Here is a 109358-nt window from a genome sequence, read left to right as displayed (position 1 = left end):
TCTCCGGCATATACGCTTCAGCCCACAGGGACGGGCTCCTGCCCTCATCCCTGCTCTCCCTCCATCGTTGCGCCCTATCCTGGACCTGGGCAGCACCCAGCCCTTGCCTCAAACTCATGGGAAGCTTCACCTCCTTCTGTTAGGGACCCTTCCCTAGGGAAATGTGGGACCTGATAATCAGCCCGGGGCCCTTCCCACCAGGGAATTCAGGGGGAAGTGGAGACTGAGTCTTGGGGCATTTGGTCAACATGAGAAATGAGAGCAAGTCAGGGTGCCTGGGGGACTCTTGATTTCAGCTTGGGTCATGATCTCGGGGCTGTGGGGTAGAGCCCTGCATCGAAGCCACCTACATCACGCTCCAGGTCTGCAGAGAGAGAGAGAGAGAGAGAGAGAGAGAAAGAAAGAAAGAAAGAAAGAAAGAAAGAAAGAAAGAAAGAAAGAAAGAAAGAAGAAAGACCAGAAACCTAAAACCAAGGGCATGTGGCCAGAGAGGGCAAAGTTTGAGCAGAGGCACACAGAAATCCAGGAGGGAGTATTTGGGGTTCAAGGGAAAGGTACAAAGCATAGGGACACTGTTGAGCTCGGCGAGGGTGTCCAGCATTTCTGGGCCATCGGCTCTCCTCCGAAGGAGTGGACAGGGATGGGGAGAGAAGGCAGGACAAGTCCCATTTGAGGGTAGAAAAGGATGGGCCTGGAACGGCCGAGTCAGGGAAGGGACAGAAGCGGCTCTGATGACAGCCGACCTGGGAGGGCTGCAGGGGGGCTCTCCCCGGGCAGGGCTGGGCTCAGAGCCCCCGCCTAGGCAGAGGCACGTGTGCGTGCATCTGTGGCCTGCACCCCCATGGCCCAGTGCTGCTCTGGCAGCTTTACTCCATCCTGTCCAGTCCTCACTGTGGCACCAGACGTCCTGTGACACCCTGGGGCTGGCCCACGATCTTCCCAGCTACTCGGGGCCAGCGCAGCTCCCCCAGACCCCTCACAGCCGCCCCCAGGATGGTTCCCACACTGGCCTCAGGACTCGAGGGCTCACCTGGTACGGGTGGCACAGCCCAGGCCAAACAAGGCCTGGCGCAGAAGAGGAGCCTGCCTGGGTATGGGGCCTGGGGCGGGGGAGGTGGAGAGGTCTGCGTAAAATGACAAAGTCAAGTGCACGGCGAGATGGAACCCACAGTCTGTGGCCAACAGTCACTGCCCAGCCAGCCAAAGGAAGAAACCAATCCTCAGGGTCAGGGGAGGCTTTGGACTCAAGTGTGGGGGGAGGGGAGGAAGGAGAGGGAAGCGCCCCGGAGGGGGGCCAGGCTGGAGCACAGGATGGGCCCTGTGGTGGGCTCCGTCATGGGCTGCGGCACCAGCACCGCTGGGGTTAAGTCCTGTCTGGTGCGGTGGCCTCAGAGCCGAGCGGTGGTGCCAGGAACTCAGAAGCTGCAATGTGAGAAGCAGCAGCAGAGGGGCAGGGCTGCAAAGGAGAGAGGACGGGGTGCCGGCAGGACCCTGAGGCTCCCCCTGTGCCTCGTTCCCCCCTGCCCTGTGGCTGCCCTGCCACGGCCCCCACTTGTGGGGGCCCACGGCCACGGCTGGGCCCCAAGCCCTCGGGCCGGGGTGGCAGCAGGCCTGTGGCACACATCCGGGGAAGGGGCTGAGCGCCCAGGGCAGGCAGCAGGGAAAGCACAGGGCCCGCCGGCTGTGCCAGAGCACCAAAGGGCGAGCACCAGGCCGGCCGGGCCAGGGGCAGGCTGGGGAGGGCGGGCAGGTTGCTTGGGGTCCCAACCTCAGAGGCCTGGCCTTGACACCCTCCTCCTTGAGCAGAACTGAGTCATAGGAGCCTCCCGCAGCTCCAGGGGCAAGGAGACACACAGAGCTCCCTGGCCTGTCCCCGGACTGGCTGCCAGCTGGGCTCTGCAGCAGGACCAACCGGAGGCTGGTCACTCCCCAAGTGTGTGAGGTGCTCAGTACCGAGCAGGTACCTGTCCCCCTTCTCCTGGTTGGCCCTCTTCCACCATATCACTGTACCCCCCAGGTAGCATCATTCTGACCGCCACTACCAATGGGCAGAGGCTCAGACGAGTCAAGAGACTTGCTCGGAGCCACACGCCAGAGCGTCAGAACCTGCACTGGTCTGACCAGCACACTTACCCACCACACCATCAGGTCACGTGGGAAGGCGGAAAATGCTAAATTCTCCGGGAGGTGAATGGGGGTCTACGTGCCAAATCCAAGAAAGGGAGCCCCGGGACTCCCAAGAAAGCAAGGTGATGGAGGCTGAGAGCAGCCTCCAGAGGCGGCAGGGGAAATGCCTGGTCCCAGATCCTTGGATGAATCTGCAGCAGTGGGGACCTCCCATAACCCCGAGCTGTGTCCCCAGAGCAGGTGAACAGCTCCCACCTTGACAGATCACAGAGCACCCCTGGGGCTGAGGTTTGCACGGCCCTTGTCTGCAGAGTCAGCAGCATTTACCGTGGGGCAGTACTCAGCAAGGCTAAAACTGAACGGACACACCCCAGTAGGCATCACGGGGAGCCTGCCTGGTGACCAGGAGTCAACAAGAATCCCAGTGCTTCCAGCGGCATGACCTGGACTCACCTTGGAGCCTCAGTGTCCTGATCTGCCCAAGTGGGAGCACCGGCATTCAGGGTTTCTGTGAGGATTACATGAGTTGTTTGTCAAAAAGCACTTAGAGGGATCCCTGGGTGGCGCAGCGGTTTGGCGCCTGCCTTTGGCCCAGGGCGCGATCCTGGAGACCCGGGATCGAATCCCACATCGGACTCCCGGTGCATGGAGCCTGCTTCTCCCTCGGCCTATGTCTCTGCCTCTCTCTCTCTGTGACTATCATAAATAAATAATAAAAAAAAAAAGCACTTAGATTGAAGACCTTTTTTTTTTTTTTCAATATTTTATTTATTTAGAGGGAGCACATGAGCATGAGCTGGGGGAGGCTGCAGAGGGAGAGAGAACTCCAAGCAGACTCCGCACTGGGTTCAGAGCCCGAGGCTTCCGGACCCTAAGATCACAACCTGAACTGAAATCAAGAGTTGGCTGCTTAACTGAGCCACCTCGGTGCCCCCAAAAACCTTCTTCACAAAAACCTGTACACACACGTTCATAGCAGCATTATGCATAAAATATAGAAACAACCCAAATGTCCGTGGATGAGTGAATGGATAAACAAATTCTAGGTCTCGCCAAAGAAACAATGGAATATTATTTGGCCGTAAAAAGGAATGTAGCGCTGACACCTGCCACAATGTGGATGAACCTTGAAGGCATGATGCTCGGTGAGAGAAGCCAGACACAAAAGGTCACATGTCATGTGTTTCCATTTATACGAAATGTCCAGAACAGGCAAATCCATAGAGACAGGAAGCAGGTTAATGGTCGCCAAGGGGCTGGGGGAGAGAGAAGGTAGGGAGAGACTGCTGATGGATTCAGGATTTCTTTCTGGCTTTGTTTTTGTTTTTAATCAATTCTATTTTTTAGAGCAGTCGTAAGTTCACAGCCACAATGAGCAGAAGGTACAGAGATTTCCCACACGCCTGCTGCCCCTACACATGCACAGCCTCCCCCACTATCAGCACCCTCCATGTGAGTAGTTCGTTTGTTACAACTGGTGAACCTGCAGGGGCTTCTTTCCAGGATGACAAAAATATTCTGGAATTAGACGGTAGTGATGGATGCACAACTCTGTGAATGTACTAGAAACCCACTGGGCTGTACACTTCAAAAGGGTGAATTTCACAGTTATGTGAATTATATCTCAATTTTATTTTATTTATCTATTTATTTTTTAATAAAGTAGGCTCCACACCCAGCGTGGAGCCCAGGGCCTGAATTCACGACCCCGAGATGGAGACTGGAGCCAAGATCAAGAGTTGGACTCTTAACCCAGTGAACCACCCAGCTGCTCCTCTATCTCAATTTCTTTTTAAAGATTTTATTTATTTATTCATGAGAGACACAGAGAGAGAGGCAGAGACACAGGCAGAGGGAGAAGCAGGCTCCATGCAGGGAGCCCAATGTGGAACTCGATCTGGGGATTCCAGGATCATGTCCTGGGCCAAAGGCAGATGCGCTTAACTGCTGAGGTTAGACAGACATCCCTCCTCTATCTCAATTTTTTTTTTATCTCAATTTTTAAAAAGCACTTGGTATGAGCTCAGAAAACGCAGCTCCCATTACTATGTCCTTCAACTTCAGAGAATCTGTCACCTGATGACAGAGATCAATGTATTTTTAAATGCTTGACACCCAGAAGAGACCTGGGCAGAATGGTCCTGGCGGCCTGGACAACTGACACAGAGTCAGGCTAACTGCATACAGGACATGCACGAGTGACCAACAGTAGGAGCCACCGACTGCCATGTCAGCTCTGCACAGAGGTACTGAATGGATGGCCCTGGGGGACAACCCGGGGACACAAGGCAGGCAGGAAAGGCTTCTCTGAGGTGGCAGTGAACGGCCCACGAGCTGGAGGACTTGGGTGATTTGGTGGGGACGAGGGCCCACACGGACTTATGGAGGCTCAGAGGTGTGCCACTGAGCAGGGCTGGTAGCGGAGGGTGCTGAGCCCGGGGGGTGGCACGGCCATTCTAGTGCTCTGCAGGCCCCAAGCAGGTCATGGGAGGTGCTTTGTTTTGGTTCACAAATCAGTACAAAAAGCTTGCAGTAGGCTGCCCTGTGCCCCCCCAGAAGCTCCAGATCCTCAGGTTCCAGGAGAGAGAATATAGGAGATCAGCAAGTCTGGTCCAGGGCAGGGCGCCCCCATACCCACAGTGTCGAAGGACCAGACACACTGATACTGTGGCACTGGAGGGTCAGAGGCAGCCACTTGTCAGAGCCTGGGCCCTTCCTCCAGCGCCAGGTGGACCTGGGAGGGAGGAGGGACTCCAGAGGTAGGCCTGAGCCTGCAGACCCATGGCGGGGCCCACAGGCTTCTCCTTCCACCCAGCTCTCCTCTCCCTCCTGCCTCAACCCTCTGTCCTGTGTAGTCCTTTTTTTTTTTTTTTTTTTTTTAATTTTTATTTATTTATGATAGTCACACAGAGAGAGAGAGAGAGGCAGAGACACAGGCAGAGGGAGAAGCAGGCTCCATGCACCGGGAGCCCGATGTGGGATTCGATCCTGGGTCTCCAGGATCGCGCCCTGGGCCAAAGGCAGGCGCCAAACCGCTGCGCCACCCAGGGATCCCTGTCCTGTGTAGTCCTAACCCTGTCAGGAAGAAGCCAAATAATATAAATGCCTTGCAGGAGGGAAAGGGCCAGGCCTGCTGTGAGCACGCATGCACACACACACATACACACACGCACTACCCTTTCAGATGAATCACACAGAGCCTACATATAGAGAAGAGAAAGGGAACTAGTGAGCATTATGCCTCCTCTGGGCCAGGAAGGTGCCAAGGGATTTGCATGCACTGTCTCATTCAACCCTAAAAAGAATCCTGTGAGATTTCAAAGATGAAGAAAAGGAGCTTCTGAGAGCTTAAGGAACTTAGCCAGTGGGACACCCAGTAGGTAAAAGCCATACAGCTGAGCACAGGGCCCCAGAAGCTGGGCCTGCAGAAGCAGCTGAACAGAGTGGGGCGTGTGCTGTTTCTGCTCACCACCTGGCATTGCCTCCTCACTCCCACTTTCTCCATGCAGTTCTAGGGGTGTTGGCCCTGTACTGGGGCAAGTTCCTGAGCCAGTTCCAGTCCGTTCAGCATCTGGGATGAGCAGGCACCCAAGAAACTGAGGGGCTTGCTGGAGCCCCAGGGAGAGGCAAGCTGGGAATTCTCAGGCTTCCAGAAGCACTGGCAGGGAAAGCAGAGTAACACAGAGGACATTGCGCCAGGCGAGGAAGCCAGCGTCCTGGTGCCGTTGCTGAGCACTGGACCAGCCCAGCTCATGCGGTTATAGGAGCTGTTGAGTAACGGGTCTTTGAACCCAGGTCTGACTGCAGAACTCTCGCTTCCCTGCCCAGGCTGTTCCCATAGAGGATCTGGTCCTTTAGGGGCTGGGTCTCCCCTCTCCCAGAATCCTGGGGTGGGGCAGTGTTGGACGCTCTGGGCCTCCTCCTAAACCAGCTCCATCGCTTAGTTTGACCTTCAGAGTTGGCATCTGCTTGCAGGAATCTGTCTCTCTCCTCCTGGAATTCAGCCTCCAGATGTCAGATCCAAGGCGGCAGCAGAGGCTGCACATGGCTCCCCCCCACCCCGAGTGAATCAGCTGCATTCCAAAGGTGCAAACACAGACGCCACACCCTCGGCAGCCCCGGGGCTGCAGACTTCCTCCCCAGGCCCCCACTCCCGCGCCCCTCCCCTTCTCTGCCTCTTCCCAGCCAGACCAGGCGCTGGGCTTCCTTTCCAGAGACATTCTCCTGGAATTGCAACAGAGAGAAAAAGAAAGCCACTGGGGCCAAGAGATACTCTGCTCTGCTGCCTCTCTCTCTCTCCCTCCCCCTCTCTCTCGGGCAGGAAGCGTGGACCCCAGCCCAGACGTCCCCCAGGCTGGTCGCAGCATATCGGGGTCCATCCATTCAGCAGGTACTGCAGCACCTACAATGGGAGGAACAAGATGCTGACGAGCCCTGCTGTCCTGGAGCTCGGCCCAGGGAGAGTCGACACAATTGGGTCCATCCCCAGGAGGGTGGAAAGAGCCATAAAGGAAAGAAGGATTGAGACAGCCGACCGGTGACAGAGGAGGGGTACTGGGTCAGGGCCTCTCTCCGGGATGACTCACAAGCTGAGCCTGGAATCTCCGCCACTGAGCACTTGTCAGCCATCACTTCACCAGAACTAGGGCAGTGCCTGGGGAACCCCAACCACGCAGTAAGTTCTCGAGGCCATTCCCTCAGGCTTCCTATCAGAACGAATGCGGGCAAGTCTGCCTGATATTGTTTGAATAAGAACTTTGTGAAGACAGAATTCACATTCCATACAATTACCATTTTAAAGTACACAATTCAACGGTTTCCAGGGTCTCCATCTCGTTGTGTAAGACTCAATTTAGATCACTTTCAACACCCCAAAAGGATGCCCGGCACCCGTTAGCATTTACTGTCCATCACCGGCGTCCCTGGCAGCTACTCCTTGCTTTCTGCCTCCATGGATTTGCCTATTCTGGATGTTTCATATCAAGGGCATCATGCGGTATGTGGCCTTCTGTGTCTGGCTTCTTGCACTCAGCACATTTTCAAGGCTTATGCAAGCTGTAAGGTGTCAGTGCTTTGTTCCTTTTTATGGCTGATGATACTTCGCCATGTGGATGGACCACATTGTATTTACCTTTTCATCAGCTGATGGATATTTGGGTTATTTCCACCTTTTGGCCATTATAACACTGCCGTGAATGCTCCTGTACAAGTTTTTGTATGGACCTATGTTTTCATTTCTCTTGGGTAGATACATAGGACTGGAATTGCTGGATCAAATGGTATCTCTAGGGCCCCTGGGTGGCTCAGTTGGTGAAGTGCCTGCCTTCGGTTCAGGTCATGATCTGGGGGTCCTGGGATAGAGCCCCACATCCTGCCTCCCCTTCCTTGCTCAGCAGGGGGTCTGCTTCTCCCTCTGCCTCTCCTGCCTACTCATCATGTGACCTCATGAGCACACTCTAATAAATAAATAAATAAATAAATAAATAAATAAACAAAAATAAATAAATAATATCTTAAAAAAAAAAAAAAAGATTGCCAGGGCTGCTCTCACAAATTTATTAAAAAACAAAACAAACAAAAAAACCCAAAACAAAACCACATGGTATCTCTATGTTGAATTGCTGCCAGATTGTTTCAAAGTGGCTGCACCATTTGACATTGCTCCAGCGTGTGCAAGGGCTCTAATTCCTCCCTATCCTCCCCAATACTTATTATTGTTCCTCTTTCTTTTGCTCTAGCCATCCTGGTGGGTGGAAGGTGGTATCTCACTCTGGGTTTGACTTGCAATTCCCTAGTCAAGCCTGCCCTGTGGCTCACAGTGCCTCTTGTACCCCCGTCCTTCTATGCCCACACCATCCCTACCCCTGAGGATCCCAGGCCCTCCACACCCCACGTCGGGTCCTGCTGTGATCCACTTCCTCTTTCACAAGGGCCAAATCTACATCTAGACCAATTCAGTCAATGTCTACCACTTGAGGCTTTCAGGTACAAGAACAGTGGGAAGGTGAGATGGGGGTTCTGGACTGTGCCCCCAGGGCAGAGAGGGAGGAAAAGGGGTCTCTGGGAAGTTCCTATACATCTCTATCTGTGCCCCCACTAAAATGTAAGTTCTGTGAAGGCAGAGCTTCATCTGTTCACTCACTGCCACATCCGTAGTAGTAGGCATGCCAGAAATACTTGCTGAGTGAAGGAATGAACAGAAGATGGGGAAAGAAAACTGAGGTGGGGGGTTAGTGGTTAGCTCTGGCTGCTTTGAAATGAAATGCTTTCCACTGGAATCCCACTTCTGCTCTTTCATAGCTGTGTGCCCTTGGGTGAATCACTTGGCTTCTCTGGGCCTTCCTTTCCTCACCACAAAATGGGCCAAACAGTGACAATATGCCTCATAAGGGGGCACCCCCAGTGGCTCAGCGGTTTAGCGCCGCCTTCAGCCCAGGGTGTGATCCTGGAGATCCAGGATCGAGTCCCACATCAGGCTCCCTGCATGGAGCCTGCTTCTCCCTCTGCCTGTGTCTCTGCTTCTCTCTCTCCTCTCTGTATATTCTCATGAATAAATAAATAAAATCCTTTAAAATAATATGCCTCATAGGGTGGTTTTGAGAATTAAATGTGACAATATAGATCAGGCAATATTAGGTGCCAAGGACTCTTAGAGATGAGGTCATGTAATGTCAATCTTCACAAGAGCCTGATGAGACAGGATGATTATTACCAGCTTCAGTGTCATAGATGAGGAAACGGGAACTCCAAGGGCTCAAGTAATCTGTGGGGTCATAAGGCTGGTTAGGGAAAAACCAGGATCTGAACCAAGAACTCAACTCTTGTCAGGGGCACAGACCTGGCTGCATGGCCCCTAACATAGATGGAGGAATGCTGGGCTATCCCTGAGCAGGGGACAGATGAACTGGTCCAGAGGGGCACCTGCCCATTCAGCAGATGCTCCTAGGCACAGTGTTAGGCTCTCAGCAAAGGGGGCCAGTCCAGAGACCCTTGATGCAGGACTGGCGTGAGAGATGCTGCCAAAGCAGAAGTTGAACATGCAAGAGAGGGGCACCAGGCTGGCTCTGTCCATACAGCATGCAACTCTTGATCTCAGGGTCATGAATTCAAGCCCCACATTGAGCATGGAGCCTACGTAATTCGGGTCAGTGGTCGTGAAGATGAAAGGGTACTAATCATTTTATCAATAAGGGAGAGCATAAGCAGGTTCCTGGCAGGGAAGCCGGGCTACCAACAAGACTCCCTTAAACATGGCAGGCGCTCTTTCCTCCATCAGAATATGTAGCTTTGGGAAGGAGCCATATAGAACCCACGCCAGCTGGACCACATTGGGTGACAGGTGTGACCAGATTTCCCTCAAATCAAAGGGTTTATGCAGGAAGAGCCCCAGTGGCTTAGCGTAGGGAAGACATCAAGTTAGTCTCTAGAAAAACCACCCTGGAGGCTGAGTAGAAATACTGGGGAGAGGGATGGGCATTCCCCTCACTTTTGCCTCTTCAACTGAGGATGCACTTGGTCTTTTTTTTTTTTTTTTAAGATTTTTAAAATTTATTTATTCATGAGAGAGACAGAGAGAGAGAGGCAGAGACCCAGGCAGAGGGAGAAGCAGGCTCCATGCATGGAGCCCGATGTGGGACTCGATCCCGGGTCTCCAGGATCAGGCAGGCCCTGGTCTGAAGGCGGCCCTAAACCGCTGAGCCACCAGGGCTGCTCAGAAGCACTTGGTCTAAGGATGGAGACTTAAGGAACACCTGCCTTCAGAGGCCACAGGCACACAGGAAGACGGTATAGACCCTAAAGGGCTTTGGAGGTGCAGAACCATGGGCTGCTGGAGAAGCAGTGGAGAGGTGTCTATGCAAAGTGCTTTAGGGGCAGCTCAAGACAGGACAAGGAGCTCAGAAGTAAGCGGGTGATGTAGGGCAGACTGCTCTTCTGGGAAGCTTGGCAGGGGAGGGCTGGGGACAGGCCTATCACTTGAGACTCCATCATTTATTTTAAACAGGGGAGAAGCTCAGCTGATGACAGCGCTCCAAAGGAGACTGGAATGCGTTTAAATTCAGTCATGGAAAACCATTACACACACCAGGCTCTGGTCTGCTAGAAAGCTCCGGAAGGGGTTTCTCGTGGCTGCCTGGCTGGGGGGTCCAGGACAGAGGTTTTCCAGGTTGAGTTAGAGGACCACATGCATCACAACCATTTGGGAGCTTGTTAAACACACAGACCCCTGGGCTCTGCCCCAGACTTAGGGGTCAGCATATCGAGTTTAAAGGGGCTGCTGGGGCTCCAAGACTCAGAATGTTGCCAGAGAGGCAATGAGTCCGCAGGGAGGGAGGGACCAGCTCAATATGAAACAATGTACAGAAGGTGACTGTTCACCAGCCCTGGCCCACATGGGTTACTTGAGGGGTAAGTCTCAACTCTCATCTCCTTCTGGCATGCTACCCACCTAAGTCTCACGACCTAACTCCCTCTGCCTGGGCACCCCCACACTCAGAGCCCACCTGGTCAGTGGCCACAGCTCCAGCGGCCCCCTTGGTTCAAGGCCAGGACTCATGCATCCTATGGACTCAGCTCCAAGACCAAAGACCCAGACCTCATGAGGAGGAAGCCCCTGGCTGGATGACCCTGCCAGGGGTCCCAAGGTGCCTCTGGGCCCACCTACAGCAGTCCTGCCCTAAGGAAGGACTGACTTGATTTGGCCTAGATGCAAAAGCCTGGGGACAAAGCCCAAGTACTGTGCAGCACAGAAGAAAACAGCAGAAATAGAAGGTGTCTCTGTCCCCTTTGGTCATCATCCACAGAGTATGTGGAGGCGGGGAGGGGTCCCCAAAACAAAAGTATATCCCCTCTGCTGGGGTGAATCAGCTCTCTGAGGCACAGGGCTTGGGAGCCCAACCACTTGCACTTGGATCCCATCTCCTGCTACCTGACAACCATGTGCTCTCAAGCAAATCACTTAATCTGAGCCTCTTTGTCATCTTTTTTTTTTTTTTTCTCATCTTTGAAATGCACCTGACAGTAAGCACCCCTGTGGTCCCCTTATCATCAGGACCTCGGACTGGTGACCTAAGGCTTGAACACAAAGCTGCGTCCCACTCCTAACCTCAGGGCTATGTTTCATGCCCCAGCCCAAAAGCCAAAACTGGAAGCCGTGTTAGGCAGAAGGGGTAAATTGCCTAAGATCCGCCATCCCTGCCCCTATTAGAGAAACCCACAGGCCTTCTTGGGATCAGAGGCACAGGCAGGTCTTCAGAGGAGCATAAAAACATTTCCCCGGCCCCACAGCAGAGAAGCAGTCAGCATAGCCAGCAGAACCTGGACTGGCAACCCTGAGGTCCTTTCCCACCCGTCTGGGCAGTGGTCAGAGAACCCGGGTGCTGGTGCAGACTTGGGTGGATTTCGTGTGTATGTTTTAATTGCTCCAGGCTCACGGGGATGTTTGAGTGATTCTGCTAGTCCTGCAGTCCCTGGCGGGTACACACACAGCCTGCCTGGCTGGCACCGCCTTTGTTACTGCTTGGGAGCATTCAGCCATAAGGGGCTCCCCCCTCCCCCCACTCCCAGAAGCAGCAGGCTCTGGGCCTTCCACCCTCCCTCCCTGAAGCCACTTGTACCTGCTCCAGAGCCTGGAGGGGTGACAAGTGCTTCCCAGACAATAAGAGACTCCCAGGAGAACAGACATCCTCAGAGCCTCCTGCTACACCCTTGTTCAGTGCACTGATTTAAGGCTCGGTTTCAGGGCCCCCATCTCTGGGTATGCATTACAGCAAGCTGGCTTTTAGGCCCATTAGGGGCATAAAGGGCCTTGCCTGCCCATCCTTCATTTCAGGAGGTCAGTCACCCCATGCCTTTCCCTTTAGGAAAGGAACTGAGGCCCGGGGTACAGGACCTGTCTTGGGCAAGATCACCCCACCCTGGGTCTCCTGGGTGTGTTTCAGGCAATGACATCAATCTCCTCCGGGCTCCAATGCTGTGTGACTTTGGGCAAGTTATTTAACCTCTCAGACAATGGTACTGTCCAGGCCAGGCTTGTCTGGAGCACTGATGGAAATTACACGCTCTTACACCTGACCCATTACTATCATTATTCCATCCTTCTCATCCTCTCCTCCCCCCACTCCAGCCAGGGCCCTGGGGCCCCTCAAATCTGCAGGCACAGGCCGGGGCCCCCCGCCCCCCACTCCCCGGCTTCTCCTCAGGGACCCTCCCAGGCCTCTTCCCTGCTTTTGTCCTCGCTTTCACGCTCAGACACGCGGGCCGTGCTACGGCTTCGCCGCGCCGGCCCAGTCGCCCTGGGACGACAGCCCTCTGAGGGCAGAGCTTCTGCAGCACCGTCCCCGCGGCTTGCGGGCGCTGGAGGGCACCAAGGGGCACGATGCAGGGAGCACGGCCCGGGGCCCCACGCCGTCCTCTGGGCAGCCAGCCGGAGCCGAGGCTGGAGGGGCGCCGCGCGCGGGGTGGGGCGGCTGGCGGCAGGACGCGGGCTCCGGGGGGCGGCGCCGGGGACAAAGGGTGGCCCTACCTGTGCGGGGGGCGCGGGCACCACCCCCACCGCGGATCCGGCGCGCGCCCGCGAGGTCACGTCCCGGGCGCGCCGGCCGGAAGGAGGCCCCCGCGCGGGGCGGGGCGGGGCGCGCGGGGCGGGGCTTCCGCGGGCGACCACGCCCCTAGGACGCGGGGCCGCCTCGCACTTCCGCTCGCAGGGGTCGGCTCATTCATATTTATGAGGCGGGCGAGGGGCGGGCCCGGGCTCCCGCGGCGCCCCGCCCCCGGGCCGAGGATCCCTCCCCGGCGGAGGCTCCGGCCCCAGTGGGGCGCCCCCGGCTTCCGCCTCCGGGAGGGAGTTTCCACTTGGTCACAACTCAAAAATGTGTCGCTCCCGCTCCTCCGCCCCCTCGTCTCTGCCCTGGGCTGGGGGTCTCCTCCCTCGGAAGGCGAGGGGGTGGGGTCAGGGGAGGGGCGGCTCCTCCTTCCCGGGCAGGTCCACTAGGAGGGGGTCGACCCTTCCCCTTCTCCATTCCTCCAATTTAGCGCTTGTAATAACTTCATTTTTTTTTAATAACTTCATTTTTATTTATTTTTAATTTTTTAAAGATTTTATTTATTCGTGAGAGACACAGAGAGAGAGGGAGGCAGAGACATAGAGAGAGAAGCAGGCTCCATGCAGGGAGCCGGATGGGGGACTCGATCCCAGGACACCGGATCACGCCCTGGGCTGAAGGCAGACAGACGCTTAACCGCTGAGCCCCCCAGGCGTCCCTAATCCTCATTTGTATTTATTATTTATTATTATTATTATTTTTAATCCTCATTTTTAAAGCAAAATAATAGTTCTACTTTATTGAGCGCTTACTCTGTGCCAGGTACTGTGGCACTGTGCCTCTTTTTTTTTTTTTTTTTTTTTTGGCACTGTGCCTTTTATATGAACTACCTTCTTTCAATCCTCTCAAGGGTCCAACTGAAGTTAAATACATTTATCATGCCCAGAACTCGGAAAAGTTGAGTGACTTACCCACTATCACACTGCTGGCCCTGAGCTTTTTCCGCAAAGGTTGGTACTGATGGGTTGTGGGAGGGGGCAGGAGCTAGCCCCCCCAGCGCATTTAGGAAATGAGCTTACCTAAGGCCCTCCTGGCTGACTGGGGGTGGCTGAGGGGTGTATCTGAACTCCCCATTGGAGAGAGAAGCAACCATTGGAAACCAAAGCATGATGGCAGGACAGGCTACAATTTGCCAGACCCGGTACAAAATGAAAAGGTGAGACCCTGTGTTCCAAAATCATTAAGAATTCCAAGAGGGTGACAGCAGAACATCCAACCAAGCACCCGCTCTGCTTAAGTACCAGGCTTGTGGGCCTGCACAGGTGAATGTCCATGAAGTTGCCTGACAAAGCAGTCAGGGGCTCTTCTTCTAGGTGCTGAAAAGCCAGCAGGGACACCCCCACCCCCAGTGTCACCTCACCCATGCCTGCCCCCCAGCCCAGGAGCCTCACCTCCATGCTAGCATCCAGAATGCTCCAAGAGCTGAGCATTTCAGGCCCTCTAGAACTGGATTCCTGGGGGTTATATGAGTCCTGTGAAGAGAGTGTGTCCTAAACCTGAATGACCCAGCTGGCCCTTGTGGCTGTGCCTCCTGGACATTCTCAGCCCGGGCCACGTGGACAGGTGGGCTGGCTCATACTTGCCAGACCCAGCACAGGACTCAGTTCTGACTCGAAGCCCTCTTTTCTCACTGGAGCAGGGTGTGAGGAGCAGCCAGGGCTGTTTCCCAGAATAAACACCCCACCCATAGTCAGCCCCAGCCCTGCAGGCACAGCAAGCCAGCGCCAACGGGAGAGCTCACCAGGCCAGAGCTCAAGGTTAATAAGTCACCCTGATCTCACTCCCTCCATCACTCCATCCTTGTTCTTGGGCCCTGGCTCACAGTGGGCTGTAGGCTTCGTTTATAACAATAGCTACTATTTGTTGCATTCTTTCTCCCCACCAGACTTCAGGAAGGCCTCATGTGCCCTCTGCACTGAGGCTCACACAACCCCATAATAGGCATGAGGATCACCATTTCACAGATAGGGATAATAAGGCCCAGGGAAATTTCATGGCTTAGCTAAGATCAAGGGCTAGAGTTTAGAGTTTGCTGCTATCCATCCATCCCGGTTCCTGTTGTCTCCTACATCTACAATGTAGGTTATAGGGCTCACTTCTTTATGCCATCTTGTATTATTTACTTTCAGCTCCTTGAATAGATTAAAGGCTCTGGAAAAACAGGAACTGTGCTTTTACCTCTGAGTTTCTCTGGACCCAGCATTGTGCGCTAATTGAAGAGTCCTTTACTAAGTATCTATGTTGTGCAGGGCACCCTCTTTGCAGTGTGCACATCTGTGAATGAGGGAGTTGCGTCCCCTCTGGGTACTGATAGGTGAGGGGTCCCCACCAGACTGGGAGATCTTTTCTTTCTTTCTTTCTTTCTTTCTTTCTTTCTTTCTTTCTTTCTTTCTTTCTTTCTTTCTTTCTCTTTCTTTCCTTTCTTTCTTTCTTTCTTTCTTTCTTTCTTTCTTTCTTTCTTCTTTTTTTTCTTTTTTTTAAGATTTTACTTATTTATTCAATCCCGATGTGGGACTCGATTCCTAAACTGGGATCACTCTCTGAGCCAACAGCAGATGCTCAACCACTGAGCCACCCAGGCGTCCCCAGACTGGGAGATCTTAAAGACATGGGTAGGGTTGCCTAGCCTAGTGCACATAGTAGGCCCTGAATAAATGATGAATAAACACACAATAAGAGCTTAATAAGCATCTGTTGAATAAATTGGAACCTATGGGATATTTAATAAATTTTTATTGTTGAAGGTTTAGGAGACCAGATTCAGCCTCCCAAATATATCTGTCAGCAATTATCTTAGCTCAGGCTGCTATAACAAAATACCACAGATTGGGTAGCTCAAACAACCCACATTAATTCTCACAGCTCTGGAGGCTGAAGTCCAAGATCAAAGTGCTGGCAGATTAAGTTCCTGGTGAGGACTCTCTTCCTTGCTTGCAGATGGCTGCCTTCTTGCTGTGTCCTCAGGTGGCCAGGGGGGGCAGGGGAAGCTCTGATCTCTCTTCCTCTTCTTATAAGGGCACAGATCCCACCATGGAGACCCCACCCTTATGACCTCTATTAAACATAATTACCTACCAAAGGCCCCATCTACAAATAGTATCACATTGTGGAGGGTGGTTAGGGCTTCAAGTTATGAATTTGCGGGGACACAAATATAGAAGAAATATTTCTGAAGCATTTACTATGTGACAGGCTCTGCAGGGGGTGTGACAAAAAAAATGACCTTGTATCCTACTCTTTGGGGAACTTACAGTCTAGTAGGGGAGGCAGTTTGTAACACAAGGGAGGGGAGCAGGTACGGTGTCAAAGGTTGGGTGCTCAGAGTAAGGACTCTTTGAGGGAGGAAAGCCAGGGGAATGGTAGGGAGGAAGACATCTCTCCTTATACACCTTTCACTAAGGAGGAAGCCAAGCCTGGCCTGACTGCTATAGGAGGTGCTGTGTCTCAGAAAAGCACAACCCAGAAAAACCCCTTCAGAGCCTGGCCCTCTCCAATGTCCTATACCCCCCACTCCATAAGTTACCTGACGCCTTAGGGAGATAGTGGTTTATAACACAAGTTTTGGTATCAGATCAACTAAAACTGAAATCTGAATGATGCCTCCCACTAGCTTCTAAGACCTTGGCCAAGTTCCTTCTCTGAGCCTCAGTTTCCTTCTCTGTAAAATGGGGGAAATAATAGGACTCACTCTCAGGGTTATTGTAAATATAATGAAAGTAAATCATCTGGGGGTGCCTGGCTGGCTCAGTTGGTGGAGCATGTGACTCTTGATCTCCAGGTGGTGAGTTCAAGCCTCACGTTGGGCATGGAGCATACTTAAAAGAAAAGAAAAGAAAAAAAAAAAAAAAAGACAAGACAAAAATAACTGGTCCAGCTGAGAATTGGGGGTTTCTGGTTGGGTCAACTCCACCAAGATTATATAGTTCTTCACTCTTGCTGGATTTGCAAAAGCCAAATTTAAGAGTTTATCTGCAGCTAAGGGGACTCCATCTGGGTCCTAGAATTGTGGATACCAGGTAGTGATGGCTAATATGTGTTAAGGATGTACCTTGTTGGGGCACCTGGGTGGCTCAGTGTTTGAGTGGTATCTCAACCTTTGGCTTGGGGTCGTGATCCCAGGGTTCTGGGCCAGAGCCCCACATCAGGTTCTCCACAGGGAGCCTGCTTCTCCCTCTCCCTGTGTCTCTGCCTCTCATGAATACATAACATTATTAAAAAAAAAAAAAAAAGAAAAAGAATGTATCTCATTTGGGGTGCTTGGGTGGCTCAATGGGTTAAGTCTCTGAGTTTGGCTCAGGTCATGATATCTGCCTCCTGGGATCAAGCCCCCACTAGCCCCCCTCTGGGCTCCCTACTCAGCAGGGAGTCTCCTTCTCCCTCTCCCTCTCCCTCTGCCCTTCCCCCTGCTTGTGCTGCCTCTCTCTCTCTCAAAAAAAAAAAAAAAAAAATAGGGCAGCCCCGGTGGCGCAGCAGTTTGGCGCTGCCTGCAGCCTAGGGCGTGATCCTGGAGATCCTGGATCGAGTCCCGCGTCGGGCTCTCTGCATGGAGCCTGCTTCTCCCTTTGCCTGTGTCTCTGCCTCACTCTCTCTGTGTCTCTATGAGTAAATAAATAAAATTCTTTAAAATATATATATATATTTTTTAATGCATCTCATTTAATCTTCATAACAACCTTAGAAAGGTAGTATTAATTATCATCCTGAAGTCAGAATCCCAACTCAGAGTCCTCACTGGGAGCAACCTGCCTGTCTGTGAAAACAAGTGGGTGTAGAAAAACAATGAGAAAGGCTCTCCAGCTGTAAAGGTTTCTTACGGTCAAGTGCCCCTGGGAGCTCGGAGATCGTTGGATCTCCAACGATCCAATCCTGGAGATGGAGGTGCCACCGGACTGATTTTAGGACCCCTGAGGGCAAGGACAGCTGAGGTTGTTCACCTTTGTCTCCACTGTCGCACAGCGCCTGGCACCCTGCAGGCACGCCATAAGCGTTATTAACAGATGAAGAAATAGCCCCCTGTACACCTATTTTTTCTTTCTTACCTTTTTTCAATATACCTAGATTCCCGGGGGGCCTGAGCCGGACCTGGCGAGCTTGAAGGACACTGAGCCTCCAGCTGCAGGGCCCCGCAGCAGCCTGAATCGCCGCGATCCCGGGCGCCGGGAGGGGGCGCTCTGCGGCCCTCAGCCTCTTCCCCTCCCCACGCACCCGGAGGACTGGGAGAGTCGGCCCTTAACAGCCCCCTCCTGGAAGGTGCTGGGTCCCAAAGCTGGCCTGCCCCAGGCCCATCTGCCGGCTAATATTTAACCAGGTCTCACTCCACATTACCCACACGAGGGAAATCGGGGTGGGGTGGGGGCAGAGGAGGTCACCTCCAAATCGCTACTTTCGGGGCCTATAGGCCTTTCATGTATCACCCAACAGTTCATAAGCACCTATTCTGCGTCTGTTCCTGTAAGTCATGAAAACCTATTATGTGTGCATTCATGCAACCATCATAAGCTCCATCTATGTATCCATTTGCCCAAAATATCATAAGCATTTACTGTGTGTCCATGTAAGAGCAGGAACTCTGTGTCCATTTATGCAACAGCCAGGAGCACCTACTATATGTACATTCGCTTAACATGTAAGGAGCACCTACCCTGTATCCATCAGTGCAAAATGTCTTGAGCACCTACTAGGTGCAAAGCGCGGTGCCAGGAGCTGAGGATGCTGCATGATCAAGACCCGCCGGCTTCAGGCGCTGGCTGGGGACAGCGGCAGCAGATGCACTCGGAGTCAGATGCCTCACCTACCAGAGGATGCTCTTCCTCTCCTGCACTCCTCGAGGCCAACTGTGAACCAAGATCTGCCACCTGACCGCAGAGCGGCAAGAAGGTAACTGGGCAGGGGCTCCAGCTTGGCCCAAACGAGACACACCAGAACGCGAGTCTGGTTCAACGTCGGGAGGGAAAAGACAGCTTAGGGGGGTGCGGGGCTTTCGCCCTCGCCGGCACCCACTCCTTCCACGTCCTAACGGCGGGCGCCGCGCAGGGGCGCGGAGGGAGCGCGGAGGGTCGGGGCGCGATCGAGGATCCCCAGCGCTCGGGCTGGGGACGCAGGTAGTCCCAACCGCTAGGACCAAGACTAGGGCCGAGCGGAAGTCCGGACCGCTCCCGGCCGGACTTCGTCCTGCCCGTCCCGAGGGCACGGGGGGTGGGGGGGCGGGGGGACCAGCCCGGCTTGGGACGCGAGGGAGGGGCTCCCGTCCGGGCTCGAACCCCGGCTTGAGCCTCCCCGAATCCCGAGCCGGGGCCTCTGCCCGCCGGGCGCTGCCCGCGCGTTCCTGGAACTGGGCTGGGCGGAGAAATCAGGGCCTGCGGAGAGGCATTCCTGCCGCCCTCCCCGCCGCCCGGGGCCGCGGGGGGCCTGGCCAAGGTGACCCCGCGGGGGGGAGGCGAGGGGCCCCCCGCCCCCTCGGCCGCAGCGACCTCCTCCATCTTCCCCGTCTCCGGGGCTCTTCCTCTGGGCCCGCCCGCCCCCTCCCCGGGCTTCCCCGAGGGCGGGACATCCCTCCCCCGCGCCCCCGCCCCCCCCGCCCCCCCAGGCCACCTCCCGGCCGTGTCCCAGCGCTGCCCTCGGGCCGGGGGCGGGGCCGCGCGGGGGTGGGGGGCGCGGGGATGGGGCCGCGGGGGACGCCCGCCGCTCGCCGCGGCCCCGCCGCCCTCGCTGCCTCCCTTCCCCCGGCCCCGCGCCGGCTCCCGGCCGCCCCCTCCCCCGACGCGCACGCCCCGCCTGGCAGCTGGCGCCCCGGGCCTGGGGCCGCCGCGGCGAGAGGGGTTTGCAGGGAGGGCGGGCGCGAGGGAGCCAGCGGGGGAGGGAGGAGGGAGCGAGGCCGCCCCCCGCGCCCCTCCTCCTCCCCCTCCTCCGAGGCTCGCCCGGCCCTCCTCCCGCCGCCTCCCTCCTCCCTCCTCCTCCCTCTCCAAGACATCCCCGCACGGCCCGGCCGCCGCGGCCACCTTCCCTGCCGGAGCTGCAGATGTGGCGGAGCGGCCGGGCGCCGGGCGGCCGAGCCAGGGGAGCCCGCGCCGCGTGAGCCTCGCGCCCCGGCGCCCGCCCGCCCCGGCCCCCCCCCCGCTCGCGCCCCCGCCGCCCCCCGACCGCCGGAGCCCGCAGCCCGGAGCCCGCCGCCCCCGCCGCCGAGGTAGGAAGCTCCGGGGCGTCGCGCCGTGGGGCCGGGACCCGGCTGGCGGGGCGCGGGGGCGCGGGGGCGCGGGGGGCCCGGGCCCCGAGGGTCGCCTCCGCCGCCCGCGTCCGCGCCTCGCCTCGCCCCGGGCCATTGTGAGCCCTCGCCGGGGCCCCCGCGCTCGCTCCCTCGCTCGCTGGGCTCGCGCGCTCCCTCCCTCGCCGGCTCCCGGCCCCGTCCCCTCCGCGTCTCCGTCTTTCTCCTCCCTCCTTCCCTCCCTCCGTCCGGAGGCCGGGCCGAGCCGCGGCCGGGCCCGGGGCGGGAGCAAACTTCGGCAGGGAAGTTGGGCGGCCGCGGAGGGGGCGCGCTGCGGGCCGGGGGGGCCCTGGAGCCTGGGCACGAAGTTGTCTGGGGCGCCGGGCAGCCGCCCCTTCCCACGGCTGCGCCGGGCTGTTTCCAGGACGGGGTTTGGAAGGTGTCTCCTCCCTCGTCCGGGAAAGTCTCCCCCCTGCTGCCCCGGGCTAGCCCGGGCCCTTCCTGGGCCGGGGGGAGGGAGGGAGGCGTCCCTGGGGGTCGGGACCGGGGGTGCTGCGGGGTCAGGACCCGGAGCCGGAGGCCGGGCTGGCACTTGTCTGTCCACTGCTGTCTGCGTGGAAGCAGAAGAACCCGGCCAAGTGAAGGGGGCAGGGGACCCGGCGGCCCGCAGGAGGGTCTGGAGGAGTGGGGGAGGGGTGAGGCAGGTGCATCCCGAGGGAGGGAGATGCCGGCACCCCGCTTCCCGCAGGCCCCCTGGAACGGGGCTGGAATCTAGGCTGGCACCTGGAGGCCCTGGCACACTGCCCTGGCGGGTCAGGTCCTCGGGCCACAGCAGGGCAGCATGCTGCCCGTCTGCCTGTCCAGGAGGGCCCTCCTGGCCTGGCCCCCCGGGGCAGTGATGGTGGCAGGGATCCTGGCCCTGCCCTGGGGCCTGGGAAGCGGGAAGGGATCCTGGGAGGAGCCCTGGGCCCCCAGCCATCACAGCCCAGGATCTTGGCTCTAAAGGGAACGCTTGACACTGAGGGGGCAGCCAGGCGAGCCGGGGACCTGGCCAAGGCCTGGGCTCTCGTGGCTCTCGGTCTAGGCCAGGGCCAGGGCCTGAGCTGTGGGCTTTCGAGGCAGCCTTCCTGAGGGTCTTCCAGCCCCGAGGGAAGCTGGGGCCGAGCCGATGCTAGAGACCCGCAGGAGACACCCTGCCCCCCCAGGGGCTTCCTCAGTTCCCAAGCTCAGGGAAGGAGAAACTGGCCGCTTCCTTCTGCCCACCCACCCAGCCCTCTCCAAGCCCCACTCCCGGTGCCACAGCGCCACAGCTGTTCCAGCCCAGCCCACACATCCCTCCCCGTGACCTCGGAGCCTTCCCCCTCTGCTCCTCCTTCTCCCCTCTGGGCCTGGGCTGGGCCTCCCAGCTGGCCCTGGCCCACTCTGGGGGAGGGGCTGCACCTGGGGAGCTCTTCCGAGGACACCTCTTCCAAGCTCCAGCCCTGCCCGTTTTACAGCCCACCTCCAGTTCTCCTTGGCCCTGTCTGCAAGCAGCCAAGAATGAGGCAGTGCCAGGGCGTTGGGGCACAGTGTATGGGGGTTGGGGACCCCTTGGAAGCAGCCCTGTTTTCCGTAGCTCCTTACCCTCCCCCTCCTTTCCGGAGCTGCCATTAGCGCTGACCCTCTGACCCCCAGAGCCTGCCCGCCCTTCTCTGTCTGTGACCTTTGACCTTTGGTGTTAAATCCCTCCAGCTGGGGCTCTACGGCCCCTGAGTGACCCTGGCCTAGGTCCCCTGGGGGGCCTCTCCCTTCTCCTGGCTCTCTACACAGGGACACCTGCCAGTCCCTCCCTCACTGATGGGGAGGGGGTGCCCCAGGAAGCCAGACAGTGAGTCACCCCACTTCCAGGCACCACTGCTTTTAGAGTCCGTGGCTTTGGGGGATTCACAAGAGCCAGGCCACAGCCTGGAGGGTAACTGGGAAAAGCCCCTGGCCTGGGAATCTGATGTCTTAGATTTGAGTTTGGGCCAGGCCACCAACTCCCAGGGGTCCTTGGGCCGGCTCCCCACCCCTCCATCACCCCACCCCTTCCTGGGTCTCAGTTTCCTCTTCCATAAAACCAAGAGGTCAGACAAGGTGAGCTTTCCGAGTTGGAGTCCGTGAGAAGACTTGTTGTGGGGGGGATGCTGAGAAGTGGGGTCAGGCCAACAAATCCAACTCTCAATTATCCGTGGGTGGAGCCAGTATGAATAACTGGATGCCACAGACATCCCAAAACCTCATTTCAAACAATCGTGTGAACCGCGTCCCCCCAAAGCTTTTGTTGTTTCTAAAAAGCCAGCTGCGAATGGGTAGCCACAGCCATGTCTTGTGCCTGGGCTCCCCTTGCTGGGAGTGCCCTCGGAGGGCAGACTGGCCTGCGGGAACACAAAGCCCTGCCAGGGCCCCTCCTGGGGGCCTGGGCCAGCACCCCTCTCACCCCACCTTGCAGCCCCCACCCCCCCTTCCCTGGCCTGGCCTTGGCCCCAGGCGGTGGGAGTGTCTCCTGCCACCTAATCCTCCCGGGGTCTGAACTGCAGTAGAGGAGGAAGAATGTGTTTTCCTGACAACATTTTCCCATGTGCATTTTCATCCACCCTGACTTGCCTGGAATCCCACTTGGGTGAGGGGGTGGGGACGGGTGCTGGGCAGAGTTGGGGGCAATCCCAGGATGAGGGAGGGTGGCGACGGCTGTGCCTGGGGGACCAGATGTTGGGGCTGGAGCCTGCAGTTGAGCTTTTTGGGAGGCGTCGGGGTGGGGCCCTGGTGCTGGGAGGCGCCCTGGGGTTTGGTGGGGGAGATGGCTGCTCCTGGCTCTCCCCTCAGGCACCGGATGACCCCCCCAGGTTATGTACCAGGGGAGTCTGTGGAAGCCCCTCACCCAAGCAGGGAGTTCGGCTTGTAGTGGAGAGGCCCGAGCTGGGTGGAATAGGGGGGAAGGTCTTTTCGGGGTTGCAGAGAAGCCTCCCTCTATTCAGGATTATTATTGTCGTTTTATATTTCACACAGATGACCGAGGCCAGGGGGTGACTGGCGGAAGGTGCCGGCTGGTCCCCCCTTCACCCAGAGTTGGGGAGGATCCCTGGCTGGTGAGGTCAGGGCAGCCAGAAAGGTGTGTGGCCCAGACGTGTGCCGGGGTGGCACCTCTCTGAGATGGGATCTGCACATCTGCCCCAGTGGCTTCTAAGGTGGCCTACTCAGCGCCACCCTGGTGCATTCAGGTGTGGCTGGGGGCGGGGATGCGGCATCGTGCACCTCCGGTAGGACCTCTGGCGCTTTGCTGACCAGCCAGGGTTGAAGCTTTGCTGCTGGGACAGGAAACGATGTACTGTGGGGGTTTCTGTGTAGGGGCGCAGCCTGAAGCACAGAGACCCTGGTCTCTCTCCTGCCTCCGGCTCAGCCCTGGAAACCCCTGCTGTCTCTCCAACTAATAAAAATGCCAGCTTAGGCCCCTAGGAAGGCAGGGATAGGGTGCCAACGTTGGTCAGGGGATGGAACAGCCTGGGGAACACCCTGATTTTTTCGACTCCCCGAAAAAATCAGCACACTGCCTTAAGTGGCCCAGGGAATTTTGCAGGTGTTGACATCTGTCACCTGAAATTGTCACATCAGCCCTGTGAGGAAGATCCATTGATCACTGTTGACAAATGAAGAAACTAAAGCCTGAGGATGAGGCAGGACCAGTGGGCATCTGGGCCCAAGTTCCTGGGTGTGCTCTGGCTGGGGGACTGGGGGGTGCTCTCTGGTGGCCAGTTTCCCACCTGGTTTAAGAAGGGATCCTGCTCTTGAGGGGAACCCAAGGTGGCCCTAGCAGCTGTGTACACAGGGCCCCCAAGCCTCCACCCTTTCTGGTACTGATCCTTCTGGCCTTGGCTCCAGACTGCTCCACGGGAAGGTGAGGCCTGGCCCAGGTCTGCGGGGGTCCCTGGCCCTTCTTCTCATTGCAGCTGTGGTGATGTGGGACCCTCCCAGGGGAACTCTGGGGGCCTCTACGGAGCCTGACCTGCCATCCTGGCCAGGACGCTTCTCTCCACACTCCCTCAGGCCTCAGGCCGTGCAGGGCAGAGGCCTGGAGCTCTGGCCTTCCTCTCCTCCTCTCCCTCCCAGATGGGATGGAGGGTTCTGGTGAACTCATGGTCAGGCTGGGAGGAGCCTGGGGGGCACAGAGATATGAAGTGATTCCAGTTTTGGGGGGGGACTTTCTATCTGCTCCAGATGCCCCTGGTGGGGGTTGGGCAGAGGGATTGAGAATCTTCTAGAGCTGTGACTGGGGGTCGGGGGAGAGGCTGGGGCTTCCTCAGGCCCTTTGTCTTCGAGGCCTGAGAAGCCAGGTAGTACCCGCCACAGGAAGGGCCCCGCTATGGAGCGTGCGACATGTGTGTGCACACGTACTCCTGCCTTGGCAGATGGCTGCCCGGGGAGGGGACTGACCCACCCCTGGGCCCCCTCCTCCAGTCACAGCCAAGGGCGGGTGGGAGGCTTCAGAGGCCCCAGGAGGCTGCAGACCTGCCTGAGTCAGCCCTGGGAAAGCAGTCCTGCCCAGCTGACAGAGGGTTGCGTCTCCTTTACACAGACGCACTCACAGGCTAGTGCCCCCTGGGACCCTAGAAGTAAGGAGGCGGCTGGTGGGGGCAAGCGGGGGGTGGGGGTGGCGGCGACACTGAAGCTTGGAGACTCAAGGGCTTGGCCTGGGGTCACTTGGGGTCAGGGAGGGACAGAGAGGGACCGGAGCCTAAGACAGTCTGGCCCTGGCCCCTGAAATGTCAGTTCAACCTGGGAATCCCCTCAGCTCCACTGTTGCCAGCCCTGCATCCACCACAGGCCCCCCCTCCACCCCAGGCCCTGCATCCACCTCAGGCCCCCCCATCCACCACAGGCCCTGTATCCATCCCAGGCCCGGCATCCACTGCAGGCCCCCCATCCACCGCAGGCCCTGCGTCCACCCCAAGCCCCCCATCCACCCCAGGCCCCCATCTGCACAGGTACCATATCCACCTCAGGCCCCCCCATCCACCCCAGGCCCCCCCATCTGCCCCAGGCCCCCCATCAGCCCCAGGCCCCCCATCCACCGCAGGCCCCCCATCCGCCCCAGGCCCCCCATCCACCACAGGCCCTACATGCACTGCAGGGGCAGCGGGGCAGGATGCCCTGACACTGGGCCCTGACGTGGGGGCAGCTGCGTCTGGGGAAGCCTCTCTCTCTCCCTTCGCCCCATCGTCCAGCTGGATCTGGCTGGCAAGTTCCGGCCTGCCTGAGCCCTTTCTCCCCTGGGCCGCTGCCTCCTGTATCCAGAGCCCCCAGCCCCCAGCCCCACACTTTCAGGCTGACTGACCCTGAGCTGTGATATCTCTGCCCCTGGGCTGTGGGGCCCTCCATTGTCCCGCCTGTTCTAAAGCTCTGCCTGCAGCCTGCCCCCCCAGCACCCGCCCGCCCCCCCCCCCCCCGCCAGCACGGCTGGCTGTTTGCCTGCCAGCCCCACCCTCCTCCAGACAGGGACCGCAGCACCACCTTAGGACACCTAGTGGTCACCCTGCTTGGTCCTTTGGACCATGGGTCCCAAGGGCCTGAAGCAGGCCGGGCCTGGCAGGGCCCTACCCAGTGGCTGTTTCCTTTTGGCTTTGGAGATTGCCCCCAGCTTCTAGATTTGCTTTGCTGCTGAATTGGAGAAGGAGGGGAGGGGCACGGGAGGGGCACGGGAAGGGGGGCAAGGAGAAAGGGCTGCAGGCAGGGGATAGTGGGGGGCTAGGGGTGGAGTCCAGAGTTCCTGGGCCTGGCTGCTGGCTCTTCTGGGGTGGGCTCTGCGCCACGCTGGGTGGGCATGGCAGGACAGAAGCTGGGGGAACTGGGCCCTGCCAGTCATCCCATCTGAACCAGGGCAACAGTGGCCACCTCGTCCTCGTCCAGGTCTCCTCCTGGGTCCTTTGCAGGGGAAGAGACCTCTGTGTCAAGGCCCAGGCCCTGCCTCTCACCTTGACCTTGGGCAAGCCACTTCTTTCTTTGGGCCTCAGCCCCTCCATACCTACCCACCTCACCTGGCTACTGGGTACCACAAATGGATTTATTCATTCAACCAACACACACTGAGTGCCAGGTGTTCAGGAAAAGCAGAGAGGGCAGGTGCGATGGTGATGTTTAGGGAGCGGTTAGGGTTCTCAAGCTCCAGGCTACTTTAGGCCAGTGCTTCCCTTTCCCGGGTGGGGAAACTGAGGCCCAGAGCTTGGCCCACATCAGATTGTGGTGGGCCAGGTTTCTGACTCGGAGCCCCCAGCACTTTGCATCACTGCACAGATCCTGCTAGTGGGAGGAGTTAGCACAGCGTGGGCGCCGTGGGAAATAGTGCGGTGGTCTGCTCCATGAGGCCTTCACCTGCTCCAGGACTCCCTTCTTGGAGTGAGGCTCTAAATGCCAGGTGCAGGGGTAAGTGCCAGGGCCAAAGACGGGTGTGGGGGGCAGTGCGCATGGCACTCTGTGTGTAGGGCTGGGCACCCAAGGTACGTTCAGAAGCTGGTGACATGATGGTACAAGTGAGGACTTGGACCCTGGATGAGTGTGGCAGGCAGCACAGGCCCCTGCAGGGCTGGGAACACTGTCCTCGGCAGCCTGGGGACAGAAGCAGGTCCTCTGCTCGGCTGTCAGGCCCCTGGAAGAACAGCCCACGCGTGGCTGCAAGAGTCTGAGGCCCGGGAGGGTGAATCAGGGAAGACCTGCTGCGGGAAGGGGTAGGAGGGGAATGGCAGATGGAGGAGAATATGGGAATGTGGAAGGTTGTGCAGCGGGACCTGGCACCCATGAGTGAGCATCGGGCTCATGGGAGAAGGAGGATCCTGAGAAAGGAGGTGCCGCAGGGGAGCGCTTGAGGCCTGGAGCCTGTGGGCTGGAAAGGGAGAGGGTGCTTTCTGTGTAGAGCACTCCATGGCTCCCCAGTGCCCTCCAGGCCCTGGCCCAGCCTCTCTCTTGGGCCGCAGTCCAGGCCTCTACAGCATTGGGCCCAGAAAGAGTGTGGGCCTTAGAACCTGGTAGTGAACCCCAGACGTGCTACTTACAAAGCTCTGTGACCTTGGCGGGTGACTGAACCTCTCTCAGCCTCCATCTCCCCCTCTGGAAAATGGAGAGGCTAGCACCTAATTTGCAGGGCTGTGAGGATGGATGGAGATGGTGAGCCCGAGGCAGACTGGCCTGTCTGGCCTGCAGAGCAAGTTAGGATCTAATGCCCCAGCACTTCACCCCATGTCTCCCTGCTTAGGAGCAGCCCTCCCAGCCCTCCTGCTCTTGTTCCCCCACCGAGGTCTGGGCGCCTTTCATCCTCATTCATCTGTGGGCCCCCAGGACGGAGTGGGGTGGAGGGCCTGCTGCTGGAATGCATAACTGAGCGATGGGGTAAATGAGGCGGAGGGAGGGAAGGGCCAAAGTCCAGAGCCCGCCTTGCCAGCCTCTGCTCAGAGTTGGCAGGTGCTGTCCAGGGCCTGCTGCTTGTCCCAGGGCAGTGGGAGGGCTGGGCCGTGGCAAAAGCCCCCAGGACCCAGGGAGGTACTCACAGGGTTGTCTTAGAGCCGGACTTGGTTGGGAAAGTGCAGTTTTCCTTCCCTTTGGGGCCCGGGCCTCATCCCTGCTGCTTCTCGTAACTGCTGGGTCCCAGAGCCTGATGCTGGTCACATGCTGTGTCCTGTGTGTATGCTGTTGGGGCACAGGTGTGACACACATGCATGTGCCCGTATGTCGGGCTGCTGTGAGTGCCCGCCTGCGTCCTGTGGGATACTGGCCATTGCCTGTGGCGGCCCCAGAGAGTTCTGGCACAGTGCCCAGCCCTGACTGTCCACCATGAGTGGCAGTGCTGCCTAGCAGGGCCCGGCCTGCTCCCGCCGAGGCCTCAGTGGGTGTGTGTCCCTGTCTGGCTCCCCACAGCCCTGCGCCAGCTCCTCCCAGGGATCTGGGCAGCCTGGGCCTGGCCCTTCCCTTCCCAGTCCGAGGGCGGGCGTGGGGGCTGCTTGGCGGGCTCGCCTCTGGCTAAGGCCCAGGTGCAGGCAGTGCTCAGAGCCCCACGCACCACCTCTCCCCCTGCACCCCCCAAGCAGGCTGGGCAGACAGGAAAATACCAGACATAGTTGTGCAAAGGTGGCTGCAGGCAGGCAGGCAGCAGGGGGTGGAGGCCCTTGAGATGGGGGCCTGGAAGCCACCGGCCTGAGGGAGGCTTCTGTGCCAGGCTGGCCCCTGCAGCCGGACAGACATGCACATCTGTGTGAGTGTGCATGTGTGGGCCGGGCCCATGAGTGAGTCGCTCCTCCCTACCCTCACTGTCCCCCGCCCCAGCCTGGTGGCATTGGTGAAGCCAGGACTGGTGAGGGGGTGGGCACAGGGGCGGGGAAGCCAGCCTTGAGCCTCCCAGCTTCAGCACTGCTGAAGTATCTGGGTGACCTGGGGAGGCCAAGGGATTGCATGGGGCACCACCCCCCCCCACGGCCAGGAACCAGAATCCTCAGTCTACTAGTTGCCAGCATCTCCTGCATGCCAGGCACTGGCCCGCCTCTCCCTGCAGGATGTCCTGGGTCCCCACCTTGCCGGTGAGCTGACACCTGACACCTTATGTGGTACCTGTTTGTGACTAAGGCTCACCGGGGCCACAGGGACCCATCTGAGGCCCCACAGCCATGGGCCAGAGCGCAGGGGACTGGGAGCAGCTAGCCTGGCCCTGGCAGCGCTATCTAAACATGCCCGAGTGAGATTTGGCACCCACTGCTATTCAGGTGCTGCCCGGCTGAGGGCTTTCCTGAGGCCCCCACAGCTGAGCGCAGAGAGCTTGGCTCTGGCTGGGTCACCTGGGGTGCTGGCGCTCCCACCTGGGTGGGGTCTGCCCTCCCACGGGAATCTGGGGAGGCCCCCCAGGGCTGGCTGAGGGCCCATCTGGGATGGGGGAGGGAGGGGCCTGCCTGCTGAGAGGTTCCCAGGAAGGCGAACCCCTCGGGCTTCCAGGGCTTCCAGGAAATGCGGCCTGCCCTGGCCCCTCTCCTCTCTCCTGGGACCCGCTGGGGCTGGGCGAGGCCTCAGGATAAGCCCCTCCCCTGGGTCAGGGAGGAGGCCTGCTCCTCCCAGGGCTGCTCGGGCCTCCAGGGCCCCCCTCCTTCTCTTCGAGCAGTTGGGCCCTGGAAGGTGGCTTGGGTCAGCTGTGGCCACTGCACAGGACAGCTGATGCCTGAGGCTCTCTGAGGGGCACAAGCTTGTTTAGTTGTACCTTAAAATGAAGGCCGGGCATGCTCAGGTGACGGTGAGACTGTGTTGTCTGTGGACACGGGAGGCCAGTCACCCCACAGAGCTGTCCTCACAGCTCCAGACTAGCCAAGGCTGGACGGTTCAGTGATGGTGACAGTTAATTCAACAAGGGTGACCAGGACCTACTACGTGCCCAGCATTGTTTCAGTTGCTGAATATGACATAATAATGGGAAACATTAAGAAATCACTGGATGTGTGCGTCACTAGCCAAAACCCAAGGAGGGGTTCTCATTACTATTACCATCATCCCATTTTCGAGGTGAGGACAGTGAGGCAGGGAGGTGACTTGCCCTATCACTTGGGCAGGAAGTAGCAGAGTGGAGCTGGAGACCCAGGTGGTCTGACCCGCACTTGGGCCTGCCCGCTCAGGGGGGTGGGGGGTGCTGAGAGGGTGAGGTCTCCCCTGCCCCAGCCCCTGCCGCTGGGCTGCCAGGAGGGTGGAGCCCTTGGCCAGAGCAGGGAGGGAGCCGCAGCAGTTCCCAGGAATGTGGGGCCGTTTGCTTTGGCAGCATATCTGCCCTCGGCTCTCCAAGCCTCCCTGTGGGCCCCCCCCCACCGGCCATAGCTCGCCCCTCCAGCGCCCACCCACCGCCTGCCACCCCTCCTAGGCTCTGTACCTAACTCCCACAAACCCCTGGGAAAGGATGGGGTGCTAGGCGGGAGGGCTTTTGCCCTCCCTTCCGCACACATCCATGGGCACAGATGGTCTGGTGAACCTGGCTTCTGGACTCACCTGGGCTTGTGATCTAGGTCTGCCGCAGACAAGCTGCGTGACCCTGGACAGGTCACTTAACCTCCCTGAGCTGCAGTGATTACATCTGTAAGATGGGGGGGCCCGGCACCTGCCTTCACAGGTGCTCGCTCTTCCCCTGGCTGTCAGCAACTGGCTGTTGGTCCTGTTGTGGGGTGATGTGCGCCCAGGGCTTCCAGTGGGCTTGCTGCCCGCCCGGCCCTCGGTGTCCCCAGCTTTGGGAAGTGCATGTTGATAGCCATGATCCCAAAGCAGAACAGGGGAGGCTGGGGATTTGCTTCCCTGCTCCGTGTGGGATCAGGAAGGCCACTGGGCTTCGAGAGGTGCATCCTGAGCCGTTGTCCCAGGGTCCTAGGCCAAAAGGGCCACGGCTGACCGAGAAAGGGCAGTTTGGGGACTACGGGGCAATCAGGGGTGTCCCTCCCCCCCCCTTACAGGGCGCTGGCCTGCCTCTGGGGGTGGGTATGCCCAGGCGCCCCCTCTGCGCTCCGCAGAGCGGAGTCCAGCCCGCCGCGAGCCTGGTGAGCCCAAGCCTCAGTTTCCCCATGTGTACAGCCGTGGCAAGGGCGGGCTGCGCTCCCAGGAGGGCCCCGGGCAGCGGCGCCCCGACACCCCGACTCGGTGCGCACCGCGGGTGGGCTCCCAGGTGGGCGGGGCGGGGGCGCTCGTGGCGGCCGCACAATAGCGGCCATTGTCTGGGCCGGCGGCGGGGCGGCGGGGGGTGCGGCCCACCCTCGGGGTGACCCCCGCCCCCGGGAGGCCGCGGCCCGCCGGTGGTCCCCGCGCCGCCCCGCTTCCTCCCGCTCCCCGGGCTCTAATTAGTTCCTTTCGCAGCTGGAGCGGTGGCTGGCGACCACCTCGGCGCCGCCTCCCGCCCGCCCCCCCCACCCCCCCACCCCCCGCGCCCCACGCCTGCCCCCCGCGCCCGCCCTCCGGGTCCCCCGCCCCCCGCCTGGGCGCTGGCCCCGGCCGCCTCCCGAGGGGGCCCCGCTGCGCCGCCAAGACCCGGACGGTGCCACCCTGGCGGTCGCCCGCCCCGCTCCTCGGCCCCAGAACAAAGAGCAGAGCCCCAGTTCAGAACCCGCGTCTACAGGCTGGGGGAGGGGGGAGGGGGGAGTGGAAGGAGCCACCTCGAGGTCCGCCAAGGTCAGGACAGGGGAGGTCACAGGGGGTCTTCCCCTTGCTGTGGGGCCACCTCTGGGAGGACGCCTGGGTGGGGCCGGCCTGGGGTTGGGGATGCTGAGAGCTGTGCGCCTTTGGGGTGGCTTTCCCGGGAGTGGGGGGCGGGCTGGGCCTCTGGACTGGGTTCTGGCTTCCATCCCAATGAAGCTCTGCCTCCCTGGGCAGAACCTAGTGACAGGAAGTGTGTGTGGGGGGGCTCTCTGGGGACTGGGCCTGCTGGTTAAGGGGGGTGCCGCAGTCCCCACTCCCACCTGGGCACTGTGCCTGCCCCACCCTGGTTAACACACTCCTTTTTTGCGGGGCCTCCCTAATTGTGGGTGGATGCAGGTCTCCTGCACATCTCCAGAACAAGATAACCAGGGTCTAGGGCTCCTCCCTGGACCCCTTCTGGCTTAGGGCAGAAGGGCAGATGCCAAAAAGGCTGTTACCTGGGCAGGGCTGCCAATCACAGGGTCAGTTTGAATTCCCAGTCCCCAAACCATCTTGCTACATGGTCCCCTCCTCTGGAAGGTCCGGTTGGGGGTGGGGGATGGAGGCTGTGGGGAGGCCTGTGGCCCTAGGCCAGCTGAAGGACCAGGCCACCAGCCCTTCCTGGCTCCTGAATTCTTAATCAGCATAAATATTTACTTCCTTCCTCCCCTTCCAGGCTCCCAGCACAGAGGAGCTTCAGGGAGGTTGGACTGGGCCTGTGTCTAAAAATAAACAGGTAGAGGGATAGGCAGACAGACAGACATAAGGGGAGGGGGGTCAGGCGGAGGGCAGCTCTCTGTCCAGCCAGAGGGAGAGTGGAAGGGCCCAAGGTCCATCCATCACTGTCACTCACCCACCTGCCCACCTTGGGTCTGGAGCTCCTAAAGGACCAGGTGGCAGCCTGATGGGCATCTCTGGCCCATGCGTGGCCTGGGGGGCAAATCCAAACGGATCTGACTGCTCCTACCTAATGCAGTTTAACTGGGGCAAGTCGGGTCACAGATGGGGTCCCACGACCAAGTGTAGCTGCCCCTCCTTGGGCTCCGAGAGTTGCCATGTAGCTGGTAGGGTCTTGGAATGTCCTAGAAGCAGAGGGTCCTAATTTAGGTAGGGGACTGCCTTGTTGTGTCCCCGTGTGCTTGGAGGGTCTTAGCAGAAGTAGAGCTTTTCAGGGGAGATGGATGAGCCAGGACCTGGCACCAGAGAAAACTGTTTAAAGTTGCTGAGGTACGTGGCCGGGAAAAAAGATGAGTGGGGCCATAAAGGCTGTCCTGCTCCTTCCAGCTCCGTGAAGCAGCTCTGCACACGGGTGGGCATCTCTGGTTCCCACGGGGGGAGAGAGAGGTGTGCATGTGTGCACACAGCTGAAATGTGTGGTCATGTACCATGTGGCGGTTACAGGGATGTTCTATATTAAGTTATGAAAATGTGGAAAGAATGGTCAATGACGTGGAGTGTCTCATAGTTTTGGCTTGTTTAGCGGATAGATTTTTGGGGTATAATCACCCCAATTAGCAAACACAAGGATACACTTTGACCACATGTGGAAGGATTGCCCCTGGAAAAACTTTTTGAGTTTGGAATACAGCGTTGACCTTGCTTGCTCTCGTGTCATTTGTATGTGAAGAAAATCACGCCATTGAGAAGTTCTAAGGGATGGTGAAAATACCAGTGTGAGAACTTCTAATAAAAGAGTATCATCACCACTAAAAAAAAATGATGTATGGTATATATTTTATTAACCACCCAGCAGAGCTGGTTCACTTCCCTCCAACCCTGTCCCTGGCTGGCCTGGCTGCGCCACAGTCCCCAGCTGCCCCCTGGTGGCGGCTCAGAGCCCTCTGGCTCCGTGGGCCTATCAGCACCTCTCTTCAGCACCTCTCTTCAGCACAAGGGCACCTGTCTGCACCCCCATCCCTTGGGCCAGGCTCTGCACACCTTGCCTGAGACAGGCTCTCAGCTGCCTTCCCTTGGAGGTGACCACAGCTGCCCGGGAGCCCCGACACCAGCAGCACTTGTGATCAGTAGCTGAGAACCACTAGTGGCTTCCTTGGAGGACACCTGCTCTTGGCCTGGTTCTGGGCCCTCAGGCTCAAGCTGGGCATGTGATTCTGGGCACCACTTTCCACTCGGTCAGAAATGACCTTTGGGACTTCACTGACCAGCTCCAGGGAGGTCTGGCCTTCAATTGGTAGCTCCACCACTTCTTAGCTCTGTGACCTGAGGCAGTGTCTCTAAAAATCAGTTTTCATGGCAAAATGGACCCTCTGAGCTTTGCCTCCAGAACTGACTTGAGGGTAATGGAGATGGAAGCTCTCAGTAGGTGGCTGGCACTCATGCGACCTGGGGCCAGAGCCACTTGGAAGGTCCCCCTTCCCAGGGAGACAGCCTTCAGGCTGCTATACATCCACACCTCCCTCCCCTGGCGGCTTCAGGGGCTGCAGCAGGAGAAGCCTGAGGTCACGGTGTCACAGCACAGCTCCTGTCCTCCCCCAGGTTCCTGCCTGAATACCAGCTTGGGAACTCCCCACTGCCTGCAGCCACCTCCAACGCAGCCCCCCATCACCATGCACTCCTTGGACGAGCCGCTCGACCTGAAGCTGAGCATCACCAAGCTCCGGGCGGCGAGAGAAAAGCGGGAGAGGACGCTGAGTGTGGTCCGGCATCGAGCTCTGCACAGGGAGCTCGGCCTGGTGGATGACAGCCCCACGCCGGGCTCCCCAGGCTCTCCGCCCTCAGGTACAGCACCCCTGGTGGGGCTGGGGCTCCCAGGCCCCGATGGAGCCATGGCAATGGGAAGAACGTCTGGGGTGTATCCCCCAGGACGTAACCAGGCCCTTCACGGCTTTCACCTTAGAGCTCTGTCCCTTTATTCTCCGTCTCTGGAGGGGACATTGTCCCTGGGGGGAGGCAGCTGCCCAGTTCATGAAGCTGGCACAGCAGAGCCAGGATTCAAACCAGGCCTCTGAGAGGACATAGAGGAGCTAGTAAGGGGGAGCAGGCGGCTCACAAGCAGTGACAAAGGCCCTGTGACCCACCTCCTGGGCTTCAAGGCAGCATAGCCGGTCAGTCAGGTCCAGGGAGAGGGGACCAAGCCCAGCAAGTGCTTCTCAGGGGGTGCTTGGAGCTCAGGACATCTGCTCTGCTTCCTTGGACCCTGAAAACCAGACCTCTATGTCTGAGCTAGAGGGCTCTGGAAGCAGCCTGGTCCAAACCCCTCATGTTACACAGGGAGCAGTGAGGGCAGGAAGGGGCCCAGGAAGAGTCAGAAAGGTCCCTACCTGCCAGTGTGACAGCGAGCCAGGAGCCTGGCTTCCAATTCCTGCTCACTGGGTACTTTCCACTTCTGGTCTTAACCAACGGCTGATCTCTCATGGTGGCAAAAGTCACATTGGTCAGCTGTGCAGGTGGCTGCTCAGATGCTTGGGGTCCCAGGGTGGTTTGGAGTGTGGCTGGGGTCTGCTCCCAGGGTCATGGGAGGGTGGTTCAGAGGACTCAGCTCCAGCGTCCCTGAATAGTGCTTCTCCCTTAGGCTTCCTGCTGAACCCCAAGTTCCCTGAGAAGGTCGAGGGACGCTTTTCGGCAGCGCCTCTGGTGGACCTCAGCTTGTCACCGCCATCTGGGCTGGATTCTCCCAATGGCAGCAGCTCGCTGTCCCCCGAGCGCCAGGGCAATGGGGACCTGCCTGCAGTGCCCAGTGCCCCGGTAAGGAGGGCGTGCGGGTTCTGGAAGAGGTGGATTGGTTTTCTGGAAAGGACCACAAACTAGGTGGCTTAGGACAACAGAAAGGTATTATTCCATCAGTCCTGGGAGCTGAAGCCTGAAGCAAGGTTGTGCTCTGTCCCAAGGTTCTGGGCAAGATTATTCCCTCACTTCTTTCCAGCTTCTGTTGGCTCTCAGTGTTCCCTGACTTGTAGCTGTGTCACTTCAACCTCTGCCTCTGGTGTCACCTGCCTTCTTCCCTCTCTTGTGTGTCTCTGAGTTCAAATCTCCCTTTCTCTTATGAAGACATCCATCACTGGATTTAGTGCCCCCCAATCCAGTATGACCAGGGGTGGGGGGCAGAGGGAGAGGGAGAGAGAGAATCTTAAGCAGGATCTAGGCCCAGGGTGGAGCAGAAGCCGGGTTTGATCTCCCTACCCTGCCATCATGCCCTGAGCTGAAATCAAGAGTCAGACTCTTAACCGATGGAGCCACCCAGGTGCCCCGAGTATGACTTCTTAACTTGACTGCATCTGCAAAGACCCTATTTCCAACTAAGGTCACACCCACAGGAACAGGGACATATGACCCTGGGGGCGACTCAACCTGCCACAGAAGGAGACACAGGGGGTCTGGGTGCGCTGGCCCGGGTGGGAGCACTGACAGCTCTGCCCTTCCCGTCTTCCCCAGGACTTCCAGCCACTGCGCTATCTGGATGGCGTCCCAAGTTCCTTCCAGTTCTTCCTGCCTCTGGGCTCCGGAGGGGCCCTGCACCTGCCTGCTTCCTCCTTCCTCACCGCCCCCAAGGACAAGTGCCTCTCGCCAGAGCTACCCCTGCCCAAACAGCTGGTGTGTCGCTGGGCCAAGGTGAGTGCGGGGGCGGAGGCTGGGGCTGGGGCCGAGGCCAGGGCCAGGGCGGCCCCATGTAGACCCAGAACTCTCCCCGGCCCCACAGTGTAACCAGCTCTTTGAGCTCCTGCAAGACCTGGTGGATCACGTCAACGATTACCACGTCAAGCCTGAGAAGGATGCAGGGTACTGCTGTCACTGGGAGGGCTGTGCCCGCCATGGCCGAGGCTTCAACGCCAGGTGAGGGAGGGTGAGAGGGGGGCGGGGGGAAGGGGCTCAGGTGTCGGGCGAGCTGAGCCGAGCTCCCCTGTGCCCTCCCTGGAGCAGGTACAAGATGCTCATCCATATCCGCACACACACCAATGAGAAGCCGCACCGGTGCCCCACCTGCAGCAAGAGCTTCTCACGCCTGGAAAATCTGAAGATCCACAACCGGTCGCACACAGGTGAGGAGCTGGGCTGGAGGGCGGGGGCTGGGCGGCTGGGCATCCTGCGCATCCAAGGAGGCGGCGGAGGGGAGGGGGGCAGTCTCATTGCTTAGCAGTCCTATTCCAAGTGCCACCCCTGGCTGAAGCCTCTCCTGTGGGTGCGACCCTCGACATCCACCCCTGGAGCACTCAGCATGTCGTGTGATCGTCCAAGTGCTGTCACCTGGGAGGCAGTGTGTGCTTGCTCCTCACCGGGCTCCAGCACACCGTGGGGCAGGCACTGGTGAACAGAGCCACACACCTAATTTTAAATTTACTAATCGCAAAAAAAAATTTTTTTAATTAAAAAAAATTCTAATTGCCACATTAAAAAAAAAAGGATAAAGGGATAGGTGAAATGAATTGTAATGAAATATTTTCTTGAATCCGATATATTAAAAAAAACTTATCAATGAGACGCTGGAATTAATTTTGTACAAAGTTGTGGAGTCACAACCCGGTGCGTATTTTTCCCCTCGCTCACAGCCCATCTCCGTTTGGGCCAGCCGCATTTCAAAGGCTCAGGGCCGCGAGTGGCCATTTCATGGACCCAGAGGTGTTCTGCTGAGCCAGGACCAAATACAGCACAGGGCGCCGTCTCGCGGGGGTGACCTGGGCCGCCTCCCAGTGGGTCTTCCCGGGAGTACACACGCAGATTTGTGGGACCACTGGTTGAAGTGGTCATGTCATCCGCAAATTAAAGCACAGGACGGAGGCCGGGGGCACACAGGGCTGGCTTCTGTGGCTGCGCCCCGCCGTCCCCACCTGGGATCAGATCTCGTGCTGGGTGCTGGGGACACCGTCCCCCACATCAGACAGTCCGCGCTCTCGGGGAGGTCTCGGTGTCAGGTGGGGGGCCTGGGGCTGCCCGACGTGTGGGTGGGGGTTAGGACACTGGGCTGGGGAGAGGCCCCTCATGCCGCCGCGCCCCGCAGGTGAGAAGCCCTACGTCTGCCCCTACGAGGGCTGCAACAAGCGCTACTCCAACTCCAGTGACCGCTTCAAGCATACGCGCACCCACTACGTGGACAAGCCCTACTACTGCAAGATGCCCGGCTGCCACAAGCGCTACACGGACCCCAGCTCGCTGCGCAAGCACATCAAGGCCCACGGCCACTTCGTGTCTCACGAGCAGCAAGAGCTCCTGCAACTGCGCCCGCCCCCCAAACCACCGCTGCCCACCCCTGATGGCAACCCCTATGTCAGCGGAGCCCAGATCATCATCCCCAACCCCGCTGCCCTTTTCGGAGGCCCGGGCCTGCCCGGCCTGCCCCTCCCCCTGGCCCCTGGCCCCCTTGACCTCAGTGCCCTGGCCTGTGGCAACGGTGGGGGCGGTGGGGGTGCAGGGGGCATGGGTCCCGGGCTGCCGGGCCCCGTCTTGCCCCTCAATCTGGCCAAGAACCCGCTGCTGCCCTCACCCTTTGGGGCTGGTGGACTGGGCCTGCCTGTGGTCTCCCTCCTCGCTGGCTCCGCTGGCGGCAAGGCTGAGGGGGAGAAGGGGCGTGGGGCAGTGCCCGCCAGGTCTCTGGGCATGGAGGGCCGCAAGACCCCCCTTGAGAGGACGGAGAGCAGCCGCTCCCGGCCAAGCCCCGACGGACTGTCCCTGCTGCCCGGCACCGTGCTGGACCTGTCCACGGGCGTCAACTCCGCGGCCAGCAGCCCAGAGGCACTCACTCCTGGCTGGGTGGTCATCCCGCCAGGCTCCGTGCTGCTCAAGCCGGCCGTGGTGAACTGACCGCCCAGCGGACAGCTACCTGCGGCCCTGCCCCTGACGAACGGAAAGTCTTCTGCGAAATAGCAATAATGTCCTCCTGCCCCTGGGGCCTGGGTGGCTGTGTCCCCCCCGCCCCCCCGTGGACCCAGCCCCAGACAAAGCTGGGCAGCAAGGATGGTGCTAGAAGGTCATTGGTGGTGTCCCAGGCTCCGGAGGGGGAACTGGCCCTGCCAGCCAGGGAGGGCTGTGCTCCCGGGTGCTGAGGCCTTGCTCACCTCTGGCCCTCCCCCTGCCCTGCCCCCCGCCTCGGTCCCCCAGGCTGCCCACCCTGGTGCCTCCCTCATTCAGTCGCCAGCCTGGGTCAGTGACCCTCCCTCCCTGCCTTGCCCACCTGCTAGACCTGTCCCCGTCCTGCCTGGCCTCTCTGGGCCCCTGCTCTGGGGGCTTCTTGGACCCCTTTCCCTCTGGCCCACTCTCCAGAGGGAGAGCAAGACAGACGCAGGCAAAGCCACAGAAAGAAGCCACCATATCCCTATGACAAGGTGCCTCCAACCTCAGAGAGGGAGGCCCGCTCTGCCAGCTGCCCCTCACCACTAGCCCGTCCAAAACCAGCCAGCACTACCTGAGGGTCGGCCCCTTCTCTGGGCTGGGTGCTCTCCAAAGCGAGGGGATTGCTGACCACTCCCCTGCCCCTTCCCTGCTGGGCCTCCTCCCTCTGCTTTCAGGGAGCCCTGAGTGAGGAGGCTAGACGCCAGGACCCTGGGCCCTCATTCGGCTCAGGGAATGGTGGGGCAGGGCCTGGCCTGGGACTCTGGAGGCTCGCAGGGTTTCACGGAGGTGGGAGGCTGGCTGGGGACAATCCCAGGCTGGGGCACAGCTCCCATTCTGGGGGTGCCAAGTCACAGCCGGCACATGGGGGAAGGTAGGGCTCCAGGTCAGTGCTGGGCTTGCGAGCTTTCCAGAGGCCACGAACTGAAAACCCTGGGCTTGGGGGTGGTGAAGCCATGGGAGGGCCCCTCTGTTGGGAAGGGAGAAGAGGAAGGAACCCAGGGTTTACGACATGGCTGTTTCCTTTGGCTTTTCCCAACTGAGCCTCTGTTCTAGAGGTGTCCCCACCCCCCACAGGGCATGGGCCGGAATAAGCTAAGGATGCTGGTGCTCCACTGCCCCATCCTGCCAGGCCCGGGGGGCCTCAGCATAGGCACACCCCCACCCTTGCTGTTCCCTCTGGAGGTGGCCTGGCGGTCAGGACTTTTGGCTCCACAGCCACATGACCAAGCACTCCATTTCCCCTGCTGTAGAACAGGGAGCTGCAGGCTAGCAGTGGTGGCGGCGGCAGCCCAGCAGTTCCAGGGTCTCCCAGCTGCTCCTCTGAGCAGCTCTGCAGACTCCACCCTTTCCTGGACCGCCCTTCTGTCCTAGAGGGGTCACCCTGACCGGCCTGCCCTGATAGGGCCTGGCAGTGCTGGCTCTGCCCCTTGAAGGGGCTGTGAGTGAAGCAGGAGGGAGCTGGTCTCCTTTCTTCGGGCCCCCCAGGACCCAGGCCTTAAGTCCCCAGTTGGGGGTGAGGGCTTTGAGACTCAAGCCCAGGGAGCAGAGGAACAGGGCACTGAAAGGTGACATTAGCTCAGCATGTGACTCGGTGACAGACCAGGCTCGAGAGGGCTGGTGTACGTGTTGTTGTTGTGGGTTTGTTGTTGCACATTCCAGGATATCAGTATTTTAACAGGTTCTAAGTGCCTTTCTATCGTAGCTTATGTTTTTCCTCCTCTTGGCTCCATTGCTGTTAGCATAGAGTTTAAAAAAAAAAAGAGAGATAAGCTAATGACTATAACAATATATTCCTCCATGTGAGAGGAAGTTTATAAAGAAACAATAAAAGTGAGTTGCAAAGATGGTTTCTGTCTTGGCTGTGCCATGAGCGGAGCCACCCTTCTTGAGAACGCTGACTGCCCCGTGCCTGGTTTGGGTCAGCACGGGCCCTGTTCTGGGGCTTCCTTCCAACCCTGTGGATGCCACAACGGCCAGACCTGCTCCTGGGAGCTGGGAGGGAGCAGGTCCTGAGGGCACTGAGATGGAAGATTCTGGATGAAGCATCATGGGTCCGGGTCCTGATCCTGCCACCACCTGCTGTGACTTCGGTGAGCATCTCACTTCTGGGGGAGACACAACTCCCTGGCCTCAGTCCAACCAGAGTCTGGCAAAGGCTTCTCTTTCCCGGCGTCACTGGAACATTCCACCCAGATTCCAGAGATGCTGGACTGAAACACAGCTCAAGGAGAGGTGGCCTGTGACAGAGCCAGGGGCCCAGGGCTCTGTACCCAGAGGGAAGGGCAAGGGCAAGTCTGAGGATGGTGATGCTGGAGGGGCCTGGAGCTGGCACCCTGACAACAGAAGTGGCCACGTCTGGTACATGACAGCTCAACGGGCAGGGCTGGACTGGCTGGCTTCTGGCCAACCTCACCCACCCCAGCCCTGCAGGGTGTCAAAGGCATGTTAACAGGGATATAGTGTTGCTGCCTCCCCTCCCCACTGGCCGGAAGAGCAGCCTGCCTTCTGGAATCTGGATATGTGCATTGAAAAATGCGGAAAAGACATTTATTACCAAACTATAAATTAGAGGAGGTGGATGGGGTACAGTAGGAGGAGCTGAGTGGTCACGTTTTGGGCATCTGCTCCTTCTCTCTGTCCTCCTGGGCCTGGATCCTGAGCTCCTCCTGCAGGCGCTCCCAAGCTCGGACCACCTGGGGAGGGAGTTAGAACCGGGTAGGGCAGTGAGCGAGTGGGATGGGCCTCTGTCCTTTCCGGTTCCCGCAGAGCAGTGGGCATATCTGAGCTAACAGCTTGGGAAACACAAGCGCTGCCTCTGCTGGTGCGCAGCATTCCCCAGGCGACCAGGCCCAGGCACACCCTGCCGTCTGCCGGCTAGTGGTCCTGTTCCCTCACAGCCATGGCTGCTAGGAGGGCCACTCCACGGGGTGACAGAGGGCCCAGGCCAATTCAGCCCAATCGGCCAGGCCCTGTGGAGCTGAGATAGCCAGAGGGAATGGCAGTCGAGGGGGGCCTGCCTGAGGCTGGGGCATCAGGGAAGGACCTGGGGCCTTCCTGCCTGTCAGGCTCTGAACTGCCTGGAAATAAGGGACCCCCCAGTAAGAACAGGCCCTTGGCTTAACCTCCTCCCAACCTCAAGAGCACTTACCTTGGACTGCAGGTAGAAGGAGCCACCCACGGATTTATCGTTCACCTTGAACAGGTGTTCGTAATTCTGGGGGGGCGGGGAGAGACACGGTGAGAGGGTGTGCGGTCTCTGGGTTACAGAGGCAGGGGAAGCTAGGAAATGACAAAGAAGGAAAGCCAAAGGGTTCAACCCTGCTGCCCCACGTGCCCTGCTATGCAACCCCAGAAGCCACCTGTCACTGCTAGGGGACAGAAAGGTGGACAGGTGCCCACGGAGGGAAGGAACTCTGCCTTGGCCACTGCCTGCCTTGGGCCTAAAAACAAAGGAGAGACAGCAGCTCCCACAACGAGGGCGTCCACACTGGCTGCAGCCACAGCCTCCATATCTGCCCCTTTCCCTGGGCCACCTTCACTCTTCCTGATTCTGGTGGCCTGACCCTGCAGCCCCTGATCTGGTCTGCCGAGGCAAGGCCTGTCTCAGAACCAGTCTCACCTTTTGGATCTCCTCCGGGCTCAGCTTGGAGACATTGAGAATCTGCTGGGCCTCTTGGAGGCTGAGGCCAGACAGGTTGGAGGCAGCTGCAGACTGGTGTCCAGCACGTCCTCGAGCATCAGCTGCTGCCCGGCTGGCTGTGTGGACACATGGGTGAGTGCTCAACCTTTAGCAGCCCAGGGGTTCCCCTGGGCATTCCAAGTGGGCAGCTCAGCCTGCCAGGTGGCAGGGGAAAAGACACATGCAGGGACAGGGTGCATCCCTTCTCCAGGAGCGGTTGTATTTGGGGGAGTGGGTGGGGAGTATATGAAGTGAGGACAGATTTACCCCACTGGGACAGTGGGCAAGGGGTATGGTTCCAACCTAGAGCACGAGAGGTCCCTGTCCCACGTCTCTCCCTTATCCCTCATCCCAAGTGACAGCATGTTGGGGAGCTTTAGGCCATAATGGGAAGCAGAGTGAAGCTGCAGGTGGGAAGAGGCAGTAATAGCTCAGTTGAGACCTGGCTGCCCACAAGTTACCTAGGCCACCAAAGCAGGTAGCTCAGGTGACCTCTTCCCTTTCAGTGACCCTAGATTCAGTAGCCATTAAACTTTTTCTTAAAGGGTCAAAGAGTAAATATTCTAGGCTTTGCAAGCCAATTAAAGTCTGTGTTGCAATTACTGGACTGCCCTGTAAGCAGCCAGAGGGTATGGCTGTGTTCCAATAAAACTTTATTTACAAAAATAGGTAGCCAGGTGAACAAGCTTGCCAACTCCTACCTCAATGTTCAGGTCAACCAGGTTTCCCTTTTATGATAATGCCCTAAAATCCCACAATGTCCTCCCGCACTGGGAAATGCCAGGTAGCCAGAACCCCAGCCTGCAGAGGGGTTCCCTGCATTCACCATAGGGCCACAATGAGGGGCCACAGATAGGAGGAAAATGTGACCTGGGCAGGAACTCCCAGGGCTCAGGCTTACCTGCAAACTCCTGCCGCAGGGCCCGGGCAAAGGCCCTGCCCACCACCTGCACCCCCATCACAATGATCTGGGCCAGGTATTTGGCCTGTGGGCAAAGCAGGTACCTGGTTAGCAGGTTACATTCTCCAGAGACAGGACCCTGGAAGTGGCTGCTGAATGTAAGGTCTCTGAGGTTGTGAAGCACAGAGCAGCAGCCACAGGCAACTTCTTCCAAAGTACCCTGATAAAAAGCCTCTGCTTTGGGTGGCTTCAGGTGCTCACTGGATAAGACGGCTGGGGGGTGAACCTGAGGGAGTCTCCAGAGGCAGATGGGACCCCCCTGATCTTCAGACAGGAGGACAGGGACTAAGGCAATGGGGCTGCAGGGCACAGAGACTTCAGAAAAGCAACACTAGGGCACAGAGCAGAGCCAGGGGCTCATCCCAGACCCACCACAGATTCATCGCTGCCAGGCCAGGCCTTCCATGCTTCTGGGATGGGCAGTTCCAATCTCTGTTCAACCAGTAGGAGACTCCGGGAGCCTGGTGCTACCTCCCTTCTCCCAAGACTATTCACCACTCTTCCAAACAACAGAACAAAAGAGAAAAACACTCCACCTTCAAGCAGCCAAGAGCCCACTAGGGAGGTACTTAGCCAAAGATACCGAGGACCAACTGGTGAGGGAGAGCAGGACTGGTCACCAGTTCCTCCACTGGTTCAAACACATGCAGCGTCAGCTAAGCTTGCTCAGCGCTCAGCCTACAAGGACACACAGGAGCCAGCTGTGCCCGCAGAGCTCCTGCACACTGCCTATTTCTACTGGGCTGGATTTTGAGGGCAGGGAGAATCACAATGGGAATATTGGGGCTTTCAAGGCAGAGGGACCGGGGTGAACCCAACAGGAGAAAACGTAAAGGTTGTCCTTTACGTAAAGGGAGCAGGCAAGAGCATAGGGAACTTTTAAAGTCGTTCGAGACAAGACGAAAAAGGTGGCTGAGATGGGAAACCACCCAGACTTGATTGAGGACAGAGATTACATACAGACAGCACACTGGGAAATGGCCGGGTGTGGGAGACAGTGCAACACGGGTGTGCAGAGGTCCCGGAGCGCCCCCACTGCAGGTCGACACCACTCACGGGGGCACACCCCATGGTTCCCCTTCCTCTTCTCTGCACTTGTCTGCAGTCACATGTTCTGCGAGTCAACAAGTATCACCTCATCCTGGGTGCCAGTCACTGTGCCATTTAACCCAAAAACTCGACACGAGGACCAGAGGTTTAGTGGTCAGCCTGAGGACACGGCCAGGACCCCAAATCGGTGCTGTTAGCCATGGCCTCCACAGGCCGCCCACCACACACAGAGTCCTGCAGGGAGGGCAACTGAGCAACCTGACCAGGATCAAGGACCCAACCCAGAGGCCAAAGAAGAGCTCATCAGATTCCAGGGGGATCTGGACTCCAGAACTGCCCTTGTTTGGCTTCCAATGAACCTGCCCTTATGGGCGGGGTGAGATGGTAGTTCTGGGACGTTAGTAGTAAAAAATAAATGGAAGCGGTTTGGATTTCACAAGTAAGTTGAAATTTCATAAGCCCTGTATTTCACACCAGAAAGCAGAGCTCAGCAAAGGCTCCAGTGATCAAAGGGAGGGGGTGGTGCTGCAGACAGCTGCAGTGCAGGTGTCAAGACAAATAACGGATGCACTGCAGGTTGGGAAGTTGCCCATCTTCTCCCTCCGTGCCCAAAGCCCCTCTGAAGCGGGACAGGACAGTTCCCTGATGGACTTCTGGTCCCGTCTGAGTTACAGAGAGGCTGACAGGCCAGTAGGTGACTTCACAGGGTTCCCTCGGCCTACACAGCCCTCGGGCCTCAGACCATACCTTTACCTGTTGCCATACACCCCAGTGCAACCTCACTTCTCTGCTCTGAGCAGTGGCTGTTGCTCAACAATGAACGTTAAGGACTGAGACTGTAACTGGGCAGCTTCCCCAGCTGGCGCTGCTGGCTTCAACCACAGTGGCCCCATCGTTCCTGCTGCCAGAGCTCCATGGCTGCAGAACAGGCTGGGGTAGCCTGCAGTTTCAGAGGCTACCCTGGCTGGCCAAGGGAGCAGCCTGGCTGGCCCACCAAGGCCACGAATGTTCCTGTGGGAGGCTTCTCCAGGGGATGAAGTGTGGTGTGTGGTCATACAGGCAAGCTCTGGGATCACCTGTGTGCAAATCCCAGCTGCATGCCCTGCACAAGCTCTTATGTTCCCTCGGCCTGTTTCCTCACCTGTGAAATGTGGTCAAAAACAGCACTGTCAGATGGATGTGATGAGACAATGTAAAGTGCCTGACACAGAGTCTGATGATACAGTAGCTACTCAATAAATGTCGCTTTACATTTATTACACTGATTTCACAAAACCGGACAATGGTCAGATACTATGGAGTAGCAAAGCCTTTCCCAATAAGGCAACTCATTTGATATAGCCACTGATTCCTCAGGGGAGAAGGCTGCAAAAAGCCAGGCTCCGTGCCAAGAGCACTGAGAAGCAGTGTGGAAGAGGAGGGAGAGGACTGCTTTGGAGCTTAAACCTGGACTCCCAGCTTGTCTTCGCTAGCTGTGTGGCCCTGCATAAATTACTCAACCTCTCTGAACCTGTTTTCTTATCTGCAAAACGGAGAGAATCATACCTTCCTTACAGGAAGGCTGCAAGGTCCTCAGAAGGCAATCCACATAAACCCAACCAGTCAGTGGCAGGTTCAAAGCAGCCCAACAGCTGCCTTTGCTTCTGGACTAGACCCTGCTTGGTGCTGGACGGTCCAGACATCAGGCAGTATGGCCAAGCTTCTCATCCATCTATTCAGTACCCAGTGCCAGCTGTGGGTCAGCCAGATCATTGTTCTGCCAGTTACAAGAGGAGATGATGGCAGCCACTGGCTGAGGTCTCTCCTAGAAAGTCCCCAAACATCCCATAGTCCACTGACTGACACTTGGGCCTGAAGACCCTGGACAAGAACAGTCAGCTGACATGGCATCCAACTCAGGGCAAGCTGCCAGTCGAGGAGCAGAGGTCAGAGACACAGGTCGCCGAGCCTGGGAGCCACTGTGGATGACACATCTGCTTTCTCATCTGAGGAACGACATAGCCCAATGCAGAACCACACCTCTGCAGCTGGGACAGAAGACCACAGGCAAGCGTTGGGGGACACGGAGGAATGTGGCGCATCTCAGGTGAGGTGCATTACGAAGGGAACCTGGTTTTCAGACAGCTCAGATGTGCAATGTTCCCTTCAAAGCTTAGTTCTCAGCCCCTGGGCTGCTGGGCAGACACTGCCACTGAGACTCACCCCCTTCTTGAGGATGTTCACCCCAAAGCCCCTGCAAACAGCTGCTGGCATCACGACTAGGCGGGAGGGCAGTCAGGACCACAGTAAACCTGGCGCCCCCGCCTATGGCTGGCATGGCAGCCCAATCGATCGTATTTGAATGAATGTGACACTTAACCAGGCCATCATCAGCAAAACTATGTCCCCAGACAGGGTTTCCAAATGCCTACCGCTCCCTCTGCTGGAGGACTCAGGCCATCCTCCAATACACACAACTCCGCGGCCAGGGCCTGCAAATTCAGCCCACTTCTCAGCTGGGCAATCTCACCTTGGACAGCTACAACGGCTCTGGTTTTCTCTCCCCTCACCTCTCGGCCCTGCAGCCACACCATCTACTTCTAGATCAGCTCTTACTTCTTTTACCCCCATGTCTCCCAACACACACACACCATACAAGTCACTCAAGTATTCAGTGATTTTAGGGTATTCACATACCTCTGTAAACACACTAAAAAGTACAGAATATTACTAGTCCTGGAACATTTTCATCACCCCCCCAAAAAAAACCCCCAATACCCATTAACCTTGACTACATCGTCCCTACTACTCTGATACTCCATCAAAACCCAACATCCTTCAAGACTTAACAGGAGGGATGCCTGGGTGGCTGCCTTTGGCCCAGGGCGTGACCCCAGGGTCCTGAGATCGAGTTCCACATTGGGCTCCCTGCATGGAGCCTGCTTCTCCCGCTGCCTGTGTGTCTGCCTCTCTTTGCGTCGCTCATGAATAAATAAAATCTTAAAAAAAAAAAAAAAGACAACACAATACTCCCATATTCCCTCTAAGCCAAACCTTCCCAGAGCACTATCTGTTCTGTCCTATTTTACAGACTTGCCTGATTCCTCCTTTAGGATACAGACTGGTCCAGAGCAACATTTTACGTGGCTCTTGAGGGGGGCTCAGAGTTACAGGCAGGAATGCGTGAGCAGGCCGCGGTCCAAGGGTTGGGCATGACCCGGCTCAACACCTGCCTCTGGCACGGCTGGATGAAACGACCCTGGAGGAATCCAACTCTGAGATTCAGGCTCCTACTCTGTGAAATGGGGACCATGGCCCTATGCATTTCACAAGCATTAAATGAGAGAATCCACGTGAGGCTTCCAGTGCAAGGGCCTGGGGGCCTTGCAAGCTCTTGTGTTATCCTTCTTATTGGTTAATAAGGGGCTCCCCAAACCGGCTGCCTCCGAGGACAGAGCTCAGGATGCTGCGTGTTTAAAGGGTCCCCAGGGGACTCGTCTCCGCCAGCGTGGCCCGGGTCTGCGGACTGGCTGCGGGTGCCACAGGAAACGCGGAGACGCTCAGCTTTCGGGGTCGCGGGGCCCGCTCGAGTCCCAGGCCAGCCACTTCCTTGGCAAAGTCTCGGCGCCCGTTTCGTCCGTTTCCAAAGGGCGACACCGCCAACGGGCCGCGCGGCCGCGCAGGGCTCCCGGGCTGGACCCGACCTCCGGCGCGGCAGGGGGCACGCGGCGGCCGCCTGTGCTGGGCATTTTCCGGCCAGCCAGGCCCGCGCCGCCTTCTGGGCGAGAGGCCTCCGTGGCCCCGGGCCGCCGGCCCCCGCCGCGGTCCTCCCGGTGCGACGCTCCCCGGCCCCGGCCCCGGCCCCGGCCCCAGCCCGGCCTCCCTCACCGCCCGGCAGCGCCCGCTCGTGCCTCACCATGCTGGCCGCTCCGCCTCAGGGTTGCGGGCTCCGGCTTCCTGGCCCCGCGGCCCCAGCTCAAAGGCGGCCGGCAGGTCAGAGGTCAAGGGAGAGAGAGCGCGTGCGTGACGCCGCGCTGGGCATGCGCGTTGCTCCCTCCGGGGGGCGGGACGGGACCCGTGACGTCACGGCGGTAGGCGGAGCCGCGCTCAGGTGATGGGCGGTCCTAGGACCCGCGGTGGCCCTCGCGTTCGCCCTGCTGCGCGACGTGCCCCAGGATAGACACATCTGTCAAATGAGGGGCAAGCAACCTCTTCCCTGGATTTTGCCAAGATATTTGGTACTAAAGGACATGAAGTAAACATACAACACCCCACGAAGAGGAGGATGCCAAAGGCTCACAAATATGTAAGAAAACAGGAAACCTGGGATCCCTGGGTGGCGCAGCGGTTTGGCACCTGCCTTTGGCCCAGGGCGCGATCCTGGAGACCCGGGATCGAATCCCACGTCGGGCTCCCGGTGCATGGAGCCTGCTTCTCCCTCTGCCTGTGTCTCTGCCTCTCTCTCTCTCTCTCTGTGTGACTATCATAAATAAATAAAAATTAAAAAAAAAGAAAACAGGAAACCTCAAAACGGGCTTCCTTCTAGTTTCCTTCTATCTGGGAAAGAGATCTCTCTCTCTCCCCCTTCAAGTGCTTGCTCGATGTCACCTTCCCAAGGAGGCCTACCCCAACCTGCTACCAATGCTGCAACTTGCCCCGCATTCTTTTGTGCTTTAGTAACCCTTTGGGATAAAGTTCACACACCATCCGGTTCACTAAAGTGCATAATTCAGTCAGCGCTTCTTAGTGTATCCACAGAGTTGTGCAACCATCACCACCAGAACACCAGAACATTTTCATCACCACCCCCCAAACTCCCTTCGCATCAGCACTGGCCACCGCCCCCCCAGGCCCTGACCACTAAGCTTGGGCCCGTCTATGGTTTGTCCCCTGTGAACAGCTCTTGGAAGTGGAATCATCCTGTCTGTGGCTTCTGTGTCTGGCTCTCAGTCCCCTCTATTTTTACCCCCAAAGTTCTTACTCATCGCCTTCTGCCATATTATAGAATTCATTTATTTTATGTGCGCTGCTTATAATCTGTTCTTTCCCCCAGAAGGTGGATCCCTGGTGGGCAGGACTTTCCTCTTTTCTCCACTCTTGGATGGGTGGCCGGCACGTGGGAGGCACTCAGCACACCATCACTGAATGAACATAAATTGGGCTGCCCTGGATTGTTTTGGACCACCGCCCTCTCCTCCAACTCTCCAAATTTTCTTCCCTCAGTGCAGTGGCTGCTCTTCCTTTTATCTGAAGTGTTCTCTCAGCTCTGTGGCTCAGTTGCCTTCAGGTCTTGCCTCTCTTGACTTTGCACACCCTGCTCTCCCTGCATCTCCGCAGCTCCCTTTCACATAATTTTTTTGTGTGTGTGAATTAAGCAATCTCTATGCCCAACTCACTACCCTGAGGTCAAGAGTTGCACGCTCTACCAACTGAACCAGCCAGGTGCCCCTATTTTGTCTTCCTTACAGGTCTCCTTACAGTTTGCTTCTTTGCACACAGTCTGGCTGGCCTGCACAGGAAGACTCTAACAAGTACCTTGAGAGGCCCGTTCATCACCATCCAGAGCAGTATCCATGTGCTAGATGAGTGAACTAACTTGTAGCAGCTGAAAAGGCTTCAAGAACAAAGTGAGGCCCGGGGCAAGGGGGAACCCAGAGCCAAAATGCCCTCACACATACTCCTGTCCCCTTCCCCTTCCAGTCAGCCAAGAGACCACAGCAGCACAAGAGGTGGCCAGTTTAAAAAGTTTAATTGCTGAAAACATCCAGGGTATATTCAGGCCAGTACCTGAGGGGTTCACCCCCCCCCTTAATTGGGCCATCAGCTCTGTAATGCTCCCTTTCTCCTGGTTTCAAACCTGAGGAAGAAGGCAGCTGGTCCCTGGCCCCTGAGACTGGTGCTGCTCCAAATGGCCTGGCAGGGGGCCAGCCCCCAAGGCTCTTGACTAGAGGTGGAACAGCAGGCAAGACGGCATGGCACATAATGACTGAAGGTGCTGGGCAAAGTCAGCTCAGGCTGGGACCAGCCCAGGAATGTGCTACAGACCCCCCACTCCCTTCCCACCCCACTCCCATGCCCCTGGCTCCACATGCTAGCAGGCAGCTGAGGAAAAGCAGCCAGTCCCATAGAAAGCAGAGGTGCAGACAATCCACAGGAGTTGCAGCAGGGCCCAGAGGCCATAGAAGTGCCCAAGGCCCAAAGGAAGCCAGGGCTTTTGGGACAAGGTGTGCCAAGGCCAAGGGCCATCTTCCAGTTGAAGGGTGACATGTGAGGTGTGCGGGGGGGGGGGGGGGGCACACCAGGTGCTTCTAAGAGGTGGCAGCGGCAGGTGAGGCTAGAGGTAGCTGGTGAGCTGGTGGGCAGGCTAGTCCTGCGGAGATAAACCAAAGGGGAAGGGTTTAGAGGTGGAGAAAGGAGGGTGGTGCCTGCTGCAGGGTGAGGGAGGGAGGGAGGACGGAGGTGCCAGGGCCCTCTCATCCACTCACCCACTCGTCCTCGTCCACACCTTCAAAGGAGTCCTGGGGGAGCGGATCCTCCCGGTTCCCCAGCTTTGCCACCATAGCATTTAGCAGCTAGGAGAGTAGACAGGAGAAGTGGTAAGAAGGAAACAGAATAGGACTTCTAACCCCAGGAACACAGGACCCTATACTTCAAATCCCATCCATCAAGGTTGTGAAAAAAGCCATTTTCATCAGAGCCATGACAAAGTGGATGCTTTTCACAGAAAAGCCATCTCAGCAGAGAGCTAGAGGCAGGCTGACTCGCAGCACTGGAGTCCCAGGGCAGCCGTCTCTGCACACTGCCTCAGACGCTCAAATATGTGCCAGGGTCCCAAAGGCACTTGGCTCTGTTTGGATTGAGCCAGGCCGGAGGAAGCTTCTTCTGCCCTTCCCTGGCTTCCTGCATCCTGTACCCCATGGGTCAGCTTCAGGGCTCTGGAAGATCTCCCCAACGAGCTGCCAAACCGAGAGAAGTGGGACACCGGCTCATGCCCCAGCCTGGGTTGTACTAGAGAACTGAAGGCAATCACCAGGTGCAGCCAGGACCCCGTGCATGCCCACATTGGCCAACCCTCTCCTGGGCCTACCTCTTCCTTTTTTTGCTGGTCTGACTTCTCTTCCAGGTAGATTGCTGAGGATGGGACCCGTCGGGCAGGGGCTTCACGGGGAGCCTGGCTCACTGGGGCGGGCAGGCACAGGGATCAGATATCAGAGACCCCTCCTGCCACAAGGACTCCTCCCAACCCTTTGGCACCATTCCCTAGGGAATCCTGTGGCAGAGACCCCAGAGGAACAATAACAGCTATTCCACCTTCTGTTCACAAGGTCTGCTGTGGGCACCAGGCAGTGTGCACATGCACACATGTTCATGTTGCAGTGGGAAATGTGGAAACACAGACCCTGGACCCTGCCCTCAAAAGGCTCCAAGTCTGAGCCTGGAAATGGAAGCACCCCACTCTCAGGAGTGCTGGAGGTTTCTGTGTGCCAGCAGGGACAGAGGGATCCTGGACTTGGCTCCCTGCCCTTTTCCCCCATCCCCACCCACCGCCCTGCTTCCTACTCACCACCCGCCAGATCCTTGTCCTACCTGGGCTCATGCCAGGGGGCTGCAGGCTGATAAGCCGGGGCTGCCCATTAGCACCTCCCAGCCAGGCCTTGGCACTGAGCACTGGCTCCCAGCTCACAGTTGTGTCTGGGAACACATCATCTTGGAAGAACTCTTTCTGTAGGGAGAGGAAGGGGCTACCCTGCAGCACCTGCCACAGGCCCAGGGCACACCAGCATCCCTTGGGAAGGGGATAAGGAAAGACCCAGGACCCCGGTCTGGGGTTTCTGCCAGTTTTAGAATCTTAGCAAAGTAGCTGTATCCGTTACTGGCCCAAAGAGCAGTGAAACAGGACAGTTTGGTGATAGGGCCAAAGCCCCTGATAGAGGCTGAGAAGGGAGATCCAGTGTTGGGGTGCTGGACCCCTAACCTCACCCTGACTCGGGGAAGCCGAAAAGCAACAGGCTCCAGGGAGGTCTGGCGAAGCCGCAGGCACCGGGCAAACTCTACTTCCCGCACGTCACACTCTGTCTTGGGCAGGAGGATGAAGCCCTGGGGAAGCAGGGGACTCTGAGCTGACACCTGGGCCCTCACGGAGTGCCAACGCCCCTTACTGAGGACCCCCGGAATGATGGCCTGTCCCTGAACGGTGGTGTGCTGGCGGAGGCCCAACAACTAGCTCTCTGGAGGAAAAATGCTCTGATCTGTAGCCCTGATTAGCCTCTTTCTATGGTGTAAAAACCCCCACCATGTCGATCTCACACCACTAACACAGCTTGTTCAATGCAGAGTTGGGAGGACGTGTGGGAGTACATATGACACCTCTACTGATGGCTCCCACACGTACAAAAAAGCCGGACAGCACAAATAGCAGTAAAATCGGCTAAAATAAGTAAGCAATACACTGAATGTTTACTGCCCTGGCTTTTAATATAATTTATTTGTAGGTTCCCATAACTTAAGATTTTACGGTTTAATTTCTAATAATGGTGGAGTTTAACAACCAGCTCCTGAGAGCTGCCGGGCACACCCTGGCCCAGTGACCTGCTGACCCCACAGGCCTCTGCACTTCCCTATCTGACCGGGAGAGGGCGGGGGAGCCCTGTGTCCCACAGATAGGGGAGGACCCGGAGGCCCACAGGCTCACCTTGTGGGGGTCTGTCGAGGTGAAGCTATTGCACTCCAGGAAGAAAGGAGCCTCAGGGAGCAGCTCGTACAGGAACACACGGGTGTCACCCTGGGTTGGGGGTTGGTGAGAGTGAGGCAGCCAGCTAAAGCTGCCTTCCTCTCCACCTCTCCCCCACCCACCACCCCTGCTTGCACCCCAGCCCACCTTGCCCGTGAGTAGCACCAGGCTGGTGTCAGGGTCATAGCTGGGAAGCAGGGTCGAGGGAGCCACGTCCAGCCCCAGCACTGCCAAAGGACCACCGGCCAGGGCCTCGGCGGGGTATAGGAGCAGCTGGCGCTCACTTCGGCTGCAAGGAGACCCAGGGAGCAGAAGCAGGTCCTTAGAGCTGCAGGGGCCTAGGTCAGGGCAAGGACTCCACTCCAGCAAGCATCCTGACCTTGTCAGGCCAGGGGTCCTGAGGGCTTTGGAGCCTGCAGAGTGCCTCTGTCCATTCTCTTTCCTTTTTTTTTTTTTTTTTTTTAAGATTTTATTTATTCATAGAGACACAGAGAGAGAGAGAGAGAGAGAGGCAGAGACACAGGCAGGGGGAGAAGCAGGCTCCATGCAGGGAGCCCGACATGGGACTCGATCCAGGGTTTCCAGGATCACGCCCTCGGCTGCAGGCGGCGCTAAACCGCTGCGCCACCGGGGCTGCCCCATTCTCTTTCCTGATCCAGCTCTCAGAACCACTGGCCTGGTGTCATGCAACAGTGGCCTAACCTGCTGACCTCATAGCAGACTACTGCTCCCCCTGCTGCCCTCCGACCCTCCTCAGCACAGTCTAACACCAGCACTGGTCTCGTGGCCACCACACTCTGCTTCTCATCCTTTGCCCTAGCCATGTGGTCAGCTTCCTGGCCTTTCCATCTAGACTTAAATGCCCTCTTCTCTGGGTTTCTGGTTATTAGTTTCTTTGTGACTCAGTTCAGATGACATCTCCCTTAGGAAGCCCTCTGTGATCCCTCCTCCAAAGTGCCAAATACTCATCCCTGGGACCTCTCCAGTAGGCTTGGTTGTTTCACATTCTTTACTTGGTCCCCACCAGGCATGGGCTCCAGGCAGCAGGGAGTGGCTCTTATCCCTCTGGGTCCCCAGTTGACTCATTCTTCCTCCCCACCTCCCTCCTTCCCTCCCATCCACCCACCCACTCATCCATCATCCACCCACCCATCCACCCATTCATTCATTCATCCATCCATCCATCCATCCATCCATCCATCCATCCATCCTACTAGTGAGTAGGAGGAATAGCTTCTGATGCCTTAGAGATGTATATGTGCCCAGGGAAGCAGCACACAATTAGCTGCTTAAGTCTCAGGATGGGGATGGTGGTCCCAGAGTCCTTACCTGTCAAAACCAGACACCAGCAGACACTGACCATCACACACCCAGACCACACGGGCTCCGCGGGCGCCCTCAGGCCCTGGGCCTTCCTGTGGGGATACAGCACATGAGGCCCAACAGCAGTTCCTCAGGCAGTTCTGAAGGTTGCATCCAGTGCATCTCGCTCACCTGCAGGGGCTCGGGGCCACCCCGGGGCTCATAGACCCGCAAGTACCCATCCTTGCAGACAGTGGCCAGATGCTGTCCGCTGGGACTCCAGGCCAGGCTAAAAATCTGGAGGCAGGTGCAGACAAAGATGTGAGAGGTAGCCTCTAGGCCTCTGGGTGGGTCCTTGCCCCCACAGATGTCCTACCTGGTCCCGGTGGCCCTGAAGCCTCAGCTGCTCGGCTCTAGCCTGCAGGTCCCAGATCCGAATGGTAAGGTCATAGGAAGAGGAGGCCAGCAGGTCGGCTGCCAGTGGATGGAAGCGCAGAGAGTAGATCTTCTCTGTGTGACCTTGGGGTGAGGTATGGAATAATGCTGAGCCCCTCAGGAGTCACCACCTGTCTCCCAGCCCCCACCCTGGGCCCAACTGACCTGTGAGCACAGCCTCAGGTGTCGTAAGCACTTCCTGCAGGCCCTCTGGGGGCACCCGCCATAGTCGGATCCTGGCATCCTCCCCGCCTGCAGGGAGTGCAGGCTCATCTCTGCTGTGCCCAAGACCTCCAGGCTCCCCCTACCCTCCTTCAGATCCCTGGACCCTCCCTTGAACCTAGTGCCCAGCTTCCTTACCCACAGCAAGACGGTAGGGGTCAAAGGGGTCCCAAGCCAGATCAGTCACAGCTGCCCCATTCTGCAGTGTGGGCAGTGCTGTGTCGGGCAGGCGGCCAGGCTTCTGCAGCTGTGGGAGGTATCCCCACCCAGAGGCCCATCAGTAACAGGCCGGAGAGCTCAGTCCCCAGGGGCTGCAGGGCAAGCAACATGCCTGGGCCCCCACCCTCTGCAGCTGATGCTCCACTGCTGGGTGGCTCAAGCTCTCTGCTTTGGCCATCTTGTGCTTTGAGCCCCAAGTGCCCACTGTAAGGTCCCAGAAAGCAAGGGGGGCAGCGTGGAGTGGTGGAAAGAGCTCAGGCTTGGGGCCCAGGCAATTTGGGTTCAAATCCCAGCTCCACCACTTACACAGCTGTGTGACCCAACAGGTCACAAACCTCTCTGTGCCTCACTGTGCTCTTCCATCTGTAAAATGGGGATAAGATGGTATCCCTGCGGGACAGCTGACAGGACTAAAGGGGATGCTCAGAGAGTGCGAGCCAGTGTGGATACCCAATGCCCTTAGCTTCCTACAGGGCCTAGAGGGGGGCACTGTGGTGGGTGGTGTCCCTCACCTCAAGCACAGCCACCTGCCCACCACTGCTGAGCAAAGGCACGGCCACACGCAGCCGGTTGGCACAGAATCCGTCACTCTCGCCAGGCGTGGTGAGGTTGAGCCCCTTGAGGTTGGTGATGTGGCTGTCTCGGTGCAAGACAGTGCCCTGAGCATGGCGGAACTTGGAACTGGGACCTGGCAGGCGGCAGGGACAGAGCCCCATGAGGATGCCCTGCCTGCCTGCCCGCACACCTGCAGGGGGCACGGCCTATGTCCCAGCCTCTGCCAACACAACTCGTGCCCTGGGAACAAGCCTTGAGAGCCCAGGACTCGAGAGAACATCCAGGCTGCCCTCTTCCTTGACACTCGTTTCATCCCACAAGGACAGGTGACCCCACCAGGAGGGGAGGAGGATGTAGACAGGGTTAGCTCCTGCCCTGACACACTTACCCAGCAGACTCTGTAGGGACCTCTGGCTGGGGCTGGTGCCGATGCCACTGGTGCTAGAGAGCGAGGGCCCCAGGCTGGAGGGCGTGGAGGGCGAGGCAAGAGAGCTGAGTGGGGAGGAGAAGCCCTCCTGGGGAGAAGCATACTGGGTCAGCCAGTAGGCCCCCGGAAGTGTTGGCCAAACCAAGAGCAAGACAGGGCCCCTCCTCCCGGGCTGTGGGACACCATGGGGGCATGAAGCCCACTGTGGGGTGCCAGGTGCCAACACCAACGCCGACGAGGGCCGGAGGTAGCACAGGGCAAGCTAAGCTTCAGACTGTGGGGAAAGAGGGTGGCAGCTGCCAGCTTTAAGCTCTGTAGGAGGACAGGCCCAGTGCGGCTAAGATCTGCCTGCATTTCAAGAGAAGCCAAAAATCTGGATTTTTCTGTGAAAGTCTTGCTTTTCATGTGGTTGCTCAATTTAGAGAAGAGTGCGAAGTTCTTTATTTATGCTTCACGAGTTCCTCTCTGTTGCGCTTGACAGCTAAAAAAGGCTCAAAGACCAGCAGGCGTGCACACACACTTGCCAGCTTTGACTCAGGGCACCACTGCGGCCGCGTGATGGGGAGGACAGGCAGACAGCCCAAGCACTCACGCTGGGGTCCGTGTCACCCACAGGTGTCTCTGCAGGCTGGGCTGCATCCAGGGAGGGCTCCATGGGGGGCACCAGGCAGGAAGTGAAGCTGGGGTGGGGCCGGTGAGCTGGGTGGAGGCTAACCTTCTGCACCTGTGGGAAGAGGCTGGCATTTGAGGGAGGGAGGAGGTAAGGGATGGGGGGACACGGGGCAGCTGAGTTAGCAGAGAGCTGGACTGCAAAGCCGTGCATGGGGCTGTTGGAGGCCAGGAGGGGCCAGCCAGGCCGTAGCCCTACCTGCTGGTTGCTCCCAGCCCACCAGGCATGGGGGTCGGAGGCGGGCACACAGCCTGCAGTGTCTGGGAACAGGTCCTCGTGGAACTCCACAGCCTGGTGGCAGATAGGTACGTGGCCCGTGAGGTCCAGGCCTCCCAGGCCCTCCGAGGCCCTCACCCTGGGCCCCCTCACCTTGCGAGGCACGTGGTAGCTGACAGGCACGATGGCTGTGTTGCTCAACTGCAAGACGCGGAGCACCTCACAGTTCATGATAGCCAGCGCCCGCCGGGGTACAAGAGCTGCCCCCCGCAGCACGCTTTCCAGGAGGCACTGGGTCACTGTGGGGGACACCGCAGAAAGGCAGTCAGCGAGGCTGGGAGGGCGGAGGGGGAGGGCGGAGGAGAACAGGGCTCACCTGGGCTCAGTGCTGGCTGCTGGGGCAACACCTCATAGCAGGACAACCGACTCTCACCCTGAAACAAGTCCAGCCTGAGTGCCGCTCGCTGCTCACACCCTGATGGCCCGGCGCATGCTCCGGGTCTAACACCAGCTCCTACCGCCTGTGCTCTGGACTGCGTCCTTGGTGGACTTCACATGCATGCAGTAAGGACAGGGCACATTGAGGATTTATAAAGTGCCTGCTGTGTGCTGACACTGCTTGATTGCTGGCCCTATCCACAAAGCTGACATTCGTGGGACTTATAGTCATGCCCACCTGAAGGCCACTCAGCCTGCCAGGGGTGGAGCATGGGTAGCACTACTTTGGCTTCTCTCTGGGGGCAGATGGCATCCCGGCATCCCACCATCCCATCTCCCAGCTGGCTGGCCAGGTCAGACTGGGATGGACCTGGCAAGTGAGGGCGCCACCCTGGGGGGCTGATGTGGACAGCCACTCCAGCTTCTTGCTCACCTTTCCTGCCAGGATCAGGAGCCCGGAGTCTGGGTCCAGCAGGAGCATCAGAGACCTGAGTGGGAGAGGGCTAGTTGGTGGGATGGGCAGCTGGAAGCTGTCAGCCTCATGACTCCAACCAGGGGCTCGAGCCAAGCACCACACTGGCCAGGAGTGGCTGTACCCAGCCTGTCTGCTGGGACCCTCCACCTTCTCTCCCTGTGCTACCAACACACTGACGCCCAGCACACCCCCATGTCCCAGCCTTTCTTGCCCTGGGTCCTCCATCCGCTCACCTGCTTTGCTCCAGGACCTGCATGCGTCCTGGGCATAGGTGAGCTGGCCCCTCTTTCTACACCTCAGTCCTGAGGTCCATTCCAGGCTCAGCAGCTCCAGAAACACCCTACGTACGCTCTGTCCCTGGTCCCACCTTGGCCAGCCACGGTACCAGGCCAGAGTTACCTGGGAAGATGAGTGGGCATGCCAGAACCAGGGACTCCCTCCAGCCCTGCCCAATGTAGTCAGCCTGGTTTGGGGACACCCCCTCAGATACCCCCAGGCTCCTGATGAAATCTTAGAGACTCAGAACCCCCCTCAGGATGACTTCAAGCCTCTGAGCCCAAGCCTAAGGCAGGGGCTTAGACCAGGGCCTCCTTCACCACAGTGCTCCCCTGCCCTCCCCATTCTCCGTCGTCACTCTGTTCCCCAGGTGGGGCTTTGGGTGGCAGGCAGGGGCTGGGAACACAGGGGCAGGCTGGAAGCCCCCAGCACCCCTGCTGCTCTATGTCAGGCTCCTCTAGGCCAATGGCCTATCACTGTCCAGGAGAACTTTGACAGGTGCCTTCATCTGTTTGTTTCTTCTCCTGGTCTTAGTTTCATGTCCCTGGGAACCCAAGGGCCTGGGCACTGACCCTCAGACAGAACCCCTTCCTCACTGTGGTCCCAGCAGTCAGAGGTCACCCAGCTGTGGCAGCTGCATCCAGCCCTCACCCAGGCAACAAAAGGCACTTTCCCCCCTACCCCTGCCTGTCCATCCCCTTCTGGCCAGCTGCCCAAAGCCGGCCTGCTGCCCACCTTCCGCCCCCCACCCCCACCTTACTGGGAGCCACAGTGTGGGCTGGGAAGCTGGGTGGGGCCCTGGGTGTCTCCACAGCTTCCTGAAGTGCTCTGGGCCAGTCACCTGTCTGTGAGTAACAAGGTCTTTAATTACCTTGGGCGGGCAGGATGAGCTGGCCTCAGAACTGCCCTTCTTGACCTGGTCTGACTGTTGCCTTCTGTGGGGGAGCAGAGGGACAAGGTGGGTGCCTGACCTGAGGTGCCCCCCCACACTGATGCTGGCTCCATTGGGGTTGGAAGCAAGTCCTTTCAGTGACTTTAACAAGACTTTCATTCGCTCATTCATTCATTCCCTATCATTCATTCCTCTGCTGGGCTGCTCTGCATCCAACTCCCTGGCTCAGCCTGCAGCTGTGACCAGAAGTGAGTGCAACAGACCCTACCTCTGTCCTCAAATTGCTCAAGGCTTGGTCTGAAAGGCAGACACAGCCCCACCCCCAATACACACACACATAAACACACACAAAGGAAAAGTTCCCTGAGGCTACAGGGCAGGGGGCAGGGGGACCTGACTTGGCTGGCCACAGGGGAGGGGCATGTTCCCTGCACCCCAAGGGTTGAGGAGGCATCAACCAAGTGGGGAGAGTACCAGGCAGAAAGAGCAGAAAGGACCTGCAGGTGTGGCAGGGTGATGCATGGTCCATCTGAGAAATAGGGTGAAGGATGATGTGGCTAGTGGCCTGGGCAGCAATGGTGAGAGGCTGAGCCTCAGGATGGCATGGGTAGAGGCCAGACAGAAAGGGGCCTGGCACATAAGTCGGGGAACTCTGCCTCCATCCATCGGACAAGCAACAAGAAGTGGAAGACACATCTTAAATGAAGGGGGACAAGATCAGACGTGTGCCGAATGGAGATCACCATGTGGAGATACACAGGAGAATGTGAAAATGAGGTGATGAGCTCAGGGCAGCATCTGAGAGCAAGTGGAGTGCCTCTTGAGGCCCCGCTGTCACCTTGGCAAGAACTGGGGAATGGGCCTGTGGGTGGCGTTGACAGCTCATCTGTGCTCTAAACCACCCTCCTCAAGATGCTCCACCTGGCCTCCCTGCACTCCCACTTCATCAACCCCAACTGGCCAGCCCACTGACTCAGGAGCTGGGGGGGGGGGGTGCGGGGCAGGGGCAGGAAGTCACGGAGGGCAGGGCTGGCTCCTCCAACAGGTCAGGCCAGTCTTCCAGGCCTCAGTCAGAGCCATCCACGGCACAGACCAGGAAATGGGGTCATGGCACCCAGCCCCCAGGGTTGGCCAACAGCTGGCATGGGCCTGACCCCGGGCTTGTAAAGAGAGCAAAGCCAGGTCTGGGTCTGGAATGCAGAACATAGTTCTGGCTTGGCAGAGGACCAGACGTGGTAAGAGCTGGCACTGGCACCCTCCTGCTGCCATGGTGTGGGGTAGGGCTGGCATCTAGGCCTGTCACTAGAAAGGACTCTGACCCAGGTCCAGGGGTCTGCCCTAGACCCAGTCATAGAAGGTCTAGAGCCCAGATTGGGACCCTTTAAGTCCAAGTCACAGAAGATGCTGGACAATGGTGGTGCTTGGTCACATGAAGGAGTCAGCACCTGATAATCCCATCAGCTTTCCCAATATTCCTGAATTAGCCCAGGAAGTACTATCTGTCAGGAAAAACAGCTTTAAGAGTTTTCCGGTTCTATGTGCCAGCCCATCTCTCCTCTTCATTTTTATTTATTTATTTATTTTTATTTTTTTTAAATTTTCTTTTTTTTTTTTTTTTTATTTATGATAGTTACAGAGAGAGAGAGAGAGGCAGAGACACAGGCAGAGGGAGAAGCAGGTTCCATGCACCAGGAGCCCGATGTGGGATTCGATCCCGGGTCTCCAGGATCGCGCCCTGGGCCAAAGGCAGGCGCCAAACCGCTGCGCCACCCAGGGATCCCCTCTCCTCTTCATTTTTAAAAAAATATTTTATTTATTCATTCGTGAGAGACACAGAGAGAGACAGAGGCAGAGACATGGAGATGCAGAAGCAGGCTCCCTTGTGGGGAACCCTATGCGGGACTCGATCCCAGGACTGCGGGACCACACCCTGAGCCAAACACAGATGCTCAACCACTGAGCCGCCCAGGCGTCGCCCATCTCTCCTCTTCAGACCCACCAACCCAGACATCCTAGCATTGCCACTGGTCAAAGCAGTCCAGATCCCTTGGATCTGTCCCTGTCACCCAGGCTGTGCAGTTGGGACCCCGCCCATACTGGACTAAGCTCACACTCCCTTGCCTCCTTAAGAACCAGGTTCTTTTTTTTTTTTTTTTAATATTTTATTTATTCATGAGAGACAGAGGGGGGGGGCAGAGACACAGGCAGAGGGAGAAGCAGGCTCCATGCAGGGAGCCTGACGTGGGACTCGATCCCAGGTCTTCAGGAGCACAACCAGGGCTGAAGGCAGGCGCTAAACCACTGAGCCACCCAGGGATCCCCAAGAACCAGGTTTTAAGGGCAGGTGGTGGGGTGCCTTGATCCCCTATGAGAAGAGAATGGGAAACTAGGGAGGGAGGTCCCCTAGACACTACCCTTGCATCTCTGGGTGAGTAGGAACATGGCATGTGTGAGTCCTAGCTCAGACCTGGAGTGAGGGAGAGACCCTTTAGTCAGGTGGGGTCTATCAGCAAGAACTGGACACAGAGGCAAGAAGTTTTGGGGCCTGTCAGGAAGTCCTATTCTTTGGGGAAAGTCAGGTGGGGTTGCTCAGAGCACCACCCCCCGGGGGCATCTGTGGACCTTCCTGAGAGCTTTAGGGGACACAGGGCCATCTGACCAAAACCACACAGTACTGACCATAAACTGAAATGTTTCAGGAATGTGAGTGAGTAAAGTAGCCTGTTGGGAGACACCTGGGAGTGGTGGGGACTGGGGCAGCCAGTGCCTCCATCAGAGGGGGCAGCTACCACTCAGTCCTTGCCCAGAGTTCCTATTCAAGGCAAGCTGGGAAGTCCCGTTTTAATGTGAAACCACCGGATTTTTCAATGTTGGCAATGGCTTCAAAGTTTTAAAAAGTCCCAGACAGGCCAAATGAAATACACCCGAGAGCCAGCACTGGCCCAAGAGCAAAGGTTCACAAGCCATGCCCCACATCTACATATACCAAGAAAAGCATGTAGTGCAGGCTGGCTGGAGGGGATAGCAGGTATCCCAAGGCCCTCTGAAAGGGGGAGTTGAACAGGTCCCTAAAGGCGCTGACCCATCACTCTGACCACAAACATGGAGGAGGGACAGAGCATTTTCCTAGAATATTCCAAGGCAGGGGATTTTTCTGGACTAGTCTACCCCCTGGCACTGCCTCCCAACCCTCCTCCCCCCAGGGCCACCTTCAGCAACACCCAGGCCCCACCCACTGATGGTGAGGCCCAGCCTCCCACCCCATCCCACCCTCTCCAGCACTCAGGTCATTTCCCCTTCCTGTGTCTCAATCTTTTCACCTAAAATGTGGAGAGGGTGGTCCAGGAATACTCACCTCCCTGAAGGCCCTCATTGCTAAAAGGACCCCAGAACTCAGATTTAGCATTAGAAATTGTATTTAGGAGGCTCTCGGAGGACTCTGTGTGGCCTGCCCAAAAGTTTTTGAAATTGGGATTAGCTACCAACAATAACACATTGAGAGATTTCACCTAAAAAAAACCCAGATTTCCAGTTTCTCTTGAAAAACCTCAAACTCTGGCAGACTGGGGCAGGTCACAGGGGCTGAGCCCTTACACTGACTGACCCCCAGTTTCCCTACCCACCCATCCCCACCTCTCCAGGTGTCCGTAACCCAAGGGGTCCGCCTGCCTGGTGTGTCATAGGTATGTGGGCTTGGGACTCCTGGCGTCGATATTCTCTTTCTTTTACAAAAAACAGGGACCCGCCCAGGGTCACACGGCAAACCGCTGGCAGAGCAGCCGGGCGCGCGGCCCCCCGCCTACCCCCCGCGGGCCCGAGGCGGAGCAGCGAGCCTCCCGCACCGGCGACAGGACCCTTGTGCCGAGCGAGGAGGCGGGTCTCCGGAGGCCCCGCCCCCGCCCGAGGCCCCGCCCCCGGCCCTTAAAGCGCGACCCGCCTCCCGCGGGCAGACTCCGCAGCCCAAGCCCGGGGCGGGGAGACGCGGACCCGGCCGCCTCGGGACCCCGGAACCCAGGACTCCTCCGGGCCGCCGGCCCGCCCCGCCCGGCTCCCGCCGCCGCCGCCGCCCGGTGAGTGTCTGCCGGGCCGGGGCGCCGCGGGGCGGGCTGTGCGGCCGCCGATCCCGCGCGCGGACCCCCCCGCCGCGCGCACACGCACCCCCGGCACGGACACGCGACCCCCAGCCCCGCGCGGTCACCCGGGCCCACGGGGCCCCGGGGCGGGGGGGCCCCCTGCACCTCTGCCCGCGCTCGACCCGCTCCCGCCCCCTCCTCCTGCGGTCCCGGGCAGCCCCACGGCCGCGCGCGTGTAAGACTCACCGGCCAGTAGCCGGCAGGGCTGCGAGCAGACAAAATAAACACCCCCTCCCTCGCTTCCTCCTCCCACGGCTGGGCCCTCCAGCACGACCAGTTTTATGAATCAAACCCCTTTGAGGGGACAGCCAAGCCATAGTCTTGGGTTACTTTTACCTCCTGGAGTGGGACAGTCTGGTTCTGGGCCTGGAGCCCTCAGTGCCCCTGTCCAGATCTGTGCAGACTGGCCGCCTGCGAGTATTCAGGGCCCTTGTCGTTTAGCACAGAGCCGGGGGGCCAACAGCATGCAGCCTTGGGGAGGAGTAGGGGTGGCTAGGAGGTATTTGATGCTCTGTGGGGGGGCAGGGGACAGACCTTGGCTGGCTGGGGCCCTTCATTTTCCAGATATTAGGGTGCCCCATCTCGGCCTGTGCCAGGGACAGGGCTTTGCTTGGGCTATGAACCCAATGGCCTGGAGCCAGCTTAGTCCTTTGTGTCCCTGGGCTGGCAGCTCTGGGGCCTGAGGGCTGCTGAGGTCCCCTGTGGTCACTGGCAGGCCAGGCGCTCGGTGCCAACCATTCTGCTTTGCCCCCATTCGTTAAAGATTACCACACCAGGGTCACTGACTGCCTCTCCTGCTGGGGCCCAGGGGTGGAGTCTACAAGGTAGGAAGGAGGAAAAGGCCCTGAGGGTCCCAGCGTCCCCCTGCTTGCCTTTTGTACCTAGGACAGGTGAGGTTCTGGAAGAGGCACCAGGACCCAGAGCCCTCCTCTCCAGGCTAAGAGCTCATGGGGCTGGGAAGCTGTACTAAATCTATTTCTTTCCTGCTAGGCTGCACTTTGGGTGTTGGGGACATAGAAGAGTAACTGGGTGGGCGCCCTCTAAGTGAGGTCCATTTGAGCGGGCCCAGAGGGCGGTGAAGTCCAGTATGGGCCCAGCTGTTGGCAAGGCCCAGCAGGGATAAGGCAGGCGTGTAGGGGGATGGGAGAGCAGTCCCCTGAGTTGGCTGTCTTCTCCCAGGGGAATCAGCCCCCGGAGCTTCTGTAAACAGAGTGTCAGAGGCAGGAAGAGGGCTCTGGTAATGAGCAGCCCAGCTGGATTCCCTCCAGACCATTATCTGGCCCAGGGAGGGAGGATGAGCACACACGTGCCAGACTAGGGGCCTGGGCACTGCCTGTCCCCACCTCCCCCAGCTGCAGACTCAAACAGCTACCCGGGGACCTGTGGGTCCAGAGAGTCAGATGCAGCTGGTGGGGGACTGGTGTCCCAGGCCGTTTGCTGGGATGGCACCACTTTCTCCAGACTCTGGAAAGTGGGGCGCTGAACACGAGAAGCCCCTCAGACACTGCCCAGACCTGTGCTCTCCCAAGGAAGCCTCTTAGGGCAGGCAGGGAGAGGCCCTAGGCAGGAGATGGGTCCACTATTTCAGGCTCCCATTCCTGACATCCCTACTACTGCCCTGGGGAAGCTGGAACAAGTCCCAAATAAAGATGGTTGAGTCCTCACGGGGTCTTACAAGTGGACCCCACCCCTGAGCTGTGCAGCTCCTGGGAAAAGGAAAGTAGGGTCTCAGCTGGTCCCAGGAGGCAGCTCCCACCTCAGAAAGCCAGCCAGCACCCCCTTGGTCACCAGAAAGAAGGCTGGGTGAGCCTGTCCCACAGAAGCATCCCTAATCATCTACAGGCCCTGGACTCTTGGGAAGGGCAGCAGTACCCCCTAGCTCAGTTAGTGACCCCTCCTGGAGCCCCCCTCAGTTCCCTTTAGAGTCCCTCCCTGAGCCAGGGAGCCCAAGGCTCTGTGCTGCCAAGAAAACCAGCTCCCCTCACTGCTGTGGAATTTGCAAGAGTTCTTGGAGAAGGGGGAGGGAGGGTGTGTGTGTGTGTGTGTGTGTGTGTGTGTGTGTGTCAGAGCACAGCCCAGTGGGCGTGTGTCTGGCGTGGGCATGTGTCTACGCGCGCGTGACTGGAACAGGGTTATGTTTGGGGGCGGGCAGGGGTGCTGCAGGAGTCTGAGTGCACCGCAGGCGGACAGGGGCTCAGCCTTCTTCCTTTTATCGGTTTCCACATTCCAGAGTCAGCCGGATTGCTTTCCCTCTGCTGGCTGGGCCGCCTGGCTGGCCAGGCCCTCAGGCCTCCCCCACTTTTCCTCATTCCAGCCGCCCGGGTATGAGGAGGCTGAAGCAAGATCCCTTGAGCCACCTTGGTTTTTGGGGGTAGAGGCCGGTGAAGGGCCAGTTCCCCAGGTTGGGGATGGTCCCCCCAGCCAGTCTCCTCCGGGGGGAATGCAATAAGGCTCTGACATTCCTCTGCGGCTGCCTGAGAGATTTAATTAAAGAGGGAGAAGAGGGAGGGCTTGCACTGAGAAGGGGCTGGGGCTCAGGCGGTCATTGGGGCCCCTACTGGCCCTGGGCCTGGATGGGCAGCAGTAAGAATTGAAAGACCCAGATGGGGGAGCCGGGTCGTGGCTCCCCAATCAGCTCACAGACCCCAGGGCGACCCAGGGGAACCAAGAACCCCGGACGTGGCAAGACTGAGAAGGGCAAAGACACCTCTGGAGCCACTTCCTGTTCCGTCCCTGCCTAGGACTCAGACAGCCTTGGCCCAACTGGCTTGGGCTGGTGGCCTCCCTTGGTGACTAAGGTCCTCCTCTGGCAAATCTAGGGTTAATTGCAGGTTAGGGCCTTACTTGATGGATGCCTGGCCCTGGGTGGGGACAGGCCAGCCAGGAGGCCCGGCATCTGAGCCCAGCCCCTGTGGCATCATACTTGCACACGTGCAGATGGTGGCATCTGGTGGCATTTCTAGCTGGGCTGCAGCCACCAAATAGCTCCCAGGGCAGCAGGTGTCCTCTCCCAATAGAGTGGCACCTCTCCAGACTGAGATGATATATCTTGCAGCCCTGAGGGGCCACTTGAGCAGAATGGCTTTAGTCACTGGTCTCCTGGCCCTGGGCTGACAGGTCTGGTGGCTGCCAAGTCACCCATGGTGCCACAGAAGGCACCCATTTGGGGCCAGGAGGAGTGGGGGCAGTGGAGAGGAGTGGCCCAGCATTGCCAGCCAGCCACACCTGCTGGGGATCCAGATCCCTCCCGGGACCAGGAGACAAGGCTGATATCCAGACTGTGCCCCCCTCTGGCCCAGGGTCTGAGCCCTGTTGGGGAGACTCACCCCAAGAGCTTCTCCAAAATACCACTCTGTCTGGGCCTTACCCCAGAAATTCTTACTTAATTGGCAAGGAGGCAGGAGGGCACCGGGAACTTTCTAAAGCTTCCCAGGTGATTCTGATGTGCAGCAGGAGTTGAGAAACCCCTGGGGTTACAGGTGGGAGACAGACCCAGAAAAGGAAGGGAACTGGATGAGGTCATAAAGTGGTGTCTTGGGCCTCATCTGTAATAAGGCAGAGAAGCCAAGACCAGTAGGGACTCCTGGCTTCATCACGGGGTAAGACTGCAGCCCCCACCCTCACCTTGGCCCCTTCCCCCGAGGGCATAAGACAGAGACCCTGACCCACCCCCCCACTCTGCTGTGCCCCGGGGACGGGGAGATGAGCAGACCCAGGCTAGGCTCCGAGCCTCCTCAGACACGTCAGCGAAACTGGAGCCAGCCATCCTGGCCGCCGGCATGGTCCCGCCTGCCTGGGGGGTTGGCAGACTCCTGGGCTGGGCTGCTGCCAGGCCTGGCCGAGGTGCTTAGCCCCGGGGGAGGGCGGGGGAGGGGGACACTGGGAGCCGGAGGCCCAGAGCCTCACGGTCAGACCCCGCAGCACCTGACCCCTGCACCCACTCAGCGGTGTCTGGCTCAGAACAGGGCTGTGCTGGCCTTGTCTGTCTGTCTGTCTAACCCTATCCCCCACCAGCCAGGCTGTGGCTTTCCCCAGGAGCTGGGAGATACGCAGCCACAGGTCAGATGCTGTCACCTGAACTCCTGGGTTCTGGCCACTCGCTACTACCTGACTAAACCAGAGCCTGCATGTGAGTGGGTGCCTCCAGATGTCCCCCTGAGAGCTGAGGAGCATGTCCTTCCTTGTAGAGCCCTGCCCCCTCTGCTCCCAGGTCAGACGGCAGGGGGGCTGGCCAGAGGAGAGCTCACTCCCCCACCCTCTTCCAGAACTAAATATGCCCCTCTCCCCAGGCTGCTCTCTCCAGCTCCCACTCTCCCACACTGAAGGATGGAGGATGGAGGGCAACCCCTACACGGAGGGCTCACTCTGCCCAGGGGGCCTCTGTCTGTGCTGCAAGTGGCATGGAGCCCCGCCCACACCATGGCATCCTGACCCCATATGCGTAGAAGGCAGGGCTCAGGTTTTATGGGTAACGCCTTCAGTAGCTAATGTTTACTGACCACTTAGCATGCACTCCAAGTACAAACTAAACAACCCTGACAATCAGGCTCAGGATTGTCAACAGGATCCCCCCTGTTCCCCCCCAGGCCCTTCACAGACGGGAACTGAGGTGAAGGAACATGGCCAGACTGTCATGCAGCCAGGCTGGGATGGCAGGCAGTGGGACCTTAAAGCCCCATCCTAGCAAGTGTCCCCTGGAGGGCAGCAGGGCCACCAGCAAGAGCCTGGGCCTCTGTGTCCTGCCTCTTCCCACCACATCATGGTGGAGCCAGGCCAAAGTGAGGCTGCAGAGTCCAGATGGAAGAGCAAGGACCTGGGTCCTTTGCCCTCTTGCTCCCACCATCCCCCATGCCGGGCTGCCTCCAGAAGTCTCTCCACACCCTTTGCACAGAGAAAGGTCCCTGCCTTGGGTCAGCAGATCAGATATCAAAGCCCAGGCCCCTCGTCCTTCAAGGCTGCTGGAATTGCGATGGCCAGGGCAGCCATGACCTCCCATGAGACACCCCACCCCCAATGCGGGTGGATGCGTGCTCCTGCACACACGCACGCATGCACACACACATGCGCACATACACCAGAATGAGCCCAGACTGGCGGGATTGCTCCCAGAACTTGGTAAAAGAACTTCCCCAGTTAAAAACAAACAGAACAAAGAACTAGAACCCTAGGTGTTCAGAACAACTCCAAGGACGGAGGCAGGGCTGGTGAGAAACTGAGGCCCAGAGCTGAAAGGGGACTGGGGAAGCTACTGAGGGACCAAACTTGGGCTCTGTCTTCTGTTGCCCTGCTGCCCACCACCTCCACGGCCAGCCTTCACCTGCTAGGTCCCTTCTGGGGGCTCTGTGATCATTTGGTGCCACGAGGGCCCCTGGCAGGGCCCCTGGCAAAGCCCCCAGAGCTGCTGGCACCCAGCACCCATCTTCCAAAGCCCCACTGCCAACTCCTTGCTGGGTGGGTGCAGCAGGCACAGGTGCTTACCCCTGCACCCTGGCGGGTGGGAAGCAGGTTAGCTGCTGCCTGCTGCGGTCTCCCCAGCCCAGAATGCCAGTTCTGACCCAGCCCCTGCTCCCCACCAACTCAGCCAGATTGCCACTCTGTGGTTAGATGGACCCACAGCTCCCCCATGATGACTTTGTGGATTCAAGGGCCAGCAGATTATGGAACGAAGCTGATGCCCCTACCTGATGCACAGTGGGGGAATACCCTCCAGCACACACGAGAGGCCCCCAAGAGCCAAACCAGGCTGTTCAGTGTTTAAGCACTCCCAGTCCTAGGAGGTGTCAACTCTGAAACGCCAAAGTAGTGAAGAAAGCAAGGCTCTGAGAGAAAGCTGCTGTCTATAGCCCAGGCTGCCTGACTGGAGTATGAGCTCTTAACCATGACCTTATACATAGCCCAGGGGGAGCCGAAGCCGCAGGGGTGGCCACGTGTAGGGTCCCCTCCCACCCTGGAGCCTGGCTGCTCCCTTCGTGACCCTGCCTGCCCCGCTGGGAGGGCTGATTCAGGGGGAGGCGGCTCACCCCACACGTGGACGTAGGGGGTGGGGGGCGCTCACAGCCCACATCTGGAGGCCAGGCCACACCCGCTGCCTTCTGAGTCACTGAGGGTGGAGTGGGTCCACTTGGGGGAGGAGGCCGGGTGTGGTGCACGCAGCCCCCTTGGGATGGTGCCGGCAGGGCCAGGGGTGCACAAGGCCTTCCAGGTTCTGCTCCTAGCTTCATCTGAGGTTCAGTACAAGGCCCTGCCCCACCATTCACTCAGCAAAGATGAGCTAAGCATGCTCTGGGACACACGAGAGCAGCCAGGGCCTCCCCCCAGAGAGGGGACGGTATAGCCAGAAGGCTAGAGAGCAGGGGGAAGGGGCACCAGCGAGGGGTTAGGGAAGGCCTCCCTGGCTGGCCTCTGAAAGGCCAGTGTTAGCTAGCGAGGGGCAGAGGCTGACAGTCCCACTTCTCTGGCAGAGGGGACCCTGCAGGCGGGTGGGGCCTAGGCAGGTGCGACCTGGGTCACAGGCCTTTACCTAGAGCCGGTCTCCCCAGGGACTTGTCTAGTCTGGCCTGGGACCACCTGGCCCCCCTCTGGCTCACTCTGCAGGAGCCTGTGTTCCTGGGGGGAGGAGCCCGGCGGATGGCACTGGGGCAGAACACAGGCTCAGTTGAGGGGGCCCTGTTACCTGCCGTGGCCTGATGGCTGGCAGGGTGGGGGAAGGGGAGGCTGAGCCCCAGCACAAAAGGCCCTTGTGTGAGCAGAAGGTGCCTGGAGAGGAGGGGTGCCGGCCTCCTGGGGACGCTAGGGGCCCAAAGGGTGGTGGCCCCTGGGCTCCCCTAGAAGCCTGAGTGAAGGGGGGCCCACACTGTGGCCCCCTTCTATCTTGAGCAGTTCCAGCTACAGGCTGGAGCCCAGAGCAGCTGAGGGAGCCACCCCCACATCAGCAGGCAGGACCATCACAGGCTGCAGGCCCAGCTGCACCTGGACGTGGTTAAGGACCTAGGCTCCAGCTCAGATTTCCTGGCAGTGGGACGGCAGCAAGTCACTACACCACCTAGAGCTCCCCTGATCCCCCCTCTCCTGCTTCTGTCATCTAGGAGCAATGAGAATAGTTTCCACCTGCCCTGGCTGCTGGGAGGCGGGGGGGGGGGGGGGGGGCACCACATGACCACATGAGGGGGCTATAAATGCTCGGTGTGCCAGCACGGAGGAAGAGCTGCCGCTCCTTATTCCCAGTGGTCAGGCCAGAGTGGACCCGAAGAAATGACAGATGAATCAGTCTGCAGGACGTTTCCAGGCCTGGCAATGCTTCAGGGACCACCCCGCAACCAGTGTCCCTTGACCTGTCCCCTGGGTGAGCCCAGAGAGGCCAGAACTCCCACCTCTAGATCTGTCATTCACACCTCAGAGATGGGGGATCTGAAGACCAGGGCTCCCTGCCTCCCTGTCCTCACCCACATGGGGACACCCGCCAATGGCTCAGGCCCTCCTCTACCCCCCTCAGGAACATTCCCCCTGGCCACATCCTGTAGGGCCCTCAGCTCCCGTACTGGGCAGGTCTGACTTCACAAGTGGAAAAACACCGATCCCATAGTTTCCATGTGAAGTCTTCCCGCTGTGGTCTCCTCCTCACTTGGAGGACACAGAGCGTGGCGGCAGGGGCCAGCGGCACGGGGCAGTCAGCTTCTCTGCTTACGCGCTGGCTGCCAGCCCCTTCTTTCTCAGATGCTGCAGGGAGGGGCTGCTCTAGGACCCGTGGTGCTCCCTCCTTGCCTGTCTACCTCAGCAGAGATTTGGGGGGGTGGGGATGGGACATGAAGGGAAGGCACAGAGCCTGATGCGTTCTGACGTGTTCTCTCTGAGCCTCAGAGGTGAGAGGGCTGGGGTTTAGGAGACAGGAGCTTTTGTGGTCACTGAGCGTTTGGGGCCGGCCTCTCTGCATGCATCAGCCCACTGAACCCTGGTGACAGCGCAGGAAGTAGCAACTGATAGCATAACGAAGTCACATGACTGCTCCAAGTCACTCAGTGAGGGAGCTGGTGGGGCTGGGCAGGAATGGGGCCAGGGCACTGGGGACCTGACTCATAACTACTGTGCGCTGTTGGATTTGGGGGTAGGGAGTGAAGGGGGCTGGGAATTCCCTTCTTGGTCCTTCCTGGCGTGGCTGTCCCCTGGGCCCCTGACTCATGGTCTCCTGTCTCTCTCTCTCTCTCCTATGCTCCCAGGAACCAGAAGATGTGCTCCAGAATCCCCCTGTCCCTGGTGCTGCTGCTGCTGGCCCTAGAGCCCGGGGTACAGGGCTGCCCATCTGGCTGCCAGTGCAACCAGCCACAGACGGTCTTCTGCACTGCCCGTCAGGGTACCACGGTGCCCCGTGACGTGCCACCCGACACGGCAGGCCTGTACATCTTCGAGAACGGCATCACCACACTGGACGTGGGCAGCTTTGCCAGCCTGCTGGGGCTGCAGCTCCTGGACCTGTCGCAGAACCAGATCGCCAGCCTGCCCGGCGGGGTCTTCCAGCCACTCGCCAACCTCAGCAACCTGGACCTGACTGCCAACAGGCTTCGCGAGATCACCAACGAGACCTTCCGTGGCCTGCGGCGCCTGGAGCGCCTCTACCTGGGCAAGAACCGCATCCGCCACATCCAGCCCGGAGCCTTTGACACGCTCGACTGCCTCCTGGAGCTCAAGCTGCAGGACAATGAACTGCGGGCCCTGCCCCCGCTGCACCTGCCACGCCTGCTGCTGCTTGACCTCAGCCACAACAGCCTGCCGGCCCTGGAGCCTGGCACCCTGGACACTGCCAACGTGGAGGCGCTGCGGCTGGCCGGCCTGGGGCTGCGGCGGCTGGACGAAGGGCTCTTCAGCCGCTTACGCAACCTCCACGACCTGGACGTGTCTGACAACCAGCTGGAGCGCGTGCCGCCTGCCATCCAGGGCCTGCGGGGCCTGACGCGCCTGCGGCTGGCTGGCAACACCCGCATTGCCCAGCTGCGGCCCGAGGGCCTGGCCGGCCTGGTGGCCCTGCAGGAGCTGGACCTGAGCAACCTGAGCCTTCAGGCCCTCCCGCATGAGCTCTCGGGCCTCTTCCCCCGCCTGCGGCTCCTGGCAGCCGCCCGCAACCCCTTCAACTGTGTGTGTCCCCTAAGCTGGTTTGGGCCTTGGGTACGGGAGAGCCGCGTGGCGCTGGCCAGCCCGGAGGAGACACGCTGCCACTTCCCACCCAAGAACGCTGGCCGCCTGCTCCTCGACCTCGAGTATGCTGACTTCGGCTGCCCGGCCACCACCACCACGGCCACGGTACCCACCACGAAGCCCGCGGTACGGGGACCCACGTTCTCACCTTCCAGTCCAGCTCCCACCTGGCTCGCCCCCACAGAGCCGGCCACTGAGGCCCCCAGCCTGCCCCCTGCCGCCCCGCCCACTGTGGGGCCTCCCCCCCGGCCCCAGGACTGCCCGGCGTCCATTTGCCTCAACGGGGGCACCTGTCACCTGGGGGTGCAGGGCCACCTGGAGTGCCTGTGCCCTGAGTTCTTCGTGGGCCTCTACTGCGAGAGCCGGGTGAGGCAGGGGCCCCAACCCAGCCCGGCCCCGGGCACCCTGGAACCGCCCCCACCCCTGCCCCTGGGCATCGAGCCGGCGAGCCCCACCTCCCTGCGTGTGGGGCTGCAGCGCTACCTGCAGGGCGGCACCGTGCAGCTCAGAAGCCTCCGCCTCACTTACCGCAACCTGTCAGGGCCCGACAAGCGGCCGGTGACGCTGCGCCTGCCCGCTTCACTTGCTGAGTACACGGTCACCCAGCTGCGGCCCAATGCCACCTATTCCATCTGTGTCAGGCCTCTCGGGGTCGGGCGGGTGCCCGAGGGCGAAGAGGCCTGTGGGGAGGCCCGCACACCACCAGCCATCCGCTCCAACCACGCCCCGGTCACACAGGCGCGAGAGGGCAACCTGCCGCTGCTCATTGCACCTGCCCTGGCTGCCGTGCTCCTGGCCGCACTGGCTGCTGTGGGGGCGGCCTACTGCGTGCGGCGGGGGCGGGCGGCAGCGGCCATAGCTCATGGCAAAGGACAGGTGGGGCCCGGGACTGGGCCCCTGGAGCTGGAAGGAGTGAAGGCCCCCTTGGAGCCAGGCCCCAAGGCGACTGAGGGTGGTGGGGAGGTTGCACCCAGCGGGCCTGAGTGTGAGGTGCCACTCATGGGCTACCCAGGGCCGGGTCCCCAAGGGCCCCTCCCCACCAAGCCCTACATCTAAGCCGGGGAGCAACACGCTGCTAGGCTGGGCTCTCAGCCAGGCTGGCGACCCACCAGCGCCCTCCTGCTGCCAGACCAAGGAAGTTCTCAGATCCCTACAAAGAGGACACATCAGGGTGGGGGCTGTGTGACCACAGGAAGACCCCACCCCTCCATTTCCTCATCTATGAGATCCTAGGACCCAGGTGGCCACCTCTAAGGTGCCCCGAGCCTGAGTGCCTACGAGGATGGCGTCTGCCCTGTCCTCTGCCAAGTACAGCCCCTGGGGAAAGGTGGGGCGGGCCCTGCTGTGTGCTGGTAACACAGGCCCAGGGCTCCCAGGCCCCCATCCCAAGGAGACTCTGAGGGCCAGTGAAGGAAGCCCCCAGAAAGATGGCAGAGGGAGAGTGGGACTGGGGATGGGGCATGTAGGTCAGCCCCGGCCCCAAGGAGCAAAGGAACAAAAGAAACTGGAAAGACAGACGCTTTAGGAACATGTTTTGCTTTGGTTTTTAAAAATATATTTATAAGAGATTCTTTCCCATTTATTCTGGGAAAATGTTTTTCAAACTCAGAGACAAGGACTTTGGTTTTTGTAAAACAAACAATGATATGAAGGCCTTTTGTAAGAAAAATAAAAGATAAAATGTGTGTGTTTCTCTGGTGTGGCCCAGGGTACCTAGGCTGGGTGGAGAGGTGGGGGTGCAGGATGGGCATAAAAAGATAGGTCTCTTTGTGGGGACTAGGAACCCCCTCCCCGATGGGCACCAGGTCCTGGTCAGCAATCCTTGGGCTTTGGAGGGCTGCTGCTAAAGACCATGCCAGGAAGGGTGGCCCTTCCAGGTACCCTGCCCTGGGCACTGTCTGCCCAGCCTCACCCTACTCAGGCCCAGTGGTCTGCCAGCAAGAACGGTAGTGTTCCTGTGAAGCTGGGGAAGGTTCAGGCAGATAAAGGCCAAGGGGGTACCCAGGGTACCCTCCTTTACCTTCCTCTGTGGAGGGGGTCCCTAGAGCTGTGTTCTGCAGCCCCCACAGTTGGTCCTGGGCCAGGCAGAGCAAACAGCCCAGTCCTCCCCACAGTCCCGATGCCCTTCTGCATGGGCTCAGGTTGGGAAACCTTGCTCCTGGCCACCTGCTCCAGCTGCACAGAGAGGTCTTGGTGGAGGAGCAACACAGATCCTGAATGACAGGAACCGTCTGGTGAATGGGGAGGATGGGCCACACTGGGGCTGTTAGGGGCAGGTGCCCCAGGGACAGGACCAAAGGTCTGAGCCTGGTTTGTGAAGGCCTGATGGCTCTGTGATACCCTTTTACTCTCTGCACTTGGGATGTGCCCAGGCTTTCCAGAAACCCCGGAAGTGGGAGTGTTTTCCAGGAAGGCCACAGGCTGTGTGGGGGCAGGGCCAGGGATGCAGAGTGGAGCTCTGGCCTGGACTGGGTACTGGGAGCTGGGGAACAAGGATGGATTCACAGCACCTTCTCCCATGACCCTGAGACGGGAGGCAAAGTGGGCCCTGGGGCTGCAGAGAGGTGCTGCAAGCACTGAGCCAGCCTCCCCAAGGCTCTATGCCCGTGTCCCTTCTACGGGTCATAGCCCCTGGGCCCCCTCCCAGCCTCACCCTGGATGGAAGCAGGCAGCCCAGCCAGGCCTGGGGAGCAGGCCCTGTGGCTCAGGGCGTTGATGTCAGCGCCGAGTCAGGCCCAGCCACGCGAGGCTCTGGATTCAATTAGTGGCTGCTGAGGGTTCTGGCATGGGAAGGGAGGAGGTGGGCGGTGGGTCGTGGCGGGCAGAGGATGGTGGCAGCGAGCCTGGGTGGGGCCCCTTCTTCCTGAGCCAGCGGCGGCCCAGGTGGATTTCCTGTGAGCCTGGGTCCCATTAGGGGAGCGGCTATGGTGAGGCCTGCCCTCCCCCTCGGCAGCCCTGTCAAAGGAGCCATTGTGGGCCTGTGGGCTGCTGCTGAACACAGCGTGGCTGCTGAATAAATGTTTTCACTGCAAAGCCAAACCTGGTTTCGTGGGATGGCAGGGGGTGGGGTGGGGAGGCAGGACCCAAAGACAGGGGGCTAAACACTCACTCCAGCCCTCCCAGAAAAGGTATTCGGGATATCCCATCAGATACCCCGGAGGAACAGGGGCGGTGAAGGGAGGCCCAGGGGCAGAGTGGGAGACCAGGCCAAGATGCAACCCTTACCCAGGGCAATCTCAATGGTTCCAGGGCAGGGTCCAGGGATGGATGTGGGGAGATGCCAGTCTGATTGTTGGGACCTTGCTGCCACAGGCCCTGTGCCATCCACACAGGCTATACATGTTCCCGTTAGTGCCCAGCCAACACTCTACAGAAGACAAGCACTGACTAGGAGAGGTGAGCCAGCAGCTAGCTCAAGGCAGGCAGGGACAGGATGTCAACACATGCTCCATGGCCCAGCACAGGGTTGCTAGCCATGTGGGCCTCCAGGAGACAGTGGGGCCTCTGTGAGGAACAGAAGCTCCCTGGTGTGAAGCAGTGAAGATCAAACCCCAGCCTCTATCTCCCATGGACTGGCTGCTGGGGTGACCTCCACAGACAATCAACTTCTCTGGCCTCAGCTGCCAGAGGAGATATGTCCCCAGCTGCCCGTGGCCTCTACGACAGGTACAGCTGATCATTTACCCACCCAGAAGCATCGCGCCGAGAGAGTGTTTGTGCACCTCCTTGTCTAGAACGTGAGCTGGTCCTTCAGTGCCAGACCCTACCACTTACCCTCCCACCTCCACCTTGTACAGAGTATAGCACCTGGCACACCTGCTGGACCTGCTGCCTGAGCCTGGGTTTACAGATAGGCCCCTGATGCCCTGTTCCTCCAACCACAGCATGTCTCCTCTTAGTGAGGAGCACCCCACAAATGATGAGGATGAGAAGGTGGGAGGACCCAGGTGGAAGCTGTGACAGAAGCCTTTGGGAGGGTGGGGCCCTAGGTTCTCTATGGAGATGACAGGGAGAGAGGCCTGTGCCTGACCCCTGGCCCCCTCTAGCTTTAAAAGAACACTCACTGTTTTGCTCAAATTGAGATGGAAAATCCATAAAATAGTGGAGAAACTGAGGGAACACAGTGGAAACCCACAGCTGTCCCCACATTCAACACCCTCTACACTTCTCATCTCTGGTCCACTCAGCCGGACTGACACCCCAGGGAGCCTCAGGGGACAGGGGATCCACCGCCATTCCCCAGGTCCACCAGATTTACAGAGGGCTGGAGAGTCCCCACTCCTCTGCCAAGGGTGTGGCCTGGCAGGGCAGGGGCCAGGACTGGAGGATGGAGGGGCGGGACACTGGTCTGGCCACCCATCTGGGAGTGATTTGAGAAATTCCAGGCCCTGCTAGCCCTGCGAAGCTATTCTTAACTGCTGTAATTACAGGGTCAGCCTTGGCCAGTGGCACCGTGGGGTCTGGGCATCGTTAACTCCTCCAGGGGCCAAGCTGGGGATGGGCGGGGGCTGCTCTGTGGTGGGGGGGAGACCCATCAGGGGTCAGGGGTGGAGCCTGGAAGACAGGAAGTAGTGGGTGGAAGAGCAATGGATGGCTAGCCTTGGGTCCCCTTTCCAGGCTGGGCCAGCTGCCTCCTGCTAGAGAGCCCTGTAGGGAAAGAGTTGTCTGGCCTGGGGAGGTACCAATGCAGCATCAGGCCTAGGAGCTCTTACTCTTTCAGCAAATGGGGTCCCAGGGAGTGCCCCCCTCCTAATCCCCAGGGCCCAGAGTAAGCAGACGCGCTGGATTTCATTCAGCTTTGCCATCCTCATCTGCAAAATGGGCCTCCCCAGCTCCCTAGCCTCTCTCTAGGTTGTAAGAGGGGATGGGAGCAGAGGTTCACTGACACTGTTACCCCTTCTCTGGGAGCTCTCAGCTGAGGCATGCTCTGGCAAGAGTTCTTATGGCAGTCAGACTTCCCCACCCCCAAGCATGGTCTATGCTACTCCCAGAGCTTGGACAGGTCACTGTGACTGAAGTCACACTTCTGTGACAAGAAGTCATACTTCTGTGACTCACTTTTCCCAGTCATGAAATGGAAAAGGAAGGGGCTTGATGGATAGCCAAGGATCAAGACCCTCTCCTAGCTCTGACCTTCACAGATCCCTGCCTGGGGATCATGTGGAGGTCCGAGTAAGCTGCTCCAAGACTCATCGCTGAGCAGGGCTGAGGCTTCTGAAAGGGTAACAGGCCCCCACCTCCTCATACCCCAGCCAGGCTGGTCCCCCAATCACCTGCACCTGTTTGCTCAGCTGTGATATGGGAATCATTGCTGAGAGCCTCTGGTGCCTAAGCCACAGTAAGCCCAGGGCCCCTTCATAGAGCCGGCTTGGTGAGTCCCCACAGCACAACCACAAACCCTCCCATATGGATGGAAAGATGAGGTGTACCTATAGTCCCCAGCTGATGGGGCACAACCACCCCCACCCCATCCCAAACCACCAGAGACAGGAGTGTGGCTGGGTCTGAGGAGGTTTCATAGAGCCTGTGAGGCCAAGGCCTGCCTCCGAGCCTGCCAGCCTGTCTGTCCCCACATCACCCCACCCTGTGTCACCCATGCCCATCCTGTTATCTACCAAAGCTTCGGTCTCTTTGACCCCCAGCACCACCAAAATGGTCACAGCAAAATCAAGTACATTCCCACGTTTCCTGCCAATGCCTCTGCTGGGTCAGTCCCTCCCCCAAATGCCAAAACACACCAAGGTGAGAGCCCTTAGGCTGAAAACCTGCATGACCAAGGGCCCACTGTTGTTAGGGACCGTGTGGGATGGGGTCAGTGGGCTCATCCACTCATGTAGAGCTGCCTCACCACCCTTGCTGGTAAAGCTCCATGGAGGTTCCTGTAGGGCCAGGACCAGATTTCTTTTGCAAAGCCTCAGAGACCAGCTCGAGCACCCCTGACCACTTTGGTGATCAGCCTCTCCCTGACAAGCTCTGAGCCAGGTGAGGCTCTTCTACGTGGACTGGGCCCTTCACTCCACAGGTGGCCCTGCCACAGCACATCAGAGGCCCTCACCAAGAGTGTCCATTATAGACTCAAAACATCATCTAGGCCCTTGACCCTCTCCACCAACCCATCCCAACATGCCAGCTGCTCCTACCCAGGTGAGGTGTCCAGGGTGAGGGAGGCAAGGGCGCTGGAGAAGTGCCGGGTGTCCCAGACCTTCACTTCATGCTCACGCATCTGCAGGGAGGGAGCAAAAAGGGGCTCAGAGGGGGCCATCCCTCAGCCCCCTGGACTCCCTGGAAACCCAGTGCCTGAGGACACAGCCTGGTTCAAGGGCACTTGCCGCAAAGCAGAGCTGGGAGCGGGAGAGGTGAGTCATGCTAGGGAGGGAGAATTTGGGTTTTCTTGTCCTGTCCCTTTAAGAACCCCTAGGTGACAAGGGACAAGGGGCGGTTCCCTCCATGGACTCTGGTTGGGGGGGTGGCGGTGGCTACCACAGTTCCCAGGGTCAGGGTTAGCTCTTGCAAATGGAATCTGCCAGTTTTCAGCAGCTGGAGGTCCCCTGGGGCTCCGAGACCCAGCTGAACACAGGGCCGTATATGGACAGGCCGAGAGCTGGCTGGCCTTCCCCACCTCCCAGTGGGCCTCATCCCTACCCTCTTGGTATGGGTGCCCTACCCATCTGGGAAGAGCCCTACCTGGTTGAATCCAGTGGACACAAGGTGCTCCTGGATTCCCGTCCACGCCAGCCGGCCATCCTTGCCATTCTTGTGGGCCTCTGTGCTCTACAGGAGACAAAAGATGGCACTGAGCCACTGGGTCCTCCTGGGGTGGGCCACCTGCCTGAGAGCCCCCCAGAGGGCAGGAGGGGCCAGGATAGGGACCTCCAGAGGCTAGCTGGGGACAGAAGAGGCCTCCTACCGTACAGGATGGACCCCAGCCTCACCTTGGCTGAGGACAGCTCTGCACCCAGAGGGCTGACCTGGTCATCAAGCTTGGGCTGTCTCCCTCCTCCAAAAGGGACTGTCCGGCTGCCCTGCTACAGCATTGGGGCTCAGGGCAGCAGCACATGCTTGTCCTTGCCGGTATCCTAGAGGAGACGCTCAGCAGCCAGCAGCTATCTCCAGCCTCTGGGGAATCCCCATGCTCTCTGAGACCCTCATTTTTCTCACTTCCAGGTGGGGCTCACGTTTCCAGGGCTTTCCAAGGACCAACTGACACTACATGTGAGAGGGACCAGTCTACTGCAGATCAACGGATTACCAGCATCACGGCTGCTTCCTGACTGCCAGGGCCTGGGGAGAGGGCCTGGTGCCAAGCTCTAGGGAACAGTCCCCAGAGAGGGCAGGCAGATAAGTGTCCCTCCTCGCCTTCCTGCAGTGCTGGAGCTTGGCCAGCAGGAAGGCTTCCTGGGCCCAGGGAGTAGAGGCAAGTTCATACCACAGGCGCCTTGTCCCCAGGGCCCAGGCAGGGGGGAGTAGAGGGGGCCAGAGGAAATGCAAACAGCTCCCTCCCAGTCACCTCGGCCCCTGGAGCCTGAGACCAAAGACCCTGTTACCAAAAATAGCTCACCCCAAACTGTGGCCAGCTTCCTCCAAGCTTCCCACGATCTCCTTGGGAATGAATGAGGGAGGTAGCCTGGGAGGAGCTGGCCCAGCGCCCCCTCCTCAGCCTGCAGAGGAGGACCCCAGCGTGGGAGACCCTGGAACGACCCATGTTGTTCAAGGGGCTTTTCTCACTGCTCCCTTCCTCACTCAGCAGCCGGCACAGGAAGTAAGGGCTGGAGCCTGAGAACCAGCGCCCCACACCCCTCTCCACACACGAGGGGCTGTGGGGCCAGGTCCAGGTCAGCCTTGCCCTGACACCCCGGGGTCAGTGGAAGTGTCACATGCGCCCTCCCTCACACTGGTGTGCAAATATCCCATGTCTGCAGCAAACCAGATGGCTGGCAGAGCATGGGGCATCACTCATTCATTCAGCAGACATGTGAAGCTTCCCCAGGCCAAGCACCCTGCTAGGAGCTGGCGGTGCGGCCAGAGGGTTCTCAGATGGTTCTCCAGGGGATGTTAACGGAGTTCGGTGAAGCAGGGCTGCTCATTCATTTGCTCTTTCATAATATGAATGTTTGAGCCGCATATTCCACTAGGCACTGGGGACATGGTGGAAACAGAAAGGGTCCCCCAACTCACTGAATGTACAAGTTAGGAGACAGAGCTGAACCAAACAGAAATAACTATGTCACTACACGTTATTTTAAGTGCAAGGAAGGAGCAAAGTGGAGGTTAAAGGCACAATCTCTGGAGTGTGGGTGACACCTGTCCTCCCATGAACTGCCTCATCTCAGCACGAATACCTACACCTATACCTATACCACCGACCCTGTTCCCTCACTGGCAGAAAGAATACTGTAATGGGTCCTACTTCGCAGGACTCTTGCGGGAAGTGTTAACACCAGTGAGTGCTCAATACCCAATATGCATTTTCTTAAAAAGCATGACAATGGAGTACAATAAAAGTATAATAGAAGGAAATAGATATTCGGTAACACTTGAGACTTGAGCTAAGGTAGGAAGGATCAGCAGGTGCGAGCCTGTGCAGAGTAGGGGCCTGGGAGAGCAGAGGCTGGCGCAGAGGCAGGGGGCAGGGGGTGAGGGAGAGGAGACGTCCTGAGCCTGCAGGGTGCATGCGCTGTGATGGAGGGCATAGGCGGGGGACAGGATTGGCCTGTCTCCCATTTTCCTTCTTCTCTTCTTTTTTTTAAAAGATTTTATTTATTTATGAGAGAGAGAGAGAGGCAGAGACACAGGCAGAGGGAGAAGCAGGCTCCATGCAGGGAGCCTGACATGGGACTCGATCCCGGGACTCCAGGATCAAGCCCTGGGCCGAAGGCAGATGCTCAGCCACTGGGCCCCCCAGGTGCCCCCCATCTTCCTATTTCATAGAGAAACCAGAGGCTCAGGCAGAAGCAGCCACCGGCCTCAAGTCACCCAGCAAGACAGCTGTCGGCTCCCTGAGCCTCCTCCCTGTGGGCTGGGTGACTGTTCTGTCTGTGTGAGAGGGGCCTGGGAGATGAGGAGACAGAGCAGTGGGCAGAAGGCAGCAGAGTCGGGACCAAGAGGGGTCCCAGGTCCCAGCTGCAACCCCAGAACCGTCCCTGCATGAGCTCACACCAGGGGACCCAGGCTGTCCACAGGGTGGTGATGGGCAGGGCACTGGTCTCTCAGGACACCGAAGGCACCAAGGTCGCTGGGATGAGGTAGGAGCTTACGCCAGGCCTGCATGCCCACTGTGGGCTTAGGCGTCCAGGGGCCACTGGAAGCCCCCCCCCGGGGGGGGCACCGACCCCACCCCTGCCTCTGTCCCCGATCCCTAGACTGATCTTCATTTTCAAAACTGGCAAATTCTTCTTCCCTGACCTTACCGGCACTTAGGGAGGAGGAGTCCCCTCTCCAGATCCCCAAATTCTCATTCGCCAGAGCAGAGGGGAGGTTCAGCTGGAACTCGGGCAGCCGGCCACCCTGAAGTCCCACACTGTCACAGGAGGCTCAAGGGGAAACCACTGGTGGTAATCCCCAGCCTGCAGGCCAGGCCTTGGGCTTTCCCTCTCATAGGGGTGGCCTCTGTCCCAATAGGCAGTAGGGCACTCTGTTCATGGACAAGGCCCTCGGCTCCCTCAGGTCTCCCCCCACACCTGGCCCCAAGGAGAGAACAGGAGGGGCTGGCTGCCCAGCTCAGGGGCACCAGCAGCAGGCACATACCCAGCATTCCAGCTGTGGTCCTGCCAAATCCCCCCCTGTTGCCACGGCAACGCTTCCTGTACAGGGTAGGGTGGCTGGAGGCGCAGCCCTGGGCTCCTGGGCTCCTTCCTCAGGTGAGGGGACCTTCTCTGGTGTAAGACCCCCACCACCCACTGGTCCCCTCGGCCAGGCTCAGTCCTGGGCTCCCGATGCCAGCCCCCCAGGCCTGCTTGACACACACCCAGTACACAGGTCTCCCAGCCCACACCAGAGCTCAGAGGGCTCCTTCCAGGCCCCTCCTGCCCAGGAGGACAGAGGACCGGTGCTAAAGCCTCACCACTCCCTGGATGCCCCGCAGCAGCAGGCTGCTACTTCCCTGGTGCACCCATGGCTTCAGGCATTGGCTAACCCCACCCAGATGGCAAAGGGGCTTCGGAGTCAAATACACAGAGCCTGCCTGGGCCACTCTGCTGTGACCCTAGGACAGAATGACCAAAGGGCCAACTTTACAGGACAATCATGAGGATGGAAAAAGACTGTGTGTGCCAAGGGCTCAGGACATAATAAATGGTCATAAATGCAATCTAGAAACAAAGTAGGAGATGTGACTCAAGCTCAGGTCGAGCAGGGTCCAAGAAAGACAGCAGAAGGAGGATTCCCCAGGGCCCCCCTGCCCTCCACCCAGGTTCCAAGCTCTAGTGACAGCCCCTGGGACAGGGAGTGCATGCAGCCCCTCCGGCCCCCCTCCAACAACGCCCCCCTCTAGTGGGGAAGGAGGATCTCAAAAGAAGGCAGTCCCAGAAGGCCTCTCCCCCGAGCTGGCCCCTCAGCTCACACCAACCCTGGCCGCCAGCAGTGGTTTTCCTAATAGAAGCCAGGTGTGGGCCAGATGCCCTGGGCGGAAGTGGGGGGCAGGGCCACGAGGAGGGCAGCATTCCAGCCCCTGCTGCCCCCGCACCAGTGCACCAGCGCAGAGCACAGGCACCATCCCAGCAGCTGGGAGGGGGTAGGAACCACCCACGCTCTTCCCAGGTCTCCTTGGCCCAGAAGGCCCATTCAGGGGGGCTCCCTCCAGAACCAAATCCTCCCTCCCTTCTAGGAACTTGGAACAGTTTGGACGGCAGCCACTCTGTCTCCACCTCGGCACCATCACGATCCCCCCCACCCCCTGCTTGCCGAAGAAGGAGGAGGCAAGGAAGGAAGAAAATGTTCACGCCAGGGGAGCCGGCCCCACACAGTGCCCAGTGGAGGCAAGAATGGGGGTACCATGCACAGTGCCCTGGGACCCAGAGGAAGCTGGAGGTAGATGGCCTCAGCCTCCCTCCTTCAACCTGGGACCTCCTTTCCGGGCAGAGCCTTGGAGGTCAATCATAGAAAGCTCCAGGGAGGCTCACTGCTCATACCCACCTTGCTACCACTGCCAGCCACAGAGCCAACTGGGACCAAAAGCCAACCTCCTGGGGAAGTATGGCCACTGTGGAATGGGGGGTGGGCTAAAACCTCCTATCTGGCTTGGTTCACCTGTCAGTACAGGACCTCCTTTGGGTCTTCAGCCAGTCAGAAACAGAAGTGACTGGTCTATCTTGGGCAAAAAACTGCTGTGGCCTCCATGAAGGGGATCCTGTGTGTGCGTGTACACATGTGCATGCTACAAGTATGTGGGGAAGCCCCCCCATACCCACACAGCTACTGCTGATCACATTTAGGCTGGTGAATTACCCCTGACCCCAGGTAGGGAACAAGCCCTAGAGATGGAGACAGGATATCTGTGATGGGCCTGGGTTTCACTGGAGAGCTCTTTCCCTGAACTGGCAGCAGGACTCTGATCTTTACCTTCCTCAGGAAATAAGCCTCCTCACCTTCTAGGAAAGGTACAGGGTTGGTGGTTCTGTCCTTCTGGCTCCTTTGAGGCTGGCCTCTGCCAACTGTGCCAGAAAGGGTAGAGGGATGAGGGTTTCAAAGAAGGAGCAGAAGGTGGAATCTTGAATTAGCTTCCAAAAGCCACAGGATGCCTCCACTGAAAGTCTGTGGACAGCCTGTCTGCACTCCACCCTGTGATCAAAGACAGGTCCTCCCAGGGCTCAAAACATGTTTCCCAGAAAGAGCTTCTGACAGCAGAAGCCCACTCCCAGGTGACCCTACACACCTACTCGGTCTTGGCCAGGGACATAGGGTGTAGCAGAATCTCTGCCAAGAGGTGGAACCTGCCCTCACCTGCACCTGCTGGAGCCATTAGGGCCTCAATTCGGGCCCCTGCCCACACAACTCACCTGGGAGGCCCCTGGCTTGGTTCTGGGGTCAAAGATCCGTAGCTGCTTGTCCTAAAAAGAAGAGAGGAGTAAACAGAGTGCACTTAGGACAGGCAGGATCCTTAGGGGTCAGCTTGTCTCCTCCACCCGTAGGCTCTGATGGCCCCGCCTCCTAGTACACAGGGCTGGCATCACACACCAGGGAACCCCTCCCCAGCCTGGTTCCTTCTCACAGCAGGGGGCAGGCCCCCTTTCCTGCCCCAGTCACCCGCAACAGAGAACTTGGTGACAGGTGTTCACATTTCCTAAACACCTACTATGTGCCAGGCCTGCTACACACATGATCTCTCCCCATCTCTCCAACCACCTTATGAAGTAGTGGCTATCACCATGAGCCCTTCACAGATAGAGAAACTGAGGCTCAGAACCAATCTCTAGGCTGCCAGCTGGTAAATGCCTGGCCCTGTGTTCAGCCCAGCCCAGAGGAGCACAAAAGATGATGTCATTTCTACACATAAAGAACTTGGTGTCTAACCAGGACAGCAAGCTTACACATCCTAACCATCACTCAGCATACGTTACTGACTCAGATCACCTAAGGGTGTAGATGGGAATAGATCAAAAGATAGATAGATAACGTCAAAATAAAATGCCCATAGGTGGAGATGGGAATAGATCAAAAGAAAGATAACGTCAAAATAAAATGCCCATACCTTGAATAAGGACTTTATTCTTGTGGAATAATCAATGTGTGTGCACAAATGTACACGCATAAAGAACTGGGGAGAGGTGCATCTGGGTGGCTCAGTGGTTGAGTTTCTGCCTTTGGCTCAGGTCGTGATCCCAAGGTCTGGGGATCGAGTCACACATCTAGTTCTCTGTGGAGAGCCTGCTTCTCCCTCTGCCTGTGTCTCTCCCTTTTTCCCTGTGTCTCTCATGAATGAATAAATAAAATATAAAAAAATAAAATCCTGCTTCTCCGTCTGCCTGTGTCTCTCCCTTTCTCCCTCTCTCATGAATGAATAAAAAAAAATTAAAAAAAAATCCCACTTCTCTCTCTGTCTCTGCCTCTCTGTGTGTGTGTTTCTTGTGAATAAATAAATAAAATCTAAAAAAAAAAAAAAAAAGAACTGGGGAGAGAGGGGCAGAATTTGCATTGGTTGACTACTTACAGTCTTGGCCATGATGAATTGTTAAGCGTTACAAGGAAGGTGCAGAGTAACATGGATGGTGTGATTTTGCTGTGGTAAAAATAAACAAAGATCCCTATTTGACCACATTTCTGTAGCTTCTGCAAATCTGCTGAGCAAGGAGAAAGGTCTTGAACAGCATGGGCTGTGCATTAATGCTGAGTACTGGGGAGGGTGAAGGTAGGGGGTGATTAGCTTTTCCTTTTTTCATCTTAATACAGTTCCACTTTGTTCCAATCAGCATGGATTCATATTTCCATATTTTGAAAAACAATGAAAAATAAATAAAAATCAAAAAACCCCACTGAACCAGCAATGAACAACTGGAATTTGAAATGAAAAACACAATACCATTTACATCAGCACCAAAAAACCTGAAACTCTTAGCTATAAATCTAACAAAATACAGGGATCCCTGGGTGGCGCAGCAGTTTGGCGCCTGCCTTTGGCCTAGGGCGCGATCCTGGAGACCCAGGATCGATTCCTACGTCAGGCTCCCGGTGCATGGAGCCTGCTTCTCTCTGCCTGTGTCTCTGCCTCTCTTTCTCTCTCTGTGACTATCATAAATAAATAAAAATTAAAAAATATATATTTTTAAAAAACCTAACAAAATACATACAAGATCTACGGGAAGGATACTATAAAACTCTGATGAAAAGAATCAAATGATCAAATAAATAAGACATACTCCATGTTCATGGATAGGAATACTCAATACTGTCAAGATGTCAGTTCTTCCCAAGCTGATCTACAGATTCAACAAAACCCCAATGAAAATTCCAGCAAGTTATATCATGGTTATCAACAAACTGATTCTTAAGTTTATATGAACAGGCAAGAGCTTCCTAAGGGTCAACACAATACTGAAGGGGAAGACCAGTCAGAGGACAGACAGTGCCCAACTCTATTCTAAAGCTACAATAAGCAAGACACTGTGTTATTGGCATAAGGACAGACAAATAGATGGAAGAGAACAGAAACAGAATCCCATAAATACAGTCAACTGATCCTGACAAAGGAATAAAGGCAAGATAGTCTTTTCAACAAGTGGTACTGGAATACATGTACATCCACATGCAAAAAGATGAATCTACACACAGACTTTACATCTTTTTTTTTTTTAAAGATTTATTTATTTATTTATTCATGAAAGACACAGAGAGAGAGAGGCAGAGACACAGGCAGAGGGAGAAGCAGGCTCCATGCCGGGAGCCTGATGTGGGCCTCGATCCCGGGACTCCAGGATCACGCCCTGGGCTGAAGGCAGGCGCTAAACCGCTGAGCCACCTAGGGATCCCCTTTTTTTTTTTTTTTTTAAGATTTTATTTATTCATTCATGAGAGACACAGAGAGGCAGAGACGGAGGGAGAAGCAGGCTCCTCACAGGGAGCCTGATGTAAGACTTGATCCCAGGACTCCAGGATCACGCCCTGAGTCAAAGGCAGATGCTCAACCATTGAGCCACCCAGGCCTTTACACCTTTTACAAAAATCGATTAAAAGGGATCACAGACAGAAAAAAAAAAAAAAAAAAAAAAAAAGGGATCACAGACCTAAACATAAAATACAAATCTACAAAAGCTCTAGGAGGTAATACAGGAGAAAATCTCAGTTACCCTGAATTTGGCAATGACTATTCATTTATTTATTTTTAATTCACTTTCTCTTTAAGATTTAATGAAATTTATTTATTTGAGAGAGAGAAAGAAAGGGCACACGTAAGGTGAGGGAGAAGCAGAGGGAAAAGGAGGTAGAAAGAATCTCAAGTAGACTCCCCACTGAGAAAGGAGCCCAACATGGGGCTCAATCCGATGGCTTTGAGATCATAACCTGAGCTGAAATCAAGAGTCGGATGCTCAACTGACTGAGCCACCCAGGGAGCCCTGGAAAAGACTTTTTATTTATTTTTATTTTTTTTAAGTTTTTATGTATTTATTCATGAGAGATACAGAGAGAGAGAGAGGCAGAGACATAGGCAGAGGGAGAAGCAGGCTCCCTCTGGGGAGCCCGATGCAGGACTCGATCCCAGGACCCCAAGATCACAACCTGAAGTGAAAGCAAACACTCACCCACTGAGCTACCCCAGCGATGATGTTTTAGATACATTAAAAGTATGACCTATGAAAGAAAAAACTGGATTTCATTAAAATCAAACTTCTGGTCTACAGAGACACTGTTAAGAAAATGAAAAGACAGGCCACAGACTGGGAGAAAATATTTGCACAGCACGTATCTGAGAAAGGACTTGTATCCCAAATATACAAAGAACACTTCAAACTCAAAAAATAAGAAAACAACCCAATTTTAAAAGTGGGCAAAAGACCTGAATGAACACCCAACCAAAAAAGATACACAAGATGAAAAGTGAATACATGAAAAGAGGTTTTTAATACCATATCTCAGGGAATTAAAAACTAAAACAATTAGCACTACACACCTATTAAAATAGCTAAAACTTTAAAAAAATGATAACACCACATGCTGGCAAGATTGTGGAGTAACAAACTCTTATTTGCTGATGGGAATGCAAATGGAACAGCAACTTTAGAAGACAATCTGGAAGCTTCTTACAAAGCCAAAAATGCTCTTAGTATATGATCCAGCAATTATGCTCCTAAGTATTCATCCAAATGAGTTAGGAACTTATGCCCAGGGTGTCTGGGTAGCTCAGTCGGGGTGAAGCGTCTGCCTTCAGCTCAGGTCATGATCTCAGGGTCCTGAGATAAAGCCTTACGTGGAGACCCACGTTAAGCTCTGCCTCAGGTTCCATGCTCAGTGGAGGAGTCTGCTTGTCCCTCTCCTGCTTATGTGCATGCGTGTGTGCTCTCTCAAATAAATAAAATCTTTAAAAAAAATTATGCCCATATAAACGTTTATGGCACCTTTAAAGTTGCAAAAAACTGGAAACAATCAACATGTCTCTCAACAGCTGAACAGATAAACTGTGGTACATTCCCACAACAGAATATCATTCAGTGAGGGAAAGAAAGAGTAAGAAGCCAAACCATAAAACTCATAGAAGAAAACTTAGAAGAAAAGCTTCATGACATTGGATCTGGTAATGATTTCTTGCATAGGTCACTGAAGCAAAGACACATAAATGGGACTACATCAAACAACTTGTGTTCTGCAAAGGCTGCAATCAATGGAGTCAAAAGGCTGGGATGGGAGATGATGCTTGCAAATCATATATCTGATAAGGGTTTAAGATCCAGAATATATGAAGAATTCATAAAACAACAAACAAAATCAAATAACTCTAAAAAATGGGCAAAGGACCTGAACAAATATTTCTCCCAAAGTATACAAATGGCTAGCAAACATACAAAAAGATGTTCGTCATCCAAGGAATGCAAATTATTATTATTATTATTTTTTATTTACGATAGTCACAGAGAGAGGGAGAGAGGCAGAGACACAGGCAGAGGGAGAAGCAGGCTCCATGCACCGGGAGCCCGACGTGGGATTCGATCCCGGGTCTCCAGGATCGCGCCCTGGGCCAAAGGCAGGCGCCAAACCGCTGCGCCACCCAGGGATCCCAAGGAATGCAAATTAAAACCAAGATGAGGTATCATCTCACATCCATTAGGATGGCTACTATTGGGATCCCTGGGTGGCGCAGCGGTTTGGCGCCTGCCTTTGGCCCAGGGCGTGATCCTGGAGACCCGGAATCGAATCCCACGTCGGGCTCCTGGTGCATGGAGCCTGCTTCTCCCTCTGCCTGTGTCTCTGCCTCTCTCTCTCTCTGTAACTATCATAAATAAATAAAAATTAAAAAAAAATAAAAAAAAAGGATGGCTACTATTAAAAACTCGGGGAACAAGCGTTGGCGAGGGTATGGAAAAGTTGGAGCCCTCCTGTACTGTTGGTGGGAATGTAAAATGGTGCGGCTGCTGTGGAAAACAGGCTGGCAGTTCCTCAAAAAAGTAAAAATAGAATTACCTTATGATCCAGCAATTCCACTTCTGAGTACATACCCAAAAGAAGCAAGAAGAGGGTCACAACTAGCACATCAATGTGCATTATTCTCATTAGTATCCACAGCACTCACAGCAGCATCATGCACAAGAGCCAGAGGTGGGGGCAACCCAAGTATCCGCTGACAGAGGAGCGGGTACACAGAATGTGGTATACACACACGATGGATTCAGCCTGAAAACAGAAATCCTGTCACATGCTACAACACAGATGAACCTTGAGGACATTATGGTAAATGAAATAAGCCATCAGGGCAGCCCTGGTGGCTCAGTGGTTTAGCGCTGCCTGCAGCCCAGGGTGTGATCCTGGAGACCCTGGATCGAGTCCCACATCGGGCTCTCAGAATGGAGCCTGCTTCTCCCTCTGCCTGTGTCTCTGCCTCTCTCTCTCTCCTCTCTGTGTATTCTCATGAATAAATAAATAAAAATCTTAAAAAAATAATAAATGAAATAAGCCATCACAAAAGGACAAAGAGTCCATGATTCCACCTACACGAGCTATATAATGTAGTCAAAACCACAGATATGGAGGGTAGAATGGTGTTGACTGAGGGCAGGGGAAAGGGGAAAAGGGAGTTGTTGTTTAATGGGTAGGGGGTCTCAGTTCAGGAGATCTGTTTCACAATGACCTAAGTAAATTTAACATCCCTGTATACATAAAAACAGTTAAGACGGCAAATGTTATGATGCGTTTTTAACCACCATAACGAAATAGCTGTCAGTCCACAATAAGACAGAAGACCCATAAATGCACATTACTAAGTGAAAGAGGCCAATCTGGAAAGGCTACATATTGTAGGATTCCAACTATATGACATTAGGGAAAAGGCAAATCTCATGGAGACAGCAAAAAGTCAGCGGTTGCCAGTGGTCTGGGAGAGGGAGGAAGGAATGGAGGGGTGAAATACAGGGCACTTTTAGGGCAGAGAGGTTATTCTGCACAATGCTGTAATGTGGGTACATGATGTGGTGCATTTGTTAAAACCCCTACAATGCAGCCCCAAAGGTGAAGCCTAATGTAAACTCTGGCCTTTAGTTACTGTAGCAATATTGGTCTAACTATAACAAATGCACCACACCAACCAGCAGGGCACCAGATGGGGAGGAGGGACATGGGAACTCCTGGTACCACCTGCTCAGTATCTGCCTGGTTCCTGCCCAGGTGCTTGGGATGCAGAGCTAGCAAACAGTCCCTGCTGAGTACTGGACTCCGCAATGTACAGGCAGTCACAGGGAACTTCAGGGAGAAACTCAGGCCCGAGATGAATCTCCAAGGACAAGCAGAGCCTGCACCGGGAAGAGAAAGGTATTCAAAGGAAGTGAAAATGCATGAACAAAGATGTGGAAACAGGAACTTGCTGACACGTGACATGAAGGGGAAGGCAAGGCCATGCAAGAAGCCTAGATGGTGGGAATGGAGGGGGCAGTGGGCGAGTGCACAACTGGACAAGAGGGGGGCCTCCCTTGGCAGATCAGTCCCAGGTCTTCCTGACACACCTGGTGGGGTCCCAGGGTTCTTGGGTCACTCCTGACAAAGTCTTCCCTGGCGGCAGCTTACTGAGCACCTGCTATGTGCCAGGTGGGAAGCAGGCACAGTCTGGAACTAGCCATGCAGCAGCACCATTCCACGCCACTGCACAGCTGGGTTCAGGAGGATGCTGTTTTGAGACAGAAGAGGACAGTGAGGCACACAGGACAGAAACAGACAGAAAGAACAGTGAAACACAGAGAGAGGTGGAGAGGAATGGAGAGAAACATGGGACAGAGAGAGGACAACCAGAGATCGAGGACAGAGACAAGGAAGTGAGAGGCAGAGAACAGGGAAAGACAGCAGATCTTGAGAGATGATGAGGTAAGAGAGAATGCCTCCGGGGGTGCCTAGCCGGCTCAGTCAGTGAGTGTTGATCTCGGAGTCCTGAGTGCGAGCCCCACACTGGGTGTAGGAGTACGTGGAAATAAAGTATTGAAAGACAGAGAAAGAGAGACTACCTCCTGGCAGGGAGGGCCACTTTCACATAAGTGACGGAGTCAGTAGAGAGCCAAATGGCCTGGGTTTAGATTCCAACTCCATCACTCATGAGCTCCGTGACCCGGGCAAACCCCTGAGCCCTCAGTAGGAAGAGGACAACTGATGGCAGCACCTTTTACAGGTCAAAGTCCCAATTCTTGCCACATGGGTACAGCCTGAAAGCAGCCGGGCCAGCATATGCAGAAGTTCAACACTGGATCCACACCAGGGGTCACGCTGGGCACCAGAGGCTGGGCCATGGCAGGGGGAGTGGCCCTGGGCTGCGGAGGTGCACGCACTCCCGGGCTCACAGGCACAAGCACACCAGCAGAGTGGGAGCTTAGCGGGCTGCCATCTGTGAGGTCGGGGCGCCCCCTAGCAGCTGCCTGCACCTTCCCGTAGCTGGAGGAGCTGAGAGGGAAGTGCCAAGGGGCTTCTGCGGGGCCAGAGGGGGGCTTCAGGGGTCCTGGGAGGCAGATCCAGAGAGCCAGGTGGGAGATGGTGTGAAGAGGGGGAGGCCCTGAGAGGAAGCAGAGAGTTGCCACACCCCTACTCAACCCAGGCAGCCCTGTGTGGAACCCCAGAGCCCAGCCTGCAATCCCTGGCAGAGCAGAGCTCAGGCTCCCTGCTGCCAAGGGCAGGCCCACTCCCTGGCTCCCCCAACATGCTCAGGACAAACCCATGGGCACCTTCTCCTGAGCTTCAGTCATGAGGGTGGCCTCTCCTTCTGCACCATTCTCCAAAGGTTAGGAGTGTGGCACCTATCTAGCCAGCGCTGACAGGTCAGAGTGGAGGTCACACCCTGCTGGGACAGTGTCCCCTAAAGGATGTCACCCCCAGACAACAGCCTTGTAAGGTCCTCTGTCCCCACAGGTAGAGCACCTGCCCCTCCTGTGAGGATGCTGCTGTCATCCACTTGGGGCTGCTCTACCATTGGGGAACCTAGCTCCAGGAACAGCACAGGTGGGGGGCAAGGGAGGGCTCCACTCCACAGACCCACTCAGGAAATCCGTGTTTCCTCCCTACGACTTTGGCTTCTCTGGGTCTAGAGGGGATGAGAGAGCTCCACTGGACTGACCTGTGGCCTCATCACACTTATTCTTCCTCAGGGGACACCTGCAGGCAAGAAGCTGAGCCATCACATCAACAGGAGGTGGCAGACAGAACGGGGCATTGCGCACCTGGGTAACTGGGTGGTAAACGGGGCTCAGCTCCCTGGGGAGGAGGGGCTGGACAGCTCCCGCACACGCCCTCAGTAGACCCTCTGCATGAAGTCCCCAGACCTGACACCCTCTTCCCCACGCTCTAGGTCCTCTTCCCTGGTCCACATACCCTCCTGGGAAGTCACTCCCACCTCCTCCCTGTCCACGCTGTTACCTAGTCACCACGGCCTGATGCCTGCACTGCCCTTTCTCCTGGGGGCTGCAACACTCCTCACAGTCTCCCCATGTCCCCTCCTGTCCCACCCCACAGCACCATTCAGCCACCCACCCCCATGCTGTGCCCCCCACACCATGCCCACTGCTTTCTTTTGGCCTTGTACTCGCCCTCAGTCCACCCACCTCCCTCTCTGCCTGCAGTTGCCTGCAGCTGCTTTTGCTGACACTCCTCACCTGGCTGCCTAACTGGTAGAAACCCAGGGCAACATCCCTATATCCTAATCCATCTCTTTGTAGCTGCATCAAAACCAGAATCAACTATGCTAGGCCATGAGCTCTGTGGAAGGATGGTGCCTCTCTACTCCACGGGAAGGGATCCATGTCAAGCCTCTAGACATCTGACCTCAGACATCCTACCTGGTTCTGGGGTGAGGGACAGGGAACAGAAAATACAAGACCCAGAGGAGCCACATCTCTCCAGGCTACAGCCTGGACTGGAGCTGGAAGCTGCAGCTCTTAGGTGAAGGGCCATCCAGGTCATACCTGCAGGCCAGAGGTAGGCAGTTGCTGGGAACCCCCCTTCACCGGTCAGCAGTCTGGCCTTGCAGCTAGAGAGAGCTCTAACAGAGGTGGCCCCAGCTTGCCCTGAGCCCCACAGCTAGCTTCCTTCCTCCCTCTCCAGGGCCATGCCCCACACAGGCTGGCCTGTACAAGGGCCACTAAGGCCACCAGTCCCCGCTCAGAACATTCATACAGAACATTCATACACCTGCCCCTCCTGTGAGGATGCTGCCGTCATCCACTTGGGGCTGCTCTCCCATTGGGGAAACCAATGCACCTTCCTTCCACCCCCCTACCACAGCCACCAGCTATCATGGGGCTGCAGATCTGATCCCTTCAGGTACCTACCAGGGCTGTAAGGCCAGAGAAGGACAGGCAGCTCAGAGCTTGGGCCCTGCCTCAATGGCCAGGACTTTCACCTCTGGAACCAATACTCCTACTGCCCTTATTTTTCAGGGGAGGAGCAGCAGGCTAGGACCAGACTGCTCATCTACACACAAATCTCCTCCCAAAGCCCAGCCTAGAAACCACAACCTCCAGGGGAGCTGCCATTACTCCTCTAGAAAACAGCTGCTAAAATCTATCAACCACCTTACAAACCTTCAAACCTAGAAGCTAGCAACATCCCTTGTAAAAATCTAGATCAGGGTTGAGCAAGCTAAAGCCCACAGGCCAAATCAGCCAAATTCAACTTGAGACATGATTCAGCAAATATAGTTTTACTGCCACGTGGACACACCCACCCACTTACATTTTGTCTGTGGCTGCTTCCTTGTTACAAGGTGGCACCGACAGAGACAGTGTGGCCTGCAAAACCCAAAGTATTTACTATCTTACTATCTCGTCCTTCATGGAAGTTGCTCTAAGCTAAGTCACATTGACAACAAAAAACAAAAAGCAAAACAAAACAAAAAAAGAAACAAAATCTGTATACAAATATATTCAGTTGTTACAAGTTATCTAAAACGTACACTGGTGGGCAGCCCGGGTGGCTCAGCGGTTTGGTGCTGCCTTCAGCCCAGGGCCTGATCCTGGAAACCCGGGATAGTTCCGCATCCGGCTCCCTGCGTGGAGCCTGCTTCTCCCTCTGCCTGTGTCTCTGCCTCTCTCATGAATAAATAAATAAACTCTTTTTTTTTAAATTACACTGGTAAATTTATATGATAAAATATTCTGTACATTGTTCAGTTACTGATAAACTGGAAAAAATATTTATCGTGCTGAATAGAAAATGGAGAGTAGAATAACCTGGAAAGCATGATCTCCACATACAGAGAAAGAGAGAAGAAAGAAAGAAAGGAAAAGCTCAGAGAGAAAGATGTCAAAATAGTGACTGGTATGGTCCCTGGGTGGGAGGATCACAGGTGATTTTTTTTCTTTACTTTTCTACTGCTTTCCCAAATTTTTAAAACAAGCACAAACTACTATACCTTGATCACCATAAAGTAAGAACTTCCCGTGAGCATCTCCTTCCACCTTCCTCCTTCCCTCCCTCCATGTCTCCTCCTCTGCACCTCCTCACACAGCAGCGAAGGGTGTGGAAATGAAGGGCACAGAGGGCTTCTCATTGGAGGGGGAGGTCACAGCCCAGAACGCTGTCCAGCTGGTGCTTCAGCCAAGAATGCCTGTCCCCTTCTCCTCAGTGAGGGGAGGCCTGACCTCACTGTCCCTAGGAAGCTGTGCTCACCAGCGTGGAGCCCCAGCAAGTGAACCACACTGCACTACGTGACCACCTTGCCCTCCACCAGGGGCTCCTTGGAGGTTGGCAGCCCCGTGGACCCCGGAGCACATGCCAATGGCTGGAACCAACTGTTTGATGAACCAAATGGGGAAAAAAGGCTGATTTAAAACATTGGAGTTGGGGGGAGCCTGGGTGGCTCAGTTGGTTGAGTGTCCAACTCTTTTTTTTTTAAGATTTTATTTATTTATTCATGAGAGACAGAGAGAGAGAGAGAGAGAGAGAGAGGGAGGCAGAGACACAAGCAGAGGGAGAACCAGGCTCCCTGTGGGGAGCCCGATGTGGGACTCGATCCCAGGTCTCCAGGATCATGCCCTGGGCTGAAGGCAGAGCTAAACCGCTGAGCCACCTGGCCTGCCCTAAAATAAATCTTTAAAAAATTCTGGGAGGGATTCCTGGATGGCTCAGCAGTTGGGCGCCTGGCTTCAGCCCAGGGCATGATCCTGGAGTCCCGGGATCGAGTCCCGCATTGGGCTCCCTGCATGGAGCCTGTTTCTCCCTCTGCCTGTGTCTCTGCCTCTCTCTCTCTCTCTCTCTCTGTGTGTGTGTCTTTCATGAATAAATTGTAAAAAATCTTTTAAAAACAAAACAAAAAAATCTGGGAAGTGGGGCTTCTAAGAAAGCAGAGAAGAGAAATTTGGAAAGAGGATCCTCAAAGTATGCAGACCCCATGTTTTCTCCCTCAGAGAAGCCCTTGGTGCCCTCTGACTCCCCCAGCCAGCTCCCAAAGGAGTCCTTGCAGGCTCCCATGGCCTCCCATCCTGCAGGTGTGGCTCCAGGAGGCAGCACATCCCTACAGATCCCGAAGCTCATGGATCTCCCCAAATCCAACAGATAAGAGTTATTCACTGCTCAGCAGATTGTTTCTGGTGTTCCCAGCCACTTCCCTCGGGGACCCTGTCACCCTGGGCTCAGGGCATAGACCTCCAGCCCTGTCTCGGCTTCCCTTCTGCCACAGAGTGGCTCCTTTTGTCTCCTGCACAGGTTCTGAGCTCACTCTACCACTCTCCCCTCATTCCCTTCTCTCCCACTTGGGGTCACCCCTATTTCTCCCAGCAGGTACCCTGTAACACAGATGGCACCTACACTTCTACCCAGCTCAGACTCAGGCCCAGACCTTCTGTCCACGGACTCAACTGATGCCTCCACTGGACAAAGGCCCAGGTCCCTCCAGTCCAACAGGCCTAGAATTATCCTTAGAAGCACCCTGTCTGCACGGCAGGCTTCCCCTCCAACCAACAACCCAGGAACCAGCCTCCTGAACCCCTAAACCTCACCCTAGCCCACCACCAACGCCCTGCTCTCCCCTCCCCATCCCTCAAGCCTCTCAGTATCACCCCTGGCTGAGGATGATCCTATCTCCCCCAAGAGGTGTCTTACCCTCCCTTCTAGATACAGCCCATCCCCGCAATGCTTTTGTCCACACTGCAACTGGGGAGCTTTCAAAATACAAATCTGCTCACCTCATGCCACAGCCTGCCCCTCCCTGGCTTTAGAGACCCCAGGACTCCTGCCACTTCTAAGGTAACAAGCATAACCCTGTGCATGTGACTCCAGCCTTGCACCACTGCTCTCTGCATCCAGCCCCTTCTGGGTCCACATCTGTTGCTACTCTGCCCTGTTCTCCCTACCCAACCCCAGTAACTCGCCCTTCAGAGCCCCTGCCTGAGGCCAAGCCTCCTGGCCTCTCAACCAGCTCAGAGCTCCTCATGTTCCTCTCAGAACCCGTGTCACAGCTCATACTTAATCTTTTCATCTGTAAGATCCCTTGGCCCATGTTGGCTACTCTCACCAGCAAGAGACCAGGTGAGCATAGGGCCTGGCATTAGGGAGGACCTGAGGCCTGCCAACTGAATGTAGGGGCAGCACAATGCCCCGTGTAAGGGGCGTTGCTCAACACAACCTCCAGAAAGGACAGTAGTATGAACGAAGCACAAAGGATGAGGCTGGCTGAGGACGGAGGGGAGCTGAATACACAAACCGGAGCCCAGGGGTGCTAGCATGGGGCTTAACTTGAAGCCCTAATAGGGTCCCAATACCCTGGTACTGAGGGGGTGTAGGGGCTTCCAGATGCAGGTGTGAAGCAGAAAGTGTGAGGACAGCCAGGGCCATGCGCTCCTCAGCACCAGAGCCCTGCACAGAGCCGGGCACATCTCAGTCCCTACTGTAGGCACTTACCCAAGGCTCAGGGCCCAGCTGCTTACCTTGCATATTGTGCCCAGCAGAGCTCCGTCCCGGCTCCAGACGGCAGCCTGCACTAGGTCCCCATGGGCCGCCAGCTCTGTAGAGAAGCAGCCAAGGTCAGGAGGGGGTCCAGGGTCTCCCCACCCTATCCTGGGCAGTGGGGGCACCAGGGAAATGGGCGCAGGAAGGCCCGGCTTGGGGCTTGGGGTAATGCCCAGGACAGTGGCAGTAGCTGCAAGTGTCTGTCTCTGGCAGGAGGACCAAGGGCAGCGTCTCCTTCCAGACATGCTGCACTACAGCCGGACTCCTTCCTTTAGCCCTGCCTTCATCAGGCCATGCTTCTACTCAAGTCTTCTGAGGCTCCCTGCTTCTTGCTCAGCCTGGCTCACTTCCCACCCAGGCTTACCCCCAGTCACTCACCAACACACCCCAACTGAGTCACACCAGCCCATGGCTGAGCCACACACATTCCCACCATAGGCCTCTGCAAGGGCCATCCCTGCTCCTCCCCCCAGTGTGACAGTTTTAAAACATGTCCACGGGGCACCTGGATGGCTCAGTCTGTGAAGCATCTGCCTTTGGCTCAGGTCATGATCCCAGGGTGCTGGGATTGAGTCTCACGTCAGGTTCCCTGCTCAGCGGGGAACCTGCTTCCCCCTCTGCCTCTAACTCTTTTTCTCTCATGAGTTAAAAAACAAACAAAAATTAAAAAAAAAAAAACACGTTCACAAATTATTTGATGCTCATCCTATTATAGGTTGAATTGTCTCTCTGCAAAAAAAAAAAAAAAAAAAAAAAAATTGTCTCTCTGCAAAAAAGATGCTGGGATGCGTGGCCGGCAATGTCGGAAAAGCATGTGACTTCTTGATCTTGGGGTCATGAGTTTGAGCCCCACAACGGGAATAGAGATTACTTAAAAATAAATAAACTTAAAAACAAAAAGATGCTGTCACCCTAATCCTCAGCACCCGTTCTATAACATTATTTGGAAATAGGGTCTTCGTAGATCAACTTAACCTGATACAGTTAGGGTGGGTCCTAGCCAAGTAGGACTAGTCCTTATGAAAAGGGGAGTTCGGACACAGAGTCAGATGTGCAAAGAAAATAGATGATGTGAAGACACGAAGAAGACACCATGTACAAGCCAAGGGACACCTGGGGCTTCAGGAGTGAGGAGCGAGGCCTGGAACAGGCTCCCTCAAGTCCCTCAGAAGGTCCCAGCTCCATCCCAACACCTGGTTTCAGACTTCTGATCTCCTCCAGGCTGTGAGACAGCAAGTTTCTGTTATTTGAAGCCATGGAGCTTGTGGTGCTTCATTACAGCAGCCCTAGGGATCTAATGCACAGAATGCAGAGCCTAACTCACCTCCTCTTGAGTGTGAGAACTGAGTAACTTGTTTCTAACAGAGTCTGGTGTAAGTGGGGGCATGTGACTTCCAACGTTGGGCCAGAAAAGTCACTGCCCTTCTTCCCTGCTCCTTCCCCTGTGGATGGTCCAGGGAGGCAGACAGAGGCCAAGCTGTGGGGAGATGGGGGATAAGGGGGGCACTCAGGCAGAGGCCCCATGCAGGGACTGAGGCATGTCTGTGTCTGCCAACCCTTTGAGAAGTTGAGCCTCCTGCCCCAGTCAATTCTTCAGGTGAGGAAGCAGCCTCACAACACTGAGCCAGAACCACCCAGCAAAGCAGCTCCCAAATCTCTGACCCTCAGAAGTGATGATGTGATAAATGCTCATAATTGTTTTAAGCCTCTACGTTCTGTAATAATCTGCTCCACAGCAGCAGATGACCACTTTGCCCAGGCTTACAAGCCTAGGATTCACCCCAGCCCTGTGCCCACCTGCTCTGCAGCCAGGGCCCAATGGTTTAACCTCATCTGTGACAGGAGAATGGCAGTGCTGCCCGGTGGAACTGATATGCTGAGGGGAGCAGCATGCCCTCAGCACAGTGCCAGGCCTGAGAGGGCTTGAGACACAGCAGTTACAGCTGGGTGACCACCTAATGACAGGTGACCCTCACCTCTGCTGGAAAGCTCAGGCCAGTCTCCTTGAAGGCACCAGGAGCTCTCTGTGGGTAGCTCACACTACTGAAGGCCCTCGGTTGGCCTCTTGGTCCCAGCCCCAGAGGTGGGGACCTCACTTCGGTGAGCCTGGCCCACCCTGGATGTTCTGGATGGCCCTATGAGATAAGGTCATGCTTCAACTCTCGGAGCCTCGTGTTTTAGCCCTAAAAATCAGGTGAACGTGTCAGGGCCTTGGTAGAAAAGACCCTGTGACGTCACCACAGAACATCAGGGCTCCACGTGGGTCACAGGGTCATAACCATTCACTGAGGAATCTGACCCAAAGCTGTCACCAACTATGTGTGGTCTGAATGTCTGTGCCCCCCACATGTTGAAGTCTCACTCCCACTGTGATGGTGTCTAGAGGCGGGGCCTCTGGGAGGTGATTAGGTCATGAGGTTGAAGCCTCAGGATGCTGATCAGGCCCAGAGAGCTCCTTTGTCCCTCCTGCCACGTGAGGACACAGCTCCAGGACAGCCATCTGTGACCCGGGAAAGAGGCTGTCACCAAGCACTAAATCTGCCAGCACCCTGACCTTGGAGGTCCAGGCTTCCGAACCACGAGCAATGAATTCCTGTTGTTTGTAAGCCGCCCAGATGTGGGTGTGGGTTGGAGCAGCCAGACTTGGAACACACTAAGACAGACTCAGTCATGAAAATGACAGGAGAAGCCTGGGGGAGGGGCTGCAAGAGAGCAAAATCCTCGTCTGGCAGAAAGGCAGCCAGAAGTTTGTTTTCAAAACCGAAGTGACATACAACTCAAGAAATAACAGTATAAGGAAGGTACTTAGACATACGGAGGAAAAACAACTTCACGAAACGACAACAGATGCCTACAGGAAGTGGGCAGGGATGCAGCGTCTGTAGTCAGTTAAGCTAGAATCTTACAACCTTTCATACCACGTACACGTAAGACTTGAACGCGTGTTTTAAAATTCACGTTATGGAAAACACAAAGAAAAGGAGCGCCGTCCAGACGGGGGCTGCCCAGGGAGGGGTGGCCAGTGCAGCCTGTACCTGTGAGGGCCTGATGCTTGGCTACATCCCAGACCTTCACAGCCATGCCCGCTGCACTCGCCAGGACACCGTCCGCAGTGGGATGGAAGTGCAGCACCTCCACCTGGACCGGCTCAGGGCCCAGCACCAGCCCGGGCACCGAGGGCAGTGCCTGGCCAGAGGCGGGCAGTCGCCACAGTTTCACCTATGGGGAAAAAGCAAGGCCGTGAGCCCTGGGCTGCCCCAGCCCCAGGTGTTATACTTGGGCATGGGGGCTGTGTATTCCACGTGAGGAAAGGCAGGGTAACGCAGCCCAGGATTGAGGGGTGTAATTAGGGGGGAGGGGAGCGCAGCCACAGGATGGGAGCTCTGCTCCATCTCCTCCAGCATCCCACACCACCCCAGCCCTGCTCTCCGCAGGTAGCCAAACAGTAGAACAGCAAGTCTGGACCACAGGGGAGCCAGTGTGGGCCGAGGAACAGAGAATCTGGGCTAGCCTGGCTCTGGAGGCCTGGGTGGAGGGCAGTGGGAGGGACATTGAGCAGCTCGTCCAGCAGCTCCACTCACCGTCCTGTCGGCTGAGCCCGTGGCCAGGAGGAAGTCATCAAAGGGAGAGAAGTCCAAGTCCGTGACCAGGTCTGTGGGAGAGGAACAGCTGACACAGGCCTGGCAAGAACTCACCAGAACTTTGTTTTCCAGCCCAATATCCTATCTCCCCAAGGTGCAGAACCACAGCCCAGGATTTCAGAGGTGGGGATAACTGCCTACACAGTGGCAGTCTGAAAGTCCACAAGGAAAGGCACTTCTGGAAATCCCTGCCTGTGACACACAAAGGCCCTGGCATCGGGAAGTCAGCACAGTGAGAGGCAGGAAGCTCCTCAAATTACCAAGCACCTGAATTTGCCCAAAATCCAGAGCCCAATGCAGGACCTGGCATGCAAATGTGTGAATGAATGCAAGTGCCAGGCCTGCTCTGGACCCACGAAGGGTTCACAAACTGGACAAATGCCACCCAGCCCTAACAGACCCTCAGCACCCACATAAGGAGACACACACACACACAGACATCTCTGCAGATGTGTTAAGAGGTAGGCCGACCATGAGGACTCCAAGGTCAGGGCTCAGGGCAGCTTCATAGAGGAAGCACGGTGAGCCCTGGGGAGTATGAAGGACTAGAACAGGTTAGGACAACAGGGAAGCAGGCGTTTGGGTGACACAGCCAAGCTAGGAGTTCTCCCCCTCAAATCCCCACCAGGGCTGACACTCAGGCCTAAGTGTACCTGACCCCTGCCTTAGAGGGAATTCTCTCTTAGGGGAATTAAAGCAGGAATTGGAAGTGCCTAGTGACACGGCACCTCAGGGACTGGCCTGGGTGGAGGGCAGCCAGCTGGGAGGAAGCCGTCAGCTCCCATGCCAGGACCTTCCTAAGGCCTGCATGTCCAGCTGCTCCTTTGGATTTGGAAACTCCCCAGGCCTTCAGCTCTGGAAGCTCTCCTATAAATCCCCTTTTGGCTAAAGACATCTGGACTTGGTCTCAGTTCTTCACAACCCAAGAATCTGAACTGCTCAGCTCTGGAAGGCCAGGAGAGGGAGACAAGGGCACACAGAGTGAGCCACAGCCTAGAGAAAGAGGAAACCTGTTTCCTGAAACCACCAGGGGGTGAAGGAGGTCAGGGCTCAGTGTGTGTGGGGGGGGTGGCAGGGAGTTGTGAGCATGATGGCCAGGCTTACATCACCAGAGCAAGGAGCATAGTGATTATCCCTGCTGCCTGCCTCCTCGGAGGGGGTCAAGCAGGTATATTTTCCTCTCAGGGCAGAACCAGACTGGCCATCCTGGAGGGAAGGGAAGGGGAGGGAAGGGGAGGGGAGGGGAGGGGAGGGGAGGGGAGGGGAGGGGAAGGGAAGGGAAGGGAAGGGAAGGGAAGGGAAGGGAAGGGAAGGGAAGGGGCAGATGAAGACAGGCACGCCCTGGGACAGCCCTGACCTGGACTCCTGGAGCTCCTGCCACCCTGCCTGTGGGCTGTACATGGGACTAAATCTCAAACCATTATGGTAAGTGAAAGATGCCAGATTTGAAAGACTATGTGTAGTATAATTCCATTTCTGCAAAATGTCCAGAAATGGCCAGGCAATGGATCAGAAGCTGGCAAACATTTTCTGTGAAGAGTGAGACAGTAAGTACTTTAGGGTTTAATGGCCATACGGTTTCTGTCACAACTCTTTGACTGTAGTTGCTGGGAGAAAGCAGTCACGGGCTGAATGTCAATGAAGAAGCATGGCTGTGCCTCCAAAATGCTATTTACAAAGACAGGCAGCAGGCCAGATTTGGCCATGACAGTAGCTTGCAGACCCTGGCAGCAGAGGCAGAAAGTAGATCAATGGGTGCCTGAGGCTTTGGTGCCAGAGGTGGAAATGGATTAACTGCAAAGGGGCACAAGGATCCTCTGAGGAAACGTTCTAAAATTGGGTTGTGGATACCCAACTCTGTAGCTTCCCTAAGAGTCATCAAATTCTTCACTTAAAACAAGTCCGCTAATGGTTCATAAACGATGCCTCAATAAACTTGTAAAAGGCTTTAAGAAAGAATTAGATGAGAAAACACAGACAACATTCTCAGCACATGGAGAGCTCCTGCCCGATGTTCACCACTGTTCCTTTATCAGCTGCTGTTCGCATCACCTGGACCCCAACACTGAGCTGCACACCCAGACCGGGGACCAAGACTCAGCCCCTTCCCTCACCCAAGGCCACCCAAGAGGCGGCCAGGAATGCAAGCCAGAGGGGCTGGCCCACAGCCACAGCAGCTGGACACGAAGACAGGAGGCAGCTGGGTCCGTGCTGCCACAGCCCAGGGAGAGCGAGCTGTTCCCAAAGAGTGGGCAGGCTGCCAGGCAGGCTGCCGGGCGCCCCCAGAAGCAGCTGCAGCACACAAAAGCTCTCTTTGTGAGGGCCCGTCTCCAGCCCCAAAGCCCAGCCAGGCCTCCCCTTGAAGACACTAAGCAGCCTGGCTGGAGAGGGGGCCTGGTGGGTGAGGGGTGGTCTGCTGGGGTCTGCAGGGCTGAGAACCGCATAAGGTTGGGTCCTCCACAGTGACAGGGAGCCAGCATCAGCCTGGAACCTGGTGCTGGCCAGCACACATCCCCTTCCTCTCACCTGGACAACCTGAAGCACTCAACTTCCCCTCTCTTTGCCCCAGCGGAATTCTCAACCAGGACCCAGCCTTCCAATATGGACACCATCTGCACGAATGCATAGTGAGGACAGCAGGAGGAACCTGGCAAACCATGGGGCTATGGCACCAGATGCGTACGAATCCCTGCACCCGGGGAGGGAGGAGCAAGTTCTAGACTTCCTCGGTCCAGTCTCCACTCACCCGAATGGCAGCCGAGATAGGTCACCTGTCTCTTGTCCTCTCCTTGGCTCTCCAGAGGCACAATGCCCAGCACACCTGTCAAGCAAACACAGGGGCTCTGACTTCAGTCCTAATGGGAACCATCTGTTGCCCAGGGCTCCCAGAGGACACAAGACCCAAAAGCTCAGTCTTGGACCTCCCCAGAGTCTCCACCAATCACATAGTGATTGGTCCAAGATTATTTTCTTAACCCATATGAGAATCTTCTGTGACAGAAGATGTATGGAAGATATTAGAGAAAAAGGTGGTCTCTTTTTGGCATAGTGGGTCATATGAGGTCAGCCTAGGACCACCAATTACCATTTTTCCCATTTCTCTTACTTGAGAAAGGACAGCAGAGCTGAAGGACAGCACACAGCTCAAGGCTGATGGCACATGTGAGCGTCCGGATACAGCTCTGCCTAAAGCTTTTGGACTTCTTACTTATACCAGCCAAAGAAGTATCTGAGTTTTGTTTAAGTCAGTTTAAGGCCCGATTTATCACTAGCAACCAAAAAAGTCCCAACACACACAGGATGCTTTTCAAATCTTGGTGTTCCTGTGGACTCCAGCCAATCCAGACTCCCAGATGAGGACAGCTGAAAACAAAGGGGACAATCCTATCCTTGTGTCCTGGCCTCCTCTAAAAACCATAGCCAGGGGTGCCTGGGTGGCTATCAGTTAAGCGTCTGACTCTCAATATCAGCTCAGGTCATGAGCTCAGGGACCTGGGATTGAGCCCCATGTCAGGCTCCACGCTCAGTGTGGAGCCTTGCTGGAGAGTCTCCCTCTCCCTCTGCCCTTCCCACTCATGTGGTCTCTCTCTCTCAAGTAAATAAGTACAATCTTTTTTTTTTTTTTAAGATTTTATTTATTTATTCATGAGAGACACAGAGAGAGAGAAGCAGAGACACATGCAGAGGGAGAAGCAGGCTCCATGCAGGAAGCCCAACGTGGGACTCGATCCCAGGTCTCCAGGATCACGCCCTGGGCTGTAGGCAGTGCTAAATCGCTGAGCCACCCAGGCTGCCCAAATAAGTAAAATCTTAAAAAAAAACAAAAACAAAAACAAACAAACAAAAAACACAGCTAGCGTTTTTTTTTTTTTTTTTTTTTAGCGTGGTTTATATAAAGTTTACACACATGCTCGAATTAAAATCAATCTGATTACTGTACAATGATGCCGACCTCTAAGCCCCACGAGGATGCTCCAAGCCTCTGGCCTGCAATGAGCCTGCCCTTCTCCCTTATCCAAATTAGGGTGACAATTTCTGAATCTCCACATCCATGTCCACCTCCCTACCTGGACGGTCAGAGTTAAATGCAATCAAGTGGCAGCTGGATTTGATATGGTTCCCACATGAGGCTGTTGTTCCTGCTCGAATGTCACTGATCCAGGCCTGAAAATAAAGAATAAGAATTGTGACAGCCAGGTCTCTGCCCATAACTAAACCAGGGGCTGCGTTATAATCCAAAGAACTTTACCTTAAGGCTGCACCATTAGAAATCCATTTTTTTTTTTGGATCTGACCCTGTCTCCACTTATGTACTCCCTCAGAATATGCAAAATATTATTGAAATAACCTAAGTCATAAGGGGGGGTAATATGGCCTTTTAATCAGTTCTCTGATTTAATAAGGAAGAGATGACTGTCAGAAGAAGCTCAGGATAAATGAAGTCAAGAGACCACAGGGTGATTCTGTTAAGAGGGAGAGAGAGAAGCAGAGAAAGCAGAAGTGAGCACGTAAGAGAGAAGACAGATTCAGCTTCCTCCAGGGCCTTGCTGAAGCCTCCACCAAATACAGGGGCGTCCTGTAAGCCCCAGAAAAAAACATTCAACTTCAAATCAAGGACTCTCCACAGAGTCCCACAGAAAGGTAAATGATGCACCCCTGAGAAAAGGCAATAATGTTAACATCCCCACATACTGAGAGGCAAGGGGCCACTTTTTTGAAACTAAGATCAGCAAGGTCCAAATGTTTTCTGTTGGTATCAAAGCACTGTGTGACACTCCTCCCTGTGGCATGACAACTGAACACCCTTGTTTCCTGGCCCATGCAACTGGGCACTGGAAACCGCCCACCACGTGCAAGTTTCTATTTAAGTGTTCACCTGTGGAGGGTAGAACAATATTATCTTGCATTATTTCGTGTTTACTGTACAAATAGAGTGACAGGAAATATCTTTGAAAAGGAGAACAGGGACGCCTGGTGGCTCAGTGGTTGGGCGTCTGCGTTCGGCTCAGGGCATGACCCCGGGGTCCTGGGATCGAGTCCCACATTGAGCTCCCCACAGGGAGCCTGCTTCTCCCTCTGCCTATGTCTCTCATGAATGAATAAATAAAATCTTAAAAAAAAAAAAAAGAGGGATCCCTGGGTGGCGCAGCGGTTTGGCGCCTGCCTTTGGCCCAGGGCGCGATCCTGGAGACCCGGGATCGAATCCCACGTCGGGCTCCCGGTGCATGGAGCCTGCTTCTCCCTCTGCCTGTGTCTCTGCCTCTCTCTCTCTCTCTCTCTGTGACTATGACTATCATAAATAAATTAAAAAAAAAAGAAGAAAGAAAGCAAGAAAGAAAGAAAAGGAGAACAGATCACCTGTGTGTCATTCCCCGCCCCCCTCCCATCTCACTGACCTAAACTGTCTAAAGCTCTATCTGTAATCTCTGGTCTCATGCTTATCTGTTTACTTTGCTGGACTAAGACCCACCTGGGACAAGCCCCAATGCCCATTGAGTATACCCCAGATCCATTCCAGGAGTGCTTACTACACTCAGAAAGACAGTATTAATGTGAATCTGAGCACCTTCTCCACCCCTTGCTTTGCTTTCAACCTTTTTTTTTTTTTTTAAGATTTATTTAGTTATTCATGAGAGACACAGACTGAGAGAGAGAGACAGAGACATAGGCAGAGGGAGAAGCAGGCTCCATGCAGGAAGCCCGATGTGGGACTCCATCTTGGGTCCCGGGATCATGACCCAAGCTGGAGGCAGGTGCCCAACCGCTGAGCCACCCAGGCCGCCCTGCTTTCAACCTTTTATTTATTTATTTTTTAATTTTTATTTATTTATGATAGTCACAGAGAGAGAGAGAGAGAGAGGCAGAGACATAGGCAGAGGGAGAAGCAGGCTCCAGGCACCGGGAGCCCGACATGGGATTCGATCCCGGGTCTCCAGGATCGCATCCTGGGCCAAAGGCAGGCGCCAAACTGCTGCGCCACCCAGGGATCCCTGCTTTCAACCTTTTAATGGTTCCCCACTGCACTCAAAAAATAACCCAACTTCTTCCTGTGGCCCTCAGGCTCTGCAGCACTGCTCTGGACTCATCTGACACCCCACTTCCCCATCTTTGCCCTCCATCCACTCTGGCCCACTTTCTATTCCCCCACCAGGCTCTTTACCACCCCACTTTTCTTGTAGTTGGCTGCTTCTCACTCTTCTGGCCTCGGCTTAAATATCACCTCCTTCCTACAGCCTTCCCTGACCACTCTATCAAGATTAACTTCCACGTGGCCATTTACCTCCATCTCCAGCCCAGCCCTTCTTGCGCATTCTTCAATGCATTTACTAAAACTTGTCATGCCCTTGCAGGCTGTCTGCCTGCTGGATGTCTCCCTCACAAGACTGTAAGCAGCCCAGAGGAAAGAAAGCGCTGCGGTGTCCACAGCTGTGGTTCCCGGAGCACACGGAAGTACGGAGGAAATACCGTCCAGAGCATGAAAACAGGGTTTCTGCCCCAGGCTACCCTGCTTGCTGTGCGTTTGCTCCTGATGGGGCTACTGGAGGTCAGTTCCTACGCCTGCCCAATAACATTGGGAGCAGCAGAACAGGACTGGCAGCATCTCTGAAGCGCACCCGTCCTCAGGCCGGCTGCCCTTGCAGGGGCCCGAGGGGTCCCCCCAACACCTGGCTCAGCTCTAACTCTGGGCCCCGCCTCCTCGGGCTTCCCCAGACCCCACCCGGCCGCAGGCAGCATCACCCCAGTAAGAGAAGAGCAGCTCTTGCGCCAGCCGCGCGAGAAGGAAGCGCCGGCGGAAACCCGGGGGAGGGGCGCGCCTCTTTCTGAGGGGCTCTGGCTCTTGGGCTGACACATCCGGACTCGCCAACGCCAGGGGAGACGGAGGCATCTCTCCCGCAGCCCAGCCTCGGGCAGGGCCGATCCGGGCGGAGCGGGGGCCCGCAGCGCCCGAGCCCCGGCTCCGCGGCGAGGCCGACCGGAAGCCGGGAAGGCAGGCAGCCTCGCAGGCCGCAGGCCTCGGCCGGGCGGCTGCACCGCTTCGGGGGTCCCGGGGCGAGACGGGCGAGCGCGCGGGCGGCAGCGCTCACGGAGCGGCCAGAGAGAGCCCGGCCGCGGGAGCCCCGGACTCTGCCCTCCGGGTGCGCCGAACAGCCGGGCCGCCGGGCCGGGCCTGAAGGGGGCGCCCCGGGGCAGGCGGGCTCCGGGGTACCCGCGCCGGGCCCGGCGGGGAGGGGCGGGGGCGCAGGGACCCGCGGGCAGGGCTCACCTCGCGACGGGACGGCCGCGCCTCCGTGTGCCGGAACTTGGACACCTTGAAGCGGCTCATGGCGACAGGAACGACGATGGGTGCAGCTTCGAGGGCCAGGGCGTCGGCTCTCAGGTGCACCGACAGCAGCCGCGACTCCCGCCGCCTCCGGCCCCACCCGCCCGCGGCCGCCCGCGGCCACGCCCAGCCACGCCCCCGGCCAATCGCAGCCCGCTCCGGCCCACCAGGCCCCGCCCCCCGACCAATCGCCGCGGGGCCGCCCTGCGAGGCCACGCCCCGAAGCCGGCGAGCTGGCCGCGCGGGCGGGGAGGTCACGTGCGGCGCGCTGTCCGCCCCCGACCCCGTGGGGCGCGCGCGGGCGCTGGGGGCACAGTCCCGGTTTTGGAGTCAGGCGTTTTCCTGGGTAGGCTCTCCGGCGTGCGAGGCGTGGCCTCTTCCGGGCGGAGAGGGAGGCAGAAGTGGACGCGGACCGTGCTCCGGACAGAGGAGCCGCTGGCCGCGGTCACACACACAGCGGGCGGCCCCGGGGGAAAGAAGGGGAGGGGGGAGCTCAGGCCTGATGCGCATCCCTGCGGCGGTGCCCGTCCCCCTCACCCCTCCTGCTTAGGCCAGGTGGGCTCGATGACCGATGACCGCAGTGGGGCCTGCAGCATCCCCGCATTAGGGCATGTCTTGGCTGCAGGCCTTGGGCGCCTTGGGGTAGGAGTGACACCTGCCAGGAAACTAAGGATGATTTACAGATGAATGGAAAGGGAGAAAAGTGAGGGAAATGGAAGATACCTTTATTTTTATTTTTGTTTAAATTTTTATTTATTTATTCATGAGACACAGAGACAGAGACATAGGCAGAGGGAGACGCAGGCTCCCCACAGGAGCCTGATGTGGGGACTCGATCCCACAACCCGGGGAAGACAACCTGAGCCAAAGGCAGCCGCTCAACCACTAAGCCACCCAGGTGCCCGTGGAGGATACCTTTAATAGCACTTGTGCCTCACTGTCCGCTGACTTAGGCCCCAAGCAACTCAGGAAGAAAAAACTACAGCTTCATTCCATCTGGGGCCATTCATTCCACAAGCACTTCTCTTCACTTTGAAAATGTACTCCGTGATTCCAGAATAAGCTCTCTGCTTGAGAACAGGCAGCTGAACACCTGCTCAGGCGTGTCTGGAAAAGGGACTTTGATCTGAGGAATGCAAATGACTGCTGCGAAAGTTTCAGAAGCCTGTAGCAGAGGGTAGCCTGGCCCAAGGTACCTGCCCACAGGGTGATTCCGAAGGCTTGCAGTGGTGGAGGGCACCAACGGACCCTCAAATGCAAGTTCTTTTTTTCAGTTTCCACAAGTAAACTGTGAGGTCTGAAAGGCCTCTTCCTATCTGTACCCTACCAAGTGAGTTAAGAGCAATTTTGATCTTCATAAACTAAAAATAGGATGCCAGTGGAGTTGCCTGAGGCTGGGGATTTGGAATTCTAAGCAGTCCGGCAGCCACTGGATACAGAGTTCCCAGGGAGCCTACCCTTCAGACCTTGGAATTCCAGGAGCTTTGGAAAAGGCACCATCAGGGCAGGATTGTGTTGGTCAGAGTGTTCAATTACTGCTAATATTGATTGATTCTTTTTAAAAAATGTGGTTAAAAAAACATACAATGTTTATCACTTTT

At 57.2% G+C, this 109358-nt stretch overlaps 5 protein-coding genes and 1 long non-coding RNA gene across 14 annotated transcripts in view; 2 read left to right on the top strand and 4 right to left on the bottom strand.

The window, feature by feature from the left end:
- The window catches only part of TFAP4 (transcription factor AP-4), a 35827-nt gene extending 23088 nt beyond the window's left edge, over positions 1 to 12739 (bottom strand). Inside the window, exon 1 of the mRNA XM_038540562.1 lies at positions 12650 to 12739. The gene's annotated coding sequence lies outside the window, so the exon portion shown is untranslated. The remainder of the gene's footprint in view (positions 1 to 12649) is intronic.
- Positions 12740 to 18449: 5710 nt separating this feature from the next.
- On the top strand, positions 18450 to 39745 carry GLIS2 (GLIS family zinc finger 2). 3 transcript variants are annotated; one of them, XM_038540556.1, is made up of 7 exons: positions 18450 to 18605; positions 33613 to 33855; positions 34649 to 34821; positions 35509 to 35685; positions 35774 to 35907; positions 35995 to 36113; positions 37070 to 39745. In XM_038540556.1, exons 2-7 carry the CDS (start codon positions 33684 to 33686, stop codon positions 37867 to 37869), a joined length of 1575 nt encoding a protein of 524 aa, XP_038396484.1. In that variant the 5' UTR covers positions 18450 to 18605; positions 33613 to 33683; the 3' UTR covers positions 37870 to 39745. The 3 variants fall into 3 exon arrangements, with proteins under 3 accessions (XP_038396484.1, XP_038396483.1, XP_038396485.1); XM_038540555.1 differs by lacking the exon at positions 18450 to 18605 and adding an exon at positions 19859 to 19911; XM_038540557.1 differs by lacking the exon at positions 18450 to 18605 and adding an exon at positions 29409 to 29472.
- On the bottom strand, positions 22428 to 30110 carry LOC111096311. Of its 3 annotated transcripts, none has more exons than XR_005360934.1 (5): positions 29947 to 30110; positions 29174 to 29362; positions 27483 to 27621; positions 26991 to 27081; positions 22428 to 23252 (listed from the first exon to the last, which is right to left on the bottom strand). It is a non-coding gene; the product is annotated as an uncharacterized LOC111096311 (long non-coding RNA). The 3 variants fall into 3 exon arrangements; XR_005360933.1 differs by lacking the exon at positions 22428 to 23252 and adding an exon at positions 25432 to 25866; XR_005360932.1 differs by lacking the exon at positions 22428 to 23252 and adding an exon at positions 25887 to 26821 and having other exon boundaries at positions 29947 to 30107.
- A 671-nt stretch (positions 39746 to 40416) lies between the features above and the next one.
- Positions 40417 to 47641, bottom strand: PAM16 (presequence translocase associated motor 16). 2 transcript variants are annotated; one of them, XM_038540558.1, is made up of 5 exons: positions 47485 to 47641; positions 42480 to 42564; positions 41519 to 41655; positions 41048 to 41113; positions 40417 to 40592 (listed from the first exon to the last, which is right to left on the bottom strand). In XM_038540558.1, the coding sequence occupies exons 1-5, from the start codon at positions 47485 to 47487 to the stop codon at positions 40506 to 40508; spliced, it is 378 nt and encodes a 125-aa protein (XP_038396486.1). In that variant the 5' UTR covers positions 47488 to 47641; the 3' UTR covers positions 40417 to 40505. The 2 variants fall into 2 exon arrangements, with proteins under 2 accessions (XP_038396486.1, XP_038396487.1); XM_038540559.1 differs by lacking the exon at positions 47485 to 47641 and adding an exon at positions 46666 to 47092.
- Positions 47642 to 49300: 1659 nt separating this feature from the next.
- Positions 49301 to 107867, bottom strand: LOC102152446 (coronin-7). Of its 4 annotated transcripts, none has more exons than XM_038540551.1 (28): positions 107701 to 107867; positions 104504 to 104600; positions 103183 to 103257; positions 100377 to 100447; positions 99831 to 100014; positions 96774 to 96850; positions 83739 to 83789; positions 78430 to 78516; positions 77886 to 77968; positions 57217 to 57271; positions 56722 to 56779; positions 56499 to 56644; positions 56328 to 56420; positions 56052 to 56183; positions 55421 to 55547; positions 54990 to 55165; positions 54397 to 54505; positions 54202 to 54288; positions 53978 to 54120; positions 53794 to 53898; positions 53629 to 53714; positions 52447 to 52588; positions 52261 to 52350; positions 51549 to 51665; positions 51156 to 51291; positions 50656 to 50747; positions 50054 to 50140; positions 49301 to 49938 (listed from the first exon to the last, which is right to left on the bottom strand). In XM_038540551.1, the coding sequence occupies exons 1-28, from the start codon at positions 107758 to 107760 to the stop codon at positions 49933 to 49935; spliced, it is 2772 nt and encodes a 923-aa protein (XP_038396479.1). In that variant the 5' UTR covers positions 107761 to 107867; the 3' UTR covers positions 49301 to 49932. The 4 variants fall into 4 exon arrangements, with proteins under 4 accessions (XP_038396479.1, XP_038396478.1, XP_038396481.1 ...); XM_038540550.1 differs by having other exon boundaries at positions 50074 to 50140; XM_038540553.1 differs by lacking the exon at positions 56052 to 56183 and having other exon boundaries at positions 50074 to 50140.
- On the top strand, positions 62382 to 73430 carry VASN (vasorin). Its single transcript, XM_038540554.1, has 2 exons — positions 62382 to 62496; positions 70773 to 73430. Exon 2 carries the CDS (start codon positions 70783 to 70785, stop codon positions 72799 to 72801), a length of 2019 nt encoding a protein of 672 aa, XP_038396482.1. The 5' UTR covers positions 62382 to 62496; positions 70773 to 70782; the 3' UTR covers positions 72802 to 73430.
- Positions 107868 to 109358: the final 1491 nt, after the last annotated feature.

This window comes from Canis lupus, chromosome 6 (genome assembly GCF_011100685.1).
Source record: "Canis lupus familiaris isolate Mischka breed German Shepherd chromosome 6, alternate assembly UU_Cfam_GSD_1.0, whole genome shotgun sequence".
In the NCBI taxonomy this organism is placed as follows: domain Eukaryota; kingdom Metazoa; phylum Chordata; class Mammalia; order Carnivora; family Canidae; genus Canis; species Canis lupus.
This window is presented reverse-complemented; position numbering and strand designations above follow the sequence as displayed.

Coding starts and splice junctions, on each gene's coding strand:
- VASN (XM_038540554.1), top strand. CDS start 70,783: ATGTGCTCCAGAATCCCCCTGTCCCTGGTGCTGCTGCTGCTGGCCCTA.
- LOC102152446 (XM_038540550.1), bottom strand. CDS start 107,760: ATGAGCCGCTTCAAGGTGTCCAAGTTCCGGCACACGGAGGCGCGGCCG. Junction 77,969..78,429: donor TGTCCACTGGATTCAACCAG/GTAGGGCTCTTC, acceptor CCCTCCCTGCAG/ATGCGTGAGCATGAAGTGAA. Junction 57,272..77,885: donor ACCCTGGACACCTCACCTGG/GTAGGAGCAGCT, acceptor TCTCCCACTCAG/GTCTCTGATGCTCCTGCTGG.
- GLIS2 (XM_038540556.1), top strand. CDS start 33,684: ATGCACTCCTTGGACGAGCCGCTCGACCTGAAGCTGAGCATCACCAAG. Junction 33,856..34,648: donor CCCAGGCTCTCCGCCCTCAG/GTACAGCACCCC, acceptor CTTCTCCCTTAG/GCTTCCTGCTGAACCCCAAG. Junction 36,114..37,069: donor CCACAACCGGTCGCACACAG/GTGAGGAGCTGG, acceptor CGCGCCCCGCAG/GTGAGAAGCCCTACGTCTGC.
- PAM16 (XM_038540558.1), bottom strand. Junction 41,656..42,479: donor CCTGCGGCAGGAGTTTGCAG/GTAAGCCTGAGC, acceptor GTGTCCACACAG/CCAGCCGGGCAGCAGCTGAT. Junction 40,593..41,047: donor CCTTCTACCTGCAGTCCAAG/GTAAGTGCTCTT, acceptor CTCCCTCCCCAG/GTGGTCCGAGCTTGGGAGCG.